This window comes from Rhinichthys klamathensis, unplaced genomic scaffold (genome assembly GCF_029890125.1).
Source record: "Rhinichthys klamathensis goyatoka isolate OS25496 unplaced genomic scaffold, OSU_Roscu_1.1 h1tg000237l_1, whole genome shotgun sequence".
Lineage (NCBI taxonomy): Eukaryota > Metazoa > Chordata > Actinopteri > Cypriniformes > Leuciscidae > Rhinichthys > Rhinichthys klamathensis.
Window position 1 is genome coordinate 1,752,880 of NW_026606760.1, and position 129,611 is coordinate 1,882,490.

At 37.9% G+C, this 129,611-nt stretch overlaps 2 protein-coding genes across 5 annotated transcripts; one reads left to right on the top strand and one right to left on the bottom strand.

Annotated features, from left to right (window-relative positions):
• Positions 1-12,862: 12,862 nt before the first annotated feature.
• On the bottom strand, positions 12,863-99,753 carry col18a1a (collagen type XVIII alpha 1 chain a). Of its 4 annotated transcripts, XM_056265652.1 has the most exons (42): positions 99,593-99,753; positions 99,429-99,499; positions 40,930-41,471; positions 38,437-38,520; positions 33,781-33,843; positions 30,241-30,316; positions 26,976-27,100; positions 26,540-26,566; positions 26,084-26,281; positions 25,730-25,756; positions 25,428-25,481; positions 25,189-25,275; positions 25,061-25,108; positions 24,349-24,477; positions 24,087-24,149; positions 23,430-23,474; positions 21,955-22,086; positions 21,803-21,871; positions 21,684-21,710; positions 21,487-21,585; positions 21,351-21,386; positions 21,146-21,235; positions 21,031-21,060; positions 20,861-20,896; positions 20,446-20,505; positions 20,279-20,356; positions 20,112-20,147; positions 19,937-19,990; positions 19,750-19,821; positions 19,602-19,667; positions 19,437-19,467; positions 18,965-19,018; positions 18,754-18,788; positions 18,552-18,674; positions 18,315-18,468; positions 18,154-18,218; positions 17,930-18,061; positions 17,594-17,626; positions 17,140-17,463; positions 16,859-17,056; positions 15,884-15,999; positions 12,863-14,481 (listed from the first exon to the last, which is right to left on the bottom strand). In XM_056265652.1, exons 1-42 carry the CDS (start codon positions 99,601-99,603, stop codon positions 14,268-14,270), a joined length of 4,014 nt encoding a protein of 1,337 aa, XP_056121627.1. In that variant the 5' UTR covers positions 99,604-99,753; the 3' UTR covers positions 12,863-14,267. The 4 variants fall into 4 exon arrangements, with proteins under 4 accessions (XP_056121627.1, XP_056121624.1, XP_056121625.1 ...); XM_056265649.1 differs by lacking the exons at positions 99,429-99,499; positions 99,593-99,753 and adding an exon at positions 52,588-53,767; XM_056265650.1 differs by lacking the exons at positions 99,429-99,499; positions 99,593-99,753 and adding an exon at positions 52,588-53,766 and having other exon boundaries at positions 17,930-18,058.
• Positions 99,754-114,498: 14,745 nt separating this feature from the next.
• LOC130100273 (obscurin-like protein 1) lies at positions 114,499-129,605 on the top strand (the record flags this gene model as incomplete). The annotated part of the gene is made up of 19 exons (XM_056265640.1): positions 114,499-114,834; positions 118,391-119,510; positions 120,973-121,242; positions 121,344-121,604; positions 121,716-122,021; positions 122,092-122,358; positions 122,447-122,722; positions 122,842-123,117; positions 123,301-123,576; positions 123,888-124,163; positions 124,468-124,743; positions 124,959-125,297; positions 125,393-125,467; positions 126,092-126,592; positions 127,033-127,293; positions 127,450-127,680; positions 127,898-128,173; positions 128,931-129,206; positions 129,492-129,605. Coding segments are annotated over exons 2-19 (5,572 nt in total), but the record flags the coding sequence as incomplete, so codon positions are not given.
• Positions 129,606-129,611: the final 6 nt, after the last annotated feature.

The following is a 129,611-nucleotide window of genomic DNA, read 5'->3' on the forward strand; positions in this document are numbered from 1 at the left end:
CAGCTCTGTGGTTTTACTATTTATAGGTATGTGTTTGGGTAAAATTAACATTTTTTGTTTTATTCAATAAACTACTGACAACATTTCTCCCAAATTCCAAATAAAAATAGTCATTTAGAGCATTTATTTGCAGAAACCAACAACTGGTCAAACTAACAAAAAAGATGCAGTGTTGTCAGACCTCGAATAATGAAAGGAAAATAAGTTCATATGCATTTTTAAGCAACACAATACTAATGTTTTGACTTAGGAAGAGTTCAGAAATCAATATTTGGTGGAATAACCCTGATATTCAATCACAGCTTTCATGCGTCTTGGGATGCTCTCTCCACCAGTCTTTCACATTGATGTTGGGTGACTTTATCCCACTACTGGTGCAAAAATTCAAGCAGCTCGACTTTGTTTGATGGCATGTGACCATCCATATTCCTCTTGATCACATTCCAGAAGTTTTCAATGGGTTTCAGTCTGGAGATTGGGCTGGCCATGACAGGGTCTTGATCTGGTGGTCCTCCATCCACAACTTGATTGATCTGGCTGTGTGGCATGGATCATTGTCCTGCTGGAAAAAACAATCCTCAGAGTTCCAGCAGGACAATTCTCCATGCCACACAGCCAGATCAATCAAGGTGTGGATGGAGGACCACCAGATCAAGACCCTGCCATGGCTAGCCCAATCACCAGACCTGAACCCCATTGAAAACCTCTGGAATGTGATCAAGAGGAATATGGATGGTCACAAGCCAATAAATGTGAAAGTTGTTTTCTGCAAATAAATGCTCTAAATGACAATATTTTTATGTGGAATTTGGGAGAAATGTTGTCAGTAGTTTATAGAATAAAACAAAAAATGTAAATTCTACCCAAACACATACCTATAAATAGTAAAACCAGAGAAACTGATAATTTTGCAGTGGTCTCTTAATTTTTTCCAGAGAGAGAGAGAGAGAGAGAGAGAGAGAGAGAGAGAGAGAGAGAGAGAGAGAGAGAGAGAGAGAGAGAGAGAGAGAGAGAGAGAGAGAGAGAGAGAGAGAGAGAGAGAGATAGAGAGATAGAGAGATAGAGAGATAGAGAGAGAGAGAGAGAGAGAGAGAGAGATAGAGAGATAGAGAGATAGAGAGAGAGAGAGAGAGAGAGAGAGAGAGAGAGATAGATAGATAGATAGATAGATAGATAGATAGATAGATAGATAGATAGATAGATAGATAGATAGATAGATAGATAGATAGATAGAGAGAGAGAGAGAGAGAGAGAGAGATAGAGAGAGAGAGAGAGAGAGAGAGAGAGAGAGAGAGAGAGAGAGAGAGAGAGAGAGAGAGAGAGAGAGAGAGAGAGAGAGAGAGAGAGAACCATTCAAAAGTTTGGGGTCAGTACGATTTTTTTTTTATGAAACATTTACTTTAGTTCAGCAAGGACGCTTTTGTTTGATCAAAATTTATATTTTTTTCGAAAATGTTACTTTTCTATTTCAAATAAATGCTGTTCTTTTCAACTTTCTATTATTCAAATAATCCTGGAAAAAAATCATGGTTTCTACGAAAATATTAAGCAGCAACATTGATAATGAGTCATCATGAGCACCAAATCCCCATATTAGAATGATTTCTGAAGGATCATGTGACACTGAAGAATGGAGTAATGATGCTCAGCTTTGCCATCACAGGAATAAATTACATCTTAAAACATACGAAATAGAAAACTTTTTTATTGCAATAATAACAATATCACTCTATTATTTTTACTGTATTTTTGATCTAATAAATGCAGCCTTGGTGAGCATAAGAGACTTTTAAAAATCTTACAGACCCTAAACTTCTGAACAGTTGTGTAGTTCCTATATTTATATATTATGTGAATAACATAATATAAAATCATCTCATATAATGTAATATAATATAATAATGTAATGCATAAGGATGACAGTACATTTTTTAATTGGCTATAAAAAAACGCCATCTTAAAGCCATCCTGTGGCGGCAAATATAGCCTGTTAATCGAAAATATAATTTCTCGGAATGCACGCATTTCATAAAGACCGTTTTCTGTTTTCCAGATCGATATTCTGGCTCAGGTCTAGGCTTGAGAAATGATCAATGGCAAACTGTTAGAATGAAGAATGAAAAGCACATCGGCCAGCACGATCCCCTTCACATCAGGAAGGACCGATGTGGGGACAAGAGACTTAATAATGTCCTATTAACAACTGCAAAAAAGGGACCACTACATGCTTTCAGGATGACAGGGCGGCGCTCAAAGTGGCGAAACTTCTCTTAGCACCCAATTCTACTGACATCCAAGCGACGAGGCATTATTTCAGGGTCAGGGCTCCTAAGCCGTTCTCACTTTCTCAGAAGAATACGCACTTCTGCTCAGTGAATCTTATGCAGCGGTGAAATCGATGCACCTATCGATATACCGTGCATCATAACATGAGCCGATATGCAAAGCATGAGCAAGCACAAACCTATGATGATTCAGCAGGGGTTCCAAACACAGCCCTCCCAGATATCAGCGTGTCAGTATTTACGAGTAAAGCAGCTTAAGCATGAAGCTGACAGCGACGGTGAAATGTGCTATAGACTCTGGCACGCTACAGAGCGTAGGGTTTCCTCCAAGAGGACTGGGTGGGAGAGGACGGCCCATAAAAAATTCATGAGCAACAGGAGGAGATGTCACATCAGATATGTTTCCAGCTGCAGAGATGCCGGTGTGTGGAGACCCTTAAGAGTGAAAGGTACAAGTGAATTCAGGTCTAAGAGGAGAGAAGTAAGGGGAAAAAGCACTTAACTTCCACCGCTAAACCTGCCAAAACCATTGCTGCGATGTGCCAGCAATTACAGAGATTTAGACATAAATCCATTGATGCACAAGAGATTTAATGGCTTATGTATGGCTTGATGTGTAAATATCCACAATCACTATAAAAAAAACAAGCATTTATTTAGCCTGTATGGCTGTCATCACACTTACTGCCCCAGTGATTTACATTTAGTCTGAGACACAGATCTGTTTCATTATAAAAGCATTTACAACAATGGGGTTTTGAGAGCATGGCATTCCACTGCCTTAGTCTACAATTTCAGAAAAGATATCTCATCAAATATTCATTAATTCTGGGGTACAATCATGCTTTAAATGTCATGCTTAGCAGGGGAGATGGGCTCCGCTTATAGGCAAGAGGATTTATAACATGTGGCACTTATAAGTGGATGTCATTATACTGGGGTTTGAGGTCTTTAAACAGTGACTGACAATAAAAACAAACAAATGAATTCATCAAGCACAAATAAATTGAGGTTTTGTTGTTTAAAATAGAGCAAATAATTAGTTATTGGCCTGTGACATTTATATATAGAAAAATATAAATGGTTTAATTCCAACTCAGGCTCATTGGAAAAACGTGCCTGTGGAGAAATTTCTACATTTACATTTAGAAATTAAATCTCCAGCCTGGCACTAAAAGGGTTCATGCGTTTGAAATAACTTATCACCTACAATAAACCCTACATTAAACCTAAACAATAGTGCCAACAAAGGCAAATGTGAGATAAAAACGCATTTGCTCAACCAGTTTAGCTTGCTTCTAAAAGTCTTTAATCTGTTTTATCGTGACTCGTATCCGTATATTGAGCAAGTGCAATGATGTACCAGGTGAGCTACCAAGCAAGTTTACTATATCAGAAAAGCCAAGATTAGCTGATTATGTGATGTAAACTTTACACAAATTTACCATGCAAAAGTGTTTTAGGGTCATAAAGTATTTTGAAAAGAATAAAAAATAAGTCTTTATTGACTGATTATCTGGCCTGTAATCATAATTTGTGTGAACACAAATAAAAGTTGTGGTGTTTTACTGCTACTAGTGTTCATTTCAGCTGGAAACTGCAATTGTGTAGGTACGTTTTTACAAATATGTAGGTACACTCAAAAAGAAAAGCCTGTTTTTAAGATTTGCTATTTTCAATTGTATAGTACGATTCCATCAAATTGAATTAAATCATATTTATATATTATTCAAATTATGAATTAAGAGTTTTGAATGAGTAAAAAAAACTAGAGATTAATAGAACATTTTGTATAAATCTTAATGGAACATTTCAGTTTATGTGATTCGTATTTTAAAAAAAATATACATTTATGAATACAAATCATGAAAAGTATAATAGTACAATTAACTCAAATCATCTCAAAAGATGAGGGGAAATTTGATTCCTAATGACATGACTGCTTTAATGATGTATTTAAAATACATTTTCATGGTCGGTAAAAATATTTATGGATTGTAAATCGTCTCAGTTCATTTTGGACCCTGCTCATATGGTTTAGTAAACTTCAAAATCTGTAGATTGCAATGACTACGATATCATTGCTAGTTCAACAAATTAGCCAATATTTTGCTTGACATCATTATGAGTAATAGGGGTTATCATATTTCCATAGTCATTCGTCTGACTCATTTAAGCTGCATCTCATTGACAGTTTTGGCAGCTTCATATGCAGAGACAAGAGAGCAAGATAGTAAATGAAGCAGCAGCATAAACCACCTCCATAAAACTAACAGCGTTCATCGGCAGAGCATCTTCATTTCAGTGACTCACAAAGACAGCATAAACACAGCACGTCTAACAGACATGGCTTTGCCTCCACTACCAATGTAATTAAAGCCAACATCTTGTCCCGCTCTCGTATCATTACCGTCTGTAGACCATTTGGATGAGCTTTGTTATTACTTACTTGCTGCTAAATATAGATTTCCTGTGCCAGCGCTAGAGATTGCAGTCAGCTGCAGATTGTTCTTCGTGTTTGCAGTCACAAAGACTAACGTGGATACTATATAGACAGGGGTTCAACAAGCTCTTTTGTATCTGTCACCCTTTTTTGTGTGTGTGTGTGTGGGGGGGGGGGGGGTTACTACAAAAGGCTGATTACAATGAAAAGAATGTCAAGGTTTATATTTAAATATTCTAGTGCTGTATTAACAGGTAAGCTTATAAAAGTAAATGCATGAGTATATATATATATATATATATATATATATATATATATATATATATATATAAATAATAGCAATTTTCCAGATTTTAGAATAATGGTCTAAAATGAATACATTATTTTAAAATAAAAGTCCAAGCAAAAGTATTACGGTAAATAACATGCATGGATGTATAAGAATTAGTGAACAAACTTCATGAGGTGCAGCTTTTCTTTCACTAGTCCAAAACATCCATAAAAAAAATAATAAAAATGTTTTGTAATATACACTCATAGGATTATTAGGAACACCTGTTCAATTTCTCATTAATGCAATTATCTAATCAACCAATCACATGGCAGTTGCTTGCTTCAATGCATTTAGGGGTGTGGTCCTGGTCAAGACAATCTCCTGAACTCCAAACTGAATGTCAGAATGGGAAAGAAAGGTGATTTAAGCAATTTTGAGCGTGGCATGGTTGTTGGTGCCAGACGGGCCGGTCTGAGTATTTCACAATCTGCTCAGTTACTGGGATTTTCACACACAACCATTTCTAGGGTTTACAAAGAATGGTGTGAAAAGGGAAAAACATCCAGTATGCGGCAGTCCTGTGGGTGAAAATGCCTTGTTGATGCTAGAGGTCAGAGGAGAATGGGCCGACTGATTCAAGCTGATAGAAGAGCAACTTTGACTGAAATAACCACTCGTTACAACCGAGGTATGCAGCAAAGCATTTGTGAAGCCACAACACGCACAACCTTGAGGCGGATGGGCTACAACAGCAGAAGACCCCACCGGGTACCACTCATCTCCACTACAAATAGGAAAAAGAGGCTACAATTTGCAAGAGCTCACCAAAATTGGACAGTTGAAGACTGGAAAAATGTTGCCTGATCTGACGAGTCTCAACTTCTGTTGAGACATTCAGATGGTAGAGTCAGAATTTGGCGTAAACAGAATGAGAACATGGATCCATCATGCCTTGTTACCACTGTGCAGGCTGGTGGTGGTGGTGTAATAGTGTGGGGGATGTTTTCTTGGCACACTTTAGGCCCCTTAGTGCCAATTGGGCATCGTTTAAATGCCAAGGCCTACCTGAGCATTGTTTCTGACCATGTCCATCCATTTATGGCCACTATGTACCCATCCTCTGATGGCTACTTCCAGCAGGATAATGCACCATGTCACAAAGCTCGAATCATTTCAAATTGGTTTCTTGAACATGACAATGAGTTCACTGTACTAAAATGGCCCCCACAGTCACCAGATCTCAACCCAATAGAGCATCTTTGGGATGTGGTGGAACGGGAGCTTTGTGCCCTGGATGTGCATCCCACAAATCTCCATCAACTGCAAGATGCTATCCTATCAATATGGGCCAACATTTCTAAAGAATGCTTTCAGCACCTTGTTGAATCAATGCCACGTAGAATTAAGGCAGTTTTTAAGGCGAAAGGGGGTCAAACACAGTATTAGTATGGTGTTCCTAATAATCCTTTAGGTGAGTGTATATCTACAAAGCATTCCATCTTAAACCTGTAGATCAAAAGGTTTTTAAGGTTATGACTAATGAGAAACATGAAACTTGTTTTAAACTGTGAAAAGTAAAACTAGGGCTTGTTGTCAGGTTAGGTAAACGGTTTACATTGCTGTATAGTCATACACATTTTATTCTCTAAGATACAAAATGTTATTGAAGAACATTTAAACTATTTTTGCCCCTGACAATAATTATTACAGGGCATGATGTCACAGCTCATGGGGTAAGTTGTCACCCAACATAAGCTTTTCTGCATAATATGTTGAACAATTGTCAACAAAATAATTAATGAAACCACAAAAATGTCAAATGTAACATTGAAAAGTATCAAAGCAGGCCAACAAATATTGTAATTAATAAATTGCATAATATTGGGCAACATTTTGTCTCAAACTTGACAACTTACCCCAGCCTTACATTTAGAATAAATAGGACATTTTACTTTTGATGAACTATGTATTTGAAAACAACACACAAACCCAGAGATAGAGAAGATACGCATTTGTGTAACTGGATTTTTGAACCTTATAGTGTATACGACGGGAGGTGCCACTCGACCTGTCACTCAACCCGTCACCGCAAGGGGCAGCTGCCACTCGACCTGCCACCGTTATATGCGCCTGCCTCGGGACCCGTCACGGATATATGCGCCTGCCCTAGGGACCTTACACAATTATATAAGGTGTTTTTTAAACAAAATGCAGCGCGTATCCCCTGTAGCTAGCGGGCAAGAACGGTACGCACAATAGGTCAATATTCACCATTATCTCTAAACGCTTTTCATCTGCCTTACAGCTACTACCAGACACCGACTGATGCATATGATCAAATAGACAGTTAGACATGCATCCCGCGTTTACTTCTACTCTTATTTAGCCTACCCATTTGCCACCTTACTTTATATTTTTTCCGCCGTTTTAATCCGGAGCGCGAGTCTTGACACCTACTAAGCGCTTATAGGTGACGTGAAGCGCACTCCATTATGGACAAAAAGAGGGAATAAAATGTAAGATAAGATAGCAAATAAGAGCAGCATTTTACTGTCTGTTTGCACATGTGCATCAATCGGATTGTCTGGTAGGCTACTGTAAACAGTGAGAGATCTTGAGGGAGGCGCGACGCTTAGGGGATACGCGCTGCATTTTATTTAAAATATATATATACACCTCATATTGTGTAAGGTTCCGAGGCAGGCGCATATAACGGTGACGGGTCCCGAGGCAGGCGCATATATCCATGACGGGTCCCGAGGCAGGCGCATATATCCATGATGGGTCCCGAGGCAGATGCATATACCGGTGACGGGTCCCTAGGCAGGCGCATATATCCATGACGGGTCCCGAGGCAGATGCATATAACGGTGACGGGACCCTAGGCAGCCGCATATACCGGTGACAGGTCCCGGGGCAGGCGTATATAACCGTGACGGGTCGAGTGGCAGCTGCCCCTAGCGGTGACGGGTTAAGTGATGGGTCGAGTGGCAGCTCCCCCTGCCCATGCAGAGATTTCACCCCTACTGCCAAGTACTCCTCGCTGCAGACTGTAGCGCGGTGACGTCACGTATATACAATACGTCACGTACGTACGTCACGTATGTGTTACCACGCATGCGCCATATCGCGGCGACAGCGCATGCGCGTTACGCGGTTACGTCACGTGTTTTGACGTCCCGCGTCAATTTGACATAATATTTAACAAAAATGTTAATGTATTTAAAAACTCTAAAGTAATAATGAAAGCAGCAAAAAGAAGTAAAACACACATCCATAGTTTTAACTATGCCTGATTTAAGGTAAACTTATGAGAAATTTTAGAATGTATTATTGTGTAATATCTGTGTAGTATTTTATTTAAAGTTTATTTTTACATTCTATTGAATTGAATGCCTTTATTGTCATTGTACTTTACAATACAACGAAATTGGGATCACTCTCCACTGGTGTATACAATAAATACATTTAAATAATCCTTACAGTACATAAAATAATAGATATAAATAAATCAAAAATAAAATCAGTATAAAATCAGTATAAAGTTGAATTAAAACAGTGCATTTGGAAATAAGCTATTTTTGAATCTGGTGGTGCTGGATTGTATAGACCTATAACGCCTACCAGAAGGCAACAGTTGAAACAAAAGGTGACCTGGATGAGTATTGTCCTTGATGATGTTTTTGGCTCTTGAGAGAGTGCGACAAAGTGCAATGTCTGACAAAGATGGTAAAGGGCATCCTATAATGTTTTCTGCAGTCTTGATGATTCTCTGCAGAGCCTTTTTGTCGGCAGCAGAACACGCAGCAAACCACACAGAGATGCAATATGAAAGAATGCTCTCAATGGTGGATTTATAAAAGGACACCAGCAGCCTTAGATTCATTCTGTCTTTTATTGCACTTCACTTTGTAAATTACAAAATTACTGTAAACACTGATGGCACCTTATATATTTCTTATTTTAATCATTCCCCTTTAATAGTTAATAATTGTTTATTTTTGTGCATTATATAGGCTATCATAAAACATCTATTCCAATATTGAAGTTAAACAGCACATTGTCAATCTCTGTATCCGATATTATGCATGCCAACTCAAAAAAAAACTCATAACAGTCATAACTTTTATTTCAAAACAAAGATAATTGTGTAAAAGAAATATGTACAAATACAGATAATCACATACATCTGTACACACACAGACAGACACACACAAGCACAGAGACAGACACGCACACAGAGACAGACACGCACACAGAGACAGACACACACACACACACACACACACACACACACACACACACACACACACACACACACACAAACACAGACAGAGACACACAGAGACAGACAGACACACACACACACACACAGAGAGAGAAAGAGAGATACAGACAGACAGACAGACACACACACACACACACACACACACACACACACACACTCAGCTTGAAATTCCCCTCCATCATTGAAAAAACAATCAACTGAGCATAACCCTCAACCTCCTTATCAGAATAAAATCAACGCAGGACTCCCCTTCTGCCATCACCCACACACCCAGCCCCAGGTGGGCAGTCCTCGTATATTGCAGTGCAAGCACAGAGTTAACGAGAAGGGCACCCGGAACTCTTGCTTGTATTGCTGGAAAATGCACTCCAGTTCACAACACCTAATTTAGATAAAATACAGAACAAACAATATGAATCATTTTGAAGAAAGGCATTAATATAGTACAGAGTCATACAAGGAATTATATATATATATATATATATATATTTTTTTTTAAACAAAGTTATTGGCTTTGTCTGTAAAGTACCTAAGAGACTTTTATTTATTTATGAACAACATAAACTAGTTTAAAAAAAAAAGTTATGCTGTTTAAATGATAAAAACAACTAAGGAGAATCACAATGAATCTTATTTGAGCAAAATACAATGTTCAACTCCATTACTTTAATTAATTTCACCACAAATGTATTTAACATAACTTACGTACTGTAAGTGTACTACTCACTACATTCACGAATGTAACTTTTACAGTACGATCTGATACTGAGGAACAACATTTCTTTTGCAATGGATGGAACAATCAACTACATTACTTACATAAGTCTTTCTGCTCTATTTGAAGACATCTTTCAAACCTTAATTTGTTTAAAGGCGAATTAAGACTTATACATATCATTTTAAGACTCGCTGAATCTCGCTGAAGTCATTTTGATAATATGAGATCATAAAACATAACATTTTTTGTCAAATCTAAAACATTTCTGATGCGTTAACACAAAAGAACAATTGTTAAAACAGCATAAATAATCCTTATTGACTTACTGCCATCGAATCCATCGCCGGAAGTGATTGTAATGAACTGCGCGTGCGCAAATGCGTATAATTTGCGCGTGCGCACATGCGTCTACTTTGCGCATGCGTGGTAACACATACGTGACGTACATACGTGACGTGTATACGTGATGTCACCGCGCTACAGTCTGCAGCGAGGGGTATCTCCCTACTGCTAGGCTACTAGCCAATAATATATAGCAAAATTGAATAGATAATTAAAAGAAAATACCTGTATATCCCAGATGAACCTCCAACAGAGAGATGGAGAAGATAATACATGTAACAGGTCAGGTGCCATGCATGGGGTTGATGAAAATGTTACATTCGTCGTCTACACATGACAGGCGGCAGAGTAGTTGATCGCGAGAGAGAAAGAAATAAGGCGCGTGGCGTGCTGATTGCCAAGGCAGAGCTATAGTCAGTGAAGCAGATTTTGGCAAATCAACTGCTTTCCTGCTGATTCATAAATAAATAAAAATATGGGGCCTATATTTTTTTTTACCTGATAATCTCCATCGTTTGCTGTGGAGTCACTTCCTTTTGGTTTACGTCACGGCCAATTGTGTTTACTTATTAGATCAAAATTTAAATATCCATTGCTAATCAGACTTGCCATAGCCTGTCAACTAGTTTCCAAACTAAATTACATAAATCTAGAGATATAAAAAAAAGAAATAAGACAAAATTAAGAATGACAACCAAGAGAGAGTGAAATAAATTAGCAATATCACATTCGTAGCAGTGCGATTATATCGCTCTATATCAGCTCGGCTGTGATTCGGCCCGTAGGCACAAGGCTGCAAGTGTAAGCCGATCGCAGCAGAATCACAGCCATACTGATATAGAGCCATATCGCAATGCTACGAGAGTGATATTGCATTTATACAACAGTTCAATGTCATAAGTGTGTAAATAAATAAGAAACAACAACGTAGTCTTTAAAACCACTCTTTTGTGCGGAACTACTTCCTTCCGCCACTGATTCAAATTTCAAATTAACAGTTGAGCCCAAGCGCCAAACCTCCAGTCCATACTAATTCTAAAACTTTAAAACTCGCAATGAATGAACGGTGAGTTGCTTAATTGAAGCTTATTGTATGAGAGCGATCAAAGCGAGTGCATTAACGTTACCTAGCTGATATTCTTCAGGTCAATATTCAATATCACAAAATCATTTTGAATGTCCGCTGAGGAAAGCAATATCTTTGTCTTTGTCCTAATTAACAGTTAAGGGGATTTCCCATGACATGGCTAATCAATGCATCTGTAAGTTTCGTCTTAAGGAGTTGTTTACAACCTTGTTTCAGTCCCTGAAAGTAAAGTCTTACTGACTCACTCATAAAGACAGTCTTTACTGCCATCTAATGGCGCAATAATGTAACTTTCACTGAAGTCGAAATCACAATCACACGGGCTCTTTCTCAATACCAAATATGGCATTCTATTTCTATAAAATATTATTAATTGAAAAATAATATTTAAAAAAAAAAAAAAATTATATACAGCCATTGTAAAAGTATAAGAAGTTTGTACAATAGGAAATAAACAAACAAACAGTTTAGTCAAAAGTACAAAAGCAGTGCTAGTTTTGCACTGGTCACAAGGTGGCCTGGTTCTATTTTGGGGGAAGAATTGTGCAGTCAAGCAGTGTTTTCTTTAATTTCAGTACAGATCACAACAAAAACAACAACAGTTAATCATAAAGACAGCCATGCTGCTGAACTCCTGCAGAGTTCCTGTTGCCATCCTGCAGTGTGACGAGCCACACTCCATCTCAGACCATTTGAAACAGTACTCTTTGACAGGCATGACATTTTATTCATTTTTTGCTTACTTTTTGCTTAATCAATTTTCTCAAATGCCCATGGGTTATTTTACCACAGGCTTGGTCCACCTGACTGAAATCCTTGGAAAGGACCTTTGAGTCCTGAGATACAAAAGAGGCCGCTTCACCAGCTCCATGTCAGCAGTCTCTGATTTGTGCCTTGAGACCCTCTCAAGGCCACATCGCTAAATCCTATTGAACAGGCTGTAAAACCCTTCAGGCGGACAGGGAATCAGTGCAATAGGCACTGAGGAGGGACTGCAATGTCATCAAAGGGGCAAGCATGCAATTTAGAGACATGCATGAATCAGGACTTTGGGGCCCTCTAACATAGGCGCACAGAAGACGGTTGCCTGAGAGTATTTCAGTGCTTAAACAGCATTTAGCAGAATCGCATAGTTTACAATTCCAACCATTGAGAATGAAGAGCACTTACGCTGATCAAAGGCTTTTGTGTGAACTATAAGTCAGGATTTATACCAAAAGTCACTGACCATGAGTTCTTCTTCAAAAAAAAATCTGGTTTGATGTACAAAATAACATTATATGGCTTTAGTAAATAAGGACAAATAGTGATTTTTAGGTGAAATACTTAAACATTTAATGTTAATGGGGGAAAAATGAATCTCACAAAGGAAACAATGGGTGAAAACCTTTTTTTTATGAATTTAAAATCTAAAATACATACTAGTGAGAGGAAAAAATACCTTTATTTTTTAATCAATCAGTCAGTGAACAGTAAACACATTCATGATATGAAATGGCTTGTGAATGATATCTAATGTTAATATTGTGCATGAACAGACAACATAGTCTAAGATATGTGTAGACAGGTCAGGTTAAGGAAACATATTTTAATACACAAGAAGTTGTGCCAAAATGATTGTGGCAAACAAAAAAAAATCATTTATTCAGTGCCTCTGAGACATGGTACAGCACATACTGGTTAAAAAAAGACTAGAAGCCCACAGGGTTGTACTGAACACATCAGTAGCACTATAGTGGATTAGGTGTATGAAATTCCATATGGATAGAGGATAAAGTGTCTTCATAAAACACATCTGTCTCTCTCAAACAACACTGTCAGCATCTGTTTCATCAGTGAAATGCACCGAATGCAACCAAAGCCTCTGATATGTCCAATGAATTATGGGACATGTAACCGCTATTTTTGAGTAACATTTTTTTTACATGAATATTTGTTACAAAAATCATCCACTTTGCTGTATCAAAACTTCTGGAATCAACCAGAAGAGTAAAACAAGCAATGACACTAAGAAGAATGTCCATATGAAATTTCACATTAATCACAAAAGAAAAGAAAAAACACACACACAGTGATCCCATAGATGCAACAGAAGTTTTTCCAAATAATTTTGTTTGTACAAAAACTCAAGTGACAAGTATTGAATTATTCAAGGCATCTTCTCTTTGCCCACGGGAGCTTTTTCGAGAGAGCGACCGTTTTTAGCAACAATTAACTATTTCAGTCTTGCACTTTTATCCGTGGAAGTATGTAGTAAAAAAAAAGTGCTTACTAAAATAGAAAAAAGTATTCTATTTTAATTGTTTCAAATCATATTTTAGCTCTCTTTATTGCAAAATAAATATTTTCTCTTTTTAAAACCTAAAACTATAAGGTCTGCCCCTCAGTATCCAACAAACCTTGGATGAAAATAAAATCGATACAGACAAGCGGGGAGGAAAAAAGTTACACAAACAATGTAGCTAAAATTGGTTAAATATACCAATTAAGACATCTTCAAAAAAAACAAAAACAACAACACAGATGACAAACAATTCATATACAAAATTTTATATGGATACAGTTAAAAACACTGCCTTAGTTGGCCTCACTTCTCTGGTTTAACCCCCTGAAAAATATGTGCCAATGCCCTGAGAGAGAGCAAACACCTCCACGTTCAACCAGCTTCTTTGGCGTTACGGTGAGGGAATAAATGACTGGCAAATTCTCCTTAAGGCAGACTCAGTTCTTTAAAAAAAATCTCCATTTATTAGATACAGGAATCTACTGGAGTGAAACAGCGCCTGTATAAACTGTTGTGTTGAGTGTTCAAAAGCTCTTTTGGACGGCTTTATTTCTTGGATTGAGCCATGTAGCTGTTCTCGATGCACAGCACGATGAAGGAGCTGGAGCAGCTAATGGAGGTCTGCTGGAGGAGTTGGCCAGCCTGCAGAGATGAGGCCAAACCTGTCACTGCACGGTCTCCGGCCCGCCACGTCTCACAGTAGTTATCCGTCTGCCTGTGACCCCTGCCACTGGACCCGTGCCAGATCATCTTCTCTGGCCTACAGGACACAGGAAGAAACATCATCATTTTAGGTGCTTCTCAGACAGCAAAACCTGGACACCTGGACACCCAGACCTTTCCGAAATTACAAAGTCAAATTGCATTGGCTGACTGCGGGGTCATGGTGTACAGGATTTTAATCAGTCTTTTGGGAAACTACATTTTGTTTACAAGATTGGAAGAATGAATCATTGGACCGGCCAAAGATTGGGCACTGAATCGTTGAAAGATATTGTTTGAGGCACGTAACTCTTTTCCCGCCAGCGTTTTTGATCATTTTCACAAAAATTTTCATGGCCCCCAGAATACTTTGTTGTATGAATATCTGAACATGCAATATATCAAAAGAAAGAACAGACCCTTTGCTTTTAAACCCCCCAAAAACTTTTATTTTAGCTTCATGCTTTTTTTTTTTTCAACACTTGAATGTGGGTACGTTTCATAAAAAAGTAAGATTTTAAGCAAAAAGTGGAGAAAATCGCGTTTTTGTCAAAGACTACATCTGGATCGGATTCAAACGATGATCAGAACATCGATTGAGTAGATCGAGTCCCTCAACACCCTCTTGTCCTGGGTTGACATTTCATTCTGTGACATTATGCAGTTTTGATTTATATGCCATTTAAATGTTGATGATTGCATTATTTTACATATGCATCTGCTTACATGGGCAGTAAAGAAGCAGAAAGGGATAGCATGTGTTTTCATAAGGAGATTCAGTACTCTATCAGAAGATGTGTAATTGCGCCCCTACTGTATAACAGCGATAACACAGAAAGCGGAAAATTCCGTCAATGGTGGGGAAGCGTTGTATCATAAATGATGGAAATTTACGACAATGGTGGGAAAAGAGTTAATAGCAAGTAAACGGGATATCTTAGAGCAGAACTGTATAATATATAATGTTTTTTTTGTGGATGAACGGGACAGACAGATGGATAAAATGACAGACAGACAGACAGACAGATAGACAGATAGACAGACAGACAGATAGATAGATAGATAGATAGATAGATAGATAGATAGATAGATAGATAGATAGATAGATAGATAGATAGATAGATAGATAGATAGATAGATAGATAGATAGATAGATAGATAGATAGATAGATAGACAGACAGACAGACAGACAGACAGACAGACAGACAGACAGACAGACAGACAGACAGACAGACAGACAGACAGACAGACAGACAGACAGACAGACAGACAGACAGATAGATAGATAGATAGATAGATAGATAGATAGATAGATAGATAGATAGATAGATAGATAGATAATTCATCTCTAGCTCCAGTGGACTGAGTGGTTTTAAGGAAAATGAAAAGTGACAGGATGATCTGCCGAGGCCTCTGTTTGAAGGGTTCACACAGATCAGCCAAAGCCACTGGCACTCACCAGGCACTGTCCCTCAGGACATCTCTGCCATCAAAAGAGTACATAGGAGCATTGTCCTTCATCCTGCTCTCGGAGTCACTGAAGAGAGACTCCCAGCTTCTGAAAAGGACTTGATCCTGCAGAAGAGACCATCAATGCCATGAAAAGACAAGAAACGTGATCACCAAAAATGAGTGTATTGGTTAAGTTCGGTCTTGAGGAGAAAATCTCAAAATGATCCACAAGATCAAATGATCACCTTTGTGTTCTGAGGCCCGAAACATACTCGGTGCGAACGTAGATGATTCTACAAGCCCCTATACAGACATGGTGATCGTCTTCATCTGATTCTACCTACGCAAGCTCAATTTTGTATGTTGTGCGTTATGGATTTGGACTGCATGATAAAAGCCATCTCAATCTAAAATAATGTCCTTTCACGCGGCGACAACCAGCAACATGATATTTTCAATTATTTGGTACCACTAGAACTGTATATTAAACATAGTATCTTCTGATTTGTTGTTATTGTGCTGGATCACAAAGCCTTTTCACTTCTAGTCTGGACAAATCGCTTGGAAAATTAGAACACAGTGTTCGGCTAATTTAAATTCTACCTGGTGGAAAAAATGTATAACATTTCTGATTAATCTGATTATTAAATTAGTAGAATCTGATAAAAAAAATTTTTAATCATGTTGTTGCCAGGGCCGTCCAAAGCATGGCTAGGGGCCCCGTGTGAGTCGGTCCATTCATGGGGGGTGGTGGGTTCGCACCTGCAAAAATTGCACCGCCCTAGGACGGCCCTGGTTGTTGCCATTTTATGAAAGCAATGGAGAGGCCGTGCGTTACAGTTATTTTATCACAATTAAAGGGGTTTAACGGTACTCCACTCTGTGCTCTGCCTAAAACACCCATGTTAAAATCACTTTAATCTAATGGCTTGATGCTTTGATAATCTGAAATGAAGATCTGCATGAGTAATGGACTACACACCTTGAGGTTAACAATCGGTAATGTGTCTCTGTCGGATTTGCGGACGATACTGTAGAGATCCTGAAGTTTGGAAGACAAGAAGGCTCTGAATGTTCCCTTCATCCCCACGGCCCGAGCTTGCTGGAAGCACAGGAAGTCTGCCCCACGGATGCCTCTCATGTTCCCCACTTGTGGAGAATTCAGGGCAATAAGATGCAACTGCACAGAGAAAGAAAGTCAAAATGGAAAAAAACAACAAAGGTGAACTGTGCAAATATTGTGACTTAGTTGACCGAACTAACCCCTGGTCCGGAAGTGTGGGTGTGGCCTTCTGGTTGATTGACAGGGGGGCTGGGACGGCGGGCTGGAGTGATAGGGTTCCTCTCAGGTTGAACAGGGTATCTGATTTCTGGTTGTACAGGATTGTACCTGTTATCAGTGTAGGGGGGGTATCGTGGATCTGGGTAACGGGAGTCAGGCGGATTGGGGTTTCTATTCTCTGGCTCACTCCTTGGAAACTCAATCGGCTGGTGCGGTGGAGAAATCTGCTCCGCTCCATTGTTAGATGTGTGGTCCTGGGAATAGTGAACAACAGGGGGCGGCTGGACCGCTGCCACCTCGTTGTCCTGGAGGAAAAGCCAACAAGCTACAGTCATTCCTTCAGGAATTGATACGCTCATCCACTAATTCCAACTTCCTTTGATTAAATGGTGGGTGCTTATTTGAATGTTAAAGAGCTTTATTCACACTGCTTACCAGCTCTCCATAGAAGGGTTTATAATCTCCAAGCTGCAAATAAAAGGAAAATTGACTTAATATGTGAAAAGATATGTCAAAAAACAAATTCCAACACTATATAATGTTCTCCTTGAAATGGGTCAGTGACAAATATGGATAAGATGACAAAATGGAGAATTAAAAATGATGAAATAGTGAATCTTATATAATCTATATAAGATTATTTTAATTCAGAAATGTTATCATAAAAGATTGTTAACATCATTTTATGCACAAAAATGCCTTCTTTTATTTTTATTTTAAATAAATGAATAGGTGTGCACAAAAAAAATAGTGTGTTTTAAAGAACTGTACCATCACTTGTCTGACACCATCCCGAACTCTGAGGTAGAGATCGTTTCGGTCCAAAATGTAAATCAGAGCACCTTCTGTCTGTCTGCGTGCCGTCGCAAACATTATGTCATAAGATCTCATGACAGTCACCTGCTGACACATTTAAAACCAGGGGTATGATTAAAGTATCAAGTGTCAGGTGTTTTATCAGATACACTAATTTCTTCAATGAATGTCCCACTCACCCCAGATCCAGTGCCAGGAATTCCAGGTGAGCCGGGGGGACCTGGAGGCCCGGGAATACTGAGTGCTGAAACATACAAAAATCACACAGCATTGATTGTTATTTAAGTTCCTCAAGAATATTCTGAAAGCAGGAAGAATGTTTTACTCGTTTTTATCTTACGTGGTCTGTAGGCTCCTGGCAATGACGGTGACCCTGGAGGGCCAGGGGGTCCAGGAGATCCTGGGTTTCCTGGACGACCATCATAACCAACCCCAGGTGTTCCTGGTGGACCCTGCGGTCCAGGGGGACCTCTGATCGAGTCTCCTTTAGGTCCCTGGAAAATATATAGACCATCCATATGTAGAGTATGTAAGTACTCAATTCAGGTTGTGTCCAGAAACTCCTATCAATCCTTACAGGAAGTCCTGGGTTTCCTGGCGGTCCCTGTCCAGCTCCAAAACGAGGGTCATAAAATCCACCTCCTGGCTCTCCTTTCTCTCCTTTAAGACCGGACTCACCTCGCTCGCCCTTCATCTCATTCTGAGGAAACCGGTTTCATGTTTACATCATTGTTATAATCAAACAACCGTTTCATCAATGCATTTAGTGATCCACATACCTTGAGGGCATAGATATCAAGATTTGAGGAAAAGCCTGTAAAAAAAAGAAAAAAAAAGTGAATATTACATTATACATTCGTACATTAAATATCACAATACCTTTTACAATGATTTGATAATGATGTCAAGCTAGTAAGTCAGGGTACTTCAGACAGAGCCCAGGATAGCGTTGTTATTGCCGCCTGAAACAGCAACAGTGGTACATTTTACCTGGTGATCCGGGAATCCCAGGAGCTCCCTGGTCTCCTTTATCTCCTTTCGTAGCTTAAGAAAACAAAACACTGCATTGTTCATAGCTGTCAAAAAGTCACGGATGATTGGAGACATTTGAACTCTTTCTAATTAATATCATTAAAATCAACATAAAATGCAGTTCCCAATACTTTATTCTTCCGGAATGTTGAAAATGTTTGAGTGAAACAAGGCATTGAAGGGGAAAAAAATGTAGGTTGGGATTTGATTTGATCCATTTGGAAATAATTGGACCAGAACAGACATAGAAAAAGAGGCAGAGCAAGTTTTTAAATTGATTTTTTATTAAGAAAAACATGTACAGATAAATCTTGCACAGTACGATCTTTAGGAAAGAAGATAGGGTACATTTTGATTTCATGTTGACTTTTGTGACACTTATAAAATATATTTTGATCATCTGCTGTGACAAGAATGACTAACATCTTACCTGGGTGTTGCCTTGAATAATCTTCATATCTCTGAAATGGAAAAGGAGATAGCAAATTAGTGCTGTGGCAATCATGATCACTTCAATTCAACAACCACCATATGGAGCTCATTTTGCAACATTTCATGCATGAATTACAGCTTATTTTACACAAATAGCACTTACTCCAAATCTGTCCAAGGGCACAGCAGGTCCGGGGGGACCAGGGGGTCCTGGGGGACCGGGGGGACCCTTGAAAAGACACAAACTAACTTATAAGGGCAAGCTATTTATATAACAATCTCTGATGGAACAAACTGCATGGTGTACTTACTGCGTAACCATATCCAGAGCCTGACGCTGGGTCTCCCTTCTCTCCTTTGTATCCGTTCACACCTGGGCGGCCCTACAGCCATAAAATTAAGATATTAAGTAAAATTCAATTACATACTCCGTTAAGTATGCTGTTGCCTGTCATCGAATATTTTTTGTTGATGAAAGTTATTTTTTGAAAGACTTACAGGTCTGCCTGGCATTCCAAATTCACCTTTCAAACCAGAAGGTCCAGCTGGACCCTGAATAAATGAGATACGACTTAGTTGCTCTGAATGTTCTTTTTTAACAAGTAGAGGAATGATAGAATTGTTTCTGTCTGAACCTTGAATTGAAAAGAATATGTAATAAATACAAACGTACAGGAGGTCCGACTGGTCCAGAATTCCCTCTCTCACCCTAGAGTGAAAAACAAATAAATTTTGATGTATGCTACTCTTTAGCATTTTTTCTAAATAAAGTCATCAAAACTATGAATTAACACAAATATGGTTATAAAATAAATGAATAAATAAAATAAAATAAAATACCTTTTGGCCTGCCAATCCACCAAGGTAATGTGGGTTTCCATCAGGTCCAAGAATAAGTCCAGGTTCTCCTTTTTCTCCCTGCAAACAAAGTAAGGTTGCAGCAGTGAGCCGTTGAGGTTTTTAAACACTTCATATTAAGCTTTGTGTGTTGATATCTGCTCACAAACCTTAATGGCATAGCCCGGTGAACCAGGTTCTCCTCTATCACCTTTCGGTCCCATTGGGCCCTGATTGGATAAAGAGACAGTGTGTAAGATAAATGCACTCAAGTCTATATTATTAATGCGCCAAATTGCAATGCTGCTTGGAAGCCGTGAACAGTCTACCCTTACTGTTAAAATAGATTATAATATTTGTTTTATTACATTTTAATAGAAAATTAACTGAACTAACTATGAATTAAACATTACAATAGTTAAGGGCTGCTTTGCATCATATCAAATAAACTGTTTACCCAGAGTGAAAACCACTGCAACAGCCTCTCTTGTCTTGAGGCTTTATTAATTACTTCTAATATGTATGAATGTCTAAAGGGATCAAAAAAGGAAGGGAGATGAACAAATTAAGTTATTTAGTGCTTACTGGGAATCCTGCTTGACCAGGAACACCAGTCCCACCCTGAAAACCACACAAACGATACATATTAGATATTGGAAAATTGTATGTTATGAGTCTGTTTTTGAATGTCCACAAAACAATTTCTGGTATCCTAATGTAGTAGCAAGGGACTATTAGAGGCAGGACTTTCATACCTGAGGCCCTGCTCCTCCAGTTTCATCATACTGTACAGAAAAATGACAAACAGCTTAATAAAAACATGAACTATTTCCGGCAAACAAAAAAGGCAATATAAATTTGAACACTTACATTTTCAGAATAACGATAAATAATTTGTCCAGGTTGTCCAGGGGGGCCGGGTGGACCTGGAAGACTAGTTCCATCTCGTCCAGGTTCACCCTAAGCAGATGATCACGTGGTTTAACAATGATAAAGTAAATGATGTGCAATTTTGATTTTTGCTAAATTTGTCCTAGATATTACATTGATTCACTTCAGACAGAAGTAAACTCACCCTCTCGCCTCTGTCTCCCCTGTCGCCCTTTGGTCCCTGCAGGCAAATGCAAAACACTGATATCAGCCTGAAGTACTGGACGCCAGACTGGCTATTTAGTACATTTACACAAGAGATTTATTCAAATGAAACGCACCTGTGGTCCAGGGAAGCCATCCAAACCAGGGCGGCCATCTTGTCCCTGAAGTCCTTCACTGCCTTTCTCACCAGGATATCCTGGGAGGCCAGTCTTACCCTGAGGAACAAGATATGAATAAATGGCACAATCCCCAACTGAAAATGATATCTTTGGGATATAAAATAAATCTCATTTGAATGAATAAATAGTCTTACTTGTGGTCCTGGGATACCAGGAGGTCCCTGAAATGAAATCGGTTTTTGCAGTAAATTAACTTCTAAAAACCAACAAGGGTAGATAAGAACCAATAAAGGTACAACAGAGAAAAATGTACCTGAATTCCAACTGGTCCTCTTACCCCAGGGACTGAACTGAAGTGAATACCAGAGCCCTCCATATCATCCTGAACACATATACAGAGAACACAATATTTGATGGGTTTCCTAAAAGACAGTGAAGCACAAAGGATGATTGACTAATACTTACAAATCCAACATGATATCTTGGGCCAGGAGGACCAGGTGGCCCAGGTTGTCCGACGGGTCCCATTGGTCCTGGAAGACCAGCAAGCCCACCCTGCCCAGGGAGGCCAGGGGAACCGGCAGAACCTGTGGCGCCCTTTAAAGACAACGAGTAAGATGAATAAAACAACGCATGCAGTTAGCTTGCAAGATACCAAGATTCCAGGCAGGAGCAAAATATGTTAGTTTGCAGAAAACACATTCACACAACGCATCTACAAAGCAATGCCACAAAAAGTCCACACTACCATCAGTATAATAATGATGCTATATTTCAAGCATTAGAACTGTAGTGTAGAAAGTTGAGATGTCTGTGAAGAAAATCGATTGCCACACTCAAGACTTGCTACCTGCCACCCTGCAGCTTTAAAGGAGAAGGATGAGGTATAGTAGGAAAGAAGATCATAGAGATAGCTGGGAAAGTAGGAGTTTTGCTACAGAGACAGAAACATAAAAGAATCCTGAGGGGGTTTGACTATTTCAGAAAAATATGTTTTCTGAAACAGCTTTCCACACAACACCATTTCCTAACTAGGCGTGACACAATAATGCAACATTATTCTTACATTTTTCTTCAACAATGGGCATTTTTGATCATGAACATCCATTTCCACTACATTTCGAAATATGCATTGTGTTTGAGAGCATTTTTTGGTCGAAATGACAGTTATGGAATTTTTTGGACTCCTTTTTATGTATCTTTACAGTGTTTTTTGAGAATTTGGCAAAATTACAACAAAATTTGACTCTTAACGTTTAACTTTCAGCGCAAATATGCTCTTCACTGACAATTTTGCTTGCATTATAACCAAGTAAACAGACTTTTAATAAAACGTTATGGAAAGAATTGTTGGTACAAATAATTTTCATAAAAATACATAGAGAAATCACTTTCACTTTGTTTGGATTATCCTATTTGTAAAGTATTTTTAATATTTTTTTTATATTTAGTATTTTATTGAGAATTAATTATAATTCAATATTATAATATTTTATAATGGATATTCATATTTTAAGACTGAAAGGCTGCATCTGGGAAAAGGAGTCTAAAAAAATAAAAAATAAAAAAAAATATGTAGATACCTGAAAAGTAGCAAAGGCCTGGAAAAAAAGATCTGAATAAAAAATGTTTTGAATAAAAATAAGCCCTACAGAGATTTTTTAGTTCTATAGGTTTCTGATGCTGACAGTTAAAACTCACTGGCACAAAATCGTACTCCACATAACTATACATCAGACATGTTTAGTGATTGCTATTGTGGAGACAAACTTCTCCCTGGATCTTGCTGTCACTCCTGGGTAGAACATTATGTTTGACTCTTATTTAATTCTCAGTCATACAGAGTTTCACAGTTTGTTCAGCTGTACACAACAGATATGTGATATATGAATATGAGCATAGAGTGCACAACGGTTTCTCACTACATTACGCAAACTGACCTTCTCTCCCACAGGTCCAGGTAGGCCCAGCTCACCGGCATCACCCTGTGGAGCACAAAATCAGTCCAGCGTCTAAAGATAGCTACCATTACAGGGATCTCAACAGAGCTGAATTATGCAAGTCCAAATCCATTAAATGTCCCGCATAGCTCTCTATATATAGACAGGGTTCCCACACTTTTTACCAATGGATTGTCATGACTTTTCCATCACCTTTCCAGTCGTTCGTGATTATAGCATATTGCTGTTTTAGAAATCATTTTATAGATATTGCCTAGGTGGATTTACATTTGTATGTCAGACTGTGATGATCCAACCAAGGTCCTCTACTCTATGTTATTGGCTACTCATTGAGCCCAGCCATAAATATTTTGTCAGGCTGGACTTTGTAATTCTACAGATAGCCCTGACGTCAAGTGAATTCATTAAATATACACAGTTTACAAATGTCTCCAGTAAGACCAATAAACAAACTGATGTCATCACTTTGGCCTATGAGCATTTTTACTCTGAACAAACAAAATATTTTAGAGAAACTTTGTAAGATTTGATACATTTCTAAGACTTTTCCAGACCTATAAAATGAAATTCCCTGTTATGTTTTAGGTTTTCCTGGAAGAGGTTGGAGTTCTGAAGTTTCAATCCACTACTTCATACCTTCTCTCCTCTTGAACCAGGTGAGCCTGGTTTTCCATCAGAACCTGGTGGACCTGGAAGTCCCTATTAAAAACAATATAATTTTTAACAATTATTTGATATGCTTATTATGACATTAAACGACAGGGGGGACTACACACTATGCAATGCATCAGAGAACACACAAAAGGCCACGTCTCTGACTCATAAACACTGTATTCCGACACAACATATTCAAACCAGTGTTATACATGTGACGTGTATCATGTCTTCTTAGACTTACCGGTTGACCTGGAGCTCCATTTTGCCCAGGAGGACCAGGAGGCCCAAACCCACCAGAGCCTGAAGACGCAAGGCCAGGGGGGCCGGGGGGACCAGGAGGACCAGGTAGGCCAGGCAAACCGGGCATTGCCTATCAACCAATATTAAGTTACAAAGTGAAAAAGTAAAGTGTTAATAAAATTCACTACATTCTGCTTCCTGACATCCAAAGTCTGCACTGTTGCACTCTTGTGATGTACACAACTGTTCAAATGTTAGTGGTCATTAAGATTTTTTGAAAGAAATGAATACAGTTTTTTCGCAAGGATGAGTTAAGTTGATCAAAAGTAACATGATTTCCACAAAAATTTTAAGCATCAGAATGGTTTTCATATCTATAATAGGAAATGGTTTCTTGAGCACCAAATCAGCATATCAGAATGATTTCTGAAGGATCATGTGACACTGAAGACTGGAGTAACGGTTCTGAAAATTCAGCTTTATGATCACAGGAATAAATGACATTTTCAAATATATTCAAATAGAAAACAGTTATTTTACATTGTAATAATATTTCATAATATTTTTGATCAAATAAATCCAAACTTTTGAACAGTAGTGTACATGACGTGAAATCAAGGAATATCAACAATGGGGTTCCTTTGTATACTTGTTCAGCATGAGATCTGAATTAATACTATACTGTAAGTTAATATAATGTCCACAGGACGTACTCGCACACTGTCCATATCAAATCCAGAGCCCTCCATGTCCACAAATGTCTGAAAAATGAAACATTTTTATAAATCAGTTTTTCAATAAGAAAGGGATCATAAAAACAAATGACTAATAATGAACTCACAGGCCTATCAGAGCGAGAGAGGGGTCCTGGTGGGCCAGGAGGCCCTGGAGGCCCACGGGGTCCTGGCTGACTTTCACCTCGGTCTCCCTAAAATAAAAAATGTAGAAAAAATGTCAAACAACTGAAATGGAGGCATTCGCAATTCAATTCTAAATGGTGAACAAGACACTGATACCGTCAATTATCATTGACACAATTATTATGACACCAACAATTATTATGACACCAAAAATACTTACTTTGTCTCCTTTGATTCCAGGAGTCCCAGGAAAACCGGGAGGTCCACCTTGACCCTGTTACAAAAATGTATCTTTAATCATTTGTACTTGAAACGTAAGAATGCAAACACAAATACACAAAATCAACAAAACAATCAGACTTGACTTCCCGTTTTGTACAGTGAAAACAAACTGTTCCCGCCAACAAGTATAGTATACACTAGCAGGTATAATTTCAGAAGAATAATGTCATTCAGATATACTGAGAAATGTACTTGACCCAGGGCTGTTTTATAAGAGAGTTTATGAAATGCATTACTTACAGCTTTTCCATCTTCACCAGGGTCACCCTATAAAAGAGAGGATAGAATATTAGTTTTGTTCAGATATGACCAATGCCCAATGCATTATGCATAGTCTCAAGGACAAAAACACAATGTGCCTTTGTGTTTGCAATGATGCATATCTTAAACCTGTATTAACATCATTCTCTGCTTGTGATGGGGAACACCATAGGGATCTATTACTGTGCTAACACATCAACGGCAAACACAAGACCACTTCTGACATATGCGGCTTGAAAATGGTCTAACGCTGTTCCTTTTAAATGTAAATGCATTCGCTAATAGAAAACAGAGGCAGTTATTGAACCATTCCTTTCTCTGTGAGCTACTCACCGGCTCCCCATCAGTTCCAGCAGGGCCAGCGGGTCCTGCAGGTCCAGGTGGTCCTCTCGGTCCTGCCACTTTTTGAAGAACTGACCCATCTCCTCTCACCTCTACCTCTGCACTGGGCCCGGGGGGACCGGGAGGCCCTGGAGGCCCAGCGGGACCACGGTCACCCTTTGATCCAGGATAACCAAAACCAGGATTGCCCTGAAACCAAAAGGTAACAGAGATTTGAGCATGGGTGTGCCTTACTGTGAGAAAATCTACATAAATGTCTGTAAAAAAAAAGCATTAAAGAGAGATGCTTAAAGGTATAATTCAGCCCAAAAATGATAATTTTGTAGAAAGTAATTTCATGAAACACAAAATAACATTGCTCATTATCTAATTTTGTGATTTTGGCACAAACTATTCCTTTAATTCACATTGTCTCAGTCATGTCTAGGTATAAGCATCGCAACAAACCTTCATTCCTTTCTCTCCTACGACACCCTGTGAAAACACAAGACAAAAATGATTGACCTGTCTGCCACTCGCACCACTCTAACAGATGGCTGAACATTCAAGCTCCCCATCAATGACTTCACACATTACTGAGAATTTTGAAGGACACAACAAAGTAACAATTCAACTAAAGAAAGGTGCACTATATCACACACAATAGAACGTACTGAACGTAAGATAGATGATTAGATAGATAGATAGATAGATAGATAGATAGATAGATAGATAGATAGATAGATAGATAGATAGATAGATAGATAGATAGATAGATAGATAGATAGATAGATAGATAGATAGATAGATAGATAGATAGATAGATAGATATTCCTTCTTATTACTTTAAATTGACACTGAGATGTTCAGAAACACTCAGTGAGGTTCACACTACTCAACAGACCTGCTCTCCTTTTGCACCGCCACCAGACGCAGATCCTGAATCGCCTTTTGGCCCCGTAAGGCCCCTGTCACCTTTGGAACCCTTCTCTCCTCTTTCTCCTTTCTCTGCTCTTGCACCAACAGAACCTGTACATTTGAAAATGACTTTATTAATATAAAAATCGTGCATTAAAGTTAGAGCTCATCCAGAAATGAAAATTCTGTCATTAATTACTCACCCTCATGTCATTCCAAACCCATAAGACTTTCATTCATCTTTCGCAACACTATGAAGATCTTTTTGATGAAATCTGAGAGCTTTCTGTCCCTCCGTTGACAGCTACACATCTACCACTTTGACGCTTCAAAAAGTTCATAAAGAGATCGTAAAACTATTGAAATGAATTGAACGGTTTAGTCCAAATTTTCTGAAGAAGATTGAATTTGGGCTTTTATTCACATATAAACATTCATCAACTCACACATCAGTTATGGTAAACGGAAGCTCAAGCACGTTCGCTTGACATGCGGGAACCAATGAGGTTCATTATTGTATTACGCAGCGTGTTTGAGCTTCTGCAAGAACCAATGAGGTTCATTCTCGTGTTACGCAGCACGTTTGAGCTTCTGTTTATGTTCGCTAATCAATGTTTATATGTAGCTGTCAATGGAGAGACAGAAAGCTCTCAGATTTCATCAAAAAGATCATTTGTGTTTCCGAAGATGAACGAAAGTCTTACGGGTTTGGAACGACATGAGGGTGAGTAATTAATGACACAATTTTTCTTTTTGGGTGAACTATCCCTTAAATCTTACTCCAAAATATAAGTAAGAAATCATATTTTGCATTAAGAAAATAAAGCCTATTCTAAGATCATTAAGATTAACTGTGATATACACAAGTTTTCATGTTAATTTTCATTACCAAAATGCTTAATGCTAAAAAATAATTACATATTTAAATGGTTAAGTACGTATACATCATACTAGTATTTGGTGTGTGGCATTTATTTCACGCTGAAATATAAAAATAAGACTTATTACAGTAAAAGTAAATCATACATACAAACATTATGGCAATAAGAAATTTAGGGGGAAATGTGCTTAATGATAAAAATAATGTCAGAATGTAGAATATCTAAATAGTCCTAAAAAGGCTTTTGTCTTTTTTATATATAATTTATTTGTTGTGAAACATGACCTGGACATGTTTTTGTGATTTTCAACCAAAAATAATCTAGTTGTATAAAATAAAAATAAAACATGACAATAGACAAGGACGATGGGCCAAACTCCACATATTCAAGAATATGCCAACAAGCAGAAGCTTCTATAAGCAGCTGAATATGCAATCTGTCAATACAAATGCCATATATCAATTATGCTAGCATTAAACAACAAACATACATATGTGCAATAAACAACATACATATGCAGCAACACTATCACTTGCACCCGGGGTGCTGCAGTCCTTGTTGGGCATCCACAGCTTTTTGCCAGTATTTCATGCAAAGCATCATGTAGAAATTCTGCTGAGAATTTCTATCCAGAATGTCCCATGTCCATTTGAGAGATTTTCATCTTTTTATTACCTGTTGGACCTGCAGAGGACTCCACAGAATACCGTATCCCATCATCAGCTGAGCCCGACGTTCTTAGAGAGTAGTCAACAGAGTTCGAAGCTTTTCTAGAATCCTCATACGACCCCGAAGTTTGCTTGCTAACATCATCCGAGTCAAGAGTTTGTCGAGAACCACCATACGTGCCCGATGATTGTCGAGAACCACTATGTGAGCCAGGGCTTCGTTGGGAATCACCATATGAACCAGAAGTTCGTTCAGAATCACCATATGAGCCAGATGTTTGTTGAGAATCACCATAGGAGACCGGAGTTTTTCGGGAATCCCCATATGAACCAGATGTTTTTCGAGAGCCGCCGTAGGAGCCAGAAGTTTGTCGAGAGGAATCGGCTGATCCTAATGTTCATTAAAACTTCCCAATTCAGCTCATTATGAGAGAGATCATATAGCAAACCATTTTAAAAGTAATGTAGATGATGTTTGAAGCAAGTAAGAATGGATTATGGTTAATCAGACTACAAGGCCATTGGGCACCAGCCTCCCTTGTTGCCCACACACCATGTCACAGGTAGTAAAAACAACCCCCAAATCTTATTTTAAATATATATCTAAAAATATATATAATAATAATAATAATAATAATAATATTATTATTATGTGACTTTGTATTATTGAATTACGTGACATTCTGTAATTGTGATATAAAACCTGTATCTCTCATAATTGTGACTTTATATCTAAAAACTTCAGCTTTTCATAAATTTAACTTTGTATAAATGTGAGATTTTTTTGACAATATTAATTTATACAAATATCAATTTTTACAAATATAAGAAGTAAAATAACAACTTAAAAAGTCACAATTACATTTTTCAACAATGACAAATGTAGATTTGTACACATCAAAACTGCATTATTGCCCCATTGGCATTGGCCATAATCCATCCTTGGGTTTAGGCCGTCTATTATAAAATCAGAATAACACACCTCTTAAGAATACTTTTGCAATTAAATGTAAAAAGACATTTTCTCCTTGCTTTACACCAATAGAGGGAGCCAAATACCACAGTGGCTCCTTCCATAAACGCACACAATTTCATGATTAATACTAAAATTAAACCTCAAATACATTTTAAATCTCCTTGTCTTCAATACCCTGCTAAAAACACTAGCTTAGACCTGGTTGACCAGTTGGGGAAAGTGTACTTTGAGTAAGATGGGTGATTAACAAACTGAACTTGCTGGTTGCAACACTTTGGCCTGGTTTCACAGACAGGGTTTAGATTAAGCCGGGATTAGGCCTTAGTGCAATTAGGACATTTAAGTATCTTTTATAAACGTGACGCGAATCTTGAGACAAAACAATGGCACTGATATATTTTAAGATATTTCAGTGCTGCTAATTGCTTTCAGTTAAAACAGCTCAAACACGCATATGGGACTAGACTTAAGCATTGTCTGATGTCTAAGCTAAGTATGCAGCCCAAATGTTTTCTTTCATAAACAAAATAACTGTATCAACAAAAGGAAAGTTGTAAATTAACCAACAAAAGCACAAAAATGCATTACTCCAAGTTTACAAGAAGAAAAAGAGCCACTTAAGAGTTCAACAGAGCAATAAATGCTACTGATGAGCTGTACTGTCAGACTAGATGATGCTTTATAGACAGACCAGTTCAGACCTGACACTGAACAGACAAAGCTCACCTGTCTGCTGCTTCTCAACTGTCTTTCTGCTGGTCACCGGTGGCTGCTGGATCGGCCGAGAGGAGGGAGGTGTCGGCTGAAAGTGATACGCATCATTAATATATCAATTAACATAAATAAACTGCAAATCAGACAGTCAATCAACATTGAAATGCAATGAACAGAAATAACAGCATGTACTGTACATTGATAAAAATTCACATTCTTAAAGAGCGCCTTTTCTTGTTTTCCCAAGTAAAAAAGTCTAAGCATCCTTAAAACAAGACAAATCGGCAAAACTGTTGTAAACATGAGATATTATTGCTTGTTTTCAAATAATTTATCTTGTAAATAAGTGTATTTTGTCTTTAAGCACACAAAAGTGGAAAAAATCTGCCAGTTACAAGACAAAATACACTTACATAAAGAGAAACTAGTGTTCAAAAGTTTGGGGTCAATGTTTTTGAAAGAAATGCTCACTAAGGCTGCATTTATTTGATCCAAAATACAGCAAAAACAGTAATATTGTGAAATATTTTTACAATTTCAAATTGTACTATTTTAATGTTTTATAATGTAATTTATTCCTGAGGGAAAAGCTGAAGTTTCAGCATCATTACTCCAGTCACATGATCAGAATTCAGATATCATGCTAATATGCTGATTTATTGCGCAAGAAAAAAAAAATCACATTGTTATCAATGTTGAAAACAGATGTGTGGAAACTAGTACTCTTTTCAGGATTCTTTGACAAATAGAAATTCCAAAAGAATAGGAAATATTTCAAATAGAAATCATCTGTAACATTACAACTGTCTTCACTGTCACTTTTGACCAATTTAATGCATCCTTGCTTAATAAAAGTATTAACTTTAAAAAAAAAAGTATCTTTCTGACTCCAAAAAGACTTAATGTGTCTAGCAGATTTGTTTCTCAGGTGAATTTATCTTGTTTTAAGGACATTTAGATATTTCTACTTTTCTCTGTTTAGGGGAAAACTAGAGTATACATTTCCTTAAAGACTAAATGCCATAAAAATCTAATTATGATTTCTTGGGTTCTTTAAACAATATTAATAAGTGCATCACCGCTTATTCCTTTCATACCTGTTCCGACAGTTTAATTTCCTTTCACTGATTATGTACAAACAATGTGACAAATACAACCATGATGACCATCTTAAAACACTAGACGGCACTTGATATGGCAAAGCAAAGAACCGTGACACTGACTGCACAGATATTCGTATACTCACACACCGCGTTCAACCAACTGGGAGGGAGATTCAGACATACAGCTCACAGTTAACAAAGCTCCTTGAAGAAAAGCTGCCAGGGCTGGCCGTTTGAAGCGCAGACACAAAGAGGGCCTGACCTTGCACTTTACAAAACACGTGCTGCTGAAACGGCAGAACCCACTGATGAAATACCAGGCATCAGGTTCTAGAACACTCTGATCCTCAGATTTCACGCCGGGATTGAGAAAAAGGAGACTGAGAGGACACGGAGTGCTCTGATGGCCAGTGTGAGAGGATGCTGACAGCGTGTATTTTTGGACCAAGAGAACGACCGTCTTGGGGAATGCAGGCCACGGGTCCCGGGGTCTAAAGATAGAGGTCAGGAGTGGGCAGTTAGGGGGCTGTCCGGCTAGATGAGGAGGGGCTGCTAAACATCTGCCATCACGGTCACTGCTGCGGAGATGGGAGAATCTGACCTTGAACACATTACACTGAGTTATGCTGGAGGAGTTGAGGATATGGAGGAGATCATACGGCACAGAAGGATATTTCCTTGTGCATTAAAAAAGGGGCCATTCTTTGCTGGCATGTGTTTTTTGCATCATGGTCTTCCAGGAGAGCAATTTAGAATGTACTGGATTCTTCTGGATATGTTATAGGGCTGGAATACTTCAGCAAACTTGTTATAGGAGTCTAGATCTGAGGTCTTCAAACTATTTGATTCCACAAAATATGATGATATTTTAAATTCTAAAGACCCATTTATAATGTGGGGAAAATACAAATATTCTAAACATGTCAAATAATTTCTGAAAACCCTTACTTTTAATGTCAAATTAAATTGTTTTTAATGTCAAATTTGGTACATTTAAATTAATTTGTGTATTGAAAGTGAAAATACAAAATATCAAACAAATCATATTATATATAAAAATAATCATATTAATGGCATAGAATTGACATAATTATGGATAATTAATTATATATATATATATATATAATATATATATATGTATATATATATATATATAAGCCCCCCCTATATATATATATATATACACACACACACTGTAATATTGTAATTCTAAAGTTTAAATTCTATATTTAATTCTGTTCACTCTTCAAGTTTTCCCTCAAATCTTTATTTTCTATATTATAATTTGCATTATAATTAGTAATGACTAAATAAAGTCATTTACCAATCTCCTAAATTTAAATGCAATATCCTTTGTCGTCCCAGACTTTTGGACCATAGCCTCCTCTAGGTATCCTTAATGATTTTGAGAACAGATTGAAATAAAAATAGACTAATAAAATATGACACGCATGCATAAGACATGCTAAAATTCAATTTTCTTTTTCATAGAAAAAGTGTAATGAAGTCAAACTGTTTTCCACTCTCACAAGACTCCTTCTCTTCCACTAGATATAATAATCTCATGAAATTGGATTACAAAAAATTAGGCCTACACAAGAGGCTGTCATGCAACACAGTTTGCAAAAATGCATGTCCACCAGGTGCCCTCTCCTCAAATGCACTTTCTAACATCCAAGCAGGGTTGGATTGACTGTGAAACAAGCGTGGAAAATGTCCCAGGGGGGAATGTGGCATCCTTTAAAATGGATTCCACGGTAAGATAAAGGAAAATTTACTTTACAGCACTTCTGTTTCTGTCACAGCATGTTAAAATGCATTGGATACTGTAAGGCAAACAAAAGCCATGTAATTTAAATTTACAAGGTAAGAAGCAGCTGTTTCAAAAATGTTAAAACAAATATAAATACTTGTAAGTGAAAGGAAAGAAACAGCAACCTCCAAACTAGTACAATATACTCAATTCAAACACAAAAAATGGCCTAAATGTTCTCAAATTGCACTACACAATTAGCACTGATGAATAAACCAGTCAAACAAAAAGCACTCTTATGGAAGACAATCCTTGCAGTCCACACCTAAGAGCCACCTGGTTTCTTTCCATTGTAATTAGCTCTGGCATGCTCAGACAGGGCCTCGCACATCAGTAGCAAGGGTTCATTTCAATTTCCACATGGTCTATTTCTGGATTAGTAACACAAGGCATGGGAAGATGGGCTTTAACATCTGGGATTGGTCTGGAGATAATAGCTTTCATCCGGGACTTTCCCCCAGAAGATGAGCAAGTGTACAACGACAGACCTGTCAGAACTCACAGGCCGCTGCTCTGTAAATAGCCTCAGGATCGTCATTAGATGTTTTAAATGTGGACATTAAATCGATCACAACAAGTTTACAAATGTGAGCTTGGCTTCAAATGGTTACCAAACAAAGCATAACAAGGAAATACCTGGACTGATGGTGGTCTGTCTCCATCTCCACTTGCTCCATAATCACCTGATCCCTGAAGATTCTGAGGGTTGAAAGGAAAACTGCATAAATTCTCTTAGAGTGGTAACAATGAGAAAGGGTCATTTCATCACACTGTTTTCTAGACAGCTGGAGGGCATGTAGTACGTCATAGGTCAAACTGATAGGCATTAAAGCTTTATCCTGTGGAAAACCTAACTTGAGGCAACACATTCTTTTCTTGAAAATGAATGGAAGTGAATTCCAAGCACTATCAGCCGCAGATAGACAGCAATCAGTCGACAAACACTCCAGGTACTCCTTTAAAGGAACAGTTACTCACCCTCATGTCATTCATGGAAGAACAAAAACAATATGGGACAAAAAGAACAAAAATAAAAATAATATAAAAACACCAAAAGAGATATTAAGCATAATGTCCAATAATCTTCCTCCCTGCCTGAGCTCTTAAATCTCTTTTAGACTTGTGTGAAAGTCAAAAATTGCCCCTTTTGATGCTTTGCGCCAGGTTTAACATACTTGACACAAAACATAATTGATTCTTACGTTTGTGATGTGTTCCTCACATACAGTACAGTTAAGCTATCATTTGGCTTCAGAAGACTTGAAATATAGGCCACAAGTCACATGAAAAAACTTTTGTGATGATTTTATGACGTTTTTTTTGCTTAGCAGTATAAATGAAATTGTGTCGTCTGGAAAAGATCTCAGACATTCTGTCTCCACATCTTGTTTTGTGTTTCAAAGAAGAAATAAAATAATACGGGGTTGTCAAAAACATGGGGTGAGTACATGATGACAACATTTTAATTTTGGGATAAACTATTCCTTTAAGTTTTTTTTTTTTATTCCACAAAGCTTTAATTGTGTTTAATGTAAATTTAGCTAATTTGGTAGGGCTTTGGTTCAATTCCCAGGAAGCAAAGAGCTGATGAAATGTATAGCTTAAATGCACTGTCAGTCACTTTGGATACAAGCATCTGCCAAATGAATAAATATAAATGTAAAGTAATGCCGCATCAAATCTAAGATGAGTCACCTGAGGAACACTGTGCACCAGGTGATCTATTCCTTTCACTCTGGTCTCATTTAAAAAAATACTACACAATAACTGGGTGAGCAATAAAAACCGAACACGCATACACCAAGCTTTCCTTTTTTAAAAAGACAATCCACTTGTTTGAGTATGCGGTTATTTAAAGACCTTGCTTTTTTATGTCCAAGAGAACAATTTCAGTGCTTCTCACCTCACTGCATTAGCTATTCGTTGGTTTAATCACCCATTTTAGAACCGCTCAACTTAATATAGTGTGTTTGTGTAGCTATAATGTGAAGCATTTATGTAGCTATTTCCCATTCCCAATTAGCTGAGACATAATTGAGGGATGACACAAGTGAAAATTATTATTTCACTATGGGCGTTTTCAGACCTGTAGATCATTTGCTTAAACAGGGTCTAACAATTTTAAACATTTTCTTGGTGTTTCTTGGTTTTGTTTACTTTCACATGGCAGCATTTCAAAGCATACAAAAATGTGTTTATGCATGTCACATTAGTAAACTGACTTCTCATTAGTCAGAGTACACCTGTTTATGTTCCATCATCCATCTAAATGGTCTGACAAGTTAGGTCCTTGAGCTTATTGTAGCGTTATCTGTAGCTGTATGGAGGACCAGCTCTACCATATTTAAAAATAAATACAGAAATAAATAAATGCTCAATAAATAAATAAGCATACAATTAATTGCCCCAAAAAATACAATAAACAAAGAAATGTAGGTAGAAATTAAATTATACAGTGAGACATAAATGTATATATCTCTTTTAATTAGCTTCTTTATTTATTCATCTTTGTAATAATTACCTTATTTATTTATTGTCCGTTATAATCTTCAACTTTATTTATTAATTACTTACTTTTTAAAGTATTTATTTATGTGCATGTTATAATATTTTTGTCTGTTTTATTCTTCCTTTGTATTTTTTTACCCTATTTATTTCTTCAATGCTATTTATTTCTGCCTGTCGTTTTTACATTTCTGTATGCATATCTGCCTCATTATGCAAATGAGGAGGGGCTGTGTCTTAAGGGGTCAACTTCTGCCCATTGGTTGGTTAGCATTTTACTGCATCGGTCGAATCTACATGGCTTTTCCCCGCCATAAAGCATTGTTTAGTGGCAGTAATGCAACTCATTGGATGCCAGCTGCCGTAAAAATCCAAAGAAGAAGAAGAAGAAGAAGCATTGTTTAGTAATGTCAAACTCAGCAGGCAGACGTTCAGTGTCCGACCTCTTAAGGGAAGCTGCTAATAGACTGGAAGAATTAGAACGCTGTAAGTTTGAGATCTGAAATGTTTTTTTGTGGTCCTTTGAACATTGAACAGTTGCTAAATGCCTCAGCTCACTGACAACTTCATCGTAGGTAGCCATCTTTGTTGTGACTGTGGCCGGTGGCATGTAGATTCGACCGATGCAGTAAAATGCTAACCAACCAATGGGCAGAAGTTGACCCCCTAAGACACAGCCCCTCCTCATTTGCATAATGAGGCAGAAATGCATACAGAAATGTAAAAACGACAGGCAGAAATAAATAGCATTGAAGAAATAAATAGGGTAAAAAAATACAAAGGAAGAATAAAACAGACAAAAATATTATAACATGCACATAAATAAATAAATTATTACAAAGGTGAATAAATAAAGAAGCTAATTAAGAGATATATACATTTATGTCTCACTGTATAATTTAATTTCTACCTACATTTCTTTGTTTATTGTATTTTTTGGGGCAATTAATTGTATGCTTATTTATTTATTGAGCATTTATTTATTTCTGTATTTATTTTTAAATATGGTAGACCTGGTCCTCCATATAGCTGTTGTTACACACACAAATATGAATATGAATGTAGCTGTCATTTCCCCTATATATATATATATATATACACAGCCCAGCCAAAAAATATTTAAATAGGCTAATGAAATGTATAAAAGTCTATGATTGGATCATTATTGCACAGATGATTATGTTTCTAGCATGTTATATATTTGGCAACAGTTCTTCTAACCCAAACTGATGGAGTGTGTAGCTTTCCATTTCTTAAACAACCATGTAGGAAGACACATCATGGCCATATTCCAGGATGACAAAGCCAAGATTCATCAGGCTCAAATTGTGAAAGAATAGTTGGGATGGAGCATGAAGAATCTTGACATTGTCAGCCAGGAATATGGCCATGGTGTGGGTTGGGACTCGGGAGGGAGCAAGAAGAATCATTTTCACATATGAATTGGCACCTCTGAGTCCAGACCTTAAATTCATTGAAAGTCTTTGGGATGTGCTGGACTAGACTGTACAGAGTGCTTGACTCTTGCAGTGTCAATACAAGATCTTATTTCTCTTGATGGAAATAAATGTTGTGATGTTAACACCCACAAAATCATACACTGCTACTTTTTACATAAAACATTTCCCATTATGGGCCCTATTTTAACGAAACGCAAGTATCAAACGCGAAACGCATGCAAGTAACTTTGTGGGCGGATCTCGGTCGCTGTTGCTATTATACCGGCGGGATAAATGACTCTTGCGCCCGACGCAAATCTAAAATGGGTTGGTCTGAAGTAGCTACATTACTCATAGGTGTGGTTTGGGCGTAACGTGCAATAAACCAATCAGAGCGTCTTCTCACATTCCCTTTAAAAGCAGGCACGCTTGTTCCATGGCGGATTGCTATTATAATGGCGGATTTGGCAGGCGCACGCCAGGAGCGGCTCACAGCCGAGGAGACAGACGTTCTCATCAGGGCCGTAAAAGACAGAGAAGTGACATTGTATGGGGATGGGAGAAACCCACCCAAATTAGCTCTGGTTAAACAGGCGTATAATAATTTGGGTAAATGTGTAAGCTAGATTTATGCCTATTTTTTCACATCTTCATGGTCACCACAATGATTTCCCTCGTGTGGTAATATTTTTCCTTGTAATTATGTATGGTTTGCAAAAATGAGAACTGCTGCGTCTGTGTAGATGAGAGAAGCAAAGTGTATGCGCGTTGTGCACACGCTACATTATGGCCAAGCATGTGCCCTTAAAATAACATCTGAATAACACGCCACTGACTTTAGACTATAGGTTTTTCCTGGTCTGTGGCGGAATTGTTTTCTGAAACTGCATAATAGGACCAGGGAACGTTTGCGCCGGAACTCTTTTCGTTGAACCGCCCCCGGGAGAGCAAGTTCATTCCCTAATTTACCGACGTGCGTCTGTGGAGGGAAAAGTCTGCTGTGCGTCAGGTGAAAAATAGGAATGATACATGCGTCGGTGTACAAAATCAATTGCGCTGGGTGCAAGATAGGGCCCTATGAATTATGATACAGCTTGGTTTGTTGGTCCATTGGGTCAGATTGCTTTCTCACCACAACCGAACTGCTCCAGAGTTCATTTTCAATCAGACCGGGACCACCTCATTTCAGCCATCTCTGACCGATTACCTTGGTTCAGATCTGAGTGTGATTGCATATGCCTGAACAAACCAAACTAAGGGAGACAATGCATCAGGTTCCAAAACAAATGCTCCAAATGAGCCAGGTGTGAAAGTGCACTTGCTCTCGTTAGAGAACTTGTGTTCTTACCGCATCGAAGTCATCCTCATCTTCTTCACAGTGCCGCTCAGCCGCCCCAGGGTCTCTCACCACCCTCAGATCACCGATAACACCCTAGAATACACAAACACAGATTGGTGAGCTTATTTTGATGGTCATGGCAGGTGTGGTGACATACAGTCCATGTTGAATGGCAGCTGCTCATTATAGACTGAATCCACTGCTCTTTTTCATGCTAATGCCTTCCACGACAGAAATGCTGGCAGTCAGATAACAATGTGTGCCTGATATCTTACTTTTCAAACACATGGCTATCTGTCTCCATCTGGGATTTCCCTTTTATAGTTTGCGGCACAATTTCAACGCAGATGGGGATAACATTCAATACAATCCACCAAAACAACACATTCCTACATTCAATGGCTAACATACACGTCTCATTAAATGGATAGTTGATCAAAAAAATGAAAATTCAGCCATCGTTTAATCACTCTCATGTTGTTTCAAACCTTTCTGACTTACTTTCTTTTGTGCAACACAAAAAGAGGTGTTTAGCAGAATGTTGACGCTGCTCTTTTCCATACAATAAAAAGTGAATGGGGTCCAAGAGCTGTCAAGCTCCGTAAATGACAAAAAGCACAATAAAAGGCAGTCCATTTGAAGTCTTCTGAAGCCGTATGATAACTTTGAGAAGGAGCAACATTTAAGCCGTTATTCATAAACAAGGTAGCAAATTTATAATGACTTCAATTTTGGTTTGTTTCAAATACAAAGCTATCATGTGGCTCCAGAATATGTGAAATATAGTATATGGACGACTGTTAAGGTACTTTGGTTGTGTAATTTTTTGGAGCATGACTGGTAACCATTTATGTTCATCAAGAACAGCATGAACATCCTAATATTTCCTTTGGTGGTCTACAAAAGAAAGAAGTATCTAAGAAGATGAACTATCTCTTTAAGTTGATCTCCATTCAAGATCCCTTTATTTGAGGTAATAGGAATTCTGGCTAAGTTGCTGGTAAGATCTGACAGGACTTCCCCTCTCATGTCTCACGAACTAAGGTCAAAGGTTTAGGAGCAGAATGCAGTGAAGGAAGCTTTAAGATGTCTTAATTGTCCTTTTGTGTCACGTTGTGACCTCCACTGAGACCCTCTTACAGCCCCAACACAGGGTCAGATTTACAGACCTGATTTCCCCACAGTTCTGCAGATAAGCACATGCTCTTAATGAGAGGGATGGAATAGCAATCATATCCTGCCTAATCAGGTCTGTAATTATGATGGCCATCTACTTATGGTGGAGTTCCCACAGGAAATGGAAGCCACATGAAACAAGGAGTCATACTGAACTGAACAAGATCCATCTGCTTTTGAGTGGACATTATGAGCTCTGGGAAATATGAGGCATTCCTGCTGCCTCAGTTGCCTCACTATGGTTATTGAACAATATGCTTGAGAGCACTAGCATAACTGCAGAACACAAGGCAGTATATTCAATCACATTTCTTCACAGATCAGCAACTGGTTAAGAATCTGCTGCCTTATATGAGTAGTATAATATAAAATAAATTTTTTTGATGTAATTTAATTGGCTACATATTTATTTCTTTATACTAGGATGATTTATGTTTAATATTAAGTTATTTAGAGGCACTTATCTTTGTACTGTTTTCAATAAAAACTCTATTTTTATCAAGATCGTAACTAGGGATGTAACGATTCACTTGCAACCGGTTGAAAATCGATAAAAATGTGTGACGATTCGTTACATCCCTAATCGTAACATATATTTCCTGTGATCCAGAGAAAAAAGTATCTTGAGTTTTTATTTAGGAACATGACAAATATGCCTCTAAATAACTCAATATTAAACATAAATCATCCAGGAATAAAGAAATAAATATGTAGCCAATGAAAGTACACTAAATATAACATTTTAAAATAAATATAAATAAACACATAAGTAATACATAGAATATATAAATAAAAGTCATATTTTTATTAATTGATATATAAATACAATTAAAACTAAATGAATAATAATTTAATAAAAATCATAAAAATAACAAATAAATAAATAGGAAATTAAATTGCTTTCAATATAAAAATACATTTTAAAATACATATAAATATATAATATATATAACATAAATAGATATAAAATAAAATAAAGAATAGCGAAAAAAGAATAGGGTAGCGGTCCACTGGTTCTCACTGATCTGAGATCAAGCTGTGGGGTCAGCTGCTGGACACTACCACACAAAACTAGCAGGAGCTAATTGCTCCCCTGTGGTTCCTTAAAGCAATTAACTACTCTACTCAAACAAGGAAAGACGAGTGGACTTTTTTTACAACCACAGAATGCATGTTGTTTGAGCCAATTTGAGCAATCAAATCATGTAGGAGTCACTCAACCACAGCGATTTTATTGCACTTTTCCTTTTTCTAGCCTAAGTTAACCTTAATTTGACTTGTTTTCACTGGGATACCATTATATTAAAGTATGGGCTGTGTACATACCAAAAACTTATCTGAGTCTGCTCCACTGGCATGGCCAACAAACACTCCAGCCCCGCCATCCAGGTCCATATCATCTGGGGACCGCTCGAAATTGATGACTTGAGGATCTGAGTCACATTTGAAGTAGAGGGAAACCTGCTCATTCAAAACACTGATGGAAAACCGGGTCCAGGTGTTCATCATGGAGGGCACGGAGAATCTGGCCGCCTCGTATGAACTCTGCGAGTCAGGCTCAGTGTAGTAGAAGATAATATTCTGCTTGCCCCTCTCCACTGCCGACAGCTTCACACCAACATACATGATGTTCTGGGTTGGGTCACTGATGGAGAAGATGACGCCAGGCTTGGTGGACGTGGGCTTTATGTTGAAGATGAGGGAGAAGTCACGGTAGAAAGGGTTGGGCAGGTGGGCCGCAGCTGACTGTCCCACATTGGAGCTTGGGCCGAACACATAGCCGGGGCTGTTATCATTATCAAAGACTTTGGAGACGCCATCAGGTGGAGGATCGCCAATTAACTGTAACAGCGACACTCCACTTTCTTCTGTGGAAGGAAAGGAAAAGAATATGAAGGGACTTTACAAAGAACAATGCAAAAGTGAATGGTCAGGGATGGGCAGCAGGCTCGGGCTAGGTTAAAAAGCACTTTATTAGTCTTAGTGTAAAGTGTTCAACAGCTGTGATGGGAAATCAAGCAGTGAGTATTGACTTTAGTTGTGAAATCCTGTGAGAAAGTTTTATTTTTGGCTGTATATACTGTAATATATTTGATAGGGCTGGGTATCGAGTTCAATACTTTTTAGGCACCGAACGAATTGCCTCGATACCATCGAGTATCAAAAAATGTCTTTTCGTTCGGTTCCATATTTCTAAACCTACAGTAAGGGCATGATTGGCTGTGGCGAGGCATCAAGGAAAAACAGTAGTTTACACCGGTTACGCCCAGCGACGTGGGTCACACGTGAGGCTGGAGTGTGTAAGCGTCCCAACCCCTATAGATGGAAAAGATGTGGAAAAGATCAAAAGTGTGGCTACATTTCACCCGGCTCGAAGAGTGCGCGATGCAATATTTGCGAAAAGATAACTGCTGCCAAGACCAGCAACACGACAAATCTGATGAAGCACTTGACAGTGCACGGAATAAACTTAAGAGCAGAAAGTTGCTCCATCTTCGACTGAAAGAAAAACTGGAGCGTGTCACAAATGAACCCGAAACTCGCCGTATAAGCTACTAGCCTCACAGACATGAGAAATAGGCCTATAGAAAGCTTGTAATGTCTACTTTTAAAGAAAACCAATTCGAATTGAAAACAAATACGCTCTGATTATGTAATCCAAATGAAAGGTGCATTTCTCTCTATACGAGCACGTTCACTATAATGCAGAGATGACGAGTCAGCAACGTCAAACGTCAAAAGTTTATTAATAAACAATTAAAATTTCTCCTTGCTATTTTTTCCTGACAGCCTGCTTTGCGGCAAGCTTATGCGTGCACTTGAGTGCTGTCTGTAAAAAAAAATGTTGTAAAAAAAACCCGGAAAAATACAACCAAAGTTATTTTAGGTAATATATAGGCTAATGTAATCTTGTTATAACGGATTTCATAAAATTTGTATTAAAAAAAAGTATCATCCAGGAACCGGTATCGAAGTCAAGGTACCGGTATCGATATACAGTGGAATTTTTTTTTAACGATATCCAGCCCTAATCTTTGGTGAGCTAAAGTTTTTCTTTAGAGGGAAAATGTGTCAATTAAACAGACAGCTGACTCTCTAAAGAATAGTCTATTTTATGTGACTCGTATATGGGAATTTTTGATATCCTGAAAAAAAAAAAAACCTTTAGATTTAACAAGAATGTACATTCATCGTCCAGTAAAATTTCTCAGTTTTAATAGAAAGTGACCCCTTTGTTTATTGTTCCCAGACCTTCTTTAGAATGTAATTCACTATGTATGTAATGCACTGATATCTTCAATGTAAAAATGTTAATGCGTTATACTATGTGAACATTCTAAAAACTAGATTTTATAAGACCCATGAGGCTGCAATAAGTACTTTATACTTGACTCAAGAGGATATAAAACTTGTTTTGACCTGAGAAATGGCAGTTTCGTGCCAAATACTACAAATATAGGTTTTTCCAAAGTTATCAGCCATGTCCATGTTATCAGCAGTTGACACAAAGTATTACAAATAATTTAAATTACTAAATGAAATTTTAGAGACAACCAATTTCAATAAATAACTAAAAAAGAACTCTAAATACACAACTCTTTTATACACTCTATAAAACACAATAAAATAAAACAAAAAAACATCACTGGATACTACTTTTTGCAGATGATTATTATGTATATATAAAATCAAACTCAAGACTGCTGGGTGAGATCAAAAGGCTTGCACTAAAGAACCATGGATAGAAACCTTCAAACTCACGCTAATATCACTCAGCACAGACATATTTAGCTAGTTGTGAAGATAGGATAGACATGGAAACATCACAGGCTCCATGTGCTGACATGTCATGAAGAGGAGGGAAAGGTGTGAGGTTACAGCTGGACAGCTTAAGAACCTTCCTGCCTACACACACACACACACACAGACAAACACACTGCATCCTCCGTGCAATTCTGCTTTTTTAAATATAGATAAGTAAGGACAGTGTGTTTCTTGCTAAAACATCCCTCCTTTTTCTATCATACGGAAGATGATTTTGTTTTGTTAGACAAAGCACATGTAGCATGAAAAGAAAAACAAAACGGCATCAAAACAAAACCATAATGAAACGAATCAAAACAAAACAGCATGAAAAGAAAAACAAAACAAGATGAAAAGACAGCTAAAACAAAACCCTAAAAAAACAAAAAACAAACAAAAAAAGTGTTATACCCCCTTTACATTATACTAATTCATAAATGTGTGTTTTGTAATCATTTGCAGAAACATAGAGAATGACTTTGTTCAACTTCTAGAACTTTGAGCTGCTTTCATGTTGAAAAATAAATGTTTTGAACCATGACTTGACTTTATAAAAGTACTGAAAAAGACTACCAAGCATAACTCACAACCACATGGTCTTATTTATGAAACAAGGATCAAAGACCTTAAGGGCTTACATATTCATCATTAAGTTCTTCAGATGGTGCTTTTTTGTTATGAGTCGAAACAAAACACCTCTTGCCTTTGTTGCACATGAAAGGATTAGAAAAGAAAACACCTTACGTTTGGTTTTGGTGTAAACCAAAGAATCAACCCTATTCTTTGGGTTGATTTAACTAGACACAGGAGAACCACTGTTTCACTATTCAAAGAGTAACCCATGTCTTTAGATCATGACAGAATAATGACAAGCTTAGAAGAGGAGGAGCTTTTGGAGCTAACCTTGCATTCCTGCACATGTTCAGGTGTTACTGTGTAAACAGCAGACATGCTAAACCAGCGTTCAGAATGGCTAATGGCCACATCAATACAAGACTACATTTTTTCTGAGACATGTTGGGCTTGTGAAAATCACTTTAGGGGAACCAGAATCTTGGACTGTTGCTTTTCTGACAGCAGGCAATAAATTCTAATGCCAGAATCCAGATGTGTGTCGGGATAACATAGAGAAGAAGTCCCTGAGGCCATGTGCGTCTGCTCTTGTACATGAATACAACAGCCCAGATATTTGACACTACCGACTATCATAAAGACTTTCAATATTTTTACAACTGAAAAGTGCTTCCATTTTTGACAGCATCATAATTACTTAGTCTAGGAAAGACAGAATAGTTTTAAAGTAAATGGATGCAACCGATTTACTGATGCATAATGTATTGGGGGATTTAGGATTAGACTTGATTTTATTTTTCAGGAATTGATTGGATTGAAATAAGTGTTACATACCAAAAAATATAATAACAATTTAATTTGTTAACATAGATCTTATAGAGTAAAGACACAATTTATTCTTACTGAAAGTAAATCTTTTGTCAAAAACCATTTTGTCAGTTGGTTGATCTGATTTTGTACAAAACGAAGTAACTAGTTTTAGTCTATTAACTTCTTTCCATGTCACACACTGCTGATGAGACTGATGTGGCATCCATACGTTCACCAAACAAACCAACCTTGACATCAGTATGTGGTCAATGTTTTACTAGCCTGCTGTAATATGGTGAAGATTTTTGAGGGCCACCTTGTTAGAGTTAAATATTGGCGTTTTAAATAAAGTGCCTGTTTATCTTTTCTTGACCTCTTCGAAACTAAATACGTTGGTTAAAGCAAAAATAAAAACTATTACAGCTGCTATTACCTTTCTGGGTGGATTTATTACTGAAAACATGATGTTAAACAACAAAGTCACCCATCAAAATATGACTTAAGGGCTCATTATAAACGCTGAAGTCCTTTCTCAAATTATAGCTGATCAGGGCATATTTCACATGCTAAGAGTATTCGATGCATATCTAAATGACAAATGATCTTATAAAACTGAAATATTATTGAAAACTGCCTAAGTGTTGATATTGTTGCATAATTGAAACTATACGGAACAAAATTATAAACGCAAAACTTTTGTTTTTGCCCCCATTTTTCATGAGCTGAACTTGTTCAGTGTATATTCATCACCTTCAATAGCACTTGAAAGAGTCAAAGTGCATGAAACTGAACTGAAATAAGAAAAAATGTACTCTCTCTTTCAAGCCCACATATACTAAAGCCAACATAAACAAGTAACTTCTAACTTGTTCTGCTAGTTTTAGCTTGATGTTAGATTAGTTTACATAAGTTTGCCGTTTTAATCTAAGGCTGCCAGAATGCAATTTCTAATCAAGCATTTTAAATAAGATGTGAGCTGTAATCAGTTTATCCTAAAGCTTTAAGAGCCTCTTACTAGTAGGCGTTCCTTCTTAATCCTGACAGAAAATGCTAAATAATCAGCATCATTCACTTGCACTTATCAAACGTCAGCAATCAAAACGCCACATGACCTAATTATGCCAAATAAGCCTGTATTAAAGATTTGTTGACTTGTACCTTTTATTGGACACTAGACAGCATTAAAGCCTGTAATACAGTTCCGTGCAATTGGAAACCTGCACAGCATCTTTTGCCAATGGAAGAAAGAAGTATGATCCAATGTGACATCAACACTGCCAATTTACCCCAGCAAACCCGTTTAACCTTGGAGGCACAATACAGGCACAGAGGACAAGATTCTCCACACAACACTTCCACATTTTTACTTTTTTCTGACAGTCAAGTCATCTTGGCAATTGCAGGAATTGCCCTCTCAGTTGATCCATTATAAAATGAATTGAGAACACTGTCTATTGGCACTCAGAGGCTCTATTGTTGTGGAAAAGGTCCATGGAGGGCCTCTGACCCAATGAGAAATCTCACACAATCGCTTCCATTTTCCCAATGAAACCATTTTTTTCTAAATCTAATAGCTCCATCTACAAGCTTCACTGGAGTCCAGACACTACATAACCCCATTAGGATCTGTGACACTATTTGAGAAAGCTTTCAGAACAGTCACGGGAGGATATGAGATGGGGACCATACAGAAGATGAAAGTGTGTGCGCAGAAGTGAGAGGGAGAAACTTACTAAAAGTAGACACACTACTAACAGAACTATTTGCAGTAGCGTGTACTAGCTCTATACAAGCTACAATACTGTTCAAGTTTGGGGTCTGTAAGATTTTTTTTCCCCTTTACTTTGAAAGAAATTAATACTTTTATTTAACAAGGATCCATTAAATTCATCAAAAGTAAATCAATTTTAAATGATACAAAAGATTTATATTGTTCTTTTGTATTTCCATTCATTCGAGAATCCTGACAAAACATTAATCACAGTTTCCACAAAAATATGAAGCAGCACAACTGTTTACAACATTGACTATAAGAAATGTTTCTTGAGCGCCAAATCAGCATATTAGAATGATTTCTGAAGGAAATGTCAAATCCTTCTGACACCAAAGACTGGAGTAATGGTGCTGAAAATTCAGCTTTGACATTACAAAAATAAATTACACTTCAAAATATATTCAAATAGAAATAGTTTTTTCTGTATTTTTGATCATATAAATACAGTATTGGTGAACATAACAGACTTCTTTCAAAATCATTAAAACAAATCTTACCAACCCCAAACTTTTAAATGGTAGTGTACATCAAAGCAATACAATCTCTTCTTTGAGAAGTTCCATTCATTTTAGTAAATCTAAATGAATGAATCTATATTCATTCATTTAGAAATGAATCGAAATGAATCTAAATACTTTGAATACTTAATTATTCTTTTAAGTATATCTCGATCAAAAGATTGAGTACAAGTACAGGACAAATATATTTGAAATTTTCTCTCAGTATAAGTCAAGTACACTTAAGTGTAATTTTAAGTATATTTTTGAGAAGTATATAAAATGTAGACTGAAAGTATGCTTTCTTATTTTTAGTTGAAAAGAAGTTTACTAATAGAACACTTGAATAAACGTATTGTTCGTAAGGGTAATTATTATCGTGTACAAGATCAGGTTCAGTTCCATACTTATTTTATTTACTCTTTAAGCTATTCTAGTATTTAATAAGCTACCCAATCTCCACATAAATATAAAAAAAACAAAAAAAAGTTTTATCTGCTGAAGCTCGTCAGGCCAAACGTGATTCTGATCGACTCAGGACGAAAACACGGATCAACATCGGCAGAGCTTTTGAATTATTAGTAAACTCTAATGAAATAGCAAGGTAAACTACATGAGACATGAAATTAATACAAAAGACTGTTCCAGGGTAACAAAAAGTAGGTGCTTTAGGATGTATACTTGTTTTATGTACTAGATCTACTGTCTAACGTTACTCATCCCACTACTATCATATTATTTATAATAAACATTTCCAGACACGTTCAGTACAGTAATCTTACTTCCTACTGTCTTACTGTTACACTGACATTGTTCAGTCTAGTTCACCGTTTTCGTTATCATATTATACATTCACCTATGTTGACATTGCTGATTGTGAAAGATACACGAATAGTTAGTGAAATGCCTTATGCTAACACCACATGCCGGCTAAATGCAGTCAATGTAACGTTATCATGGTACAAGCATGGAGCATTAGATCAACGTCAAGCTGATAAAAGTAGTCTATTATTGTAACGTTGCAGTGGGCGTTTACATGAGTTTCCAGCATGTTGTGTGATGCTTTCGCCGTTGCGTTGAAAGTCTCCGTGTGGCCGGTAGTGAATGCTCGCTCTTGAGATCGCACACGCACACGAGCACGAGCCCTCTTGTTGCAATCTGAAACATCACCGCTAGAGGCCGCTAAAAAATACATAGAGCACCTTTAAGTGCAATTTGAAGTATATTTCTGAGAAGTACATAAAAAGTCTACTTTCTTATTTTTAGTTTAAAAGAAGTATACTAATAGCACACTTGAATAAACTTCTTTTTCGTAAGGGTAGTTCCCTAGAACCGGTGCGCCCCAAGGGAATTCTGATGAGAAAAGCAAAGCAAAATCCTTAAAATAACAAATAATTAACAAAAAAAACAATCAATTGTAGTTAAAGGAAGACTAGACAGTCTGTTACACATTAGCTTGCCCTTTGCACATGACCCCAGAGCCTCACAAAAGCTAACAATGGCTAGACACTGTCACGCTTAACAACCTATTGCGTGACAATTACGCTTTCCAATACAAGCAGAACACCTGGAATTCACTTTTTAGTTTGCAATGAAATAAATGTAAAATCCTTCACATGTAGCTAACATGAGAACCATATAATTAGCATAACTAAATCTATGAACACAACATAAGCAGTCTGCAGCACCACAGGGACGCCATCAAGGAAGCTTTACAGCCGCTGAGAAAGCCTCTGACATGCTGCTTGCATTATAAAAAACATTAATATTGTGGTTTGATCTTATCTGCCAAGTAGCCTAGAATGTCTCAAAACACTGGCCTAATCTAATTTCATTTAGATGTTTCCATTATTTAAGATGACTTTAATTAAGGTTGATGACTAGCTTATTTAAACATACACACGCAAACAAGGCCTGTTTGCAACATAGGGAAGACCAATAAATAAACTGATTACAGCTCACATAGTCTTAGTTATCAAAACATTTCTATCATTAATTCCCAGGGGGGGGGGGGGGGGGGGAAATAATAATTGAAGTTCATTGAAAACATGTTTTAACTTTTGTGACAACATGCCCCAATAGTCACAATATACGGGGTACATTGTCACAACAAAGCCTCCCATTAAATAGTATAGGGCATATTAGAATAGGCTTTGTAGCCAAATTTGATCCATTTTCAACATTGATAATAATAAGAAACTTTTCATATCAACATTTAACGTTAGCATGTGGCTGCTGAAAATTCAGTTTTGCATCACAGAAAAAAAATTACATTTTACAATATATTAAAATAAAGTTATTTTCAATTTCAGTATATTGCAGTTGCCTATACAATAAAATGTATAGGCAACAATAAAATGTGACAGCATTGTGACCCTAAACAGAATTTCTTCCACTGTGCCACTTCAGAATTACTTGGATGGGCTCCTAAAACATGATGTCCACTCAAAGTTGTCAATATAACAAGTTGTCTGGAAGATAAAGTCTTTTTTAAACACTCTTTTAAGATAAAGGCCATTTGGCCCCAGCAAACACAGCTTACAGCACACTAAAAATACTGTACTTGAACAGCACTTGAAATTCAAGCAAGAGACTCAACTGTTTTTTAATCATATAAAACAATGGTCCGAAGCTATTCATCATGACTCTATTTGCTCATTGTGTATTTATATATGTTCATTTGCTTCACATGACAGTTTATTCTGTAACCGTGTTTCTAGATGTTTATCACAAAACCACCCAAATACCAACTGAATGCTCTCAGGATTTACTTGGCACTGAGGATTGCAATCATAAATTCAGCCAGAACATATGGACTAGCAATTCTGTGTTAAGTCACTCCTGCCAAAAATGTAACCTGAAAGCTGCATTTACTGCGTCTCAGCACAAAGACATACTTATTAGAATACAGATGGTTCTATCCTCCAGCCACAGAGACATGAACATTTGTCTGTCTTTCACCTTTAAGAACAAACTCTGGAATGAGGGGGGAAAGTCAAATGAACGGCATTCACTGTCAAAAACAACTCAAGATCAAAGTGTATGCTTCCCAGCCATTTATTCAATGAAAAGAGCTAATTTTTCAATAAGAAAAACACATAGTTCCAGGCAAAGTACATCAGAGTCCTTTTTGAACATCTTTATTTAATAAAACCAAATTAACTTACAAGAACTGCTCATGGCATTTTCAACATGCCTACAAACAGCACCAAAAATTATTCTGCTTAACTTGCATTGCTATTTATTAATAAATCAGAGTAAAAGGGACTTCACTGCCTTAACATGCATGATGGAGGAATGTAATATATCCAGCTTATTGGTGATGTATGGATAGGTTAACAATTTGACCACTAACTGCATACTCGGATAAGGAACAGTATCCATTAGAGAAGAGCAATCTGCAGAGGTGTTTCTCTGTATTTACCTAAACTTGACAAATAACAGTTCTAACATACCCCACTTAAATGTAGGTTAAGAAAGAATGTGGGGTGTTTTTATGGCAAATTGTTTGACAATCTCTTATGGATTTATTCTTTTAGGTTTACCAAGTCTGACCACATGTACTGTATGAAACTATGATTATCTGTGCAATTACAATGCACAGGGAGAAGTCACAATTTAAATCATACCTCTCATTACCAATAATTCCTCCAACTGCTAAAATAAAGTGATATTAAGCAGATCCCTATTTATTTCATTGGAAAATGAAATGTACTAAACAGACGTGTACTGTTGTGTTGATACTGGATGTATTCAGTGCTTCACAGGTTGGTTAAGAGTCATGATTCCCACACCTTCTGACCAATGAACTTACAGGACATTTCCAACCATTCTCGATTTCATTTCACTCAACAGACAGACAAAGACAAAATTTTAAGCTAGGGATGCTCCGATCGATCGGCCTCAGATCGGTATCAGGCGATAATCACATTCTATGACTCAGACGATAGTCATTAAGGGTACGCTACACGACAACCATGTACTAAAAACTGAAAAAAAAAAATTTTCCTTCACATTTTTTGCATACAGGTGACACCATTGTCAAAACAATCCCTGTTCACACGGATCTGTGAAAATTTAATTACTATGAAATATGTATGCCAGGCCAGTAGTTGGCGATGTCACTTTGTAAAGAAACACTACGTGCATATAGACTGAACATGTAATAAGTCACCGTTTTCATAAATTCGTGTTTTTGTAGTTAACACAGAGACGATTACAATATCGTTTTAAAAAACTTGCACTTTGAAACCCGTTTTCAAAATAAAAACGCCATTGCCATGTAAATGAACGGCTAAAACACATAAAAAGTTTTATGTTTTTAGTTGAAAATGGTATTGTGTAAATGGACCCTACATTTGTAGCTTCCTAAAGCTACAGGACCTCCAGGAACCGATCGCATGGCGATCGTAACAGTGTTTTCCAACATAATTTGAAAGTTCAACCAATGGAAACTAGATCACGGGTATGGTGGGTAGGGGCGATATGTAGAGACCAAATCAAATGGACACTGTTTTACAGCTGGAGCGTGCATAGACTGGATCGCTCAGATTGACAGATATTGATTTACTGTGCGCCATAGAATAGGAGCGCACAGCTGAAACAGCTATGGAAGATCATCACTCACCAGCCAGGATCTTATTTCTTGTTACTTATTCTATGTATACATATTTTTATGCTTTGTGGCGCTTACACATGTAAGTAGTTCTTTTGTTCAAAAGTTAGCCCAGATGCAGTTGACATGATTGTGAACAAGACCAAACTTGATTTATGACCTGTCATATATACTTTCTAATTGTCATCATTCAAGCATGAATAATAAAATAAATTAATAAATCGCATCACTTTTTCTGGGGGTTTTCCAGCAGTGTTGTAACATATAAACGTTTTCTTACCAAAAACGTATCAAATGAGACCGGGTACTTGATGATACCTTGTTTTTCATAGGCCATAATAAGCAATTACTTTTAAGTTTGCCACTTAAAATCACGTGAAATCATTAAATATGCCTACAGGGTTTAAGGGGTTAACAGTGACAGTCAACAGAGAGCTTACATATCACTTTTATAAAGCTTGAATGATCAGTATCGGGCGAACACGATGACAAGAAATTGGTAGTCGGTATCAGCTGCTAAAATCCGGACCCCTATTTTTAGCCAATAAAATATTTTAGAGCTAACTAAAAGAAGAAAACAAATTCAGAAAACCACAACAATTCAAGACCGTGGGAACTGAGAGTCGCATGTGAATTGAAAAACAAACACATAAACATGCAAAGACTTGATTAAGTAGTGCCATGCAGTCATCCTTCACACTTTCCATGCAGTTTTGACAAGCATGCAAAGTGAATACGTTAAAACATCTCCCCAGAGACTTTGAGTGCTTACAACTGGTGAGGACCACACAACACTTACAGACAAACCCTCACCAAAGCTGGTGGATGACAAACAGACAGACAGGTGGCACTGGTTGAAAATGCATCTTTCTTTTTTTTTTGAGAGAGATGGCATTCTAACCGTCCATTACCTTTCTGGTTACTAACTGACAAGCACCGATACCCATCATGCTTCTCTTCAGGCAAAGAGTGGCACTCCACGGGGAGGCGGCCCTCATCCAGGAGCGTCCAGCAACTGTCACGCAGGACCTCGCAGAAACTGCGACAGGGCAGTGGGGGTGGCAGTCCAGGCGGGCCGCACCGCGGTGTCAACAGCAGGCAGAAAAACCATTCCAAACTATGATGGCAGTTTGACCGCAAAAGCCATGCCCATTGGGTTAAAACCACCTGAACTTCCTCCACGCTGCTTTGATTTAGAAAATTGGGCACCATGAAACTATCCACTCTCGTTCTGGTGCAAAATGGCAAATCAGGACCGACTGGCAAGCAGCGAGAGGATTCGACAACTGGCATGCTAGCTACAAAATACTCACTTTCAATGGTTAGTAGATTATCTGAGACAGAGTATTCGGAGGAATACAATGTCGAGTTATCATAATCATCATGCTCAGTAGAATTACGCCCATTTAAATGATTATATGTGCTAACATTTTGAACAAGAATACTTTCATTAAACTGACTGTATGCTGGGTCACTAACGCTCTGAAGTCCATCCATCTGGTCCACTTTGGTCTCCAGCTTGAGGTTTCCCACATGCAAACTAGCATTTTCACTAGAAATACCTGAAACGTTGGTTGACGTAACATAGGCATCCTGTCTTTCAAACTGAGAAGATCCAGATCCAGATCCAGATCCAGAAGCAAATTCAGACCCATTTACAGATTCAAACTCAACCCCCAACCCGGACCTGGATATGAACTCTGATTCCCCCTCAAAATGACCTCCATTGTAACTGACCTCTGTTTCCACCTCAATTACGGAAGCACTTGTACCTGCTGTCCTGGTCTGTTCTGTCCTCGGTCGGGATGTGGGCCTTATGGTTGTCAGGTAGGCCGGTGTCTGTGTGCCCTTCGTATTCGAGTTATAATTCCAGAGCCAGCCATGTGTGTGGCGTATGCTCAAACACACCAAAATAAAGAGGCACAGCCAAAACCTCAGCTCAGGCATCATTTTCCCTTCCAGTCAATTCAGCAATTCAAACAGGATCCTGACATGCCCTCTACAGTAATCCACACCAAACACACAGAGACTCGTCCCTGGCTCACCGTAAAGTCACCACAATCAGCCCACAAGCCAGGCAGGAAAAGTTTAGAGGAGGAGTAACATATTTAAAAGAGAGCAGGGGGCTGCTTCGTCATTGGCCGAGCTTGGGACCTTTTCCTCCCCCGTAGCTCCCATCTCCCCTTTGTCCTTGTGAAAGAGTGTCTCTGATGATAGATATTCTTACCAAAAATGCCTGCAAGGCGTGCTTTTGTATACGCCGGTGCTTCTAAATGCCCTCGCTGATGGAATTTAGAGTTGTTTCAACTTTTACAGCCTTTGTAGGGGCACAAAAATTCCACAGACCCCCTGTTACACAGAAACAAGCTGCTTAAAACACCTCTTAGATACAGACATTTATGCTTTAAATAGTTTTTTTGTCATTTGCTGAAGCTGTTTTTTATTATAATTTAAAAAAAATGTCATTTTCTGAAGGAAATACTAGTGCTTGCAAAGCATGAAAAAAATAGATATTTAGGTAGTTTATGAAAGGTTGCATCAGGGACACTTTACAGCGAGTTATCCCAAGCAACATAACAGTACCGTTGAAATTTGGTAATAATTAGTTCACATGCATTAAATTGATCAAAAAAGACAGTAAAATAACTTTTCCAACAACAAAATTTGTTTTAAATAAATGAAAATTTCTATTAATCAAACAATCCTGAAAAAAATTATCACAGTTTCCATAAAATATTAAGCAGCAAAGCTGTATTCAGAAATGCTTCTTGAGCATCAAATCAGCATATTAGAATGATTAGGAAAGGTTGTGTGACACTGAAGACTTTCAGCTTTGCCATCACCGGATTTTAAAATATAAACAGAAAACTGTTATTTTAAAATGAAATAATATTTCACAATATTACTGTTTGTACTGTATTTTTGCCTTGATGAGCATAAGAGACTTCTTTCAAAACATGTTAAAAATTACCGACCTCAAACTTGTGAACATTAGTGTATAGGAAAATTATAAATGCGATCAATTATAAAAAATTGAATGGAGTCTGTATGTTACGAGAGATAAAAAGATTATTGATATTAATAATCAGAATGCCTGAGGAATATCAATATGCAATCACTCTATTAAATAAAGTTAACAAATGCTATAAAGACCAAACTATGCTACCTAGTTAGAACAACTGTTTCATTAAACGTTTTATTCTTCTTGATATTCCCTGTTTAGGAGACGTCATAAATCATTTCATAACTATGTCGATGAAGTTCACACAGAAGCCAATTCCACATTCCAGCTTTGAGCTGGAACAAGCGGCATATTCCAGCATATTGGCTTAAACCAACCCCCAATACAAATCTTGTTCTCTGGTTTAAACTTACAATTAGCTTTGACAGAGGCGACCACATGTTCTGTGCTTCAGTTACAGAGTTATATTGTGCACTTGTTCAGACAAGCCTACGAGAGCTGGTGACAGAGACCCTCCACATGCTAACTGACACTCTATAAGCACTGTCAAACTACAAATATTTCTCCTGAAGAAATGTACAAATATGAACACATGCATCAGTGGACATTGTGCCCCTCTCAATATACTCAGTATACTGTAAAATATGATTTTGAAGTTAAAAATAAAACATTTACTGGATTACGTTTCACAAGAAAATACTATTTCTGTCTTATACTTTCAAAATGTCATGTTTACTTCAACATGCTAAATTTCTGAATGTGAGTGTAAACTCTGTCTACGCCATTTCTTCAGTATATAAGGTATGTGAATATACCATCGCAGATTCACATGATGCTATATTCCAAATAGTCTCCAAATCCCTGTCACTATTACTATAGCATGAAGAAATCAGAACACAGCAACTTTTAAAATTACTATATGTTTTTATAATTGCAGGAGACACAACTATAACAAAACATTAAGTGCACATTGTCAAAAAAAATGTTCTTCAGTCTGAAACAAATGGACTACAATTTACCCGCGTTTCCACCGCAGGAACTTTCCCCAGGACTTTGGGGTGGTACTCGGAGTGTTTCGACCGCAGGAACCAGGGTCTAAATGAAGTTCCGAATCCGGACAAAAATTTCCCCCTCAGAAAGTCCCTGCTCACAAGGTAGTAATTTTTCAAAGTTCAGGAACTTTCGGGGGTTGGACTTGGGTGCTGAACACGCTGATTGGTTGAGTTCATGCAGCATTTTGATTGGTTGACTACACACAGTATTTTATTTCAACCACCATTTTGAACAGTCTGTTGCCATAAGTGCAGTAAGAGTTGTTTGCTATTCAAATCAACAATGGAGTTTAAAAAATACGACAGATGACGAGGTTCAGGCTTTATTAAGCTTATATGTGGAGGACGAAATCCAGCGGGAACTGGAAAGTCGTGCACAGTCCTACGTCACCAGACTAATTTGCCTAATCTTCACGGTATGTAAACGAAGAAGCTCCTAGGACGAATTGTTACGGGTAATTTTGGTGGAAACACGGCTTATAACTAAATACTGACAAAATTTAAAAGACAATTAACTATTAATAAAAACAAAACAAAAAAGCAAAAAAGACACAAATAAAACCCAATACTGGTCATTTATTTGTCTGGCTTTTAATTTAAAGCAATCCACTGAAAAATAATGATTTAAACATTTTTTACAGTACAAAGCTAATTTTAGTATTGTGAAGTACTTTGGTTAAAAGTTGAGAAAAGTAAATAAATAAAATAAACTCAAAAAGTCTAAAATCTTAATGAATAAAGTTTCACTCCTTGACAGTGCAGACACCTCAGAGTAACAGTATAAGCCAAAAGATACAATGAAGCCTTGTGTTGTGTTGTGTTTTTCTTATTATCCTCAGAGCTGAATTTATAGTAAGATGAGTCTAGGATGCATAATCACTCTTTGGGGGTTTCATGTGAACTGGATAAAAAGCTGAACCAGGGGATTTGGCTCAAAGAAAACTGTAGAGTTCTCTTCTTAAACAGTGAAAGGACACAATGAGGCATGCAGATATTTCAGAAACCTACAACGTCTGCCAAACCCCTTGAGGCACAATAGAGAAGTCAACCCCTCAGAATAATTCATCAAGAGGCACAGCCAAAATCACTGGGGCAGCCCACAGTGAGTGTGGGAATGACATTAACAAATGCTGAGCAGAAGTAGACAGTCCTCAAGAACACAGCGAATCTAACATTAACTCAGCATAGCATTTAGAATTCAAGTGGACTCTGCTGGAAGAATTCTCATTGGTTCTGTGGCAAAACCTAGTGAGCAGCCTTGTTGTCTACTGCCTATGTAGACATCTATCTTCTAAGATAGAGTCCTAACTGAAATGGAACCTTATTTAGAACAATTTAAACAGACTCTACTGTGACCGAAATCAGACACACCGAATTTCCTGACCATTAAAAAGTGCATTCTACAGTATATGGTATGAATCCGCCATGTTGGCTTTGTCATGTGACCTACAGCATCAGTTGAGTCGTTGCATTGCCATTCCTAACTCCTCCCCCATTGCCTCATGGGATAGTAAAATGTCCATTGGATGTACGCTTTAGAATCTCACCGGGTTCTCTTCGCCAACTGTTTTATACTATTTTTTTCACCTACTATGTATAGGAAGTATGAAACATCTTTGATTTTTGTATTGACCATGTCGCTATGCATAATGGGATTGACTTCTACAAGAAGGATACAAGCAAAGCTACATTAGAACTAGGTCAAAAGAAGGTATTATGCTGCTTACGTTTTGGGAAAAGGTCACATTGAGAATTGTGCACACAATTTCTTAAAATGCTGCCTATATAAGCAGCAGCTTGGTTTTAGAGCAGAGTTTTTGTTAAAGATTGGAGGAGAAAATCCTCCCAAAATAAATCGATATTAAGTAACCAAAAAAAATGTATTATAGAATTCTGCCAATTCCTACATGCAAGAAATCCGTACAATAAAGTTGATTAGACTCCGGTGTTCACTGCAGGTTAAAGGAAGTATGACTGACTTCATTCTTTTTTCTTCTCATTACACAGGAAGTCAAGTTTAATGAACTGCAAACACAGCTTTACCCACAAGGACACTGAAACACGAGCAGTCATGAGAACATGACATCGACACATGCTTCTTATTACCTCAAGCCAAAATGTCACATATATCACCAAAGCAACTAACAATTCAATGACTGGCTGAAGTCCTGCTGTTAGCTTTTACATAAGGGTTAATGCTAAACCTCATGATTCAGGTCATCCATGGGTGGGAATCTTAGTTTATAATTCTCCACGGTGACTCCCTCGCAGTCGTGACCTTTCTCGGCACACATTCAGGGCCAACGTGTTCTCTGCCATCAGCTAAAAAGATTTGTTTGGTGGATGAAAGCTGCACTCATCAGGATGTGATTTAACATGAATTTTAAAATATAAGGCAGCTTTTACTCCTTGCCGTTACAGAACAAAAATGCTTGTGATGTTTTTCTTTTGGGGAGTCCCTCATTCCCTTTTATGACTGAACTGGGATATTCTTGTGCCAAGGGACCCTAATGATTTGGGAAGTTTGGCATCTGAGCTTTGTTTTGAGTAAAACTTATATTAATCATACAACAATAACACCAAAATAGGTGTCACGTGTTAGTCTGAGGAGTTTGAGGTGCTCAGGATATATGGGATGTGCAGCCAGAAAGGATGGGGGGCCAACAAAAAAAACATCAACACCGGTATGTTTTCAGTCAGACTCCTCTGCAAACTCCTATGAGGAAACTGAGCTTTCCTGACATTTCCTGCCTCTCACTGATGAGAAAAGTGTCTTGGACATGTAATGTCCTTGGGTGTGTTTGAATAAAAAGATTGTTGTTTTCATTAATCCCTTATTTTTTGGATGGTGTTCATCAAATCTACATGGCCTCATATGCATCTTCAACTAAATTACCAAATGAATGCAATAATTGAAATAGATGAAAACTATACAGTGTACACTGCTGTTTAAAAGTTTGGAATCGGTCAGTTATTTAAAAGAAATTACTGCTTTTATTAAGCAAAGAAGCATTAAATTGATCCAAAGTGGCAGCAAAGACATTTATAATGTTACAAAGATTTCCATTTCGAAATAAATGCTGTTCTTTTAAAATGTTCTATTCAACAACGAATCCTGAAAAAATATATCAAGTTTTCCACTAAACCATTAGCTGTAACAAGATAGATAGATAGATAGATAGATAGATAGATAGATAGATAGATAGATAGATAGATAGATAGATAGATAGATAGATAGATAGATAGATAGATAGATAGATAGATAGATAGATAGATAGATAGATAGATAGATAGATAGATAGATAGATAGATAGATAGATAGATAGATAGATAGATAGATAGATAGATAGATAGATAGAGTAAAGATTCTTTAACAGTCACCTTTTAAATTCGAAGGCATACAGCAAAATCAAGATGACATAAGGTCGAAAAATACATCATATAGGGTTTGGACTGCATTGAGGTGAGTAGGAAAACATTGTCAGATAAATGAAAGGATCTTGTGAATTTGAACAAAGCTTTCTATATTTACAGGTGACAGGGAACTTGTTGAGTGCATGTAATTAACTTGAGCATAGGGATAATAACAGCATCGCATCCTGTTTCCGCTGTCCACAGGCTTTCTTTTTAAATGCAGAGAGAGTCTGAACCTCTTAGCTGACATGCCAAAAGCAGAAGTTATGAGATGTACAAACAAGGTGTCCTTGATCCATAATGACGCAGTAACAGATGTGACACAGGTTTACAGCATCAGCAGGAGCAGACAGAACAACAAAACTTGATTAAATATATTCTTTGGGTTTTTCCCACTGAGATTTGTCATTACATAGTCAAACAGCATCAAAGCAGACAGTCTCCCTCCCACCTGAATATAATGTTTACATACTTTCAGAGGGACTTACAAAGTAAACTCTCTCAAAATAATTTATTTTAGTGTGTGTTACTGATAAGGAACAACAGAATGTTTTACAGCAACAAAAAAAACATAGCATAATATTATTTGCCAATACTGTGATTTAAAAGAGGTGTGGTTATGGGCTAAAATAATCATGCTTTGTGGCTCCTGAGCTTTGCAATGTTGAGCAGTACACAGAGGCAAAAAACAGAACCATTATAGATGGATCACCTACTTAAAGGAAAAGACCGGTTCAGATCAGATTAAACTGAACGACAAATTACAGATTAGATTAATATGTCCTCTTAACACCAGCCAAAGGGGAAAACCTAGTGATCACATGCTGCAATTTAGAGTAACCTCGCTCTTTCTCCCATCATTTCAATCTTAGACTTCGTCCAAGTGGCTTAGAAGCCAAACTGAGCACATGTGACCCACTTTAACCTCTAATTGCAAGGTCACTCCTAAATGGACACCATATTGGACCACTTACAGGAGAATTTAAAAAGGGTCACATCACCTTCCAGTCTAACATTTCATCATATGCCACTTCATAGGTCCATTAAACCCTACATACGTTCAGACACGAGCTTGCAAAACTATAAATCCTGCAAATGTTCAGATACACAAGCTTGCTAATCTTTTCGGCGACGAAAGCTGACTGTGTTGTTGTCTCTCGTCGCCTGCTTCTCTGCCATAAAGCTGTTCTTGAACACACTAAAAGGACTAAAGGTGACTGTCAGCTAGCACGTGTGTTCTGTGCCTGCGTGCAAGTAAATATCTGTCTATATCAGCAGGTATCAAGTCTATTTTCATCATTCAAAAAGGAAACCCGAAACTAGGGCTGCAAATATACAACCCGTAATCAAAGAAGCGCTTGCTTAGCATTTTGAATATCAATCACGCTGATCACTTTCTTCATTCCACTCGGCTTATGAAAATATTCGTGCATTCGATTGCTCAGGTAAGATGATGTAAACTTATAACAGCCATCTGTCTGTACCGTCTTGACTTCTTTGCTCGCTTTCATCACTTTCGCTTTTATTCTCCTCGTTCGCTAAGCTGAACAGCCAGAGTTCTCTCTCTCTCACCGACGGCGTTTGACTAGAGCCAGCGGTGCGGAACACACAGAAAAAAACTGAGCAGACCGACGGTCAAAAACTGCCCGACGGCTTGGTGTGTCCTGGCCTTAAAGCTTCAGAAAAGTGCTGCAGTCAGTAAGACAATTGAGCGTGTAATCAGACCCCTGCCAAAAAGCCAGAGGACACTCAATAGCCCCTCTCGGTGTCCAGTGAACTTTCTATGCATTGTAGCTTCCTCTGATCTGTCCTCACCTTTCAGGTCCCCCGTCTATACATTGTTTCAGAGAACCATACATCCAATATAACATTATACCATAGAACAAAATTAGTGAATCTGATATGGACTAAGGCTGACAATAGCTGTAGACATTTCAACATAAGTCCTTTGTGAAGGAAAGACAGTGGGACTCGACAGACCGAATTTAAACAATTTCTTCTTTAGCTGCATTTGAATATGATTACATTAGTTAGTTAGTTAGTTAACCTTTATTTAACCAGGCAAGTCACTTAAAAACAAGTTCTTATCTTCAACAACAGCCTGGCAGGTGTGTTAAAATCTCCTGAAAGACATACAAACATTCATTACAATACACACACATACATTCATTTAAGAAAATCTTGAATTAAAGGAAAAGTTCACCAATAAAAGAAAATTCTTTATTATGTCATTCCAAACCTATATGACTTTCTTCCTTAAAACAAGAAAAGATAAATAACTTATTTTGTGTTCCAAGACATTTTAATGAATTTTCATTAAGTATTAAATCACTTTAGCAGAATTTTCAAGCTGTTTTTGTCCATTCAATGAAAATGAATGCTGGCCATGGTGGTGTCAAGTCAAATGGGTTAAAAACAACATTATAGGGTCAGAATATTTTGAAAGTATTTTCATTTTGGGGTGAACTATCCCAAAGTAAATACAAAAGGAAGTGTAAATGGATATAGAAGTTCAAGCTACCCATCATCTATATGCATAGAAAGATCTGTGCTGACCTACAGTTTGAGCTCTCTAAGGAGCATATGGAAGATCCATATGATGTGTTTTTACAACTAAAAGGGGTTGTAACCCCTGCACTGGGACTCCATAAACCGAGGTCACCCTGAAAAAACAAATGTACAAGACCCAATGACGGGAAAGGCAGTTCGCACAATAAAAACACCCTCAGCCTGAATCAACTACAAACTGAAACAAAAATGCACGTACACAACAAAATCCATGTCCAACACCTTTCTTGCTTTGTGTGCATGTACATAAGTGTAGCACCAATAAAGGACAAAAAAACAAAACAAAGGAGAACAGAAGGAAACCCCATCGTAAACTTCAAAGACTCAGTGACAATGACACGGAATGCATGGCATGCCTTCATGACACCAGCAGGCTTTTGTCTGGACCTCTCTGGCTCTCTGTCAGCAAGCGAGCCGCAGGAGAGCATTTACATGCTAAACACTGCTTCCTCCGGGACAGAGCTTACTCAGGGGGCTGCTTCAAAAAGTAATGAGTTTAGTTAAGGGGCATCTCCTGAGCGGAGGGTGGTCCTGGTTTCATTCTATCTCCAGTGGCTCCACTGATAGTCTTCTAGTGAGTCATCTAGCTGTGTTCAATTGTATTGATTCTGCAGTTTTATTGTTCCTAAAGGCACTTAAGGTTTCATAGACAAAAATATAAATAATAACAGGCCCCAAACATTACTTTGCAACTTAAGTCACTTGTAATGCTTAATGTATGAATATTGTAAAATTAGAAACAAAATATGATATACAAATAATATAGTAAAAAATAAAAGAATAATAGGTGATTTTTGTGTATATATATATATATATATATATATATATATATATATTGATAAATATATAGTAATATAACACTGCCGTTCAAAAGTTTGGGATCAGTACGATTTTTGAATGTTTTTAAAAAGAAGTCTCTTATAAATTACTCAGTGTCACATGATCCTAAATCATTCTAACATGCTGATTTGCTGCTCAAGAAAAATGTACTATTATTATCAATGTTGAAAACCATTGTGTACAGTTTTTTTCAGCATTCTTTGATGATTTAGAAAGTTCAAAAGAACAGCATTTATTTGAAATAGAATATTTTGTAACATTATAAATGTCTTTACTGTCACTTTGGATGCACATTTGCTGTATAAAATAAAAAAAATGCTTTTGACCAATAGTGTATAATGTTATAAAAGCTTTCTATTTCAGATAAATGCTGTTTTTTTTTTACTTTCTATTCATCAAAGAATCCTAAAAAAATAAAAAAAAATAAAAAAAAATGTACACAACCGGTTTCAACTTTGATAATAATAATAGCCTAAATGTTTCTTGAGCAGCAAATCTGCATATTAGAATGATTTCTGAAGGATCATGTGACACTGAAGACATACAGCCAACTTCCGTCTTTTGAAAAGTATGCTTTTAAATGCGACTTAAGAGTCAAAAAACAAGTATGACTTTTAAGTAAAAAATAAAATATTTACCAATATTATTAATGTAAATGACAAACTTGAACAAATAAAAATTGTATTATGACTAACATTTCTCTCACTTTGTGTCCGGTCTTCACACTTATAAAATTCTGCACAGGATTTGGAAGAGAACCAGTGAATGTATTTCATCAGTGGTTAAACTCATCCAACATAAATTGTAAATGCCACCTATACTTCCCTGGGCTGTGTTTTATGTTATTTTAAAATCGTAAAACTTCCAATTCTATAGTACACTCCACTAAATCTGTCAGAAAACAACTGCTTGGAGAGCTGGGCAATTCCCTTATAACTTTTCAACGTTATCTACAGACTTGCTGAAACCAAATCCTTGCAGCTCCACCACGGGAAATAAAGCAGTCGAATTATAACACTGAACTCTAGGCCAGAAGTTCACGTAAAACCAAGCATCAAAGATTCCATAAATGAGAACAGACTTCCAATATAGACGCTAGAAGGTTTGCAGAATGAGGTCAGGCTTAGGAGACTTAGAGGAGCATGTCTGGGCAGAAACAAGTGTTAGAGACAGTTGTTTCACGGCTCTGAACGGCAGAGAAGTCTCCCATTGAGAAATTGGACAGGAAGGAGTTAGTTAGGGTTGATTTCTGCAACGGAAAATATCTCTCAGGACCCTGTCAGGGACGTGTCATGGCCCAGCAGTGCAGATAAGAAGAGCCTCCTCTTGACAAGCATCTTTCAGACCTCATTCATGTACTGAACGCTGGGTAAACAACACATGCAACATAGACAACCTCATGAAGGGAGCAGCCCAGAGGGTCTTTATCCTGCTCAGACACGCTCTACAGTCGCTCTCATTCATGTCATCATATTATCAAAATGTAGCATTCCCGGGAGATCCTTCACAAAGTCCATACTAACAATGGATGTCAAATACAGCAGTCTACATCAAAACAGGCCAAATCTGGATGTAACATGTAGCTTTTGACTTTTCTAGATATAACAAACAGATACAAAACAGGCTTTATTACTAAAATGCCTGAGCAAACTATTGCCAGAAAATGTTCACATGGCTACATCTGGGCATATATTTTTTATTGCTGCAAATAATAAGTTTTAAAGATGTCTGAGAATGCTTTCCAAGTTCCCTAAGGACAAACTTCAGTGAGCATGACAATCTTTTAGCATGGCTGGCTCCCTCTGCTGTAAGATGAGAGGTTTACACAATGTAAGCTCTTGTATAATTGAGATCTCTTCATCCAAATGGAAAAAAACTAGCATTAAAATTATCATACAGATCTGAAGAATACTGAATTTTACAGTAATGTTTAATTCGTTATCATTAGTTATTGCGTTAGGTATCATGAACGAACATTGAGCATTTTTACAGCATTTATTCTAGGTTAATGTTAATTTATAAACATAACGTTGTTCATTGTTCATGTAAGTTCATTCATAATAGACTGTTAACCTGAAAATGAAAATAATGTACATGAAGCAATTTACATACTGCAAATAAAAGTATTGTTCATAATATTGTGTCTTAAGAATAAAGCATGAGTGACATCTTTAAAATAAAATATGCTCTTATAGGTTTAAAATTAAAAACATTTGTTACATATAAAGATCTGATACTGTACACCTTTACTGTGTGAGGTGGGAAATCCTTTTGTTTGACAGGCTACGCCAATATTACGCATTTACACCGTGACAATATGCACTTGTTACTGTACATACAAGGCCAGATAACGTCTTAGCATGTTTGATCACTGAAGCTATAGTTGTATCTAATACTGATCAAGCCTGAGGAGAGATCGAGCGTGTGCAGCTAAAGTATAAAACACCCCCCAAACACACCTGTTCAAACACGCATGCAGACACACACACGCTCGGGCTGTTAATAACACTTGTCAGCATCTGATGCTGTGCTCTCTGTAACACCGCGGTTCAAACAGTTCATTCAAGAGGGACAGAACCGAAAAAAAAAAGACAAACACAGAGGGGCGTCCCTCATCTGCTACTTAAAGTGAAGGACTGTTGACATTATTGCCTTTTATCTTGTGTATATCAACACACTCGGGACCCATATAACATTACGGTTACAATAATGTGCTGATTGCACATCACTTTACTGACTGTATCAGGTGTGTTAGTCTCACGTAGCCAGACTTCAGATTTTCTGCATGTTTGGTCCATACATGCTATTTATTGGTGTGTATACCACAAATATAACAAATACTTCCATGAGGTTCACTTAAAATGTTACAAAAAATATATTTTATGTGGAACAACAACTATTTTCAACCTTCATTCTGACCCTCTGTCTGAAATGATCTCCTTTAAAGGCCCCCTGAAATCCAAATTTAAGTTTTTAAGCTTTTAGTATGAATATGTTAGCCTTAAGGTTATGAATAAGCTGGTGTGTTCCAAAATAATGACAAAATTCACATTTAGGAGATATAAGCATTCAAAACGTACAGTCCTTCCCACTCGCTATTGCATGCGAGTAAGTGTTTTGAAAACATTATCCATATAAAACCGTCATTTACAGACATAGTATGAAGTCATTTTACTCATTTACTTACGATGAGTGATACAGCTGCTGTCAGATGATGATCCAATAGAGTTGGCTGCTTCATCTTTCAACAAAAGTTTCTTTGCGAACTCTCCATTACACTGTGCCTCGTTTACAAAACTAAACCATCCAAACAAACATATAATCCTGACGTGATCCGGACGCCATTACAATAAACCATCCACTTGTTCCTAATGCTGGGATCCTTGTAAATTCACAGAGATGCAAACGAGCTGCTGTTTAAACTAGACGTGTCAAACCGAACATTATTTTCACTCTTCTATTTGTCCCGTTGACAACGTGCATCTGTATACTGTATCCACTGTAGACAGCCTTCCAGTGATTATAATGCGTTTTATATAGTATTATACTAATTAGGTGATGCTAGGATACCCACAAACTTTTAAACAATGTTGTTTCCACTCAAACTGCTAAAGTGCATAAACTGTGTGCTCTTACTCACAGAATGCAACTGATTATGATTTTAACCATCAATATACATCAGACGTACGTGCATCAGTAAGCGTACACTGGGCAGGTGACAATGAGGAAACAATCTCACAGTTTTCACCCTAGATAAACAAAAGCACTGTGGTCTTTTCCACTTTAAAATGGTCATGCACCTGGGAGACGTTTCGCTAGATCTCAGAATCACCGTGAAGAGCTTTATCTCAAGCAAACAGCTCATGAAAACACAACGCTGAGATCAAATCTCACGCTGAGGCTTTTTCTCAAAGCGGCATCAAAAGCCTCAAGCATATGTTCACTATTACAGTTCTTGGATGTGTTAGGTTTACAACTTTTAAAAGAGGTTTGGCATTTTAATTAGCATTACAACAATAAACCTGATTTCCCAGAACAGTATTGGCTGAAATCTGAGAGGGAAAAAATCCGTTTTACAAAAGTACCATTAGGGTGCGCTGCTGAGCCTATTGGGTATTATGGGGCTCTTGGGGGTGCTGAGTACAGCCTTCCCCACATTGACCTCATTACAGAGGACACCTCAATCGAAGCACTATCATTAGCAGGGCTTAAGCTCAGTGCTGTGTTACAGCATGTGTGTGCATGTGTGACGTGGTTCGCACAGGGAGAGCAGACGGGCCGCACGCATTGCTGGACATGGGACCCGTCTGGAAGTCTGGAAGGAACAAGCCTCGTCTGTGTCTTGTCAACAGTGGGGTTGGGCTAATTATTTACCTGTGCTAAGATTTCAAACCTCTGACACGGCCAAGTCAAGGACAAGGTGTGGTCGTCCCCGTCCAACCATCCTTCCTCGGGTCATATTAACTGAGAGCAAAGGGTGAGGCTCAGATAAAGCAAACATGCCTGAGGAAAGGCTTTGTTGACGCTGAAACTTACAGATGACTACTCATCCTTCCTAAGTGAGCTCAAGCCAACACTTGTCTACACAAGTGAGCAATGATGACATAGATTTGGATTAGGTATGCGAAAGTACATTTTTTTCAAAAGCATTGCTAAGGAAGCCGTGTATAAAGTTGGTTGTGGGTTCACCTGACCCCAATCAGATGCGTTCGGGAGCACTTACACAATACATTCTTGTACTGAAAAACAGCTGTACGTGTTGCAACAAAACCGAATGCATTTTTTAAAAGTAACGGTCGTGGTCAACCTTATTTCAGCTAAATTTTGCGATAAAATTGTTTCTTGTCAAAAGCGTAGCATTGTTTGAAGCACAGCTCATATAGAATGCAGGTGCTTTTCTGTTGGTCAGCATGGTGAATTCAAGAGACCAACTTGAAAATTAAAGCGGGGAACTTTTTCACCCTTACGCGAAACTCATAAGTACACATTGATGGCCTAAGACACGAAACGAGCAGTTTGTGTGAGAAAACGAACAGTATTTATATCGTTTTTACCTCTTGTAACGCACAGACCGAAGCGCCCGCGCCCTTAGATCACTTGGACGTGGCTGTGGTTACAAGAGGTAAAAACGATATAAATACTGTTCGTTTTCTCACACAAACCGCTCGTTTCGTGTCTTAGGCCATCAATGTGTACTTACATTTACGAGTCATTAAATCATGTTTAATTTGGACTTCTCTGTGCATGCTCTTTGAGGTGGTGACCATAGACCTGCATTATACGACTGACAGACAAGAACAGTTTGACCTAAAAATATCAAAATTGAAACTACTGCGGAAACAAAGACACCTACATCTTGGATGCCCTTGAGGTAAGCTAAAACATATCAAAAATTAATTTCAAAGTGAACTATCCCTTTAATTCAATTCACACTACATATAATTTAATAATAGCAAATAAGATGTATACAAAATTGCTACAGTGAAATTAGTTACTTTACACCACATTTACTATTCACACACACACACAAATGTAAGCATATGCCGACAATCTCAAAATGACTAAATATTGGCTTGACTAATTTGCCTGACTGATATATCAGTTTATCAATATCTCAAAAGAAAAGAAAAGTTATGACTGGTGACCAAGCAGTGGCCTCTGTCTTGCCCTCCTTCATTTGCAACAATAGCTTCACTGACCTCCACACAGAAACCCACACCTGTCAGTCTTTAAAATGCCCATCAATCTGTTTCCATGAAAAGAGAGCCCTCTGCTGTCCTAAAGCTCTATTGAAAGGCACCAGGGGGATGGGGACGCTTGTCGACAACAGCTGTTTGTTGGCAAGGTCTTTGAAAATCTTGTTTTTTTTTTGAGGCAGCAGAGGGCAAAACAGAATTTGGGAGGTAAGCAGAAGTGGACCTGCAACTCAGTAACTTCCCACAAAGTCTGTGAGTAATGGTAGACAACAAAAACAATATCCTTATGTAATACAAAAGGTCTCAAAGGGGCTTGCAAACAAATAAAAAAAGGATAAGTTTCGGAACAAACAAGTTATATAACTGAACATATTTTAGCAGTCTGCCGGAATAATATGGTCATTTGTGCATCGAGAATTAGGACAAAGCCACCAAAGGAGACATAAACAATCAGTGTCTCCTATGAGAAGGGAGGAGGTTGACCAATGACACATTTGCTCACTGTAATGCACTGTGACACCAGTTGCCATCAAGTCATGCAGTGGGGAAAAAAACTTAATAATGCAACTAAAATATAAGCATGCATAGTTAGGATAGCAAAATGAAAACAAAATCATGTGGTTGTGAAATCAAAAATCATACATCTATTTAAGCTCTATGGTATTTGTCCGGCAAATTCATCTGTTAATAAAAGAAGTTAGCCAAGTTAGACAGATACCAGCATGGACAAGTCACATGGCATGCCATGTTATGAAAGCCAAACATGGATTTTTTGGACGTACACTACTCAGCAAGATATTTTTAAAGAAAGTAATAATATTATTATTCAGCAAGGATGCATTACATTGATCAAAAGTGACAGTAAAGACTTCTAAATTGTTACAAAAGATTTCCATTTTTGAAATGGTGTTCTTTTGAACTTTCTATTCAACAAAAAATCTATTACAGTTTAGACAAAAATATTAAGCAGCACAAAGGTTTTCAACATTGATAATAATACTAAATGTTTCTTGATCAGAATAATAAAATAGTTTCTGAAAGATCATGTGACACTGAAGACTGGAGTAATGATGCTGATCAAAAAAAAATGCAACCTTGATGAGCATAAGAAACTTTCAAAAACATACTTTTGCATGATCTTTTTTTTTTTTTTTTTTGCATTGGGTTTTCACTTGTCTAATGTGTAGTCTTGATCCTGAAGCAAAACCTGTCGTGAATCACTGTCATAAATGGAGGTCTCAACACAGACTCTTGCACGCACACCCACCTAAAAGTACTGCCATCCCTCTGTCGCTCTCACCTCCTGCATGAGGTGGATCACAGACGGAAGAGGAGAAACGGAGATGGCGCCTGGAATGGATTAACATCTGGAGAAGAGGCCATAATGGGCCATGAGCCACCCGACAACATCTGCACACGCTTCAGCAGAAGGAAACCTACACAAGCATCCTAATTCTGATCTGAACACTACTCTTTTCTTTGACGGAAAACACTACATCCGCTGCATTTATTGGATGCCTCGTAATTCTGACAGGATGTGTTTGTTCTTCTGGGAATGTCATGAAATGGTTATGTTTATCTTAAAATCATCTGTTGCCTTTGCGTTTATTTCCAGATAAGTAAAGGCTTTAAGAATGAAAGGGTACTCCACTTCAAAAAGCATCTGAAGAGAAGAATCTCTCACAAGGACCGACCCAGCATTCTCCAGACATCTCTGGGGTTCGGGAACAAAGCTCCTTCAAAAGGACAGCCATCAGGGTGACGAAAAGGTGGAAAATGGCGTGAATAGCTGGGTCCTCCCTGCCCTCCCACAAACACTAGAGCGGCTCGCAGTGTGAGATCTTTTCAAACACCATTGCACAGTTGGACAGAACATGTAGAAACCATTGGGTTCTTTGCCCCTTCCCCCTTTTCACTTTTTCCCTTTATGGGCCATTCTTCATACAGACTCGAACAGTGACACTGATATGCAATGCTATGGTATTAGTTTCCTATCGTCAAATTGTAACACTAAGAGCAAACCTTTGCGAGTTTAAGGTACCCTCAGACATGTCAAATCTATAGTGATATCCAGATAAAGCTTATCAATGAGATTTTAAAGGGGTCAAGACATGAGAAATCAAAGTTGCCTTGATCTTTTGACATACAAGAGGTTATTGTACCATTAAAACATGTTTCAACATGTTAAAACACCCTCCTCGTTATAAACAAAGCATTTATTTAATCAAGCTCAGAAAGCAGCTTGTTTTGATATCGGCTGATTTTGTGACATGGGCAAATACATTTGCATATGCCTGACTCCAGAGCAAGACATCGACAAATAGTTATACATCATCGCATCATAGGCCCCGCCCACTGGCATTCAGGACATTTGCATACACTGGATGTGAGCGTCACGTCAAAAGCAAATAGAACCCATTATAATCTCTGATGCTGTCTACACTGGATACAGTATACAGATGCGCATTCAGTTTCTGACATACTCCACGCACTGTTTTTTTTTTGTGCAAAAAAACTTTATTTACAGTATAAGCAAACATCATGGAACATATTAAAATAAGTGTAAAAAATCCACTGTGGTCAGATCTCAAAATGAACTCAAAACTAAATTATGTGAGCTATGCTATCCACATTGTTTTTCTTTATACTAATGTTGGACCTCTTAGAGGTATTAGTATTTTCAATATTTAATTAATCGTTTTAATTATTATAATTTGTTTTGCCTTTGCCAGAAGTATTTGGATTTATTTATTATACAAAGCCCTTTTTGTCGATTTTTCGAGAATAACTACATATATAAATATCTATATCGTGAAATATATCGTTACCGTGAAATAAAATGAGTCATACCGTGAAATAGAATTTTGGTCATACCGCCCACCCCTATTTCACGGTAACGATATATTTCACGATATAGTTATTTATATATGTAGTTATTCTCGAAAAATCGACAAAAAGGGCTTTGTATAATAAATAAACCCAAATACTTGATGAAATGAAAAGTACTTCACATTGTTTTCTGTTTCTCTTATTTGGTAAATTATTTCTTTGGTAAACTATTTAGATAGCTAAATATAAACAAAACACACTCATCAACTTTTAGATGAACTGCCCCCAACTGATTGATATTAAATAGAACTCATAGGTGCAATTAAACTTTAAATAAAGTGTTTCTGAATAATTTTTCAATCTCATGTTATGCTTTACTTCATCAATCAGTTTATAATATCTGAATATTTTATATTGAACTATTCTATTCATGATAAATTAGTTATTTCCTTTTAATTTTGTAGGATAGTAATACTAGTTATGTTTAAATGTGTTCCCCGGTACATTTTTGCCATGTCTGCTTATAGGCTACACTGCGTTTTTAAGGGGCTTGTTTTGCTCTTTTTGTGATCTCTGGCAACCCGTCACCCTGCGCTTTAATCAATAGAAGTTCAGAAGTGACTAGAAGAGCAGCAGTTTGAAAACCGAACAGCAGCTACTGTTAGTGTTGACAAAGTAGCCTAGTTTAAATTATACACACCTTGTAACTGCGTCATTATTTGACCATAGCCCGGTGAACACCGCGCTCCCTCAGTGCGTGTGCACGCGCGCGTCTTCTGCATCAGTAAAATGCGATCGGTTAATTTGAGTGTCAAGTTGTAATCACCTATCGAACCAAAGGAAGATTTTATCAGCTGGTTCGGTGGCCAATTGTTTGGAGTTAGAAATATATAACTCGCGATGCATATTTAGTAATTTTGCCTCAGATAGGCTACAGGATTAAACATTCACTTTAACAAGCAGGTTCATTACCACGGGCGGCAAACTGTATACATTATTTAAGGTTATTTCTATTCGTTACGATATTGATATGAACTGTTGTTGTCCCGCTTTCCCCGTTGCGAGTGTGCACTCCTTTAATCTGTAGCCTGGTTGCTGCACTGCTCTAGTTAACTGTTGCGCCTTTCCCCCCGAAAATATCATGTTAACAACAACAACAACCCTTTAGAAAATGTAATTCCTTTGTGGATCCTCTTGATCGAGATATATCCAGCTGCAGACCCGCAGCACCACCAGTTTCAGAACCCCAGTGCCAGAACCCCAGCGCCAGAACCGGAAGTGAGGGAGGGGCGGAATTATTTACAATGACACAAGCATGGTTATTTTTGCAAGTATTTAAAAATATTTAAAATTGTTGCACCTTTTAAATAAAATTTAGGGTATGTTTTTATTACACAGTGAGTCACTGCTCGTTGTATGAACTATAACTGGTATGTGACAAATAAAGAGCAAGACAGCGCTCGTGTTGTTTGAAGACGTGAGAGTGCGCGCGCGCGGCCAGTGCTCTCTCTCTCTCTGCTCTGCCCTGTCATGCGCAGCAGTCATTCTATACACAAGTTTATGAGCCGTTTCCGCTCTACATCCTAAACTCCTCCCGTCGATGCAACCCACTTCCGTTCTGGCGGTCTGGGTTTGTTTTGCTAGCTAGCTTCGACAAAGCGCTGATATCGCAGTGACATAACAATTACAACATGAAGAAAGGTGGTTCGGGAACGATGTGTGTGATAGTTGGTTGTAAACACTCGAGAAAGCACCTGAACGAGTGGTTAGATAGAGAGTTCTACGACCGCAAACCAGCTACGAAGAGGTCCATGCGCTCCATTGTTTACACACAGTGTTCGAATTACGGGGGAGCTAAGGGGAGCTCGGCTCCCCTGAAAAGGACCTGGGCTCCCCTGAAAGCCTACTTTGAGACTTTTAGGGGGAGCTCTAAAACACTGTCCATTTTTTGTGTCGCATATAGATTTTGATCTTCTGTACATTAAGGTTCCTGAAATAAATGATGATATTAAAAACGTGTCAGTGTTTATTCGCTCGTTACATTACTATTTCCGAACATCTGTCTCCACTAATAAATGCAATGCTGTGTCTCCTGCTGTGACCATCCATGCGTGGCGGCGCTGCACTGAAAATACTACGTTTACGTCACCACTTGAACTTCTCACTGAGTTGGTATTTGAATGTTAGCTTAGCTAAGCTTCAAGTTCAAAACATACTTTATTCGTTTTTTGGAACACTCTGTGGATATTAATAAGAATGTCAAAAAGAAAGCAGCCGGTGTTACCGCCGCCGCCGCTAAAAGTTGCTGCTAGTGACAGCACCAGCACCGAGGATAGCGAGACTTGGGCGCCAGAAACCACCGCTGCGACTTGCAGCTGACCAGGCGATCATGCAACACCTTTCAACTGGACAACAAAGCAATGGAGTGAGTGGAGAATCTGTGCGTTTGTGAGGATTGGCCCTAATCCTATTTAATATTGATGTATTTTTTTTCTAAGCGCGGTTGATTCAGAACCGTGGACAGAGCTGTTTGCCCTAACACTGACAACACTGACTGACGCTTGCGTTTTGAAGTAAACGGTTTACTAAGTAAACAATAGGTTTACTGTAAACCTATTGTTTTAAATACCCGAACATGCACCAAAAGCGTTAAAGTCAGTCAGGGAGGATCGGAAAATAGGGCTCCCCCGAAAGCCACTTTGTAATTCGAACCCTGTTTACACACAAACACACTCACACAGTATCGCGCCCGCGCCTCTCTCTCACACACAGTTCGATCGCCTAATTATTATCATCATGGCTCACACACACACACACACACACACACACACACACACTTTGCACTCTAGCTAAGAAGCCTATGATATAGTTCGGATCGTCAGGAGGACATTCACTGACAGCGCGTTCTCTTTTGTCTTGTCGCGCATGAGTGGTTAAAGCATTTGCGTGAATAAGAGAATGGTCATAACCCTAGCAAAAGGATGACAGAAAGAACAGATGTTGCGTTTGCATTAAATATTTTAACACGTTAAAGCTGGACAAAAATGAATCGGGAAAATATTTTTCTCACGGCCGCACGCCGGAGATCCGGCACGGTGGCGAAAAGTGATTGCATTATTTATTGCAATAAGTAGAGGCTTCAATCGTTTTGTTGTAAGTAGAATAGGCTACTGCATTTTAAGGGGTTAGTTTCGACATTTAAAGGTATTTTAACCGGTAAAATGGTTGGTTGGTACACAGCAGGTAAAACAATGCAGAGTCATAAGGATAATTGCAAAAGAGATCATGTCTTTATTTATAGCTCAGCAGTAAGTCATGTTATAGGTTACAGTCCGTTTTCCAAATACAAACACGTATTCCATCCGCAACAACATGCTTCTTTTATTTCCTATAATCATGTAAATGTCTTCCCTGATTAAGCTATAAACTGCAAACACTTATTTAGCCACAATTGTTGTTATTATGTTAAAAGAAACATTAAAGTAACACACAGATACATTTGCTATTACCACGGACATAAACTGATAGTTATTTGCACGTTATGTCTGTTTTATCTAGCTGTGTATGACATGACACAACCGACTTTGTTGCTGTGCAGATATTGATATGCCTCGACGGCTTTCAGATTGTCCAATTGCTTTTCCATCTATTGCCATGGATTGCACGAAGTAGGAGCAAATCTCGCTGTACGTTATGCTGGGCCACGTCGTCATGTTAGTGTTCTGCACTGAATTCGGGTGGGGGATAGTAACGCCATCTCCAGTCGTGGAACCGTCGCTGTGTACACCGGCAGACGCTGTGTGCAAACCTCTTCCGGCGGAAATGAAGTGCATTTAAGTAGAGTTATGGCGGCGCCCATGATTTGGCGCGTAAACTTGTGTATTCTACATCACTCACCGATCAAAATAGGCTTTGGCGGGACAAAAATTTGCTTTGGTGGCCGCCAAAAAGCGGACGATCTGACGGGTTTTAGAAGATTAAATACAACCTGACACTAAAAAACAGACCCGACCTCTATTTGAGACCGGCCTTATATTTACCCAGACCTGCAGCCACACCAGGCGTGTAAAGAGACAATCGTCGTCTATTTGGGACTCGGCTATTATTTGAAGTACGGTACATTTTTATTGTTTCTTTTAAAACAATGCTCTTTTTAGATTTTTGACATTATTTTACATAAAGAAAAATGCATGCTGCACATGTTCTTGTGAAATAAAGTATATTTTATATAAAATGACCAAGTTTCAAGCATTATTTTTCACCATCATGATCAGGAAGTAACTCTCATAATACAATGAAACGGATAACTATATAGAATTATATTACACAAAATCAACGTTTTAAAATGCTTATTGTACTATACCTAGGCTTAATGTATCATTATAATATGTATAAAGTATGACGTTTCGTGTGTAATAATGCCGTTTCGTGTCTAAGCAAATTACGCTCCAAAACGTTAGGTGGCGTTACTCGGTTTAGAACGTAAGCTCGGCCCCTCACTTCCGGTCCTGGCGCTGGTGTTAGAACCATAGACAGTAAAAGAAATGGACAGAGCGATCTCATTGGAACTCAGTTGAGACAGTTGAAGCCCACTTTTAGCGATTTTTGAGAACTTCCGTTCCTGACGCGCAGACTCAGACCGACTCAAACTAAGCTTGATGACGTGAGCAACCTGTCTGACAGACGTTAATCTTCTAGTAGCTGTGCGTGAAAACTGCCAACGTTAATCTTGCAGAGACGGGGAACTTGAGCAAAGAGTTCTTTGGCGTGAGTGAGCAGGAGTAAGAATTCCGTTGCTTTTATGGACTCATTAGCTATGGGCTTCTCCCTTGACGGGACGTCCCCCCGATTGCCTGCGAGCTTCTCCTCCTGTCTGTACGGTAACTTCTGTACAGCGCGACAGAGAGTCGAGTGGTTATGACGCAATCGTTAGCCTATTTTTACTAAATCTGTTTCTACGGGGCCATAGTGTAACATAGAAGGTAATGGAGCCCTTTATACATTGTCGTGTTTCTTTAGAAATAAATAATGGACAAATGGAGTCTTTAAACGCCTCAGATGTAAAGTTATTCGCTGTCAAAGTGACGCAAAAATGAATGGGAGTCAATGGAAATGCTAACGCAAGTGAAGTTCTGCTACAACATGGCGGCACCCGGCCGGCTTCAACTTCCGGTCGATGGATTACCCCCTTGGTTAGAACGTAAGCTTCGCCCCTTACTTCCGGTTCTGGCGCTGGGGTTCTGAAAGTGGTGGTGCTGCGGGTCTGCAGCTGGATACTATTGTCTTGATCTGCTTTCTCCGTGTTTCTTTTTACAATTCGCTGTGTTTCAGTCTCACGCACGTTGCACGCGAGTTAACCACGCCCACTTATTTGCATGTCGCGGTATACACGGAATAAAAAAATCTGTTACGGTTGACATTTTCTACCACGGTAACGATATATACCGTCATACCGCCCAGCCCTAGTGTACACTACTATTCAAGTTTAGGGTTGTTAAAACATTTCAATGTTTTTGAAAGAAGTTATCAAGAAGCTCACCAAGGCTAAAATTATTTGGCTGTATCAATCCAAAGTTTATCCAAAGTGACTTAGAAAAGAGAAAAACAAAACAATTTCATTTAATGCATCCATGCTGAATAGAATAAAATCATGTGTATCCAAGAAAGGATGACTAGAACACATTTGGACCTCCCTGACAGTTCACAACTCCTTTGATTAAGAGCCAAATGGTAAAATGTAGGAAGTTTCCCTTCAATACCAGCATTTCCCTTTTGCCCTAAACTCAATACTTTCCATCAGTTCCTCTGTTAGCAGAACATTTGGGTATTTCAGTGAGCACAAGAAGCTTTTAATCAAGTGGAAATGAGGCGGTCTGACAGCAAGTGCTTTGTCAAGATTGCTCCATCACATGTGCTGGTCCCACAGGACCCACATGTCTGCACGAGACTACACCATGTAACCTTTATTTATGCAGAGCCTCACTTTGTTAAAACTTAACAGCATGAAATAAGGACATGATGTCTGTCTACCCTTTCGTGTCAAGCCATTTCCTTTGTGTCACTCAACAAATCCTTGTTTGATAAGTCTAAATTTGGTTTTACAGCATCTCGTTTGACCTGACCTTGTCGTTTTAGTACATCAACCCTCATAATTTGGTCTCATTTAATGGCTCTGTTAAAAAAAAAAAAAAAAACATTTGTCTCCTTGATTTTGTTACTACTTTAAATGCCAGAGGAAAGAAATAGTAAAATAAAAACCCAGACGCATAAGCTTGGTCTTAAACCTTAAAGACAGGAAGAATGTTTTTTTGCACCTGAAGAATTAAGGGAGCAGCTACTGATGTGTTAAGACATGACTTTACAAAAGCTGACACCAGCAGAATTGAGTTAAAATTTGGCTCATCGGATTCCCTTTGATTCATAAAAAACAATTCATGTACTTCATGCCAGATTAGTCTTTGTCTGAACAAAAAAAAAAACATATAATGTTTAAGCTAGAGCTGCATGATTTGTCATTAAAAGATCACAATCTCCATTCAAACACCCACACGATCTTATTCCTAAACGATTCAGCTGACTGACCAAGAGAGAGCAGTTGTCATGTATATGAAACAGCTTCACGGTCTTTTCAACCACACAGTTTCATTATTTCTGTCTTACAATAATTCAAATTATTATTACAGAAGTACTGGGGATAAAGGGTTATGGTACGGATTTAAACAATGATGTCTACAGAAGCGATCAAAATAGTGTGGCAGATATATGTATATTAATCACAGTAATCAATCACAATAAGTTTAGCAGTGATTACACTGAAAAAGTGCAACTTCTGTAAAAGCCATTGACTCCTTTCTCAATAACAGTGGGAGGATCTCATAACTCCCTAAAGCACATGTTAGTAAGGTTAATGACATAGACACAAGTCAGTGACTCAGGACTTAAAGAAATGAGTCACAACATCATTTTTGTCCGATTTTCCCCTTCACTCACTCATGGGAAACTCCTACCCCATCCTGTCTTTATACAACCATGACAAACTCTCAAGTATTTTGCATGCAAATCTCAAAAGCATGCTTATGTACTTGCAGGTTTTAATAGCAAAACACTTCCAGTAGTCTACCACTTAGTTCGTATTTTCACAATCAATTGTGTCTAATTGTTAATAACTTTTTGCAACCTTTTAAGTTCAAGTAAGTATGAACTGCTTGGCTATATGCGACTGCAAAGCTTCTGCACCAGTGATTGTGACCAGACTAAGTTGTTGTATCGGGGCAATCGGGTCATTTCAAACGTAGCCCTCCTCCTATCGCTGACTATAGTAATCCTGGAACTAAACAGTCATTCGGCCTGAACATCAAAAGCCCCCTGGCTAGGGCAACATTCAAGCGCACTTTTCCACAGGTCTGTCTGTGAAACAGAGCCCTTATTGCACTTCCTTAATTCAACACTTCCCAGCAATAAAAGTTTAAACTCCCCAAAATGACATATTTAAAAGTATACGCAGAAAATGCAAATTAGTCCCCGCCTCCACTCACTCACACCAGCTCAGAATACCTGATCCACTTGGTCAACTTTACTGTAGTGAATGCTGCACAATGGCAAGTGGAAATACTGGTTTAATTCAGCCATATATATTTGAACCAGAAACTGATTCAGAAGAAGTAGTGGAAGAGCGTCTACAAGTCGATGTATCAGAATGGTAATGCTCTCTACGTCGGATATATAACGGTAATTTATATAATTAGCCTTTGGCTTGACTACGTTATCAAATAGCTAATAATGTGTTGCATAATGTTGCACATGAATTAATATTATTAATTCAATACCTAATATTATTCACAAAAAAAATGCACTCAATACCTAAAATTTATTTAAAACCATACTTGCTATTATTTATTTTTTTATAATATTAATAAAACAAAATTACAATATACAACATTAATTAAAATAAAACGTTAATAAAAAAAAAAAAAAAAAAAAAAAAAAAAAAAAATTTAAACTAATAAATCACTCATTACTTAAAGTTAATTTTATTACATAAAATTATTAATTAAAACTATTCAATAACAACAAAATTAATCATAAGAGTAAAATTAATAATAAAAAAATAATAATAACTCAATAGAAAAAAAAAATATTTACCCTATATGTGTCCTGTAGTTTTAAACCTTAGATATAGCATACTAAAACTATCTCTATTGAAGTCAAATTAAAATGGTCTCCTGCGTGCCTCACACAAGGAGACTTACTTGGTATGAGCTGCTGCCTTTAGCTCTGTCACATCTAAGTAAACATTAAGATTATGAGTAAAAACATTCTATGAAATACGTTAAAATGTATTAAATAAGTAGGCAGCAGATAGTACGGCTCACCAGGTTTTGGAACAGAGCCAATGAGTGCCACTATGTGTAGATACAGTAGATACAGCTATCTAAAAGGAAAACACAACTGACAGGACATCCTAAATTTCACAGTGTAAGTGGACATTTCAGGAGGGATTAGCCAAACTCACTGCCCTGTCCTGTGGTCACATGACCCTGAACTTCAGCTGTCTGTAAGCCCACAGGCTGACTCACATTCCCTGGAGAAACAGCCTGACTAAACCAACCTTCCCTCAGGACATAAGAAATGCTTTCCCTCCTCCCTCCTTCCCTGCATCCAAAGTGTGCTAGAAGCGTTCAAGAGCTTTTTCCCAGATCTGAGAGTTAATGTGCTTACTCATCAGAGCAAGACTGAAAAAAAAAAAAAAACCTGGGGAGATAAAATGCAACAGTTTTGAAGAACACCCATTATTTTAACTATTAACAGACAATGTGAGCCTTGACGTGTCTAGGAGGGAAAGAGCTTATGAGAATAGAATTAATGAGCATGATCAGAGAGCCGCTTTGAAACACCGCTCTCCCGATGAGTAAAAGTGCTGGGCAAACAGAGACAAAGGAGAAGTCTGGAGGGCGCACGTACAGTTCGCTAACACGATGTGACAGACAGACATCTCTAAAAGAGGCCAGACAGAGGAAACTACTCTTAGAGAGAAACAACCTAATTCTGGCAAAGAAGATCTTCAAACATCCACTGCTTCTGCCCTTCCTACACTCTCTCTCCTCTTATCCAACCCCAAAGGCCCCCTGAAGAGAATACATTCCAACTTAATTATCCTGCTGGAACAAAAGAGCCATGCCAAACAAAAAGAGAGAGAAAGTGCGAGAAAACGAAAAAGAGTTCAAATCATATTAAGACTTGGCATTATTTACAGACCAAAGAGTCAAAAAATCAGACAGGACCAACATGAGAACATATCAAAGCTTCCGGTTTCGAAAAATTGCCTGATTCATAAAAATTCATGTTGCAAAGTAAACTGTTTTTCTTTGTTTGGCAGCGGATAGGGAATGTAAACATCACACAGATGACCATTCAAAAAGTAAAAGAAACTTTAGAAAAGAAAGCTTTACAAGAAAACCCCTGTAAGAAAGACTTCCTAGTTTCTTATACTTTTACTATGCCTCTAATTTTAAAACAATACCATCTGGTAGATCGCTACCAGCAGATAGATAAAAAGAAAATATCATGCTCTTCCTGTTCGGAGGTTTAGAAAAACTGATTTCCCAGGCTGTTTCATTTGGCATTCGCCAGTAGGCCACTCCTACAGTGAAGCGTGACTATAAAAACTGTACAAATTCTTCAACATGTGGGCCTTAGGCTAAGCTGTTGTGGTGTTCTCTTAAGATGAAAAACACTACTTAAAGTAAGTGCTTGAATATAATTACTTGCAGTTTTCATTAATTAAAATCTTAAGAACAATTATTTTATTCAATGACATTGACTCCTTAAAATAGATGTTTAATGCACAATGTTAAGTAGAAAGTAAGGTTTGACAAGATAAACTTTGACAAAGCCTTGTCTGACATTTTAAGGAGAGAAAGCCATGTGGTTGCTAGTAGTTGCTAGTGGTTTTCAAAGTGGTTCTTAGGAAATTTCTAAGATGTTGCTTAGCACTTTCAATGGTGTTTCAAGAAGTTGCTAAGGAATTGCAAGTGGTTGAGAGAAAATTTGAAAACCATGTGCTTGCTAGGGCATTGCTAGATGGTTGTTAGTCGGTTCTGGGTGGTTGCTAGGGCATTGCTAAGCAGTTACTAAAGAGGTTTCCAAGTTGTTGGGTGTTTGCTAGGGTGTTGCTAAGGTTTTCAAAGTGGTTCTTAGGAAGTTGCTAGGGTGGTTTCTAAGGTGTTTCAAGAAGTTGCTAGGGAACTGCAAGTGGTTGAAAGTTTGAAAGCAATGTGGTTGCTACGGTGTTGCTGAGTGTACAGAATGGTTGCTAGGGTGTTGCTAAGTGGTGTTTCAAGAAGTTGTTAATTGCAAGTGGTTGATATGACAGACAGGCATGCAGACAGACAGATAGACAGATCACATTCTAATTTTAAAGCAACTTAATGGGATTCAACCTGATCCCTCATCCTGGCTGTGAGCGTGCTTTAGGGAGTCAGTCTGGTGCTGAGGTAAGAGAGGGTCTCATTGTCCACCGGCTACATTCCTGGCGTTGTCTGCGCTTTACTAAGGAGACCCTGCGGGGTGGGCAGTGGCCTCTCACGCTGACCTTTGCTAGAACTTCAGCCGCTATGCTCACCAGCATTTAAAAGCAGTGGTGGGGAGCAGAGATGAATCAGCAGGAAGAGAAAGGGACTTGTTCAACATGAGAATGGACAGAAATCAGGCCCCTGTATGACAGGCCCCCTACAGCAGAGGGGATTTATCAAAGGTAATGGGTAGCTGGTTTTCTCTCTCTATATCTCTTTGCCTCTTTATGTCCTTCTTTTCAAACAATGCATCATTCATAAAGGGATAAATAAAACAAAAGTACAACCGGATGGTACACAAGAGACAATTTGTAACAGGGACTTTAGAAGACATAATTTAATTAGTGCACAAAACAACAGGAAAATCCTGAATGTTCAGACAGGCCAGCCACATAGCGGTTTCCAGCAACATAACATTTCTGAAACAGTTGTTTTGTATAGAAAATGACAGACACACCAGTGTACAAAGCGCAAACGTAGATAAAAAAAAGGGCTTTAGGGATTTTTGGGGGGTTTATACTTTGTGTGTTTTAGCTTGAAATTCCTATTGGCTTTCATTCTAAAATTCTGTCGCATGGTCCTGTCATGGCTTTGTTTCCTTAACTAAAGCTGATTGATCCATATGACCATTTTAATCATTGCTTCTAGAGTGTTAATACTCATTTATTTGCTTCTTTGTAAATCCCTTTCAGAGCAAACACATATCGAAATCCATTGAGATGTTGTCAAAAGCCTGAAAAATATTGAATGTATATTTCTTCCAATATATCTCAATATTTCGCTTTTGCTAAACCATAATTTACCTCCAACTAAACAGCCACTGTTGCCAATTCAAAATGCACAATGCAAGATTTAATAAATTTAATTTATTTGCACCATTTAAGAATAAATAGTAAAGAACAGCAAAATTTACTTACTGTAACTAAAACATATTAATACATGAAAAATATCATCTGAAGACTTTCGTGTGCATTGTTGAGTTTAGATGCAAACAAACCACAGAATCAGTTTTGAATCATTTTACTGAAACTGAAAATCACAAAAACGATTCTAATGGCATATTTCCAACTAAAGTTTAAATTAGATACACAATTGCATACTTGCAAGAGTATAGATTTGTAAATATTGAGGATATTAAAATTTGGCTTTATACTTGCAACCAATGGAAAATGACGTAAAAAAATTTTTTTGTTAAAGTAGTGTGAAATGTAATGTGATCTGAGGTCACAGAACGCAGGATCACTGAGAGTTGTGCAATCTGGAAATATACAAAGCATGCTTCTTCCCAAGCATGTTTCCCACACAAAATGCCTTTACTCCAGCTTGTAAACAAATTACAGTTCAGGAACGGTTTTGCTTAAGTTTGTTTCAGCTTCTGGGGGTGGCGGGGGTGGGGGACTGTGAACATAAACCCAATTAAAAGTTTCAAAAGCATCCCAAAGCCCTACAAAGTCAAAAAGAAGACTGCTCGCTTTGAAATGCTAGCCGGCAAACAGAAACATGAAAAGCTGTCAGTTGCAAATCCAATTAGATTTATATCCTTCGCAAGATATCAGTCTTGATGATCCCTGAGGTATACAACGCAAGCTAATGGAGAAAGTTGCTCTAGGTAGTGAAACCATGGTCACCGAGACATATTGGCTGCTGTTGGCCTTTGGCTGAAAAGTCGGCTAAATAAGTTCCTCAGTAACTGTCCAAAGGTCTGTTTAGCAAAGATCAGGTGTATTGAATGACATTGTGTAACTGAATAGCGCTGTAAGAGCAGGCAGACTGGTGAACAGAATGCATGGCAGGAATGTGGGCAGATACCGCTGCTGTTGGGTTGAGGGGAGCTACACCTGACAGGATCACAGTTTAAGAGTCTCTCGTTTCCCTTCACTGTCAGGTCAACACGTATCTCCCTCCGCCCTCCGGAGAAAGTCCCACCACAAATCGGCAAAAAATACAAGACTCCTCAGACTTTGAGGAATAATTAGTCGCCGTTATGCTTCTCAGTGTGAATGATGCATTTGAACTCCTGGAAGACGGCCAGTGACCGCTGAAGCTCACATCCATAGAAATCTTCCCACTGTGGCTCCTGGCAGCCCAGGCACATTTTATTGAGTTCTGGTTGGCAGAAGTGAGGTCCATGTATTCTGAAGGAGTAATCCCTAACATTTGCCATTTCGTAAAAGGCTGTATCAAATCAGATTAAACAGATCCTGATGAAATTATGGAAAGAAAATAAAACAATACACAAAACAATGTACGGTGCCCAAACTGAGACTTAAAATGTCTCGAGCAGCTTTCTTTGGTCAAGAAAAGGCAAATAATCTGAATGAACAGAGGTTTCACATAATCATGAATTAATGTCAAACTTTATTCAGTCTGAGGGTCAGGACTTGCATTAATCCTTTACATAATGTCCCAGAAACAGGTACTCACGCCATGGGTTTTCAGTGAGGTTACTGAGTTCACAACTATTCCACAATACTTAAAGCGTCTTAAAGGCTCCTTATAAGCTTATGCTTTCATAATCATGAAAAGTCATTCATGTCAAAGCATAAGCAGCATCTTAAGTATCTGATTACTAAATCAACACTGCAAAAATTAAGTTTTTCAGTTTAAAAAAAAAAATCTAAACGGCCTTCAAAGAAATATGTCTTGAATTTATTATTCAATTATTTTTAACCCCACTTGCAAGTTGTAGTTTCCTATTTGAAGAGTCAATCAAACTAAATTCCTAACAGAAATCCATATGCCTCCTAGCAATAATGAGAAGGAAAAAAATCAATCATTAACCTCAATTTTATTTTTTAATTCAGACTGTGCTCCATGATCAGAGAACGCTTTTAGAGGACAAAGTGCATTTATAGCATAAAACAAAATGCAGTTGGTGGTATAACATCCTGCCTGTTAATATGTAAAAATACTCCCCAAAAATTAGAGGCAACATCAGATCCAAGACATGAATAGCAGATATCAGAGCTCTGTTTCAAAGCGTGGCGAGAGGATCTGCAACCTATTGTCTACAATGACCGCTTCCTATTTGAAATGGATTAAGTGATTGAACAATGCATAACGAGATTGCATTCTTCAGGAAGGTTACACTTAAAGCTGTATTCGATTGTGGCCATAAAAATGGTATTTTTGAAGGCAGCATAATTATCTAGCAGTCCAACACCTGTATTAAACAAAGACTATGCTCAACTGTGTTTGTGTTTTATCTTTCATCAAAAAAACGCAAAAGGAAAAGCATATTTGTTACATGGCAATGAAAAGTATGTGTTTGGTGCACCAGGACAGATTATCTCAGAGGTTTTTAACTGAGTGGAGCTCAGCTGATCCTCTAAGGAGACGCAAACAAACCTGCTATTGTCACTTTCAGAGGGGTGCACTTAATACACCTAATCCCTGGCACCTGACAAGGTGAGGCCACACAGCAATGCCGCCACAAAAGTCCAATGACAAGTAGAGGAAAGGGTTTAAGCTTTTGTTTCAATGGTAAATGTCAACTGAACTGGGCTAACAAGAACATACACAAAACCATTGTCTTTATAAGCATGTTAGTTTAGAAGCAAATGCTCTGTGACTGCAAGTCAAATGTATGACTCTTATGAACTGTTTCTTTCAACTGAATCTGTAAAAAAAAAGCCCCACAAATCAGTTTATGAAGTCAGTTCACTTAAGGCCAATTCACACTGCACCGACAGAGGACAACACACTTCGTCGGGTTTTGTCGGATTAGTGTTTACCCCTGTCTGCCTCTGTTGGCGTTGGTCAGAGTTTTTGCTGAATCTTTGTTTGTCGGGTCAAGGAATGTCTGAGAAGTGACGTACTGTAATCTGATGATTGTCTATGTTGGTCCAGCGTGAATCGCCCTTTATTCACCAAACTTCATCTAAATGAACCAAGAACTTTTACTGTTTTAGGCTTGTGAGACTTATAAAATGGTCCTCTTAACCCAGTGAACCTGTAAAACATGGAATCTGTTACTGTTTCTTGGTGTTGCTTCATTTTAAGATCTCTAGAGTCTGTCAGTGCCTGTTCACATTCCTGTAAGTAGTCATATCTAATGAAATAGGGGCCCACAGCTTCACTTTTCTGTGGGCATCCACTGACACACGAACCAGACATCCAGCATTCTTGGCATTCCCCTGTCAATCAGTGAGTAAAACTAAACTGATTTGAATTTTATCACCACAACATTGTAATGATAGAGCCAAAGATCAACAACCCCGTGGGACATATCACAAAGCAATTAACTTTTTTCCATAGGGTGATGTTAAACATAATGTAATATAGGATGTATAATGAATCGTTTACAATAATAGAATCTCTACACTCCATCTACAAGTGATATAAATGATGTGATCTGGCAATGGTTTGCAGCAAATATTTTTTAGTTTTTTTTAGATTTGCTATGGTTTAGTCAATAGCATTACCACAGATTTGGGACGCAGCCTATTGGAAATTGGCTACTGCGCAATATAACACATTTTCTTGCAATATAAACGATGTCTTCACTACGGAGAAGGTGGTGAATATAGAAAACAGATTTTTTTCAGACTGAGCAACTGCTCTTATTTAGGGAGGTCCCCAGGTTTTGAAGCAAATGCTGGATTAGTAATCATGATTCTGAGTCGTTTAATCTTCACACCTTTGGTGTCTTACTTATTTGAAGGGTCCCAAAGCCACAGAGAGAGAACTCCTATGTAATGACAAGCTTTTGGTTAGAGGCACAGCATACAAATTATAAAACTCTCTTTGTTGTTTATTTTAAGCCATAATTTGGAGTTGGAGTTAGTTAGAGTAGAGTCTTTAAATGATCATTTGATATGGATTTTAGTGAAGACATAACACAAGATAAGCCATTTAAGCTGTCATTTTTGTCTTCAAATAATCAGACCACCATTTTAGAGCCATTTTACAAAAGATCATGTTTATATCTAACATTACCATCCGATTCCAGTGATCCCTTCACAAGCTGTCGGATGGGTCTCTTATTGTGTGACTACAATTATCAATTACTGTCAATATAGAATATTACCTTTGTACATTTAACTCATGCTAAATCTTTGTTTATATACACTATTGTTTAAAACATTGGGGTCAGTAGGAAAATGTATACTTTTATTTAGCAAGCATGCATTAAATTGATCAAAAATGACTGCATAGTTTTACATCGTCACAAAAAATATTTTTCAAATCTTTCTATTTATCGAAAAATGTTACAAGAATATTAAGCACAACTGTTTTCAACATTGATGATAATAATACGAAATGTTTCTCGAGCACCAAAATCAGCATATTAGAATGATTTCTGTCGGATCATGTGACACTGAAGATTTGAGTAATGATGCTGAAAATTCTCCTTTTCCATCTGCTTTTTCAACCCTAAACATTTGAACAGTAGTGTATATTTTACATGTCCAAGCAGGTGTCCCTCTTAGTCTACTTATGACACTGTATCTTGCATGAATGATGGTTAAATCAAAATCACCACCCAAAATTCTGCTCTAGTCAAATCATTGCATTCTCATTCTGCTGCTGTTGCCAGGCTCATGAATCACCAGCAAAGATTGTGTGCAGATAGTGTTTACCAGAGCTGCTGGAACAGGGATTTGTTAAAACAATACTGTCCAGACCCGGTATATGCTACACTTAAGAGAAAATGACTAAACTAAACTCTGGTTATCATCTTAGGTTTAAAACGGCTTCGCTCACTGATACAAAACAAGAGTGAACTCAAAGAGAAATGGAGCTTGCTTGGCACACAGAGCTACTCAAATTATCTAGAAATGCACAAAACAGAATCCCTGCCATGTCAAACCACACATTATCATCATAATCCCACCCTGTGATATCTGCAAAGGCAGCGTACTGCTTCATGGTGTCTTCACCGAAAACCCCAGATATTATGCGAAACGTACAGCTTCAAAACATATTCTTTGAAAGCACATCTCAAAGCTAGCATGAAATTCCACAGCATGGGGAATGAAACGGTCCCGACTTCAAACTTAATCCCTGTTGTTTGGTGACTGACTGTTAAAGAAAGCTAATACTTAAGGATTAGCGGACAGAATGTGACCTTTTTGCTTGTTTGTAAGAACGACTTGCCGATGAAACAGAACTACGAAGTAAACTTACCTCTACACGCTCATATGTAACCATAACCTACCCCTTCTTTAGTCGACATGTTAATCCTGTGTAATGAAGTAAGAAATGATCTAAGGGGTGACGTCTTGCCTCAAGCAACATCACAAGCTTTAGATTCAACAGGACCACTGAGCATGACAAAGGGGTCCTTCATCAGTCGGGCCGTGCCTGTCCCGCAATTAGTGACAGGCAGGCTGAAAAGAGACCGGCGGTCGCATTGTTTTCCGTGAGACGATTTCCAAAAGAGGGTCTAAGATTTCCAGCCACTCGACTCGAGATAATAAAGGGCAAAGGAATGATAATCTGAGGGAAAAATCTCTCTGAGAACTGTGGTGACACTTGCCTCAGGAGAGCACTCATTAACTGAATGTGTTTTGTAGACATGGTAAATGTGCCCCAACAGCAGGAGACATGAGACTCATAGCCAATGACTCTACATCTGAAAATCCTAAACTAGATAAAATCATGACATCAGTCAGCACCAGGTACCAACATGGACCTGACCCAACTAGTCTCTATTCTTATGGGACTAAACTCAGACTGACCTGGATTCCAGTGGAGATAAGACTGATCACTAGTTAGGCCATGTGCATTGTGGGAATCATGAGGAATTTAATGATTCTAGTTCTGATCCCATTGCCACTTCATGATTACAGTTCCTCTGTTAATTTTTCGAGGAAGCATCAAATCATTTTAAATATACACTATCTTACAAAAGTTTTGTTTACAATTTCTTTGTTTTTGAGAGAGGTTGTTATGCTTACCAAGGCCGTATTTATTTGATTGACAAGTTAAAACTGTAAAGCTGTATCTATTTTAAAATGTAATTTCTTTCTGTGATGGCAAAGCTGAATTTTCAGCATCATTACTCCAGTCTTCAGTGTCACATGATCCTTCAGAAATCATTATAATATGCTGATTTGGTTCTCAAGAAACATTTCTTATTATTAGAATAGTTGTACTGGTTAATATAATTGTGGAAACCCTGATACATTTATTTTAATTTCAGTATTCTATTATGAATAGAATGTTTAACAGATCAACATTCATTTGAAAAATATTTTTTTTACCAGTACCTCAAAGCAGTTCTTCACTAAAGTTAATACAAATACTGTAAATAAGCAAAGAAACTAAGTGTTTTCACAATACTTGAAGGTCTCACTTTACAAACAGAAAAACAAGGACAAAATAGACTTAAGAGGCATACAATTTCAAAACACAGGGAAAAGCAGTGCCAAAGATTTAATAAAACTACAAATAAACAAACATAAATAAATCTATGCTTTGACTTACAAGCACTGGATTTGGGGCAATGGAAAACCAACTATCATGCAGCCTGACTTTTTTCTTTTTTTTAAACCTTGTGTAACAGTAATTTTCAAACATACAACAATGTAGCCAGGGTCATTGGTGCATAATGGAATTATAAACCTAGAGCACTTCAATGAACCATGTTCATTCTCTCCACCTAGTTACTGTAGAGCAAAGCAGCTTGGGAAATTTCAGCCAAAAAGCCTGTAACAAGAGAGTCAACTGTTGACTCGTCCAGAATGATGGCCCTCCCTCGCTTGTTGTGTGGATAACTTTATAGCTTTGTAAAGGAATGGACTGGCAAATCTTTCACTGCTCTCTAAATGTTCTAACTACCCCACGATTGGCTTAATTCCCTTCCCTTTTTGTGAATGTCTCAAAGAATGGCACTGTGCCATCTGGCCTAGATTACAGAGAAGAATAGATGACTTCCTTCACTGTTTCGGTTCCATCTCAGAGACAGGACAGTTGTGGCCTGCAAGAATGCTGAGCAAAGTGATGCTTTGGCTTTTGTGCTGATACAAGTCCATGCAATTAAAAAAAAACACTCCCAAGTGAAAACTACTTAGAACTTCCATCCCCAGCAGTCTGTTTTTATTTAGCAAATTAGATGCATCCTTATGGATCTCAATAAACTGTTTCAGCATCCATGGAGACATTTAAAGGGATAGTTCACCCTAAAATCCTCACATCGACTGTTTTCTTTTTCTGTAGAAAACAAAACATGAAGACTGTGTTCCATACTATTTTCTTTGCAATTACAAGGAATGGGAACTGAAGCTTTCAATCTTCAAGAAAAGAAATGAAACCAAAGCCACAAAAGAATCAAACCACAAAAGAATCATAAAAGAAGTTCATGACTCGTTCACTGGTATATTTCAGGTATTGTGAGGTAATACAATAACTTTGCGTGAGGATCCGACCACACAGATCTAAATAAATGAATGAATATTTGGGTAAGTACGATTTTTTTGTTTTGTTAGAGATTCATATTTTTATTCAACAAGGATACATTAAATTGGTCAAAAGTTACAGTAAAGGCTTTCACATTGTCACAAACAAAAAGTATCATTTAAATAAATTATGTTCTTTCTTTTCATCAAAGAATCTGGAAAAAAAATACAGTACTGACCTGTTTGTTTGAGTCATATTTTTCAATGAATCATTGATCTGGTTCACTGGGTTCATATGAGTACATTGGCACAGAAAAGGTGAAGATTTGCATGGGCCATTTCTCACAAAAAGCTTTTGTATAACTTGGAATATAGCATTCTCGCTATGGGAACCATTTTTAATCTACCTTTCTATTGCTTGTGTGTCCTTTTCTTAAGCTTGAATGCTTTAGTTCCCATTCACTGTACTGCTTGTAAAGGAAAAAACAAACACTATCTTCAGAAATTCTCCTGCTGTGTTCCACAAAAGAAAGAAAAAATGCTTTAGCTTATGGTCCAATTCTCACTATTAACTAGTTGCTTATTAGCATGCATAATACTAGGATACTGGCTGTTTATTAATACTTATAAAGCACATATTAATGTCTTATTCAGCATGACCATATTCTACATCCTATCCAATACCTAAACTTAAACTACCTCACTAACTATTAATAAGCAGTAATTTGAAGTTTATTGAGACAAAGGTTAATGGTTAGTTAATAGAGATAATCAGACCCTCAACTGAAGTGTGACCAAAAAATTCAAATAAGGTTTGGAACAAAATGAGTGTGTGTAAATGATGGCAATTTTAATTTTCGGGGTGAACAATCAATTTTATTCCCTCAAGTCTTCAAATAAAGAGTCATCCTCTAAACTATACTAAACTAAACCCACACACCCCTGACTCACCACTCTTGAAATCAGAGAAGGCAAGAAAATGGTCACAGCACAATATTTGCTCTATCCCAGCATGCCTTAACATGCCTCTAGCTGTCAAGGCAAAGAAGAGAGCCGCACTAGCAGTGAGAACCGAGAGGATCCTTGAATGCCATTTCATGTGACCTCCTATAGAAAAAGGTGTTGCTATAGAAAAAAGGGGTTTTTGCACCTGCCTCAAGAGGGCCTTTAGAGTTTGAAGTCTCATTGCATTCTTTCCCTGACAACTAAAGAGCATGAATAATACCGTCTCCCATATCTGACCTCAGCCCCCATTCCCAGAACTCTCAGGAGAGACAGAATTGGTTAAAGGACCTCCGCAAATCTGTGTTTTGTTCTCAAACCCACTGCCCTTGATGGTAATCTCCCCTGCCCAGGGGACAGACGTCTTTCACACTATTGGGGAGAAAGATTTATGTGGGGTGAAACAAGAGAAATGTCCGTGGACACTGTTGTTAGTGGAAGAATGAATGAAAGAAGGGAATTTCATAGGGCTGGGTTTTGACACAAATTTCACAATTCGATTCGATTTCGATTCACAAGCTTGCAATTCGTTTCGATTCCGATTCAATATTGATTATTTTGGATATCAGGTAAATGGACGTAATTTGAAATTTGAGACTTTATTTAGTATCAGTAGTAACAAAGCACAAAGATTATTGCGATTTATTGGATGGGATGCGCGCTACAATGTTCCATCCATTCATCAAATGAAAACGGGATGACTAATCGATTCTTGAGATTTAAGAATCCATATCTGTTCGTAAAAATGAGAATCGATTAATATCGAGAAATCGATATTTTTTACCCAGCCCTAGAATTTCAAACATCATCTTTTAAAAGCTACATAAAGGAAATAGAGAGTGAACAGTATTAAAACCCTATTTTAAAAACAGACAAACTACAAAAAGATATGAAAGAACCCATATGATCACAACAACCCTAAAATTCACAAGCACATAGAGCAGAAATAGATGCTGAATTGCCTGGAGCGACTAAAGGTATCAGTTCACTGGCCTTTGCCCTAATAGTCCTGTGTGGTGTACAGTGGTGGTCATTCAAATCCCACTTTCATTCATGAGAATAAAGGCGCTGGTATGGATTTCGTGGGATGTTGTATTTGGTTTCATCCAGCCCTGCGTTCAGCAGACTGTTACTTGGGACATGTAAACACTTCTTAAGCTGGTGGGAGGATAAAGTGCCAGGTAACGGGATCTTGCTTCTCACACAGGGGCCAAACTACGCTTTGTGCCTGACAAATCTACACCTGGTTGGCATGGGAACCATTTTTCTATTGGCAGCCCATCATTATTGACAAATTGTCAAGATCTAATGACTAGATGACTATCTGTACAAGCATATTTTATATATCTCCTATTAGAAAACATGTCGGAGCAAGAAAAAAGTGGTAGGTAGGGCTGTGCGACATTTTGAGTATTTACGATTTATTCACTGTTATTTTGGTGGATATATAAAAGGAATTGATGTCAAGAATATTTCAATAGTTTAATGCAATTTATTTAGCCATTAAATGTCTAAATAATGAGTGCATTAGCACAGATACATTTTATTGAAAACGTAATAAAATGGAAGTTTTTTCGTTTTTGTACAGTATATTTTAAAGAATCAGTTCATTCGGTTGATTATTTTTAACTGCATTTAACAGTAATTTCCCTCCTGCGTTTTAACATTTCAAATGCAACAATGGCTCATTGGTCAAGATATTAAATTTATGAAAAAAATTCAAAAGGCTGAAATATATTGCGACTATTTTTTTAAACTATATCGCCCTAGTGTCAGCGGTGATTTACTTGCATATGAAAATACTTACACAATCACGTCTGCATGCCAGAAAATTCTCACTAAATCACTATCCAAATGATCACCTTGGAAGTTAAAATGATTTCCTTGCAGGCAAGATAAAAAACAAGTTCAGCTCTCATATATTCCAATTACACATAATAATTGTTATAGAGAACAATTATTCAAAACAGTACTCATGTGCCAGCTGCCATTTAGAAGACATAAAATGAAAAATGACTGTAATTAGAGACATATGAAGATCATATAAACTATTTTCAGTTGGCTTTTTTTTATAACTCATTTGGGGGGGGAAACTGTACAATCAGATTCAATTTGACAGTTTTATAAAATGTAAATATGAATTACTGTTTTTATATATATATATATATTATATATAATGGTTTATTATGTTCACCAAGGCTGCATTTGATCAAAATACATTTTGAAACGTAATTTATTCCTGATGGCAAAGCTGAATTTTCAGAAGCCATTATTTCAATCTTCAGTGTCACATGATCCTTCAGAAATCATTCCAATATTCTGATTCGGTGCTCAAGAAACATTTCTTATTTTTATCCTTGTTCGTCAACGGTTGTGCAGTTTAATATTTTTGTGGAAACCGTGATGCAGTTTTTTCAGGATTCTCTGATGAATAGAAAGTTCAAAAGAACAGCATTTATTTTAAGTATACTTTGTTTTGTAACAAAGTTAAAGTTTTTACTATCACTTTTAATGAATTTAATGCATCCTTACTGAATAAAAGTACTAATTTAATAATAAAAATAACAATCTCCCAAACATCCTTCATCCTGGCTGACAAGCGGCAGGCCAAAAAATCCATTCTATCCGCCTCAGATCCAATGAAGTGCAACTGTACACAGATGACAACAGACAGTAATAAAGATAAAGCGCAGTTGTCCCCAACCCCACCCGTCTGTCCCTCCTTATCAACACGATCTTCTTCCACAACAGCTGCAAAAGCAAGACACTATCTGCAAAACCCAAATAGGAAGTCAATCCATCATCTCTTACACAATACACCTTACAATAAAAGCACACACAGTGTCTATATCCGCATAATGCAATTTCGGCAAAAGTCAACTTTTCCTATTTGCCTTTAACGCCTTTAAACCACAGGTGCCTTTTCGGGGGATTTTGAGATTTGTACAGAACCCATTGGCCTGTCATTTGTCAAAAAACGCCATAGAAGTAAACTGCCGCCACAATTACAGGTGAAGGGAGCGAAAAAAGTAAGGGTTTCAACCTGGGCAGGAAAGACTTCAGGGGGCCGCTCAGTGGACGATTAGCCATGATGATGGTAGGTTGCGGGCCATAAAGAGTATTACAAATCGTCCTTTCATGACCCAAGAGCTGTAATTATGGTTTTCCTATTGGTTTTTGGCACTTACGCACAGTGTGAGACCAAGACGTTCAGACACCAAGGACTGACGCTGCTACACGGCAAAAAAAAACAAAAAAAACAATACAAACAACAGCTGTTAGCATTTACAGCATCACCCTCTAAAGGAAGAGGACATGCTACAGCAAATTCAGATCAAAGCTTTTGGAGAATAAATATCTAGTGCTATGAGTACATTAGTACGTGTTTGCTAATATTTTCTGGAATTCAATTGTGGTTTAAAGCTTTGAAGATCACTAAATCGCCACTTAGAATAGGCCTAATTGTCTCGGGAAGATATCATTTAGACAGAGCTGCGTTTATGGCACTGGACCAGAATGAGAGACCTTTCAGCTTTGACCTTGTGAATAGCCACAGCGCACACCTGCTTTTATTGAGAGGACACAAATGCACTGGTGGAACAGCTGATAGCTCATTGTGCCAAGCAAACAAAGAGCTAATCTAACTTTGTGACCAATAAAGTTAAAGAAAAACTAGTTGAAATAGTGACCCAGCTTACTAAAAACATGACCGGCAGGTCTTCAACCCTATACAACTGTGATTGCTTAAGTTTATGGTCATTTCTAGGGATAATGTAGCCTGGGAAAACCCAGACAACTTCCGGCAAATTTAGATTTGCTCTGGGAAAGAGCTCATTCAAGCCCATTTCCAATCCGTCGAAATCGAGGCACCAATCAGAAACGTTGGGGCGGGCTTTACACGATGACGACAGCGCTGGGATTTTGAAGCAGATTTTGTAGCCTAGGCTACATTACAGAGATGGATGCCGCCGTCGAACATCACTCGTTCGAATCAGCTATCGCGTCTGTTTTATGCGATTTGAACGTTTCCTTTTTGTTAAAAACCGAGCAAAGAACAACACTCGGATACCGCTCTGCATACGTCATCTCCTTCATCGCTCTGATTGGTTTTAGGTCTATCCGCGACGTCCGTTGGTGACGCCCCTCTGGAAATGATTTGTCTATGACGCTTTGCCAGACCATAACTCAGTTACAACTGAGAATGGTCTGGTTTTAACCAGGCTAGGGATAATGTGTATAATAAACAAATTGGGTCTACAGTAACAGTAACCTACAGACTGAATGATTTACCTGCTGCAAATACTACACTCCCGATCTCATCAACTCTAAATCTTGGACATTACGCATGCTATTAGAATGCACATCCTTTAAGCCCCCCAACTATTGTGTGGTAAAGTAAAAATGACAAGCATTAAGGAGAAACATGTGTTCTCATTCCTGTCACTGAATGTTAGCTATACCCTCTGTTCCTGCAGGATTAATGTGAATAGATTACGACACCGTGCAGTAAAACACAGATGTGTCGCATGTCAGTTCCCATTCATCAGTGCAGTCCCCACCCTTTTAGCTGGCATGTTGGGAGTATCACATCTCCAAAACATGCATAAGCACATCTAAGCCATTATTTGGTCATTTTGGGCTCACTGGTTAATAAATGTACCCACTTGGCTGGTTAACAGAAAAGAGTCAATTTTGACCCATACCGCCCGACATCTATCCTAGTCCCTACTTTACTATAAAATGAATTGCCTTGAAGACCACAGTTTTAGGTAACTTTGCCAGATTGTTCCAAACAATAAAGTCCAAGCCTGTGTTGCATATGTAGCCTACATAGGTTTCAAATAGTGTGAGGCAAAAAGCCACGTGCAGCACAGAAGGCAAACCCACTGCATGAACTTTCAATCTTCCGTTTATATTTTGAATGTCAAGGTGTGAGACATGCCTCATTGCATATACTGTAGGTCATTGCTGGGTCAAATTGACTAACTAAACACATTCCCCATAAAAAAGGACAACATGATTGCTGCATGATGAGGCAGAGGTAATATATTCTGCGTGCTTTCCAAGCATATGCACAGTTTTTGTTTACTTTTGTATTATAAACAGTTTTGTTAGTGTGGGGGGTCACCACTTCATTTTTTCAATATAAAAAAAGCAAACCCAGTTGAGAACCACCGATCTAGAGAGATTTTCCCCATGACCTGTTGATTTATAATCAATGTTATGAGAACATCGCATGGAGTATGCATTACGGATCTAAACCACAAGCGACGGATAAAGTTTGGGATGCTTCAATTGAATTTTTGATAGTGGAAAAGTGGAAAATGAGAGTTATTATTCTGCTTGACAACTTGATCACCGGTTACCAGATCACAATGCCTCTAAGATTAATGATAAATCCAGACTCTTTGTACTGATGGGGTACATGAGAAGTGCACAAACACACATTCTCTCTCTCTCTCTCTCTCACTCACTGACCCTCTCACACACACATACTTTAGCCATCTCTTGATCCCAGGGGCTCCCATTCTCACAAAGTGGGTTAAATACAGCCCATTTAGCTCACAGGATAATGCCGTCTCCACTGCTCCCCTTGAAAAGAGTTTCAAGGGTGGGTTAAAGAAAAATTCAATTCACATCTCTGCATCAACACTTCTCAGACAGAGAAACGAGCCCCCCACTCGAGTCTACTATAAGTGAATCTGTTTATTGACTGGGAAATCTGTGGATTACTGAAACCAAAGGAGTTGCTGAGCCAGGACAGGGCTTGAGAACATCCATTTCCACTTTTTTAAATTTCTTCTAAAATGAATGGTAACACAAAAATAAAAATGTCCAAGCTGCCGTCCACACACAAAAAAAAAAATGGATGGTGCTAACTCAAAAAAATAAAAAGCACCATAAAAGCATGCAAGTCTGAAAATAATGGCAAAATATTGAATCTCTGGCTGAACTATTCCTTTAAGAAAGCACTGGCATTCACCTACAAGAATGCTGCCGCTAACTAAAAGGTTACGCTTCACATGCGGATCACGCCTCTTCGTCAAACATTTCGTAGATCATCTGTGTAAAGAGTAAATGAAAACTCAAGGACTTTGTTGTAATGATTACATTTTATCTGTGTCATGAAAATGAAGGCATTCCATTTGTTTTAAAATATGATTAGCGAATAGTGCCTGTGGGTTTTCAAAGGACTCAGTAAAACATGTTAAGGCAGTTAACATAAATCTAGCATCAGAACTTTCATTTAAAGTCATCATGTCATATCATGTTTAATCCACCCTTTTTAACCTCACCAACAAATTCCCAACAATAAATTATTTCATAATGGATATGCAACACAAAGTTGCCGCTATTTTCTGAAGCTAAAATAACTGCTGAGATCATCGATCCAACAAGAAACAGATGAGATCTTTACGTAATAAAGTAATGTTAAGCAGCATGAGTAATCAAAGAGTTGTCGGAGTTCTTTTGTCCAAAGTCTCAAAGTAAATCAACAAGTGTTCATCAATGCATAAATTGATGAACCCATAAATTCATTTTCATTATTGACTACCATACAACAGTTGTGTTTTAAAAGTGCTACCATCTAACCTTCCTTTTCTTTTTGCCAAAGTAACTTAAGTTACTCATATTACCTTTGTTTATAGAACTATTGTATAAAACCAAAATCACATTTGCAATCGAGTTTGCCACTTAAAAAGCTGGTCTAACTAAAGCACTGCACACACAGAGAACAGGTCATGGAGGTTATTTGGTCTCCAGGTTTCCCTGAGCACGAAGAAAGCTTTGTTTTGGGGAAACGTGTATTGTTATTTGCAACCACAGAGTTCTCAACAGGACGTTCCTGCCTCCTATCGCTTAGGCATCCATATACAGCAGGTGGGAAGCCTTGTTTGCTGTGATTTTTAATGCAGAATTTCGCTCGGCGATTAAATATCCCGGTGGGGTGTCCTTTTACAGCTGTTCTCCTCCGGCCTGCTGTGCAGCCTCAGGCCATGATCAGTCAAAGAGCGACAAATTGATGGCATGACAAAAGAAAAGTCCACCATGAGGCAAGAAAGTAGTCTGCACTCTGACAGTCCCAGCACAAAGTCAGGCACTTATTATAGTGAAACTGATCTGTGATTATTAAAAATACAGTGCAGCTCTCTCCCAACAAGGTAACATTTTATAATAACTTTCATTAATAAAACTCAAAAATGCACTGAAGCTTAATGACATCTAATGTCATTTAGTTTAATGATCTGTTAATCATGATGTAATGTTTACTAGTAAACATTAACAAGCACATTCTCTCATATTTCTAGCTATGTAAATATATATTAACTAATGATCCGTTGATCATTATATAACGTTTGTTAATGATTTATTAATGAGAGTTATTATAAAGTGGTACCCTCAACAATACTACATCGCTATAAAACAATCAAACAGACATTGACATGGAGTCGCACAGTGAACACTTGATCTCTCTAACCCTGGCACATCAAGAATTTACTACCTCCCATAAATCTATAAACCCAACCAGGCAAGTAGATCTTCATGGTATATGTTATTTGAGATGCAACCCTCAAAAATGCAAATGGCACACCCACAAACTTTGATGCAAGTTTGTCCATTATCCCTCTATAATGTGATGACAGCAACAGTGATCTCTGTCAATCAAATATTTATAAAGAGGTTCTCAGTTTCTTAGATCTCTCGGTTTCATTCCAGCCTTACATGACAGCTGTACATTTTCTTAATTAAATGGTCTGCAACTGAAGTCATGGCAGAACGATACACATGGGAAGAGACATAACTTCTGAAACTACTGTATGGTGTAGGCAGATCCCACAAACCACCACAGGAACTTTAAACAAGTCCAGGCTAACGCTAACACAAAATTACTGAGAAAGACACCAGATGGAGTAAAAGTTGGCGTCAGACCTAACTTTATAAAAAATAAATAAAAGAAAACACACTCCAAACCTGTCAAAATATTTTGATAATATGTACATCAGTTAAGTTTGGAAGATTTAAAAAAAAATCAATGAACTACTATTTTAAAAATATAGTTAAAAAAAAGTAAATAAGTTAAAAAAAATGCAACTGCTGGCCAAAATAAATCCTTACTGTTGAACCAGATGATTAGATAGATAGATAGATAGATAGATAGATAGATAGATAGATAGATAGATAGATAGATAGATAGATAGATAGATAGATAGATAGATAGATAGATAGATAGATAGATAGATAGATAGATAGATAGCATACAGAGCAGTCCAGATCATCAGTAAACTGGAGTAACTCATTTTTGTTTCTTCACAAAATGTATTAGACATGGTGTTTTTTATGCGGATCATTTTGCTGTCTTTGGTCAAATACTGCAGCACTACAGATAATGAAGTCTGTACGTCTCGTCGACTTTTCAACACGTCTAACACACACATGTGCCAGTGGTCCAGCTCGCATCTATCTGTGTACTCACCTCTCCTCTGCGATGCAGCCGGTGACAGAGCAATGAACACACAGATCAACCGCTCCAGAAACAACAGACACCTGCAACGATCACACACATTTGCTTAGTTTTTTTCCCCCCATCTTCATCATGTACACTCTAAAAAGATTCTAAAGTGCATTTCTCACTTATACCTTCTTGCCATTTCAGTTTTTAAAACTGATCCGTTCAGACAGCTACATGGGATCCTGGTTGGAAGGTGGATGAAAGTTTCCCGCTTTAGAATGAGAGCAACCCTCGCGCCAGAGCAACAGCTGATGAGAGTGATCCGAGAGAACACTGATGAACGACACGGAGAGAGAGGACAGCGGCACACGAACACCTCTGGGTCCTAAAGCCTACCGATACAACCCACCTGACCCCTGTGACGCCACGCGCTCTCGATGTCAATAGCCTATGGAAGCCCTAAGAGACCACGCATTCTTTTTTTCCGTCTTGTTTTCTTGTAATAACTTTTTAACTTTTCTCACGACTTTATAGCAGTTTTAGCAGAAAGTTGTTTTCTTAACAACTCAACTTTTTAGTTATCTTGATATAGGCCTAACTAACACAGTTTTCTTGAGACATCAATAGATGCTTTAGTTTTTTCCTGGTCTAGAAGTAGTTGAATATATTTTTTAATTGAATATTGCAGCTCCGTGGATGAGCGATTAGATCAGATTTCTTTTCTTGAGAGAAATAAGTTCAAAGTTCAAAGTTGAGAGAAAAAATAAAAGACAACATACTTGAAAAAAATGTAAATCTACAAAATTCAAAATTTTAAATTCTAATAAAAATTTTTTTAAGTGATATACATTGATTAACTCTGGTTAATTAAAAATTACTAGAGGAAAAACTATTGGTGTTTTGTATTTTGTGTAAACAGAGCAACTACTTAGTAAGGAAAAAATATTATTGTTAGTCATATGGCTTTATCTAAAAGACTGCAGAAACCAGTGTGAGAAAAAAAAAACTTTTGGATTTCTTTGATGAAGCTGAGTGTTGTTTTGCATTCTTGTTATTAAATGTTGTTTTTAATGTATTAAAAGTGTGTAAACAGCACCAAACTAATATGCAAAAACATGCACGCCGCTCTCTCATTCGCTAAACAGATTGCAAATTTTGTTTGACAACACTTGTTGTGCAAAACATGTATACATTTGGCATCACCAAACTGATTTGCAGAAATAAGGACAAAACATTGTATTTTATTTTATTGGTCAACCAATGGGACAGTCCTGCTGCAAACTCACACCATTGGTTGAGTCAATGTTGCAGAGCAATGTTTTGATAACCTACAGTAAAATGGCTTAGACTGTCTCTGCATGTTAAACTTGAATGGGAGACCGTATTTTCACATGGGAAATTTAAGCTACTTTGTTTGTACTGAGGAAAGTTTGAACTGCCATTAAGAAAAGGGGTAATCAAAAGAGAAACAAATCTGATCCTGTCTCTGACTAGGAACAATTCTGAATGTGTAGAGAGTTCCTCGGATGCTTCCAGCCCTAATTTGTCTTTCCGATGAACTTGTCACCAGCGCTCTTGAGCGAAGCATGACCTGGAGTGCAGTTTTAACTTGGGGTTACGTGGTGTACTTGTGCAATGCAAAGGATAAGGTGAAGTCCATTGTGAGCAGAGTGCTTCTCACACATAAAAGTTAATCACTCCTCAAATATGTCTGTCACTCTCTGGTATGCTGTCAGTTAGAAAGGACTCATAAAATCCAAAACCAGATAAGAAGTGTCCAATGAGCTCACGGCATGATAATTCTTCAAATTCTTACCGATCGTGAATGCTCATTCATGACCACTTTGGGCAAACATGCTTCTAGACATATTATAATATCAAACAAAGACCCTTTTAAGAGTGATCACAAAATATTTCCGTTTTTCTTTTTTTCTTCAACAAATGTGAGGTAAAAGAATGTGTCGCCCAATCAGATTTATTGCAGCAGGGTGAAGTGGGTCAATGAGAGTGCAGCTTTTGTTTTCCCAGTCAGGTCAGCTTTCTTGGGAACAGTGGGTCAACAAGAGAGGAAGTGGGAACAGACACACACACACACACCTACAACTTCAGGAACACCCAATGGCACACACAAGGCCACCTCATCAAAGCATCTGCAGCATGTTCTCATTACGAGCACTCTGAGTAACCTCTCACTGCGGAGGATGGGGAGGATCGCAGAGGAGTCTGATGCTAGCGGACTTCAGTCACTGCCTCTGGAGCCAACGCTGTGATCAGAAGCTCGTGGGCTGCTGTTGAGACACGTTCACAGCCCTGGTGAGCTTTGCATTCCTATAAAAGCAAAGAATGCATTAAGATAAATGTAAATACATATAAAAAAATGTTGAATATTAAGCATCTCATCACCATAATCATCTGTGCTATATTGCTTTAAACATTTAACTGAAATAAATAGGACACTGAAATGTACTTTAAATAGTAACAGGACAAAAATACACATGATAATATGTGTGTTGTGAGATAACTGCGAACGCTTAAAGTTGAATGCTTAATTGTTATACAGTTTGAATTTGTGATCTCACATAGTATAGTCTTTTTTTCTATAATATGACAATGATTTTTTGGTAACACTTTACTTAAAGGGATACTCCACCCAAAAATAAAAATTCTGTCATCATTTACTCACCCTCAAGTTGTTGCGAACCTGTATGAGTTTCTTTCTTCTGCTGAACACAAAGGAAGATATTTTGAAGAACGACTGGAACCAAACAGTTGTTTGGCACCATTGACTTCCATAGTAGAAAAAAAAAATACTAGTCAATGGTGCCAAAGTTCCAGTCGTTCTTCAAAATATCTTCCTTTGTATTCAGCAGAAGAAAGAAACTCATACAGGGTTGCAACAACTTGAGAGTGAGTAAATGATGACAGAATTTTCATTTTTGGGTGGAGTATCCCTTTAAAGCCTTTAAGTATAATTCATTATAAAGGTATCGTTTTAAGGCATTATATCATTTCATAAATATTTGTAACCAAAGTTAAAATACGTTATAAAATGTGCACATTCCTTGTTACATCTTAAATTAGTTGTTTGTCATGAGTTTTAATGTATTATACTTTATAAAGATGTAACAACGTATTATAACTGTGGTTATGATTATTCATGGGATCATACAAAGCATTATAGGGTTCATCACAAGGCATAGTTAATGCATTATAATGCATTATACATACATACTTTAAGTGAGATGCTACTGATTTCTGCACTCTATTTTGAACTGTCAGATATTGTGTTTGAAGGCTATTTGGAAAACAAAAGAACGTACATCATGGCAGATATTGGGCAAACATTGAATGGGGGCTGTTGCTGTCAAGCTCCAAAGTAATTATTAGACAATTCAGATGTGCACTATAAGTCTTTTGATAGATTTGAGTGGCAAACAGGCCAAAACGTAAGTAATCATTCACTGAAAATGATTCCCTCCACTGCAGCTCTCAAATCATATTACTTGAAATGCTGGAAAATATGGCATATGGAAAAGAGCAGCCAGGACAGTCTTCACATTTTCACCATTTGTGTTCCATAGAAGAAGGTTTTATTCTTTTAATAAATGCAAGACCATCTGGATTTCATAGTGTGTTTTCTGTAAATTGAAAAACACTTTCTACGTCAGGAACATGTTAGTAGACTAATTTTGATTTCAGGAAGGGCTTTTAGATCTAGAAACAGATTTTTGGCAGCAAACATTAAGGAAAGCAGATTTGCTTCACAGATGGAAGAATTCAGGTAAACAACATTCGAAGAGCGAAGGCCTGTAAGTTTAGTTTTAAAAAATAAATGTATAAAAAGGTTAATAATCTATAATCAACAGAGCTAGTAAGTTCAGGATTGCACAAATACACAACTAGATTCGCCTTTCACCAGACACAACACATACACTCTTAGAGCCAAGACAGCATTTGTTCACAATTATCAGACATTTCGCAGTTCACTAGCGGAGAAGAAAAGCAGTTCTTTCCCAGCCTGGGCATTAGTGGCAAACTTCATGCAAAATAGTACAAAATAATAATGAAAAAAAAAACTGTGTGTATCTTGGTTATACACCTGGAATACGTTTTTCTATTAAGGGCATGTCTCAAGAAAATCAAGTTATGTTGTATTCTCCACATTCAATTATAAGTGCACTTTTTTTTACTTTTACTTTCATTCGACTTTTTATGCATGTGTGTGATTACAACTATAAACAACTTATGAGAAGAACTCAATAAAAATTGTCAAATTAAAACAAACTCTAAACTACTTTCATTTGGTTTTCATTGTTGAAGGATCGTGTATCAAGAGATGAGATAAACAATCTCGACTTAAAGGAGCTACACGACACACGGGCCTAAATGTGTTTCCAGCCAAAATAAAAGGAGCTTCACACACTCAAATAGGACATAAATGTGATTACAGCAAACTATTGTGCGTCAAAGAACAAACAGGATCTTCTAAGATCATTTTGCTCCACTTGTCAAATAGTTGTTGAGACCCACATTGCAGTTGATTTCTGCCTGATGACTGAATGTCTCTATCTTGTCCATTTTGCCCATAAAAGTGCTTCATTGTGCTCATCCATGTCCTCCAGCTAAGCTCCTATCATTTCCCTCTTGCTTTATAATGTGCTGCTGTTGTGCTGAAATAATCTGCAGTTCTGTTTCATATAGACCCCTTGAATCCATTCTATTTGTGAACGTCAATCAAAGACTCTTTTGTTCGGAGATGAATGTGTCTGGTCTAGTTGTGGATTTTTTTTTCTGTCAAGAGTGGATTTCATATTTTAACTTTTAGAATAGTGATTCAAATTCCACTAATATGACATTGGAGCTGATGACTGATCCGTGTATGCTGCTTTATTCTCAAGGAATTCGGATTGGTGGTGTTTTGCCACAGTTAGGACTTGACGCAGAACAATGGGCCAAATTGTTTGAAAGCTGCTTTTTTTTGTCTGACATAACTTTTAGCAATATGTGCATTCATGTAGTATTAGCAGAAAATCCCTCAGGACTACAGTATGTCAACGTCCACGTTCAAAATGTTCAAAAGTTGTCAGTAGGATTTTTAGCTTATTTTAGATGAATTACCGTAAACTGATCAAATGTGACAGAAAACACTTTTTTGTAACAATGTAAATTTCAATTAATGCTGTTCTTCTATACTGTCTATTCATCAAAGAATCCTGAAATGTATCAGTTTTCACAAAACTATTTAGCAGCACAACTGTTTTCAACATTGATAACAATAATAAATGTTTTTTGAGCAACAAATCACCATACATGATTTCTGAAGGATCATGTGACACTGAAGACTGGAGTAATAATGCTGAAAATTCAACTTTGCATCACAGGAATTAAAAACATTTTTAAAATATTTTAAATTAGAAAACAGATCATTTAAATTATAATATTATTTCACAATATTACTGTTGTACTGTATTTTTGATCAAGTAAATGCAATCTTGCTGAGAATAAGAGACTTTCAAAAACATTTTTAAAAATCCTTTGAAAGGTGTACATTCAACCAGCCATTATCGCAAAATAAACCTGATGTGAAGCTATGGTACATTATTTCATCTTGTTACACAAGTACTTCCCAAAAATGGACATGAAATACGAATATGATTTAAAATTATATGAAAAGAAAGAGACGGCGGAGTGATATGAGAGACTAGCACAGCTTCATATGAAATCGGTTGACTGGGATTGTGGTCCATTAAACGAATGGTCATTTGTGACCCTGGACCACAAAACCAGTCACATGGGTCCATTTTTTGAAATTGAGATGTATACATCATCTGAAAGCTGAATAAATAAGCTTTGTTAGGATAGGACAATATTTGGCCGAGATACAACTATTTGAAAATCTGGAATCTGAGGGTGCAAAAAAATCGAAACATTGAGGAAAATCGCCTTTAAAGTTGTCCATTTATGTTCGCGATTGTGCTGCATTCACTCACAAAAATAAATGTTTTATATATTTACGGTAGGAAATTTACAAAATATCTTCATGGAACACGATCTTTACATAATATCCTAATGATTTTTGGCATAAAAGAAAAAGCGATAATTTTGACCCATACAATGCATTGTTGGCTATTGCCACCAATATACCCGTGCTACTTGTGACTGGTTTTGTGATCCAGGGTCACATTTCACTAAATGATCAATTAAAATACTGACCAATCAGAATTGAAAAGAGAGCAGTGTAATTAGTCTTCAAATATTTCTCTCTGCATTTTTAGTACATTTGAGATGGGTCTCAAACTATAGATCTAGGCCACACTTTTAGCTATTTGGGTGAGGCAATGGCTAACAAAGTCACGCATGAAAGAATCCTGTTATCTGATTATGGAATCAGGACGAGGGGCCTCTAGCCCCAGGTTGGGTAAGGTGTATAAATCTAGTAGCTGCAAGAAGCTCAGACGAGATAAAGCACTAATACAGCTTCCCGCTGTTTATTGTATGACAAAGGTCTCCAAAAACTCTCTTGTTAACTCTACTCTTTTTGGGAATTAACATACTGCCAAAGATTCTGAAACAAGAACTACATTGTGCCTCGAGAACAAGATTGTGCAGGTGTTATTAAATTATGTGCTATAGAAATACACTTGAGTTTGGCTGTCACAATCCCACCTCCTGCTTGGTTGCGTTCTTCTCTCTGATTAAGTATAGAAAGATGATAGAAAATAAAGACCTAGGCTGTTTATCAATTTAGAAATACTGCTTTTCAGCTATTGTCACTAACCAGGAAAAACACCAAGTATTTAGCAAGCACAACATCTCAGATCATTTACAGACAAAAAGAGCCTATTTTATGTTTAATATACAGTGAGATTTTGGGACAAATTTAACTTTGGTTAGGGCAACTCAGCACAACGCCACTGTAATAGCAACAAAGCAATTGAATGTCATGTGGGTTTTTACTTGAGGGCCGACCTGACATTACATGGGAGTGTTTATTACTTGTCACTTCATATCATGTCAATAGCTGAAAATAATCGCAAACCATTGTTTGATTCATTTTCAGAGTGAACAACAACACTAAAACGGAAAACGCTTGTGAGGCACAAAACTAGAACTCAAAAGAGAAAAGGAGAATTATCGTGATTTCAACAAAATTACAACAGAAAACAGGACAAAAGATCATGTACACTCTCGATGGAAGCACCTGATTGGAATCATTTGGTTCCAGGTGCTCCTGCTGACTGCCTTGTTCACACATGTAGGCCAGCATACCTTCAGCTACCACCCTATACCTCAACTCTTGTGCCTGGAGGCAAGTAGTTAGTGCTGTCCAGGTCTCACAAGGCCATCAAAATTCCTGACACCTTCCATTGAGGTCATTTTCCATATCTAAGGGTGGAAGCCATTGGCACCTAGACTGAAAACAAAGAAACAAGTCAAGGTAAGTCACCTTTATTCATATAACGATTATTCATAAAATGCAATACAGATTGTTTCAAAGCAGCTTTAAAGTGATAAACAGGAAAATAATGATCAATTATGCAAACAGAATTCAATTCTGCTGCAGTAAAGCAGCTCTAAAAAGACTGTAATTTCATTGTTGATTTAGTTCCGTTCAGTAACTGTGGAAAGATTGACAATTTTGAAATTAGTTCAATTCAGCCATAAAGCAGCTCTGCAGAAAACAGTGATGTCATCATCCAGCTCAGTTCAGCTCTCATCCAATAGTGTCTAGATAGATAGATAGATAGATAGATAGATAGATAGATAGATAGATAGATAGATAGATAGATAGATAGATAGATAGATAGATAGATAGATAGATAGATAGATAGATAGATAGATAGATAGATAGATAGATAGATAGATAGATAGATAGATAGATAGATAGATAGATAGATAGATAGATAGATAGATAGATAGATAGATAGATAGATAGATAGATAGATAGATAGATAGATAGATAGATAGATAGATAGACAGACAGACAGACAGACAGACAGACAGACAGACAGACAGACAGACAGACAGACAGACAGACAGACAGACAGACAGACAGACAGACAGACAGACAGACAGACAGATCTATAAACAATAAAAACTATAAAATGAAAGAATCAAAGTCAATGCAAGTATACAAGTAAGGACTTAAAAGTCTGACAAGTATGCATAGATTCTCTGATTCTTTGTCACCACACAGTGGTTGCCGAAAGAATAGCAGGAGTATCAATTCTTCATTTGTGAACAAACTGGCCTACTTTATCCACAGTGCATTAAACCTTTATACTTTATTCAGATTAAACAGTCTGTGCTTTAATTGTGAATGTGAACATGTTTAAACAAATAAGTACTTAGTCAGAGAGTTCGTAATGAGTCAGCTCAGTCAGACAACCTTCCAGCTGAAATGTTTCCTGGCAAACACACACACACACACACACACACGCACGCACGCACGCACGCACGCACGCACGCACGCACGCACGCACGCACGCACGCACGCGCGCACACACACACACACACACACACACACACACACACACACACACACACACACACACACACACACACACACACACACACACACACACACACACACACACACACACACACACACACACACACACACACACACACACACACACACACACACACACACACACACACATACACATACACACACACACACACACACACAACAAGCAAGTAGAGACTACAGACCTTTAGCACCTAGGCAGCATTCTAAACCTTGTGTGAATTCATTCGTAGCCATTGCCAGGACCATGAAATTGTCTGATATATATGCATCACCTGCCTGTTTTCTTTCAACACAGCAGAAGAACAGGATTCATTTGAGATTTACAGAGGCAGTAATATTAAATGATAGCTTGGCTCTGCTGTAAATCAGTGAGGTTGTATAGGAATAGACCTGCCAGGCTCAATTTTAAATCATGAGGAAAAAGTGAGGTTGATGAAGGAAAAACTTATAGCTTTGCACCTATGGAAACTGAGAGGTCATGCCAGGTTTCCGTCGCTCTGACTTAGTGATACACAGGTAAACACTGTCACGTCAGTCAGGAAACCGGCCGTATGTTTTGTTAACTCACTATTGTCTGAAATGCATAAACCAACTGAAGTGACAACCACACTAACAGACCTTCAAAAACAACACAGACACATTTTCCTTCAGTTACCTGAAGAGATCTCCATTTCAGCATGTCACCTAGAACATTCTTTCAGACAGCGCGATGAACAATGTAAAAGTCAAACCTGTTCACCTGCAACACAGAAGTGCAAAGAATGAGAGAGACATGCATAGTTTCACAAATAATACAGTTTCTTGGTATTCTGACATCCCTTGAGAATCCTCTGCTAAAGATGTGCTGCTATACACATTCATCACTCATGTCCATTCATGTTTCAGGAGGCAATCTGAGAAAGTATTTGGAGCCTGGGGAAACTATCTGTGCTTTAGGTTTAGTAGTTTGTCAGCTTATTCCAGTCCATGAAACTTAAAAAGAATCTTTAATCATTTTTTTTTATCAATTTTTTTGGAATAAAATGGCTGACTAATTTCATTACTATTTGATGAACTCTAAATAATATTTTCACAATTTTTGCATAATCATAAAGTAATGATACAATGATAAAGTAATCATACTTATGTTGATAAGTAATATTTATCTTGATTTTTGTCTTGTTCTTCAATAACACTGGTGTTGGGGGGGGGGGGCAATAAATGTTAGGGACAATAAATCTGATAGGGTCAAAAAGACACGTGTGTGTGTGTGTGTGTGTGTGTGCGCGCGCGCGCGCGTGTGTGTGTGTGTGTGTGTGTGTGTGTGTGTGTGTGTGTGTGTGTGTGTGTTTCTTATGTATGTGAATTTTTTATCATTTTAATTTTTATAATTCTATGATATATACACACACATATATATATATATATACAGTAAGGTCCATATATATTTGGACACAGGCACAAATATAAATATAAAAAAAATTTCCAGGTATTTACCAAACCATATTAAAGCTATAGTTATATAATGGATATGGGCTGAAAGTGCACACTCTCAGGTTTAATCTGAGGGTATTTAAATCCAAATTGGAGGAAGGGTTTAGGAATTACAGCTCTTGAGAGTAGCCACCCCCCCTTTTTTCAAGGGACCAAAAGTAATTGGACAATTGAATCAAAAGCGGTTTCATGGACAGGTGTGGGATATTCCTTTGTTATTTCTTCATCAATTAAGCAGGTAAAAGGTAAAAGTTGATTCCAAGTGTGGTATTTGCATTTGGAATCTATTGCTGTGAACCTACATCATGCGTTCAAAGGAGCTCTCCATGCTAGTCAAACAGGCCATCATTAGGCTTCAAAAACAAAATAAATCCATCCGAGAGATAGCTGGAATATTAGGAGTGGCCAAATCAACAGTTTGGTACATTCTGAGAAAAAAAAGAATGCACTGGTGAGCTCAGCAACATAAAAAGGCCTGGACGTCCACGGAAGACAACAGTGGTAGATGATCGCAGGATCCTCTCCATGATAAAGAAAAACCCATTCACAACATCCAGCCAAGTGAAGGACACTCTCCAGGAGGTAGAGTCAAAGTCTACAATCAAGAGAAGACTTCACAAGAGCAAATACAGAAGGTTAACCACAAGGTGCAAACCATTCATAAGCATCAAGAATAGAAAGGTCAGATTCGACTATGCCAAAAAACATCTAAAAAAGCCTGACCAGTTCTGGAAAAGCATTCTTTGGACAGATGAAACTAAGATCAACCTGTACCAAAATGACGAGAAGAAAACAGTATGGAGAAGGCTTGGAACATCTCATGATCCAAAGCATACAACGTCATCTGAAAAACATGGTGGAGGCGGTGTGATGGCATGGGCATGCTGGCTTCCAGTGGCACTGGATCACTGGTGTTTATTGATGATGTGACAGAAGACAGAAGCAGCCGGATGAATTCTGAAGTGTATAGGAATACACTGTCTGCCCAGTTTCAGCCAAATGCAGCAAAGTTGGTTGAAAGGCGCTTCACGGTACAGATGGACAATGATCCAAAACACACTGCAAAAGCACCCAGGAGTTTTTTAAGGTAAAGAAGTGGAAAATTCTGCAATGGCCGAGTCAGTCACCTGATCTCAACCCGATCGAGCATGCATTTCACTTTCTGAAGGCAAAACTAAAGGCAGAAAGACCCACGAACAAACAACAACTGAAGATAGCTGCAATTAAGGGCTGGCAAAGCATCACAAAAAGCAGGAGACCCAGTCTTTGGTGATGTCCATGAGTTCCAGAATTCAGGCAGTCATTGTCTGCAAAGGATTCTCAACAAAATATTAAAAAATAAACATTTTATTTATGATTATATAAATTTGTCCAATTACATTTGAGCCCCCGAAAATGGGGGGACTGTGTATAAAAATGGTTGCAGTTTCTAAAATGTTTACTTGATATTTTTGTTCAACCTCTTGAATTAAAGCTGAAAGTCTGCACTTTAAATTCATCATCGTTTCATTTTAATTTTATTCTGGTGGCATACAGAGCCAAAATTATGAAAATTGTGCCTGTGCCCAAATATATATGGACCTAACTGTATATATACACTCCTGAACGAAATCTTAAGACCGGTGGAAACATTACCAGTATTTGCATTTCACGCTGGTGGATCGTTACCGGGTTGTAAGTACTGCTTCAAAATGCCAAAAGAAGAAACAGAAGCAAGAGACAAAAAATAGAGAGAAGGCAATTTATTGAAAACTGTATTTAATCTCAAACAGGCTGTTCATCAGCTGATCAAAAGTTTAAGACCATAGCCCCCCAAAAAACCTACAACAGAACTAAAAGTGTAAAAAAAAGGACTCAGTAGTGAGTAGCCCCACCGTTCTTGGTGATCACTCAAACACTCGTTTCAGCATGCTTGATGGGACTGTTTCCAGGAGGTTGGTGGGAACGTTGCTCCATGTGGTGAAGATGGCTTCACGAAGGGCATCCACGGTCTGGAACTGTCGTCCGTTTTTGTAAACTTCCCTTGCCATCCATCCCAAAAGGTTCTCAATGGGATTTAGATCAGGGGAACACGCAGGATGGTCCAAAAGAGCGACGTTATTCTCCTGGAAGAAGTCCTTCGTCAGGCAGGCGTTGTGAACTGCAGTGTTGTCCTGTTGAAAGACCCAGTCATTACTGCACAGATAAGGGCCCTCAGTCAAGAGGGATGCCCACTGCAACATGTCCAGAGCCAGCCGCCGTTTGACGCCCCTGCACAACCTAAAGCTCCATTTTCCCATTGAAGGATAAAGCACCCCAGATCAAGCACCCCAAATTCCATATGGGCAAGTTTGTGGCGTGTGAGGAGATGTGGCCTTTGAAGACATTTTTTGTTCTTTAAGCCCTTCTCTCACAGATGACGTCTTATGGTTATTGGGCTGCAGTCAGCATAAGTAAGGGCGTTAATTTGGGTTGAGGATCGACCTGTGTCTTCACGGACAACCGTGAACAAGGCTCAGTGCAGATGACATTTTTTGGGGTCTAGCACTTGACTTCTTTGTCTCATAACTCTCAGGATCTTTTAAGAAATGTAAAATGACTGTCTTACTGCGTCCAACCTCGGCAGCGATGGCGCGTTGCAAAAGGCCTTGCTTGTGCAGGTCAACAATCCTGCCACGTTCAAAGAGAAAAAGCCTTTTTACGTTTGCCATCAGGAGATCATGACAGTGTGACTGCCTGAAGGACAATGACATGAAAGCCATATTTTTGTGCAGATTTGACCTTTTTAAGGCTATGGTCTTAAACATTTGATCAGCTGATGAACAGCCTGTTTTGGTTTAAATGCAGTTTTCAATAAATTGCCTACTCTATATTTTTGTGTCTCTTGCTCCTGTTTCTTCTTTTGGCATTTTGAAGCAGTACTTACAACCCGTTAACGATCCACCAGCGCGAAATGCGAATACTGGTAATGTTTCCCCCGGTCTTAAGATTTTGTCCAGGAGTGTATATGCTCAATAATGTAAATAAATGCCCAGTATTCATCGGTCATTGTTTACTGCCATTCCCTCTTTGGGGGAGCTCAGATTTAAACCATTTACAACTTTGTGAGTAGAGATGTTTTACACTTTTTGACATATCTTTGTCTCTGTGCCTCGATCTATCATATGCTTGGTTACCACAGATAAACCAATGTTTTCTAAGAAAATGAGATATCACTTGTCGGACCAGTGGCCACCTTTGTAAACAAATGGCTAGAAATACGCTTGGATAGTTCTGGCAGGCAAGCAGCCAAGATCTTACAACATGTCTGAGCCAGTCAGAAGAAAGACGCTTATAAAGCAATGACGACACTTTCCTAAATTAGACTACCTCTACTCAGAAAGAAAAGAACTTTGTGACAATTTCAGCTCAGTTTGATAACCAGCAAACAGATTACTCTGATTATTATGGGAAAGAAACATCATAGGCAGATTCATATTTTATTACTTTGGTAGAATCATGAGGTAAAACTAAAAGGTTTCAGACAAAATTGTTAAAACGGCATCTAAAATAAGATAACTGGATAATAACAGCTGTTATCCTGCCAGCAGAGGGAAGGAGCGAGCCATTTAGTGCTCTCCAGAGATGCACTTTCAGATTCGCTTTATGTAACTTACAGCAACGCATATATGAGCTGTGTGTCATCTGAAGGTTTTAGGTAACAGTCACTGTTCTCCACCGGAGCTGCGCCCATCAGTTTTGTGTTCTACGCGCAACGCAAATGCTCCAGATATAAAAGCTGCTGTCAGTTAATGAAGGTTTGACGGATTCGATTGGACTCTTGTCATATCAATAATAATAAGACTTTTCACTTTCATGGACATCGCCATTTTTTATATTACTTTGGTCACTGTTGCTGTGGTTACTGGTAAGAGAATATGGGCTTGACTTGTTGTTTGGACGGGACATTTCCAGACTCACACCTGTAAGTAAATGCAGTTGTCAATTACTCTTTCCCCCTCATACACCTACATCTTGCAGCAAATCATATTACCATCTAAAACAACTAAAGCTTTTACCCAAACTTCCGGTTTCAACAGAAAATGTTGACATGGAAGACAACATGGGTCGTCTTGCCCTTTCACTGGGTCTTTATCAGCAAAGCATAGCTATTAGTGACTCTCAGTGTTGTTTTTACAATTATTCCTTTAGCAGAGTCCTTATTGCAACAGGTTGCAACACAAAGAAACGATGCACTTGCTAATATCTTCTTTAGCAGCTGGGGGAATTTAGAATTTTCAAAAACAGGACCGCTAATCCCTGCAGGTTTTCACAAAGTGGCTTGAACAAACCGTTTCATTGCCAGGATGCTGGTTTCAGGGTTCAGGGTAAGATCAGATTACTTCCAATGGCTGAAATCAGAGGAGACAGCGTTGAGCCTGTGAGACGTGAGACTCTAAACAGCTGAGGGGTCACTGCTCTCTGTGTTCACCCTCACACATTCATAAGCCTCATCACACGTGCACGCAGCACCCCTCTGGATCTTTTCTTTGAATGCTTCGTTTTTGGATGTTTTCCGCAGAGGCATTTCACAGTTGCTGAGCTTAATTAAGGACACTTTGTTGTACCTTCTCTGACAATGAAATGCATAATGCATTTCAAAATAACACCATCGGCTATGTCAGTAGTGTCAGATCATAGCTGACAGCAGACACAACGTCATTTACATCATATGTTGTTTTCAAACAGATTACGTGTGATCAGCATACTTGTCTAAATCATTTGCAGGGCTACATCTACTAAGGCTGATGACAGATCCCATAAAATTATGACCATTACCAGGAATCCTCTGCGGTTTCTGAATGCCTTCAGGTGACTACGCTGACACTGCTGCCATAAACAAAAGGTTCTGAACATTCAACTAAATGTTTAAAGTTTTCAGGAGGCCAGAAGGCTGCTGCCCTTCTCCTTAGATTTTATTGCAAGGTCTCAAGTAAGTCAAGCAATCTGCCCAGGACGAGCAATCCAACCTATCTTTAGCCACTGCGAGCAAGTGAATGGAGAGCCTGACTTATCTTCACTGCTGTCATCGAGGCTGCCAGTATTTTAGGGGACAGCAGCAGCTGCAAAAGCATTTAACAGTCTTCTACGAACAATAACACTAGGGGTGCCTCAGGACTAAACGCCACAGAGATCGTGGGACTGCTGGAGTGTTCAAAGGAAAGCGGTCTGATAAGGCTAAAACCTTCTTAAAAGGGGCACTTAAAACCCTTGGCAAAATGGGCAGGTGACACTGACTAGATGTTAATGAGGAGAACATACCGCAACAAACTTACCGAAGTGGAAAAGGATTATTCTGTAAAAAAAAAACAAAAAAACTAGAGCTTGAAGTGAGGGCCAGTGAAGCAGGAGAAGCTGGTTGCCGAGGAATGTATATTGACATTTGTCTCTGAGGACTGAAGAGAGGTAGGATATGTTAATGTTACAAAGTGCAGTTTGCCTGAGGTCAAAGGTCAGTCTAATTAAATTAGGAGCACAAACAGGAGGTTAATCTCCTTTTAAAGTCCTAGGGGAAATTCCTGATCTAGATTGGTGATGTTATACATTTAAACCTTTAACAGTTGGAGATATAATAAGAGTACCTGCTGTTCCTGTTGATTACATTGTGGAACATCTGAACACCTGTTTTCTTAAGAAAATATGCAGTATGCAGTATACTAATATAATTAGTGTTTAAAGCTCTTCAATTGCACTCTCACTTTATTTTGATGGTCACTTTAACACATTCTGTTGACTATAAGTAATGTTGCACCTACATGTGTACTAACTCTTATTAGAGTGTTAGTAGTAATGGTAGACTGGTAGGGTTAGAATTAGTTGACATGTAGTTGCAAAGTTACTTATAGTCAGTAGAATGTCTGTTGGAGGACAATCACAATAAAGAGTTAGCGGATATTAAGCAGACAGTCTACTAAAACTCTCATGGGAGTTAGTTGACATGTAGTTACAAAGTTACTAATAGTCAGTAGAATGTCTGTTGGAGGACAATCACAATAAAGTGTTAGCAGAAATTAAGCAGACTAATACTCTAATGGGAGTTAGTTGGAATGCAATGTTACTTATAGTCAACATAATGTTCAAAAGGGACCATCAAAATAAAGTGTTACGTGTTACATATATCATATTTTGTTGTCTTGTTTGTAGCGTAGCAAACTTATATGTGTAACATGATGAATAACTAGCAGACGTTTAAGGTTCTGAGGAGGAAACTTATAACCGGATCGTTTTCCTGAAGTTAGCTGTGCGTCATAGATTCCCAAGACTAGCGATTCATGTGCTATGCCATCCTAAAACAGATAAACCAGCCCTAGCGAATAAACATCCCCCTGTACACCCCATCAGAGGCCAAACTTGCAGCATGATTGAAACTGAGAAGCCACACATTAAAAAAACATTAATCATGAGGGCATATTAAACCAACATGATCTGGATTACTTCATATGCAACAGATATTTTCAGAGGAAGATATCACTTAATAGTACAGAGCAAGTGTTTTTTTCCTGAAACGAATGACAAACAAACTAATTTTGACAATGACATTTAACAGCTAAATTCGTAACTGCATTTGCTAAAAGGGGTGTGAGAGGCATAGCATATTTTGACTGAGAGGTCCCCATGGGGTGTGTCCTGCGTGAGTGTGCGAGACCTGTGTTGTATGTGCACGCGTGTTCTGTGGTGTGCTTTGTGATACCTGACACATGCCCTCTCACAGGTCTTTATTTAGGGCAGACTATATAAAGAACTTTCCCATTGAAATACAGCACCAGCTGTGTTAGTTATGTGTTGTGGCCGCTGTTGCAATAGGGCTAAAAGACAGTACACCTCTAGAGCTCTTCTCACACAAGGCATAATTTCTAAGAAAGTTCTGGGCATCAAGTATTCTAGTGTAATAGTATCCTTGCTCTCTGGGGAGAGCCCACACTATCAAATCGCACTAGTGCACATACCAACACCCAAACTCAACAATTAGTTTTTAATCAGTCTGTATACTTCAGCGGATTGTTGAAGATTTGAGAAATAGCTAATGCAGTCTTCCAAAATTATTGGGACATGAAAAGTTTGGTTATCAATTTTTCTCTTTTTCCGAGAAGATATGAGAGAAAAAATACTGTTAACAGACAATTATTGCTATGACAGGTCAAGTCAGGTGTTCCTTGTTGAAAGTTTTAACTAACAGTGAACCATATTACTTTAGTAAATTATGGCAAAAAGTCAAATGTCAATTGTAATTTTGCTTTAAAAATATAATAATTATGACCTTTATATAATATCAAACAACTTATATGTACCTGTAATGATTTGGCTTTGGAAGAGGTGTGCCCACGATCACGATGGCAAGAAGCAACTCTGCAGTAAAACAGAGCGGTAAAATTAATTCTATTTCGATAAAATTAATTTGTTATATACAACAGAGCTTAACATACAGTAAAGCTAAGTTTGATTTAGACAAGTAATTTGTTAGATATAACGCTGTTTAAGGCAGCATTATGCAATAAACAAACTAACATGAAAATTGCTGAAATACAAGTTCTGCAGATTTCCTAAATTAATTACATTAAATGATTTCCTGTTTGACTGACTATTTAGGTACTGGTGGCCTTTAGACTTTTGTTATTTGATAAGACTGTATTTACCAGGGTTTAGTGGAATTCAAAAGTAAAGAATTCCACTACACCTACATGTCTAAGGCCTATAAACTTCCCATTTTAATGCAAATTAGAGATGTTCCGATACCCTTTTTCCCTTCCCGATACCGATTCCGATACCTGGACTCAGGGTATCGGCCGATACCGAGTACTGATCCGATACCTGGGTGTGTACAGTATCTATACAGCTGCAATTCATACTAGCACTGTATGAATTGATAGAATTATTTTATGCCGTGTTTCAGACTTATCCCTTAATTAAACATGAACAAATACATACTGTGAACTAGAGTATTTTTATTATCTGACATACATTTCACAGCAATATATTATTTATCTTTCTTAAGTGAAAAAGAACTTAAAATGCAACCACACACTAATACTGTAAACTGAAAAGGGTATTTTAGTTTTACAATATAACTGCATAAAAAAGTGCAACAAATAAATCTAGGAATCTAAAAAATGATATATGAAAAATATAAGAAAATAATCTCTTTATAATTTAAAGTCCATAAACAATTTTGTTAAATAAACGGCATTTCAGTTTTGACCGCGGCTGGTCATCCAGAACAATAAACTCAATACATGCTGTCGGTTATATTTATCGCTCGTTGGCTGTCTTTTGAAAACTTTTCTCTTTGTTTGAATGAAGCTTTCAGAGATTGTTGATTCTGGCGCGGCTCATCCTTCTCTGCCCTTGCCTTTGTGTAATCGTGTTCTGCGGGGTGACGCGTCTTCAAATGCTTAAGTTACTCGTGTTGTTACCTTAAATTACTCGTACTGCTAAACAGCGGACATACTGCTATCGCGCGCGCGTTTTCTTCTTCGCTGCTCTAAACAGTGGTTGCTTGTGTGGCAACAGCACAACTTCCTGTGTCGCCACAAGCAACCACTGTTTAGAGCAGCGAAGAAGAATTGATCTCCGATTTGCAGCGTTATGCAAAGCTAGCGTGCATAACTAGTTATTGTTTAAGGAAATTGGTATCGGATCGGTACATGGGTAGAAGTACTCGCCGATACCGATGCCAGCATTTTTATTGGTATCGGCGGCATTTCCGATACTAGTATCGGAATCGGAACAACTCGAATGCTAATGTCTTTCAAAACTATCAAACAAGTTACAAATTCATTATAATTGCTCTTCTTTATATTCAAATTCAATACTGTTTGCTACCTCAATTCAAATTCAGGATCTGAACTGGAATTTTGAATGGTGCACAACCCTGGTATTTACATGCAGTATTATATACATGTATGAAATGGCTGGTTATTATCAAATCATATATTAAGTGTATTTTTTTGTTGTTATGATTTAGAGTCTTACTTGATAAACGGCTGGACAACAAAATTCTTTTAGAGTGATAAAGAGACTGAATGCCTGTAGCCTGTCCCTCTGAGTGGAGGTTGGCAAGTGAGCAGGGATGGATGTGTTTGGTGGAGCGCCACGGTTCCTAGCCTACCCTCGTCCAGTGGTTGTACAGAGTGGCACAGATGCAGTTCTGAAATGCCAGATCAGTGGGGATCCCAGACCAGCAGTTATATGGGAGAGAAACAATGAGAAGATTCACCCAGAGGGCAGATACCGGGTGTTTGAGGATGGCAATGTCTACAACCTTATCATAACTTCTGTGACAAAGGAGGACAGTGGACAATACATCTGTAAGGCCAAGAACTGTATTGGAGAGACGTACGCAGCAGCCACTTTGAAAGTAGAAGGCGAAGCACAGGAGAAGGAATTTCGGGAGGAAAATAAGCCGCGCTTCCTCATCAAGCCCCTCTCGACTAGGGTTGGACGAGGAGAGGATGCAATGTTCTCCTGTAAGCTATGGGGAAACCCTCGACCAGAAGTGATTTGGGAGAAGGATGGCAAGAAGTTGAATGAGATCTTTGAGAGCACACATTTCACCATCAGCTATCAGGATGGAGGGTGGTTCCAGCTAAAGATTTTCAAGACAAGAGCACCAGACGGAGGGGTGTACACGTGTAAGGCCAGGAATGAATTTGGAGAGAGTCTGGCAGGGGCTGTGCTGTTGGTGGATGCAGGACCAGGACACGAAGATGATGGGAACCGTAATGGATACACTAATGGCCACTGGAAAGCACATCAGGGAAAACAAAGAAGTGGTAGGCAAGTTGCAACAAGGCTGAAAGATGACCTACTACCAAACTCAGCCAAAGTGAAAATGTTTGCAGTGACAGAAGGGAAACATGCAAAGTTTCGTTGCTATGTAACTGGGAAGCCAAAACCAGAAATATTATGGAGGAAAGATGGGAGACTTATCTTGTCTGGGAGACGGTATCTCCTGTATGAAGACAGAGAGGGTTACTTCACACTTAAAGTTCTCTACTGCAAACAACAGGACAATGGAGTTTATGTCTGTTCTGCTTCAAACACTGCAGGCCAAACCCTGAGTGCTGTACACCTTATTGTCAAAGGTAAGAGTCACCTCATTTGGAATACGATAAATACAGTACAAATACAAATTCAATACAATTTTATGGTTTTACCACCTGATCTATAACATTATACAGTATATATTAGTTTAACATACAGTTTATATGGCCTGTACCATTAATAAGCCAGTTGCCAGCTGTTGTGTCAAGCATTTGGTTCCCTAATCAACAGTAACTTTTATGATGATTCAGTTGTAGGAAATGCATCAAGGGAGCTTTAAAATTACCTGACCAGGCCAAACTCATTAACATGAAATAGATTCCATCCAGTCCTATATCTGCAAAATCACTTAAGCTTTGAAAGGCCTGAGGCCCACACATGTGATAGAAATCTCTGGAGGCAAGATCATATTTCTCACATGGACCATAAAACAGTCAAAACTGATTGCTTTGCATGACTATATTGTATCAGAGCCAGGCAACACCATAATGCTCAAAAGGGTTTCGAGTCACCAAGGCTAAATTGAAGGTATGACTACTAAAGCAAGCACGAACAAGACAAAAAAATACATCAATAATGTCAAGGATGTGGTGTCAAGACATAACCTAAAAAAAAAGCAAGGTACACCACAAAAAAATAACTTAATGGGATTTTATTTTGTCTTTTTTACAAATTTTCCAGGATAAAAACTTAAAAATCCTTTTTTTTAAGTATATTTGAGAAGCAAAACTGCTAAAGTCTTAAGACTTGTATAAATCTTAAGTTTTCATAAATGTTTTCTTCAATGTGAGCCTTACTGCGCTGGCAGATTGTTTTTAAACTTGTTTACTTAAAATCATTGAACACCACAAAATACCCTCCTATTAAAGATACATTCTCTGAAAACTAGTCTAAATATCTTTAAGCAGGGTTGATTCTCAAAGAATTTTTAGATATTTTAAATTTAAAAATTTAAAAATACAGTACAAACAGTACTTTCCAAAATATAATAGTATAATAATACAAAAGCAACATCATTACTGATTACAGATTACCTCAAAGCCACTACTGGACAAAGAAAAGCAGTATCAACTAGATTACTTTGAATTTCCATGTGTAACAGAGGCCAGCTAGTAAGGAAACACCAGTTTGAATCCCGCTCAGAGCGGTGCGAGTAGAATAGGAGGGGTTACACATGCATGAATATCCATGCTGATTGAGGCTAGTGTATGCTGGTGTTGTTATAAAAGGTTAACATGCAGTTCACGAGAAAAACGTGCTTTTCGACCAGCATGGTTTGTCTGGTGAAGCTGTTCTATCAAGGAAGTCTTGCTGGCTAAGTTTGTTAAAAAGCATGCTGGGGACACCAGCACATCAGTATGCAAAACACTACATGTGCTGGTTATTGTCAGTAGGGTAAGGTAATGTGTGCAATGTATCTCTGAGGGAATGCAGATCTATCGATTACTGACATAAAGGAAACCTTTAAAACTCTCCTTTTTGGGTCCTTCCTTCTTGTGACAGAGCCACCTGTTCGATTTAAGCAGCCACTCAACGACTTGCAAGTATGGGAGAGAGACTTGGCTGTTCTTGAGTGTGAAGTTCCTGAGGACTCTGTTCCAATCACATGGTACTTAGAAGACAGACGACTACAGCCTGGAGCCAAATATGGGATGGAAGAGTGGGGGACAAAGCGTCGACTGACAATTCGTGATATTGGAGTTGATGACGATGGGATTTATCTATGCGAGATGGCTGATGGGGGTAGAAGCATTGCAGAGGTAGCAGTCAAAGGTAAAACAAAAAAGTTATATTTATTTGCCATCATCTGTCTGGGAAAACAAATTCATCTGATTAGCATTTGCAGTTGTATAACTTAAGTGACTCTCTTGAAGGCACTATAGTAAGAAAGCTGCCACGAAAAGTTGATGTCCTGGAGGGGGAAAATGCAGCCTTCTGTGTGGAGGTGGAGGAGGAGGAAATGGACATTCATTGGTACAAAGATGGAACAGAGCTAAGGGAGACCCATCAGACCATTCTCAAATCTTTTGGAAGGACACACATTTTGGTCTTTGTAAACACCACACCACAAGACTCTGGCTTGGTCATGTTCTATGTGGGTAGATCAAAAACTTCATCTCAGCTACGGGTGAAAGGTATGACAACTTTTCTTTGGAATTATTAATATGTAAACACTTGTATTCCAGAATGCCCAAATGTATTTTTTTTTTTTAAACAAACCTCTTCTTCTCTTGGGCTAATTTCAGCGGCAAGGCACTGTCCACCAAGCTGTCCAATTGGGGTACAGATAAACACAGAACGAGCGAATGCAGCTCTTCTTTCCTGGTTTCCAGCACAAGACTCTCGAAAGAATCCACCTTCAGGGTACATAATTGAGAGACAAGAGGTTGGCTCACAAGAGTGGCTGCAATGTTTGACTACAGACTCTGCAACCTCAGTGGAGATTCTTGGCGACAGTGTTCCATGCGAGGCAGACTACAGATTTCGGATTTGCAGTGTCAACAAATATGGAAGGAGTGGAAATGTAGAGTTCCCTCGAGCAGTTCACCTTGGTAAGCTCCTTTATAAGGCTGTCCATTGCATACATATAAAGAAAACACTAACAAAGCTCATTCTTTCTAGTTCCAGTTGCCAGAATCCAAGCACCTCTACAAGATGCTTTAGTACCAGAGGGCCAGGATGCCTGTTTTACCATTGAGCTCTCTGCCTCAGTAATAGGCACTTGGTTTCTAAATGGAAATCAGCTTCAAGACGATGACCGCTTCTCAATAAGGCGTTCACGTACACACCAGTCCCTACGCATCCGCGGGGTACGAGACACAGACAATGGAGCAGAGATCACCTTCATTGCTTACGGAATTCGAGATTCTGCTGCTTTGTATATACAAGGTGAATACTTAACTTTGATTTCCTTGCATTGAGATATATTTATGAGGATATTTACAATTGCTGTGTTGTATATATTCCTCTTAATCAGCTCCACTGGTAAAGTTCACTCCACTTTCTGAAATGGATCGAAACAAATTTGTGGAGGTTGGCAACCCTATAGTACTCTACTGTGAGCTGTCAGACCCTGAGGCTCCAGTTCGTTGGTATAAGAATGGTGTTGAACTTAATTCAATGGAAGGTCTGCATATCCAATCAGAAGGAACAATGAGGAGGATTGTCATCCAATCAGCGGATTTTTCCCACTCAGGAGTGTACAGCTGCGACGCTATTGATGACGTTATCAGGTTTAATGTGGAGGTTGAGGGTGAGTCATTTTTGTTCTTATTTCTCCTTTCAAAATCAAATGAATATGTCCAATAAAAGAATCTTGCACTTGCAAGTCTCTAAAGTTTACTAAATACTGCTGAATGAAAACACATATAGCCCCACCAGTGAGGTTCTCAGTTCTTCCGGAGGGTGAGAGGAACAAATCCATTGAAGCAGGCTCAACAATAGCACTGCAATGTGAGCTCTCAGATCCACTCGCCCAGGTCTCCTGGTACAAAGATGGTGCGAAACTACTGCCACAAAGTGGACTAGACTTCAATTCCGAGGGCACAAAGAGGGAACTGTTTGTCCAATCAGCTGAATTTTACCACTCAGGGGTGTATAGCTGCAAGACAAGGGGTGATGCTGTCCACTTCAATGTGGATGTTAAAGGTGATTTATATTTTTACAAGTGAATTAAGTTACATTTTTATTTTGCCAGACAAAAAACAAATGGCAAGACAATGACAATGTTGATTAAGACTGTACAGATGTTAAAATATATTTCAAATTAAATGTAAAAAATGACTATTGAAATCATAAAGTGGGACTTAAAACACTCTAAAATATCCATAGCCCCACCTGTGAGGTTCTCAGCTGTCCCAGAGGTTAAGCGGAGAAAGTGCATTGAAGCAGGCTGCCCCATTATTCTGCAGTGCGAGATTTCAGACTCTACTGCACAGGTCCAGTGGTACAAAGATGGGGATCAGCTCCTTGTAGAATCTGGAGTAGACATCAAATCAGATGACTGCATGAGAACACTCAGTATTCAGTCAGCACACCCATCTCATGCCGGTGTGTACAGCTGCACAACAAAGGATGATGTCATCAAGTTTCAAGTGGAGATAAGAGGTGATTTGCCATCTTTATTCCTGACTTACAAATTAACTCTATGTCTTCTTGCAATTATGCGACTAACAATCACTGCTTTCTGTGTTGCGCTTTTGTCACATTCTTTAGAAATGTTTCAAAGATTTTATGTTGTACATTACCTCTGTCTCCTTTTTCTCTGCTTTAGTTTTACAATTTTGGATTATCTTTTCAGTCATGATGTTCTTGTATACTCAGTTGTTACAGTACATGTTATCTTAAAGCAATAGGTCCTTTAATCTGGGTAATTTCTTGTAATTCTTGATGATTCTGATACGAACCATCATCTGTAGCTGAACCAGTGAGATTCTCAGCTGTTCCGGAATCTGAGAAGAATATATGCACTGAAGCTGGTGGCCACTTTGAACTCCACTGTAAGGTCTCAGATCCTACAGTCCATGTCCACTGGTTCCACAACAATACACAGCTTCAGCCAGAGACTGGTTTGGATATTCAGTCAGAGGGAGATGCAAGGACACTGGTAGTCAATCCAGCTGAGCCTAGTCATTCTGGATTGTACCGCTGTGAAACATCTGATGACTCTGTCCAGTTCACTGTGGATATCAAAGGTGATTTGTGACTTTTTGAGAAACTTGTACATCCAGTAACACATTTGCAAAACTAGATGCACACTAACAATTCAAGCTTTTTTGTTGTCTGCGTCTCTTAGCTTCGCTGTTATGGACATGCCTCTCACCATGCATCCAACTTATGGGCAGTGATTTGATACAGATGTTACATGTTTTGCATTACTTTATTTAACTTGCTACTTGGCAGATGGTCTGAGAAATCACAGATTAGGCAGTCTAGATAACATTTAATAATGGATATTAATTCTGTATATTCTTCAATAATGCAACGGATCACCTTTAGACCCACCGGTGATGTTCTCAACATTACCAGACACTGTGAAGAACCAGCTGGTTGAAGCAGACTACTCCACTGATATGCAAGGTGAGATCTCAGATCCAAATGCCAAGGTGTGTTGTTACAAGGATGGTGTAGAGCTCGTCTCAAAAAGTCAGCCTCATATCAAATTGGAGTGTACCAGGAGGACGTTGGCTGTCAAGACAGCACAGCCCTCTAACTCTGGATGGTACGACTGTGTGAGAACGGGCGATGTCATCCAGTTTAATGTACAAGACAAAGGTGATTTTCAAATATTTGCTTCTAATCTTCTTAATGTTTTTGTGTGACAACTAACAATTGTGTGCTCTTCGTAGCTTTTTTATTCTCTTTTAATGTATTCTGACTGTTACTTGTACATGCCCTTGGTTTCAGTGGCCATAATTGGTTCTGTCTTTCTGCGTTTTGAAAAATAATCACATTTAATAAAGCATTCCTCTATCAATGGTCATCTGTAGTGCCACCACCAAGATTTTTGGCTGATCCTGAAGTTGAGATGACCAAATGCAATGAAGAAATGGAACCTGCTGCACTGCATTATGAGATCTCAGATCCCACTCCAAATGTCAGCCAGACCAAAGATGAGGAGGTCATGCTTCCTCATTCTGAACCTGCAGCTGAATTTAAACCTGATTTGGAACTTGAATCTAAATCTGAATTTGAACCTGAATCTGATCCTGAAATTCATTCAGATGCATCTAGAGGAACTTTAATCATCCACTCACCTGATTCATCTCTTTTTGAAGTAAACAGCCCAAAGACACCAGATGATCCCATCCAGTTTGAAATGGACCAAGGTGGTTTGCCACTTACTTGTACGCCATTCTGAATTAGGAACATTGACATGACTGAAGCAAGTCAGTTATTGTTTTCTTTGTGGCTTTCCTAACAGCAGAACTGTCTCACTATGAGGTGTTCAGTGGTGATACCTATGATGACTCTGTCCAGTGCACTGTGGATATAAAAGGTGATATAATGCTACCTCAACCCAAGCCTTTAACCCAGCACCTCTGTGCCACTAACAAGGGTGGTTTTAACTATCCAATGGCTCTTCCTGGAGATGCTGGTCCCCTGCATCTTGGTTACCTACCCAAAACTGCTCCCAAAACTAATCCATGCTATCCTGTCTTTATCCAACATCCAGTTGGTCTGCAAACCCTTCTTCCAAACTAACACTCATTCTATAGACTTACATATCTTCATTCTTCATTGAAGCACATTTCATTTAAACCTATACTGTACACTGTCTACATTTGCTTGAGTCATCTTGTTCATGTTTCATTCAGAATCATCATCAGTATTGTGCTGACTGAATTATAGAGAACTGGAATACAGAATGAATGGTTGAGTGAATGAAAGTTGGTGATCTGACTTCTTGCGTAATCATGTTTTGTTTTTAATATGTGTTTTAACCAATATTTGACTTGTTTTTAGACCACTCTGTGATATGGTCATCTCTCTTAATTTTTTTTCAATCTTGAAATAATCTTAAAAATTAACCAATCGATAAAACTACGTCTTTATAAGCTTTTCTGATTACGAAGACAGAAAAGTACTTCAACTTTTCTTTGTGTAAACCACTCAACTATAGAAGAGTTCCTGAGAAGATCGGGAACTGAGGCTGAGATCAGATCTGAAAAAGAGAACAACAAACTCACAGCGGAAAGATCTGGAGAAGGCACCCAAATGTCCATTCCAACAACCTTCAGACTGACCGAAGAGGAACCGCAGCCAGAACCTATGCTACAACCAATGCTACATCCACAGTTACAACCAATGCTACATCCACAGTTACAACCAATGCTACATCCACAGTTACAACCGATGCTACATCCACAGTTACAACCAATTCTACAACCACAGTTACAACCGATGCTACAACCCCAGATACAACCGATGCTACAACCCCAGATACAACCGATGCTACAACCCCAGATACAACCACAACTGCAACCTCAGCTACAACAGCTGGAACCACAGTTGCAACCAATGAACCAGAAGAGTACTTCAATTTCCGAAGATGAGGGCTCAAATCAAATACAAGAGAGTGATTTGGATCAAGATGTCTTAGCTTTTAAGGTGGATGTTGAAGGTGATTTAAATAGTTAGCTCCATCATTCTGCAAATAATGATGAGAGCAAAATATAAGCCATTGACATTTACCACCTAACAACCATTTAACGTCATTCGTCTATTTGGATCCATTTACTGAATTTAGAAACAAAAACTGCCCTGTTCTATAATGTAGCTGCATTTTATTATTATTCACCCAGTAAAATTATATCACCAAATATTTATCTAACAAAGATCATCTCACTAAAAAATGCAATTGTATCATCTTGAATTTAACTTCTAGCAGAAAGAAAAAAACATTTTGATATATGAAAAACACTACAAACCTATAGTAAGATTATCGATTGTAAGGCTATAAAATACATAAGTGCAGTTTAGCTTAGTTGACTTAAAATATGCAATGTAATGTGTCACAATTGTAATACATGTCTCTTTTCATATAACTTGAAATATCCCTAGCCTCGAGGACAAATTCCACACCAATTTGTGGAATGGATGAGCACTTTCCTATTGATGCAGACTGTTCCAGTGTACTGCTAACTGAGAGCTCTGACCACACAACTCAAGAAAAACCTATATCCTGCCAACAAGATGAAGCAACAGTGATATCCAATGAACCTCCAACACAGAAAGAGCACATCCAGTCATCAAATATATGTCTGCAAGAAGCACATGAGACCGTTACCAAGGATGAATTTGCTTATCAAGAGGAACTGAAAGGTGATTTAAAGCTATGTTTAACACAGCATTAATGAACAAAAGCAACTAACTTCGTCTGGCTTTTTGCTTAAATGTTCTGTACCCAAATTGATTCACACTCTTGATAGATAACTCACTATACGATACTCACATTGCTTTGTCCCCTCAAAACTGAAGAATCTGGTCATAAAGAAGAATTATTTACACAACCATTTGAAACTGAAGTTGTCCGACCCATTGAAGGTGATTCTCCAGTTCATTGGTACAAGGACAAAATACAATTTTACTCTGAAAATGAAAATGGAAATATTCTTGAAATGAAGGAAGATGTACGAAGACTGAATGCTCCAGTCACTGACTTGGGTCAATCAAAGGATGATGACATAATATTTAAGGTGGATGTCCAAGGTGATTTTAAACTAGTTTAAATACACACAGCTACATAATCAGTTTCAGTCATTCAAGCTTTATTTAAAAAATAAATAACTAAAATAAAATAAAAAACAAAGCAAAGCAAAAAATATATGCATGTTACATTTAAATTATAAAAACATTTATGTAAAATATTACCTGCTTAGGTCAAATTGTCTGCTTACATTAAAACATATTAAATTAAACCCCTTAGCTACATCTTTGCAAACTTCAAGTATCCATGAGACTGAAAAGAGCGAGTCAAATGATGAAACAGTCATTGCTAATTTTTCACAACCTGAGGTATCAAGCACAATGGCAGAGGTGTGCTGGTACAAGGAAGGTGAGGATCTCCAACAATGTGACGTTATCACCCAATCTGAGGAGACTTTCAGAGCTCTTGTTGTCAAAACATCCGAGCCGTCTCACTCTGGGGAACATGCTTGTGAGACAGATGATGTCACCGTCCAGTTTGCAGTGGACCTACCAGGTGATTCATCAGTCATCTTCGCCAGCTCAATCCATCCGATTACCAAACTAACCACTTCAATCATGCAATTGTCACTAAATTTCTAGAATCTATTGTTCAAATAAATGCCAGACTAATAGGTTGTTGTAGGATGTTACACCGCTAATGAACATTTCAGTAAAGAAATTACTTTTTATTCAAGATTAATTGGTAATACCAATGTCTAAAGTGTTTAAAGAAACTTTTACTGTAATTGTCTCCTTCAGATATCTATTTAGAAATGATCCTTTTGATATATTACTACTACTAATAAATTCTACTAAATATATGGTATACTGAGGAAATTATAGAAAGTCCAATCACTAACAAATGTACAAAGGCAAAGGCCTGATACATTGGTAAAAAAACTAAATTTGTTTTCAGTATGTTTGTCTTTAATGTCTGTTTCCCATGTTTTGTCTTTGTTGTTAAATATATGTTACTTTCCATGTTGTCCTTTACTCTTGCGCTACTAATCTTTCATCTTATATTTTGATGTTTGAGAATGTCTGCTTTGTATTTTCATTTTATTGATCATTACAGTTAATAGTCAGCATATTCTTAAAGTCATGTTCATGCCAAACAGACTCTTTCATAAAACGCTGAATGATTGTCAATATTTTGGATCATTCTTGAGAATCAAGTTGAGAAAAACTATAAATATAAAATGAAATATATGTTTTATAAAAAGAAAACAAACAATATAAAAGTAAATGTGTCTGTACAAAATTGTCTGTAGCTCTTCCAGTGACGTTCTCCAGTGTCCCTGAGGCTCAACGGACCAAATGCATTGAGTCAGGAAGACCCTTTAAACTGCAATGCGAAGTCTCACACCCTGATGCGCAAGTCTGGTGGTACAAAGATGGGAATGAGGTGCTTCCTCAAGATGATATTGTCACTGTGAATGAGGAAGCAATGAGAACACTCTCTGTGCAAACTGCTGAATTATGTCATAGCGGGACATACAGCTGCCAGACAAATAATGACCTCATCACATTCCATGTGGAAATCAAAGGTGATTTGATGCTTTCTATCATGAAGTCACCACATGAGATGTGTGTAAATCAAGTCAAGCAATCTCCTTCATTTAACCATGTATAGTGGTTATTCAAAAGGCAAATATTTTGGCCTTTATCCCTCAAAAGTAGCTTGACATGTTAACTGATCACTCAAGCACATTAATTTATAAATACAAGAAAACCAACATAATAGCCAGTAATTTTCCACTAAATGATGCAGTTCTTTCTCTATGCCACTGACAACACTGTAGCTCCATCACTGAAGTTCATTCCAATTTCAGAAGTGGAGAAGAACAAGTCCACAGAAGTAGACTCACCAATCGTTCTGAAATGTGAGCTATCAGACGCTACCGCTCAGGTGCTCTGGTGTAAAGATGGTAAAGAGCTGGCCCTAAACCCTG

What these genes read in the sequence shown, in the direction of transcription:
- col18a1a (XM_056265649.1), bottom strand. Translation starts at nt 53,626, where the DNA reads ATGATGCCTGAGCTGAGGTTTTGGCTGTGCCTCTTTATTTTGGTGTGT. An exon ending in TAGGAGAGAAAGGAATGAAG is followed by an intron (nt 26,282 to 26,539) that starts GTTTGTTGCGAT and finishes TTTTGGTTTCAG; the next exon opens with GGCAATCCTGGTTTTGGTTA. An exon ending in GCTCTGGATATGGTTACGCA is followed by an intron (nt 19,668 to 19,749) that starts GTAAGTACACCA and finishes TGTCTTTTCAAG; the next exon opens with GGTCCCCCCGGTCCCCCAGG.